Here is a 109,248-nt window from a genome sequence, read left to right as displayed (position 1 = left end):
CTCTGCCTGTGGCATTGCTCAGGACAAGGCAGCATGCTGTAATCACACCTCATTCCTTTCTAAAGGTCCTAAAAAAATATAGAGATATATGTGTATATGACAGAGTTGGTGATGTAAGTTACAGGGGCTGGTCAGATGTGATGACATCACTCAGGGGCCCTGAGTGATGTCATCACATCTGACCAGCCCCTGTAGCTTACATCACCAACTCTGTCATATACAAATATATATCTTTTTATAGGACCTTTTAGAAAGGAATGAGGTGTGATTACAGCATGCTGCCTTGTCCTGAGCAATGCCACAAGCAGAAAAGCAGACAGGGAATGAATACAGCTGGTGCTGTACCCTCACTGAAGTAATAGTCTGCTCTGCTATTGCCAGGTGTGTATAAATGTGTGTTTTTTTCTTTCATAGAAATCATTGAGTCACATGATACAACGCCCATGATAATACTTTTATTTTTTATAAAACGCCACAAAAGCTGCATCACAAATGGGTGGCCAAAAGGCAATAAATGCCATATAAAAGTTGTTTGTGTTTTTAGCCTTAGATGTGAATACACCAGCTGCTCCCCACCATGCTGGATGTAATGATTAGAGATGAGCGAACTTCCAGTAATTCAATTAGTCACAAACTTCTCGGCTCGGCAGTTGATGACTTATCCTGCATAAATAAGTTCAGCTTTCAGGTGCTCCGGTGGGCTGGAGACTCTTTCCTAGGATTGTATCCACCTTTTCCAGCCCACTGGAGCACCTGGAAGCTGAACTAATTTATGCAGGAAACGTCAACTGCCGAGCCGAGAAGTTCGTGACTAATTGAATTACTGGAAGTTCGCTCATCTCTAGTAGTGATCACTGACTACAGGCAGCAGCAGTGTTCCCAGATACATATAAAACCGCCCTATTATACTAGTTATATTTTTGTACATAGAGCAGTATTCTAGTTTATATAGGGGCAGTATTATAGTAGTTATATTCTTGTATATAGAAGCAGTATTATAGTAGTTATATTCTTGTATATAGGAGGTAGTATTATAGTAGTTATATTCTTGTATATAGGAGCAGTATTATAGTAGTTATATTCTTGTATATAGGAGGCGGTATTATAGTAGTTATATTCTTGTATATAGGAGGCAGTATTATAGTAGTTATATTCTTGTATATAGGAGCAGTATTATAGTAGTTATATTCTTGTATATAGGAGACAGTATTATAGTAGTTATATTCTTGTATATAGGAGACAGTATTATAGTAGTTGTATTCTTGTATATAGGAGACAGTATTATAGTAGTTATATTCTTGTATATAGAAGCAGTATATTATAGTAGTTATATTCTTGTATATAGGAGCAGTATTATAGTAGTTATATTCTTGTACATAGGAGGCAGTATTATAGTAGTTATATTCTTGTATATAGGAGCAGTATTATAGTAGTTATATTCTTGTATATAGGAGCAGTATTATAGTAGTTATATTCTTGTATATATAGGAGACAGTATTATAGTAGTTATATTCTTGTATATATAGGAGCAGTATTATAGTAGTTATATTCTTGTATATAGGAGCAGTATTATAGTAGTTATATTCTTGTAAATAGGAGGCAGTATTATAGTAGTTATATTCTTGTATATAGGAGCAGTATTATAGTAGTTATATTCTTGTATATAGGAGCAGTATTATAGTAGTTATATTCTTGTATATAGGAGCAGTATTATAGTAGTTATATTCTTGTATATAGGAGCAGTATTATAGTAGTTATATTCTTGTATATAGGAGGCAGTATTATAGTAGTTATATTCTTGTACATAGGAGACAGTATTATAGTAGTTATAGTCTTGTATATAGGAGGCAGTATTATAGTAGTTATATTCTTGTACATAGAGGGCAGTATTATAGTAGTTATATTCCTGTATATAGGAGCAGTATTATAGTAGTTATATTCTTGTATATAGGAAGCAGTATTATAGTAGTTATATTCTTGTATATAGGAGCAGTATTATAGTATTTATATTCTTGTATATAGGAGGCAGTATAATAGTAGTTATATTCTTGTATATAGGAGCAGTATTATAGTATTTATATTCTTGTCTATAGGAGTTAGTAGGCAGTATTGTAGTTATATGTATATAATTTCAATGTACAGTACCTTGTTACTAGAATTTTGCTGTATAGTTATTGAACCACACGTTAATAAGGATTACTATATACACTATAAGAACGCACACATTCTACATACAAGGATCGTACTAGAGAACGGTTACCTTTTCTTTTCACATTTATTTTCTCTGAGGTTGTATAGGGTACACAACCTAACCACCAGTTCTCGTCCGACCCTCTCCTCTTATTGTTGAGCTACTTTAAAGAGGTTCTCCACCATAAGGTGATTTTAGTACGTACCTGGCAGACAGTAATGGACATGCTTAGGAAGGATCTGGATAATACTGTGGCTAGCTTTTTGTCAACTGGTATTTCCTTTTTGAGTTTCCTTCTTTGCCTACAAATCCCACAATTCCATTCCCTCCCCCCCCCCCCCCCCCCCATTGAAACATAAATGAGCTGCATCTATTCAAAAGACCTGTGGTTTTCAATCAGGGTGCCTCCAGCTGTTGCATTACTTGCAGATTGCTCTCTCCACCCATTGAAGCAGACAGGCTCCCTGTCATCAGCTGATTAGTGAGTCAGGTCTCGGCCACATTGCAACCTGGGAAAAATCAGAGACAACAGTCATTTTGTATGCTGCTAAAAATAAATATTGGGGTGAAAAATCACAGAAGAATTGTGAGAAAACCGTCACACACAGGTACAGACACTATATTATGAACTACACTAACTTTACAGCCCCTGTAGCATAGTCAAATAAAAGAAAATTCCTGGAATACCCCTTTAATTCCTTCATCTAATGATTACCATCTAGTTTGCATTTCCTAGACATGTGTACGCACTGCAGGTGAATCACATTTGGGTGTAGTCCCTGTCGGACCGGCTTCTTTTTCCTGACAGCTCCTCTTGTTTGTGCATCTTCAATCTCCGGGATGATCTTTCCATTTGTCCTCACAACCTGTGTCCTCCTCTTGACACCGTAGGGTAATAGGTTGGACTTGATGGACCCTCTTTGTCCTCCCCCCCCAACCTTCTGAACTATACAACTGTGTGACCTCTTTGTCTCCTCTACCTTCGGATCGTATGGAGTTGCTGTCTTTGTCACGTTTCATTGTCCACTCTTTGGATTCTCGCGTACTCTCGTCTTATGAGTAGACATGTTTCCCCGTTTGTTCCCTACACAGCTGAGTTTAACCTTTGTCCTGGTGTGTAAATCCACCCTCCCCTCCGTTCAAAAACAAATAGTCACCTAAACGCTTTGTCCACACTGACTGCTCTTCTGAAGGGTTAATGTCTTTCCTTCTGGCCCGTCTTTCGGTGGCCTTCTCATGTCTTTCTGTCTTTGGGTGGTGCTTATAGTCATTAAAAACTAGCTAAGCAAGTTCTAGTTACCATCACACCCACTGATAACGCCCGAACTAGCACAGAGCATCAAGATCCTGATACTTTTCATACAAAGCCTTGGGAACCCTAGGACTACGATGGTCTAGAGCCAACCTGCTGGTGGCCAATCCAATCAGCTGGTGGGATCTTTACAGGAAGACCAAGAACCATCTTCAGGCTTGGACTTGGCCTTTCTGGACCTGGCCCAGGATAGTTCCTGACAGAAGCTTTTCTTAACCCTACGGTGGTGGATTGTCAGCACAATGGTTATTCATTTTCAAGACCAACATTATGACCAGCTCAAGAAACAGTGCCGTCAGCAAAGCCGTCTCTTTGAGGACCCCAAGTTCCCGGCAAATAACCAGTCCCTTTACTATAGTAGGAGTCCTCCCGGAAATGTAGAGTGGAAACGCCCCCAGGTAATTTATGGTACTGTTTTATGGACGCTACTAGAGATGAGCCAACTTACAGTGAATTCGATTCGTCACGAACTTCTCGGCTCGGCAGTTGATGACTTATCCTGCATAAATTAGTTCAGCTTTCCTGAGCTCCGGTGGGCTGGAAAAGGTGGATACAGTCCTAGGAAAGAGTCTCCCAGGACTGTATCCACCTTTTCCAGCCTACCGGAGCACCAGAAAGCTGAACTAATTTATGCAGGAAAAGTCATCAACTGCTGAGCCGAGAAGTTTGTGACGAATCGAATTTACTGTAAGTTCGCTCATCTCTAGACACTACTATATGGTGCTGCACTGAGGGCTCTGCTGTGTGGGTCTTATAATACTGTAATATGTGATTATGCCTCGATGGAAATTACAGTGGTCTCTCAAGTTACAATATTAATTGGTTCCAGGACGACCATTGTATGTTGAAACCATCGTATGTTGAGGCTATGGGGGAGATTTATCAAAACCTGTGCAAAGGAAATGTTGCCCAGTTGCCCATAGCAACCAATCAGATCGCTTCTTTCACTTTGCAGAGGCCTTGTGAAAAGTGAAAGAAGCGATCTGATTGGTTGCTATGGGCAACTGGGTAACTTTTTTCCCCCCCTCTGGACAGGTTTTGATAAATCTCCCCCTATAACTCTATGGAAACCTGGTAATTGGTTCTGAAGCTACCAAAATGTCATCCAAAAATAGGAAAAAGTGAGGATTAAAGAAAAATAAGTAGATAACTAATATAGATAAAGCAAATCCTTATATATAAAAGTAAGAAAGATCTGCTGGGAGCTGTAATCACTGTCTATTTCAGTGCTTCCCAAAGAGGGTGCCTCCAGCTGTTGCAAAACTACAACTCCCAGCATGTCCGGACAGCCTTCGGCTGTCCGGGCATGCTGGGAATTGTAGTTTTGCAACAGCGGGAGGCACCCTCTTTGGGAAACACTGGTCTATGTAGAGGACAGGAGCTTCTTTAGGGTCCTGTACAGAACACTTAGGATAATACAGGTGCACTACGATTGTTACACATCCACACCGTCTATATGGTGTAGGATGCCATTGTGGCACTTGTAGTCCGCTGCAGGCATCCTCCATTGTATGTATTTTTATGCTGGGGATCGCCCTTAGCAACAGACTACAAGGGCAGCATCTGCTCCCCCAGTATATATGCACAACCGCATTTGGGGTTGAGCACCTCCAGCCAATTGAGACCACGTCTTTGTTGTTGTTTAAATCCTGTACAGAAGGCGCAATGTCCTAAAAAAGTAACCTGGAGCCGCCCTAACCTGGTGTCCAAAGGAGCAGCTAACCCTGGTACAGGTAAAGAGTACAGAATATGTAATACCTCCCTGTACTGTAGGGGGCGCTACCAGACACCAGTCAGTGCATACACTTCAGTAATACAGGTAAAGAGTACAGAACATGTAATACCTCCCTGTACTGTAGGGGGCGCTACCAGACACCAGTCAGTGCATACACTTCAGTAATACAGGTAAAGAGTACAGAACATGTAATACCTCCCTGTACTGCAGGGGGCGCTACCAGACACCAGTCAGTGCATACACTTCAGTAATACAGGTAAAGAGTGGTACAGAACATGTAATACCTCCCTGTACTGTAGGGGGCGCTACCAGACACCAGTCAGTGCATACACTTCAGTAATACAGGTAAAGAGTACAGAACATGTAATACCTCCCTGTACTGTAGGGGGCGCTACCAGACACCAGTCAGTGCATACACTTCAGTAATACAGGTAAAGAGTACAGAACATGTAATACCTCTCTGTACTGTAGGGGGCGCTACCAGACACCAGTCAGTGCATACACTTCAGTAATACAGGTAAAGAGTGGTACAGAACATGTAATACCTCCCTGTACTGTAGGGGGCGCTACCAGACACCAGTCAGTGCATACACTTCAGTAATACAGGTAAAGAGTGGTACAGAACATGTAATACCTCCCTGTACTGTAGGGGGCGCTACCAGACACCAGTCAGTGCATACACTTCAGTAATACAGGTAAAGAGTACAGAACATGTAATACCTCCCTGTACTGTAGGGGGCGCTACCAGACACCAGTCAGTGCATACACTTCAGTAATACAGGTAAAGAGTACAGAACATGTAATACCTCCCTGTACTGTAGGGGGCGCTACCAGACACCAGTCAGTGCATACACTTCAGTAAAACAGGTAAAGAGTGGTACAGAACATGTAATACCTCCCTGTACTGTAGGGGGCGCTACCAGACACCAGTCAGTGCATACACTTCAGTAATACAGGTAAAGAGTGGTACAGAACATGTAATACCTCCCTGTACTGTAGGGGGCGCTACCAGACACCAGTCAGTGCATACACTTCAGTAATACAGGTAAAGAGTACAGAACATGTAATACCTCCCTGTACTGTAGGGGGCGCTACCAGACACCAGTCAGTGCATACACTTCAGTTCAGTAATACAGGTAAAGAGTACAGAACATGTAATACCTCCCTGTACTGTAGGGGGCGCTACCAGACACCAGTCAGTGCATGTACTTCAGTAATACAGGTAAAGAGTACAGAACATGTAATAACTCCCTGTACTGTAGGGGGCGCTACCAGACATCAGTCAGTGCATACACTTCAGTAATACAGGTAAAGAGCACAGAATATGTAATACCTCCCTGTACTGTAGGGGGCGCTACCAGACACCAGTCAGGGCATGCACTTCAGTAATACAGGTAAAGAGTACAGAACATGTAATACCTCCCTGTACTGTAGGGGGCGCTACCAGACACCAGTCAGTGCATGCACTTCAGTAATACAGGTAAAGAGTACAGAACATGTAATACCTTCCTGTACTGAAGGGGGCGCTACCAGACACCAGTCAGTGCATACACTTCAGTAATACAGGTAAATAGTAGTATAGAACATGTAATACCTCCCTGTAGTGTAGGGGGCGCTACCAGACACCAGTCAGTGCATGCACTTCAGTAATACAGGTAAAGAGTACAGAACATGTAATACCTCCCTGTACTGTAGGGAGCGCTACCAGACACCAGTCAGTGCATACACTTAAGTAATACAGGTAAAGAGTACAGAACATGTAATACCTCCCTGTACTGTAGGGGGTGCTACCAGACACCAGTCAGTGCATACACTTCAGTAATACAGGTAAAGAGTACAGAACATGTAATACCTCCCTGTACTGTAGGGGGTGCTACCAGACACCTGTCAGTGCATACGCTTCAGTAAAACAGGTAAAAAGTAGTACAGAACATGTAATATCTCACTGTACTGTAGGGGGCGCTACCAGACACCAGTCAGTGCATACACTTCAGTAATACAGGTAAATAGTAGTATAGAACATGTAATACCTCCCTGTAATGTAGGGGGCACTACCAGACACCAGTCAGTGCATACACTTCAGTAATACAGGTAAATAGTAGTATAGAACATGTAATACCTCCCTGTACTGTAGGGGGCGCCTCCAGACACCAGTCAGTGCATACACTTCAGTAATACAGGTAAAGCGTACAGAACATGTAATACCTCCCTGTACTGTAGGGGGCGCTACCAGACACCAGTCAGTGCATGTACTTCAGTAATACAGGTAGAGTACAGAACATGTAATACCTCCCTGTACTGTAGGGGGCGCTACCAGACACCAGTCAGTGCATACACTTCAGTAATACAGGTAAAGAGTACAGAACATGTAATACCTCCCTGTACTGCAGGGGGCGCTACCAGACAACAGTCAGTGCATACACTTCAGTAATACAGGTAAAGAGTGGTACAGAACATGTAATACCTCCCTGTACTGTAGGGGGCGCTACCAGACACCAGTCAGTGCATACACTTCAGTAATACAGGTAAAGAGTACAGAACATGTAATACCTCCCTGTACTGTAGGGGGCGCTACCAGACACCAGTCAGTGCATACACTTCAGTAATAAAGGTAAAGAGTACAGAACATGTAATACCTCTCTGTACTGTAGGGGGCGCTACCAGACACCAGTCAGTGCATACACTTCAGTAATACAGGTAAAGAGTGGTACAGAACATGTAATACCTCCCTGTACTGTAGGGGGCGCTACCAGACACCAGTCAGTGCATACACTTCAGTAATACAGGTAAAGAGTGGTACAGAACATGTAATACCTCCCTGTACTGTAGGGGGCGCTACCAGACACCAGTCAGTGCATACACTTCAGTAATACAGGTAAAGAGTACAGAACATGTAATACCTCCCTGTACTGTAGGGGGCGCTACCAGACACCAGTCAGTGCATACACTTCAGTAATACAGGTAAAGAGTACAGAACATGTAATACCTCCCTGTACTGTAGGGGGCGCTACCAGACACCAGTCAGTGCATACACTTCAGTAATGCAGGTAAAGAGTGGTACAGAACATGTAATACCTCCCTGTACTGTAGGGGGCGCTACCAGACACCAGTCAGTGCATACACTTCAGTAATACAGGTAAAGAGTACAGAACATGTAATACCTCTCTGTACTGTAGGGGGCGCTACCAGACACCAGTCAGTGCATACACTTCAGTAATACAGGTAAAGAGTGGTACAGAACATGTAATACCTCCCTGTACTGTAGGGGGCGCTACCAGACACCAGTCAGTGCATACACTTCAGTAATACAGGTAAAGAGTGGTACAGAACATGTAATACCTCCCTGTACTGTAGGGGGCGCTACCAGACACCAGTCAGTGCATACACTTCAGTAATACAGGTAAAAAGTACAGAACATGTAATACCTCCCTGTACTGTAGGGGGCGCTACCAGACACCAGTCAGTGCATACACTTCAGTTCAGTAATACAGGTAAAGAGTACAGAACATGTAATACCTCCCTGTACTGTAGGGGGCGCTACCAGACACCAGTCAGTGCATGTACTTCAGTAATACAGGTAAAGAGTGGTACAGAACATGTAATACCTCCCTGTACTGCAGGGGGCGCTACCAGACACCAGTCAGTGCATACACTTCAGTAATACAGGTAAAGAGTGGTACAGAACATGTAATACCTCCCTGTACTGTAGGGGGCGCTACCAGACACCAGTCAGTGCATACACTTCAGTAATACAGGTAAAGAGTACAGAACATGTAATACCTCCCTGTACTGTAGGGGGCGCTACCAGACACCAGTCAGTGCATACACTTCAGTAATAAAGGTAAAGAGTACAGAACATGTAATACCTCTCTGTACTGTAGGGGGCGCTACCAGACACCAGTCAGTGCATACACTTCAGTAATACAGGTAAAGAGTGGTACAGAACATGTAATACCTCCCTGTACTGTAGGGGGCGCTACCAGACACCAGTCAGTGCATACACTTCAGTAATACAGGTAAAGAGTGGTACAGAACATGTAATACCTCCCTGTACTGTAGGGGGCGCTACCAGACACCAGTCAGTGCATACACTTCAGTAATACAGGTAAAGAGTACAGAACATGTAATACCTCCCTGTACTGTAGGGGGCGCTACCAGACACCAGTCAGTGCATACACTTCAGTAATACAGGTAAAGAGTACAGAACATGTAATACCTCCCTGTACTGTAGGGGGCGCTACCAGACACCAGTCAGTGCATACACTTCAGTAATGCAGGTAAAGAGTGGTACAGAACATGTAATACCTCCCTGTACTGTAGGGGGCGCTACCAGACACCAGTCAGTGCATACACTTCAGTAATACAGGTAAAGAGTACAGAACATGTAATACCTCCCTGTACTGTAGGGGGCGCTACCAGACACCAGTCAGTGCATACACTTCAGTAATACAGGTAAAGAGTACAGAACATGTAATACCTCTCTGTACTGTAGGGGGCGCTACCAGACACCAGTCAGTGCATACACTTCAGTAATACAGGTAAAGAGTGGTACAGAACATGTAATACCTCCCTGTACTGTAGGGGGCGCTACCAGACACCAGTCAGTGCATACACTTCAGTAATACAGGTAAAGAGTGGTACAGAACATGTAATACCTCCCTGTACTGTAGGGGGCGCTACCAGACACCAGTCAGTGCATACACTTCAGTAATACAGGTAAAAAGTACAGAACATGTAATACCTCCCTGTACTGTAGGGGGCGCTACCAGACACCAGTCAGTGCATACACTTCAGTTCAGTAATACAGGTAAAGAGTACAGAACATGTAATACCTCCCTGTACTGTAGGGGGCGCTACCAGACACCAGTCAGTGCATGTACTTCAGTAATACAGGTAAAGAGTACAGAACATGTAATAACTCCCTGTACTGTAGGGGGCGCTACCAGACATCAGTCAGTGCATACACTTCAGTAATACAGGTAAAGAGCACAGAATATGTAATACCTCCCTGTACTGTAGGGGGCGCTACCAGACACCAGTCAGGGCATGCACTTCAGTAATACAGGTAAAGAGTACAGAACATGTAATACCTCCCTGTACTGTAGGGGGCGCTACCAGACACCAGTCAGTGCATGCACTTCAGTAATACAGGTAAAGAGTACAGAACATGTAATACCTTCCTGTACTGAAGGGGGCGCTACCAGACACCAGTCAGTGCATACATAGTTAGTTAGTTAGTACGGTCGAAAAAAGACATATGTCCATCAAGTTCAACCATGGAATTAAGGGGTAGGGGTGTGGCGCGATATTGGGGAAGGGATGGGATTTTATATTTCTTCATAAGCATTAATGTTATTTTGTTCCATAAATGTATCTAATCCTGTTTTAAAGCTGTTAATTGTTCCTGCTGTGACCAGTTCCTGAGGTAGACCGTTCCATAAATTCACAGTCCTCACGGTAAAGAAGGCGTGTCGCCCCTTGAGACTAAACTTTTTCTTCTCCAGACGGAGGGAGTGTCCCCTCGTCCTTTGGGGGGGTTTAACCTGGAACAGTTTTTCTCCATATTTTTTGTATGGGCCATTAATATACTTATATACGTTTATCATATCCCCCCTTAAACGTCTCTTCTCAAGACTAAACAATTGTAACTCCTTTAATCGCACCTCATAGCTAAGATGTTCCATGCCCCATATTAGTTTAGTCGCGCGTCTCTGCACCCTTTCCAACTCCGCAGTGTCCCTTTTATGGACAGGTGCCCAAAACTGAACAGCATATTGCAGGTGAGGCCGTACCAATGCTTTATAAAGGGGGAGTATTATGTCCCTGTCCCTTGAGTCCATGCCTCTTTTGATACATGACAATATCCTGCCGGCTTTGGAAGCAGCAGCCTGACATTGCATGCTATTCTGTAGTCTGTGATTTACAAGTCACCCAGATCCTTCTCTACCAGTGACTCTGCCAGTTTAATCCCCCCTAAGACATACGACGCATGCAGGTTATTAGTACCCAGATGCATAACTTTACATTTATCCACATTGAACCTCATTTGCCAAGTGGATGCCCAGACACTTAGTCTATCCAAGTCATCCTGTAACTTATGCACATCCTCTATATATACACAGCCCCCCCTCTATATACACAGCCCCCCTCTATATACACATCCTCTATAGACTGTACCGTGCTACAAAGCTTGGTGTCATCTGCAAAGATAGAAACAGAGCTGTTAATACCATCCTCTATATCATTGATAAATAAATTAAACAACAGCGGGCCCAGTACTGAACCTTGGGGTACACCACTAATTACCGGGGACCAATCAGAGTACGAATCATTGACCACCACTCTCTGGGTACGATCCATGAGCCAGTGTTCAATCCAGTTACAAACTAAAGTTTCCAAACCCAAAGACCTTAACTTACCTGTCAGACGTCTATGAGGGACAGTATCAAATGCTTTAGCAAAATCCAGAAACACTATATCCACAGCCATTCCTCTATATACACAGCCCCCCCTCTATATACACAGCCCCCCTCTATATACACAGCCCCCCCTCTATATACACAGCCATTCCTCTGTCAAGGCTTCTACTCACCTCTTCATAAAAGCAAATTAGATTGGTTTGACAACTTCTATCCTTAGTAAACCCATGCTGGCTATCACTTATAATACAATTATCCCCTATGTATTCCTGTATGTAATCCCTTATAAGTTCTTCAAACAATTTACCCACAATGCACGTTAAACTTACCGGTCTATAGTTTCCTGGGGAAGACCTAGAGCCCTTCTTGAAGATTGGCACCACATTCGCCTTGCGCCAGTCCCTTGGCACAATACCAGACACCATAGAATCTCTAAATATCATGAACAGGGGTACAGATATTACTGAACTTACCTCTCTAAGAACTCTTGGGTGTAGTCCATCCGGCCCTGGGGATTTGCTTACATTTATATCACTTAACTTACCTTGTACCATCTCTACATTAAGCCAGTTCAGTACATTACATGATGTGTTACCAGCACTGACCTGTACATGATGTGTTACCAGCACTGACCTGGCCAATGTCAGCTCCTTTTTCCCTAGTATATACAGAACTAAAGAACCCATTCAGTAGCTCCGCCTTCTCTTGATCGCCTGTGACAACCTCCCCATTATCATTATTAAGGGGTCCTACATGCTCTGTCCTTTTTTTTTTTGCATTTATATATCTAAAAAAATATTTAGGATTAGTTTTGCTTTCTTCGGCCACCTGTCTCTCATTTTGACTTTTTGCTGTTTTTATTACATTTTTACAGATTTTATTAAGCTCTTTGTACTGTTTAAATGTTATAGCTGACCCATCAGATTTGTATTTTTTTAAGGCAATTTTTTTGTTGTTTATTGCTCTTTTAACATCATTTGTCAGCCATGTAGGATTTAATTTTAATCGTTTATATTTGTTCCCCTTTGGTATATATTTAGCTGTATAGTTATTTAGAGTTGATTTAAAGATGTCCCATTTACCTTCTGTATCAGTATTTGAGAACACCTCCCCCCAGTCTATGTCCTGTAGTGCAGCCCTCAGCCCAGGGAAATTTGCCTTTTTAAAGTTATATGTTTTTGCCTTCCCCGCCTGTCTTTGTTTTCTACATTTTAAGTCAAAAGTAACTATATTGTGGTCGCTATTACCAATGTTTTCCCGCACAGTTACATTACCAATCAGCTCTGCGTTGTTGGAAATGATCAGATCCAACAAGGCATCACTTCTTGTTGGGTCCTCCACAAACTGGCCCATAAAATTATCCTGCAATAAATTTAGGAATTGTCGCCCCTTTGTAGTTTTAGCCAACCCCGGACCCCAATCTATATCTGGATAGTTAAAATCTCCCATTATTACCACTGTACCTGCCCGGGCGGCCCTCTCTATTTGTTTATGAAGCCGAACTTCTATCTCTTCAGTGATATTAGGGGGTCTGTAGATTATCCCAAATATTATTTTTTCAGTATTTCCCTCCTTTTGTAATTCTACCCACAGTGATTCCACCTCCTCAGAATCATCACACACTATGGCATCGTTCACACTGACTTTCATACCACTTCTTACATACAGACAGACTCCACCACCTTTTCTGTTCATTCTATCCTTGCGAAACAATGTAAACCCCTGCAGATTGACAGCCCAGTCATGCGAGGAGTCCAGCCATGTCTCAGTGACCCGAACTATATCACCAGCCATGTCTCAGTGACCCCAACTATATCAATATGTTCCTCCAGTATCAAGGCCTCAAGCTCCCCCATTTTATTTGCTAGGCTTCTGGCATTTGTGAACATACACTTTACATTTCCATCCTTTATGTTATTGGGGTTAATGGGATTCAAGAGTGTAAGTTTTATTTTCCTATGAAGCCTATTCCTATTAACTATTCTAACCCCTCCCTCCGCTCCACCCCCAGGTACATTTATAATTCCCACCTCTCTATCTACACTATCTTCCCCCTCTATGTTGTAGGTTCCCTCCCCCCAAGTCCCTAGTTTAAACACTCCTCCACCCTTCTAGCCATCTTCTCCCCAAGCAAAGCTGCACCCTCCCCATTGAGGTGCAGCCCGTCCCTACGGTAGAGCCGGTAACCGACAGCGAAGTCAGCCCAGTTCTCCATGAACCCAAACCCTTCCTTCCTACACCAGCTTCTGAGCCACTTGTTTACCTCCCTGATCTCCCGCTGCCTCTCTGGTGTGGCTCGTGGTACTGGTAGTATTTCAGAAAATACTACCTTGGAGGTCCTTGCCTTAAGCTTGCGGCCTAAGTCCCTGAAATCATTTTTAAGGACACTCCACCTACCTCTTACTTTGTCATTGGTGCCAATATGTACCATGACTGCTGGGTCCTCTCCAGCCCCGCCCAGCAACCTGTCAACCCGATCCGCGATGTGCCGAACTTGTGCGCCAGGCAGACAACACACTGTTCGGCGATCCCGGTCTTTGTGACAGATTGCCCTGTCTGTCCCCCTAATAATTGAGTCCCCCACCACTAGTACCTGTCTGGCCTGCCCTGTACTCCTCCCTCCCTCCTTACTGGAGCAGACACCCCCCTGGCGGTCAGAGGCGGTATCCTGCTGCAGTTCTGCTAGCTCTGTAATGGCATCCCCCTCATCTGCCAAGCGGGCAAACTTGTTGGGGTGTGCCAGTTCAGGACTAGCCTCCCTGACACTTTTTCCCCTATCCCTCTTTCTAACTGTAACCCAGCTAACTGCCTGACTGTCCTGCAACTCCGTCCCACTGTCCTCCCCCACCTCTATTCCCGAGAGTGCCTGCTCAGTGAGCAGGAGACTCCTCTCCATGTTGTTAATGCTTCTCATTGTTGCCAGTCGCCCCTCTAGATCCAGGATCTGGGCTTCCAAACGGACAACTAGCACACATCTCGCACAACAATATGCACCCTCAAACTGTTGTTCAAGGATTGCATACATTGAACAGGATGTACATTGGACTGCATTTTCCAACATGGAGGCCATCTAATTATGGGGATTTCACAAATGTATAGGAAAAAACAGACAGTCAAAATGACACTTAAAATTTTTTGTAGACCTTGTGGGTTCAGAAATTAACACTCACAGCGATCTCAACCTCCTGCTTTCAAACTCCTGTTTTTGTACACTTCAGTAATACAGGTAAATAGTAGCATAGAACATGTAATACCTCCCTGTAGTGTAGGGGGCGCTACCAGACACCAGTCAGTGCATGCACTTCAGTAATACAGGTAAAGAGTACAGAACATGTAATACCTCCCTGTACTGTAGGGAGCGCTACCAGACACCAGTCAGTGCATACACTTAAGTAATACAGGTAAAGAGTACAGAACATGTAATACCTCCCTGTACTGTAGGGGGCGCTACCAGACATCAGTCAGTGCATACACTTCAGTAATACAGGTAAAGAGTACAGAACATGTAATACCTCCCTGTACTGTAGGGGGTGCTACCAGACACCTGTCAGTGCATACACTTCAGTAATACAGGTAAATAGTAGTATAGAACATGTAATACCTCCCTGTAATGTAGGGGGCACTACCAGACACCAGTCAGTGCACACACTTCAGTAATACAGGTAAATAGTAGTATAGAACATGTAATACCTCCCTGTACTGTAGGGGGCGCCTCCAGACACCAGTCAGTGCATACACTTCAGTAATACAGGTAAAGCGTACAGAACATGTAATACCTCCCTGTACTGTAGGGGGCGCTACCAGACACCAGTCAGTGCATGTACTTCAGTAATACAGGTAGAGTACAGAACATGTAATACCTCCCTGTACTGTAGGGGGCGCTACCAGACACCAGTCAGTGCATGTACCTCAGTAATACAGGTGTCTTACCAGTGAATGCCCATTCTGATTGGTCGGTTCTTCCGGCCATTGACACATGTCACAGATCTGGACTGTCTGTACATTGTATGTTGAGTCTGGTGTCAAGTTACACTGGTCCAGAAAAGACCATTGTATGGTGAAACTATTGTAAGTTGAGGGATCACTGTATATGGCACTATCGTGCATGGAGTGTGGGTCTTATAATACTGTAGTATGGGGAAATTATTATAGGGAAATCCTTTTTAGTTGGTCACTTTTCACCGTGTGATACTTCACAGTATCTTTCTGGCTGTTCTGAAAAGGTTTTAGTCCGACAAATGATTTTCCAAAATTTCAGTAAAGATTACACTTTATTTTTATTGTGGTAAAATAGCACAAATAGCACAATTTTGCATGGATTTTGGAAAAATTATGGTAAAAACAGAAGGAAAAACAAAACAGCAAAACACGTGTGAAGAGGTGTAATTACTATATATCCTGATCCCATAGAGATAGCAGCAGTATACAGATAGAGCTGGAGGGGTATAACTACTATATATCCTGATCCCATAGAGATAGCAGCAGTATACAGATAAATCTAGAAGGGGAAGGGTAACGAAGTCAGGTGACCCAACCACTTCCTCTGACACAGTAATCACCATGGATTTCTGTGAGTCAGACTGATGATCACATGACTTAGTTACAGTACGGAAAGCATGGATACAGCTGTGCTGGAATACAACATATTGCGTTGTAGGGCTTGTGGTGAGTGTGCATCATATAGGCGAGAAACATAACCTGAGGTGCTTTTTTAACTCTACATAATGCAGGAGACCTTCCCTCTATGAAGTTCATGGGCTCTAAGTAGATATATAGATTAGGTATATCCACGTGGGACACCTTTGTCCAGTTATGGGGTCACCTTTAAAGGGGTACTCCGCTGCTAAGTGTTTGGAACAAACTGGTCCGAACGCTTGAGCCATAGCCCCGCCACCTCATGACATCACGCCCCCTCAATGCAAGTCTATGGGAGGGGGCGTGACAGCCGTCACGCCCCCTCCCATAGACTTGCATTGAGGGGACGGGGCTATGGCGTCACGAGCTCCCGTCACCAGCTCCATCGTTTGGAACAGTTTGTTCGTTTTGGCTCCAGAAAGTTAAACAGTTTTGTAAATTACTTCTATTAAAAAAAAATCTTAATCCTTCCAGTACTTATCAGCTGCTGAAGTTGAATTGTTCTTTTCTGTCTGACAACAGTGCTCTCTGCTGACACCTCTGTCTGTCTCAGGAACTGTCCGGAGCAGGAGAGGCTTGCTATGGGGATTTGCTCCTGCTCTGGACAGTACCTGACATGGACAGAGGTGTCAGCAGAGAGCACTGTTGTCAGACAGAAAAAAAAAAAAGTACTGGCAGGATTAAGATTTTTTAATAGAAGTAATTTACAAATCTGTTTAACTTTCTGCAGCCAGTTCATGTGTAAACAATTTTTTACATCTTTAAAGGGGTACTCCGGTGGAAAACTTTTTTTTTTTCTTTACATCAACTGGTGCCAGAAAGTTAAACAGATTTGTAAATTCCTTCTATAAAAAAATCTTACTCCTTCCACTAATTATTGGCTGCTGAATACTACAGAGGAAATTATTTTCTTTTTTTTGAACACAGAGCTCATTGCTGACATCACTATCCATATTAAAGGGGTACTCCGGTGGAAAACTTTTTTTTTCAAATCAACTGGTGCCAGAAAGTTAAACTCAACTTCAGCAGCTGATAAGTACTGGCAGGATTAAGATTTTTTAATAGAAGTAATTTACAAATCTGTTTAACTTTCTGGAACCAGTTGATGTGTAAAAAAAATGTTTTACATCTTTAAAGGGATACTCCGGTGGAAAACTTTTTTTTATTTTATTTTTATTTTTTTTATCAAATGGTGCCAGAAAGTTAAACAGATTTCTATATTACTTCTATTTAAAAAAAAATCTTAATCCTTCCAGTACTTATAAGCTTCTGAATACTACAGAGGAAATTATTTTCTTTTTGGAAAACAGTGCTCTCTGCTGACATCATGAGCACAGTGCTCTCTGCTGACATCTCTGTCCATTTTAACAACTGTCCAGAGTAGGAGAAAATCCCCATAGAAAACTATATACTGCTCTGGACAGTTCCTAAAATGGGCAGAGATGTCAGCAGAGAGCACTGTGCTCGTGATGTCAACAGAGAGCTCTGTGTTCCAAAAAAGAAAGTAATTTCCTCTGTAGTATTCAGCAGCTAATAAGTACTGGAAGGATTAAGATTTTTTTTAATAGAAGTAATATAGAAATCATTTTAACTTCCTGGCACCAGTTGATTTAAAAAAAAAAAAAAAAAAAATTTTCCTCCGGAGTACCCCTTTAAGTCTATCTGGGATTAGTTCACCCAACAGAGGCATAAAATGTACCTTGTAGATACATTGGGGGAGATTTATCATAACCTGTGCAAAGGGAAAGTTGTTCAGTTGCCCATAGCAACCAATCAGATCGCTACTTTCATTTTGCAGAGGCCTATTTAAAAATGAAAGAAGCGATCTGATTGGTTGCTATGGGCAACTAGGCAACTTTTCCTCTGGACAGGTTTTGATAAATCTCCCCCATTTACATTAATGTTGTCTTATCTCCCCCCACAGGAGCTTGTTCAGTCACCTCGTCTGTTTTCTGAAGGGGGCATCAGTCCGCGGGACTTGCAGCAGGGCAGTCTGGGTAACTGCTGGTTCGTAGCGGCCGTATCTTGTCTGGCTGGAGATCCTTCAATATGGAAGAAGGTAGGTGGCCTCCATTTCTGATGTAGCCCCTCCGGGACCCTATGAAACCTCCACAAGAGTCACGTGCATCCCACCATTTCTGGGGTCCCCGATGATCCCTGATTTGAACCATCGTTCTTCATACAGCAGTGGTCACCACCACGCTGCCCGGTGCACCACAACAATATGGAGAACACAATGCCTCCTCCTCCTCACCAGTGGTTAGAGGCAAAAATAGTCATATGGGACCATTCCAGTAACATGGTGCTTGGGGGTCTAAAACCAGAAACCAAGAGCTCTCTAGGTCTCAGACCAATGGGCGCCCTGACACTCCAGTTTCTAGAAGGGGGACACATTGGGGCTGTTTACCTCAAAAAGTTTTTACCACTTAAAGGGGTACCCGGCCCCTAGACATCCTAGTCCCTATCCAAAGGATAGGGGATAAGATGTCTGATCTCCGGGGTCCCGCCGATTGGGAACCCCCGCGATCTCCCTGCTGCACCCAGAGTTCGGCTGCATTGCCGGAGGCTCGTGACGCCGCGGCCACGTCCCCTCAATGCAAGTCTATGGGAGGGGGCGTGACGGCCGTCACGCCCCCTCCCATAGACTTGCATTGAGGGGGCGTGGCCGCGACGTCACGAGCCTCCGAAGTTCACTCCATGCACCGGATGTCTGGGGTGCCGCAGCCGAGATCACAAGGGGTTCCCAGTGTCGGGACCCCCACGATCAGACATCTTATTCCCTATCCTTTGGATAGGGGATAAGATGTCTATAGGCGGAGTACCCCTTTAAGGGATTGGTAGACTGGCACACGATTGTCTTGGGCTTGATCTTTACAGCAAGAACCTAATGAAACTTTGGCTTTTAGAAGTATAAAATGCTTGGTGTCAAATACCAGGGGCTTTGGGGGTCCCATCCGGTTTAAGGGCCTGAAAGGGTGAGATTGTTTTCCCTGCACCCCCATCGGTTAAATGCCTATTCAAGACCAATGGTACGTTGACTCTTTGTATTTCTTTTAGCCCAAAGCTCTATTAATCCATGGATTGGCCTTGTCCATAAGTCGTGATTTTGTAGGTACCTTATTTTGGAAACTATTCATACCCTGGACGAGTGGGAATTTTTTTTGATCCCGTTCAATCCCCTACTTATCTATTTCCTTCAGAAGTTCACTTCATGTTGGAAATGCTTAATATGTCAGCGACAAACATCTGGACAATCTGGTTTCCCTGGTTCCTTTGCTTATAGTGAGTCAGTTCTGCACCCGCTGGGGGAGACTCCTCCATAGAGACTCTACACCCCGCCTGTGTTCCTGGAATACTGTAATTATTGTTATAAGTTACTAAATATAATACAGGAAACTCTTATATATAGTGATATGGATAGTGCTGGTATAACCTGGGTATATACTGTATATAATTATATATGTACAGCTGGTATAAGTTATATATCTCCTGTATATAGTGATATGGACCATGCTGGTATAACCTGGGTATATACTGTATATAATTATATATGTACAGCTGGTATAAGTTATATATCTCCTGTATATAGTGATATGGACCGTGCTGGTATAACCTGGGTATATACTGTATATAATTATATATGTACAGCTGGTATAGGTTATATATCTCCTGTATATAGTGATATGGACCATGCTAGTATAACCTGGTATATACTGTATATAATATATATATGTACAGCTGGTATAAGTTATATATCTCCTGTATATAGTGATATGGACCATGCTGGTATAACCTGGGTATATACTGTATATAATTATATATGTACAGCTGGTATAAGTTATATATCTCCTGTATATAGTGATATGGACCATGCTGGTATAACCTGGGTATATACTGTATATAATTATATATGTACAGCTGGTATAAGTTATATATCTCATGTATATAGTGATATGGACCATGCTGGTATAACCTGGGTATCTACTGTATATAATATATATATGTACAGCTGGTATAAGTTATATATCTCCTGTATACAGTGATATGGACCATGCTGGTATAACCTGGGTATATACTGTATATAATTATATATGTACAGCTGGTATAAGTTATATATCTCCTGTATATAGTGATATGGACCATGCTGGTATAACCTGGGTATATACTGTATATAATATATATGTACAGCTGGTATAAGTTATATATCTCCTGTATATAGTGATATGGACCATGCTGGTATAACCTGGGTATATACTGTATATAATATATATGTACAGCTGGTATAAGTTATATATCTCCTGTATACAGTGATATGGACCATGCTGGTATAACCTGGGTATATACTGTATATAATATATATGTACAGCTGGTATAAGTTATATATCTCCTGTATATAGTGATATGGACCATGCTGGTATAACCTGGTATATACTGTATATAATTATATATGTACAGCTGGTATAAGTTATATATCTCCCGTATATAGGGATATGGACCATGCTGGTATAACCTGGTATATACTGTATATAATATATATGTACAGCTGGTATAAGTTATATATCTCCTGTATATAGTGATATGGACCATGCTGGTATAACCTGGTATATACTGTATATAATTATATATGTACAGCTGGTATAAGTTATATATCTCCTGTATATAGTGATATGGACCATGCTGGTATAACCTGGTATATACTGTATATAATATATATGTACAGCTGGTATAAGTTATATATCTCATGTATATAGTGATATGGACCATGCTGGTATAACCTGGTATATACTGTATATAATTATATACGTACAGCTGGTATAAGTTATATATCTCCTGTATATAGTGATATGGACCATGCTGGTATAACCTGGTATATACTGTATATAATTATATATGTACAGCTGGTATAAGTTATATATCTCCTGTATAAAGTGATATGGACCATGCTGGTATAACCTGGGTATATACTGTATATAATTATATATGTACAGCTGGTATAAGTTATATATCTCCTGTATATAGTGATATGGACCATGCTGGTATAACCTGGTATATACTGTATATAATATATATGTACAGCTGGTATAAGTTATATATCTCCCGTATATAGGGATATGGACCATGCTGGTATAACCTGGTATATACTGTATATAATTATATATGTACAGCTGGTATAAGTTATATATCTCCTGTATATAGGGATATGGACCATGCTGGTATAACCTGGTATATACTGTATGTAATATATATGTACAGCTGGTATAAGTTATATATCTCCTGTATATAGTGATATGGACCATGCTGGTATAACCTGGGTATATACTGTATATAATATATATGTACAGCTGGTATAAGTTATATATCTCCCGTATACAGTGATATGGACCATACTGGTATAACCTGGTATATATTGTATATAAATATATATGTACAGCTGGTATAAGTTATATATCTCCTGTATATAGTGATATGGACCATGCTGGTATAACCTGGGTATATACTGTATATAATATATATGTACAGCTGGTATAAGTTATATATCTCCTGTATATAGTGATATGGACCATGCTGGTATAACCTGGTATATATACTGTATATAATTATATATATACAGCTGGTATAAGTTATATATCTCCTGTATATAGTGATATGGATCGTGCTGGTATAACCTGGGTATATACTGTATATAATTATATATGTACAGCTGGTATAAGTTATATATCTCCTGTATATAGTGATATGGACCGTGCTGGTATAACCTGGTATATACTGTATATAATTATATATGTACAGCTGGTATAAGTTATATATCTCCTGTATATAGTGATATGGACCATGCTGGTATAACCTGGTATATACTGTATATAATATATATGTACAGCTGGTATAAGTTATATATCTCCTGTATATAGTGATATGGACCATGCTGGTATAACCTGGGTATACTGTATATAATATATATGTACAGCTGGTATAAGTTATATATCTCCTGTATATAGTGATATGGACCATGCTGGTATAACCTGGGTATATACTGTATATAATATATATTTACAGCTGGTATAAGTTATATATCTCCTGTATATAGTGATATGGGCCATGCTGGTATAACCTGGGTATATACTGTATATAATATATATATGTACAGCTGGTATAAGTTATATATCTCCTGTATATAGTGATATGGACCGTGCTGGTATAACCTGGGTATATACTGTATATAATTATATATGTACAGCTGGTATAAGTTATATATCTCCTGTATATAGTGATATGGACCATGCTTGTATAACCTGGGTATATACTGTATATAATATATATGTACAGCTGGTATAAGTTATATATCTCCTGTATATAGTGATATGGACCATGCTGGTATAACCTGGGTATATACTGTATATAATATATATGTACAGCTGGTATAAGTTATATATCTCCTGTATATAGTGATATGGACCATGCTGGTATAACCTGGGTATATACTGTATATAATTATATATGTACAGCTGGTATAAGTTATATTTGTGTCTCGTACTGCAGGTTATACCTTCTCCTGAAGAACAGGACTGGCCTCGCTCCGGAGGAGGTTCCCCACATTCCGGCATCTTCAGGTTCCGATTCTGGCGTTTTGGTCGCTGGGTAGAGGTTGTTATAGACGACCGTCTGCCGACATCTGGAGGGGAGTTGATTTTCTGCCGGCCTGGTCAGAAGGGAAACGTCTTCTGGTGTTCCCTACTTGAGAAGGCCTATGCCAAGTAAGGTTCTCTGGGGGAGAATGATCAAAACCTTTCCAGAGGAAAAGTTGCTGAGTTGCCCATAGCAACCAATCAGATCACTTCTTTCACTTTTGGAAAAAAAAAGGCCTGTGAAAAATGAAAGCAGCGATCTGATTGGTTGCTATGGGCAACTCAGCAACTTTTCCTCTGGACAGGTTTTGATAAATCCCCTCCTCTGTTTCGGCCTCTGATCCATATACTTGTTTCTATTCTTCCATGTTGTCTTCTCCCATAGACTCATTGGGAATTATGAGGCCTTGGATGGAGGCAGCACTGCTGAAGCTCTCATTGACTTTACCGGTGGGGTCTCCGAGGCCATCAGCCTAAATGAAGGGAATTATGGGTCGGATGCGGAAAAGAAGAAGCTGTTCAAGTCATTGATGAAAGCGCACGCTCGGGCATCTCTTATTTCTGCCTCCATCAGGGTAAAGAGTTCAGAAATATTTTTGCACGTTGTCTATTCCTTCTTACCATTTTTTAGGTAAAATTGGGTGCTACCTACAGGGACGTGCTCAGACATTTTGGGGGGCAGGGGCTGAACTAAAAAAAAGGGCACTTCTTATAATTATTTAGATAAATGCCCACATAATGATGCCAGACTGCCCAGGGCACTTAAAGGAGGAACATGGAAAGGGCAGGGGCTCAAGCCCATTTTCTAGTCAACCTGTGCACATCCCTGGCTACCTATGATTTGGGTCATGTATGTAGATCTAGATCATGGATGGAGTAGAACAGTGCTTTAAGTGGGCCAAAAGAGGTGCCAGTACTCTATTAGGTGCCGGTACTCCCCCCCCCCCGCGTTCCGGTACAGTAAAACCACGTTCTGGGCACACGGAGAGGTGCTGGTACTGTCAAGAGCCATTTTTGGAAGTGGCAGTACTGAGTACCGCTGAGTACCAGCTCACTTAAAGCACTGGAGTAGAAGGTGGATCATTGGGCTATGCAAAAGGCACGTTCCCTCTAAGTCAGTAGTTTCCAAACTGTGGGCCTCAAGATGTTGCAAAACTTCAACTCCCAGCATGCCCGGACAGCCAACGGCTGTCCGGGCATGCTGGGAGTTGAAGTTTTGCAGCAACTTGAGGGCCACAGTTGTAGACCACTGCTCTAAGTCTTTGTTACCAGTAATCAGGACAGTTTAGGACCTGGGAACTGATCCCACTACAGGACCCTCTATGGTCATCTGTAATTCATCCAGATATACAGGTAGAGTCCAAGCAAATACTATTGAACAGTATCCAGGTCAAGTGCCGTGAAGGTTATGGTCTGCAACCTTTGTGGTCTAGGACAGTCAAGTACCCTTGATAGTCAAGGGACAGAGAATGAGTTAAAGGGTACCTTTCATAAAAATAAATATAAACTTTTCATATATTATAGATTAATTTATGCAGAATAACTTTCCGATTGCATGTTATTAAAAATATGCTTCTTTCGATTTAATTTTCCACTTTGAAAAAATGACCACTAGGGGTCTCCCTACCAGTCCTGGCCGCAAGCCCTTTTTATAGATTTCAGACTCATGCTGGAGTCCTAAATCTCAGACTGCAGCCAGGACACAGACAAGCTCAGCTGGCAGCTCTGAATCTTCTCCTCTCTGTTTACAACTGCATGTGCACAGAGAAGAAAGATGGGAGCTCAGATTGTAAAATGAATGAGGCCATGCAGTAAGGCAAAGTCAGGAGTATGTCCTGCTGTGCTATGAGCACAGTGCTGGCTCCTGCCTGTCTAATTGACAGGCAGGGAGTAGTGCTGAGCTTGTCTGTGTCCTAGCTGCAGTCTGAGATTTAGAACTCCAGCATGAGTCTGAAATTTACAAAAAGGGCTTGCGGCCAGGACTGGTAGGGAGACCCCTAGTGGTCATTTTTTCAAAGTGGAAAATTAAATAGAAAGAAGCATATTTTTTAATAAAATGCAATTGGAAAGTTATTCTGCATATATTAATCTATGATATATCAAATGTTTTTTGATTGGATGTACCCTTTAAAGGAGTTATCCAGGAATAGAAAAACAGAGATCATTTCTTTCAAAGACTGCACCCTGTCTGTTTCCAGGTTGGATGTGGGTCTGCAGCTCAGTTTCATTGAAGTGAATGGAGCCAAGTTGTAATACCACACCCAACCTGGAGACAGACAAGGAGCGGTATTTTAAACAAATTAGGTTTGTTTTTTGATTCCTGGATGACCCCTTTCATGTCGATATACCAATATGAGAAAAGAAAGGAGGAGGAGAAAGCGCTCTCATGTGCAGGAATCCAAGCAATACCACAGGGAGGGGGGAGGAGGAAGATAGCCTCTTACCCGAGTTGGTTGTGTAACATACACAACAATGGGAGGCACATATCAAACATGTTCCATCTGCAGCCGTCCTGTCGAAAGGTAGGTCTAGCAAAGAAGAATGCAAGAAGAAACCAGAATGCAACGCATTTCGATGCGCATGCGCAGCTTCATCAGGCATCATGAAGCTGCGCATGCGCAGCAAAACGCATTGCATTCTGGATCATTAAAGCTATTCACCTGAATGATTGTTGTCCTGATCCTCTTGTTCCGAACAGCGCCGAGAGTTCTTGTCACACATTGAAGTCTTCTTTGCTATAATATGCCAATGTAGATTTCTAGGGCAGTGGGGTGATTTTTTCCAATACTCATTGTTGTCTAGAGCAGTGAAGTGGTTAAAAGGGTATTCAGGTACCTGCATGGAAAATAATTTGTTGTTGGGACCCAGAAAAAAATTGAAAAGAAAAAAATTTGATTCTTACCTAGCCCTGGTTCCCTGCAGCTCTCGTTTGGCTCTGTCTGGTCCCACTATGCTTCCGGGCAGAGCCAAACGGGAGGTGTGAGGGACCAGGGCTAGGTAAGTATGGCTTATTTTTATTTATTTTTTTCTGTGACCCAGGGCCATGTTTATTATACTAGCACCAAAATGTAAGGATCCCTGATAGTCTAAGGCAAGTCAATTGGTAAATTTTAAGATTTCTGGCTGTAGCTCTGTTTCTTTAAACAGGTTCAGGTTCAGTACAGTGAAGGCTATTGTTTACATCCCTGGTGGTCTAGGGCAGTGAAGAGGTTTATTTCTGTATCCCTGGTGGTCTAGGGCAGAAAGCTTTAATGCCAGTATACCTCTTCATTTTGGACAGTAGAAATCTAAAGCAGCGAAGGGGTTGATGTCAGAATCCCTGGTTGTATGGGACAATGAAGGAGTTAATGTAAGGATCCCAGGTGGTCTAGGGGAATGACAGGGTTAATGTAAGGATCTCTGGGGGTCTAGGGCGGGGAAATAGTTAAAGGGGTACTTCGGGGAACTTAACCCATAGCTCATCCTTTCCCTCTCACCAACCTATGTATTTGTCTAAATAACACTCATTAGCTATATAAAACTGTTTCCCTCTTTCAGCTGTCACTTACATGCAGGGAGTGAGAGAAAATTGACATTCTCTGATCAACTTTGTCTTGGTGTAAACCCCTCACGGAGAATAGCCCCCACCCTTCAAGACAACACCATGTGATTTCTGTCTGTCTAGGGCTCTGTCTTCATAGCCACACCTCACCTCCCCCTCCTCTCCCTGTGTGAGAAGCTTGCCGTGAGAGAAAAGCTCAGTGAAGATTCTAAGTCTCCTCAGCACTAATGCTCTTTTCCTGTGTAGATTTAATATATCAACGAGAAAAAACTACAAGAGGTGCGCCCCTAGTGAGGACCGTTTATATAAAATAAAGGAGATAACGCAAAGATGGGTTCTTACCCCTAGGTGTTGCGCTCAGAGCACAACACCTACAGTAGCGTCTATCTGCAGGAAATCGAATGGAACCGCTGCCACGAGGAACTTCCCCGTGTGAGTCCGGTGGATAACAATGGAAAGAGATATGTAAAAAAGTTCCGCTAAAGAAGGCGCTGGTACCCGGAGATGAAATTAAACTTATTTATTGGCAACGCGTTTCGATCCCGAACCGGGATCTTCGTCAGGCATCACGAAGTGCCTGACGAAGATCCCGGTTCGGGATCGAAACGCATTGCCAATAAAGAAGTTTACTTTCATCTCCGGATACCAGTGCCTTCTTTAGAGGAACTTGTTCACATATCTCTTTCCTGTGTAGATCTAGTCACTGACTGCTGCCATTCAGAGCACAGTATGATTTATTACTGGGAATAGTCTGAAAGAAAAGACCTGTACAGTGTGTTTACAACATTCACACAGATAATGAAAGTAATTGGCTGGCAGACATTACACAGAGCTGCACTGACTTCTGGGAGATGTAGTCTGTGCTGCAAACAAGGAAATAGAATATCTAGGAGACATCAGGGGCCAAAGGAGCTGCCAAAACCACATGGATAACTACAGGGGACACAGAACAGGTATTGTGGTGGCTTTGGGGCATTTTTATTTTTCTTAACTCCCCCGGAGCACTCCTTTAATTTTAAGATGCCAGGTGGGAGGGGCTGTTGACCAGAGGTTCAATGGTTCGTCGCAAATCCAAGCTTTAACTTGAGTCTGTAACAAAGATGCTGAACAGTGATAGTTCAGCTTCCTCTTCCCCAGAGGTGCCTAATGGTAGGAGATAAAGAAAACTGTGCAGCTGTAATTGTACAGCTGCACAGGTCTCTCTATTGACCAGAATAGCTATTAAGATAATGAAATAAAGGGGGTATAGCACTTCTGATGATCAGGCTAGATTTAGGAGTGTATATTCAAATACTAGGCACTTCTGACCACCAAGCAATAGTGGTCAGAAGATGATGGGGGGTATAGATGAATGGGGTTTAGAAAATGATTCCAGTGGGCACGGTTTTGGGCCATAATCAAGTCATAGAGGTCAAGGTAGATCCTACAGATCAAACTAAATGAAATAAAGAAACATACAATAATAAGGGCTGCCAAACATGGGGTAAGTGTTATGCCATGTTTGGGAAATATTGAGTATTTTCGAGACAGAGTAAAGCTTGGTCGCAAAAGATAAGTTCCAAGACTGGGTGAGAATCTGGTAAGGGACTTTTTAGAGTTCCTCGAACAAAAGAAGAGCTCACATGATTGTTTCCATGATCTTTCCATTCAGCCAAGCCCCAGTCAAGGTATTGAAGAAGTCCTCTCCAGCGGCCTCGTAACCGGTCACGCCTACAGCGTTACCGCCATTAGGAATATCGCCCTACACTCCGGACTGTTCTCCCTTTTTCGGACGCATAAATTACGACTCATTCGTCTGCGAAATCCCTGGGGGAGCGGAGAATGGAAGGGAGCCTGGAGTGATAAGTAAGGGTTAACCACAAAGAACACCTATGGGCTGTGAGCGTAAGACACTTGATGTGGACACAGGGTTTCTGTTTTTGTAGGTCGGAAGAATGGAAGAAAGTGAGTCGAAGACAGAGAGAAAAGCTGGGGGTCACTGTGGATGATGATGGAGAATTTTGGTAAATGTTGACTAAGAACAACACTTATCTACAGTGTATTAAAGGGCCGGGACATCCCTTCATTCATTCACATTACATAAGGTATTTGGGCAGGGCTGAATAATAGGGATGACACATCCCCACTGCCTTGGAGACCTAGGGGCTCTCCACCATTCATCCTACATGTCCAACTGGTTGTCCTAAAGGCTCCATTCAACTACCTACCCTGCCATCTCAGACGTGACAGTCACGATTGTGTAGCTAGGAAGGGGCAACCAGGGCAAGTGCCTGAGGTGCTTAGTGTTGGGAATGAGAGCAACAACAAGCCTATTTGCCTTGGCAAGGGTATATGGATACAGGGCTAGGGTAGCAAAATGAACATTTTTTCCCAGGTTAAAAGAAAGCCTAGCTTGGGCTTGTTGTAGTGTATACACTGCTCAGTTCATGGACCACCTTCTTAGGAGAACATAATCAAATGGTCCTTTAGTGATCCTATTCAGCAGCGACGAGGTGGCCATTCATTCATGTGACTATCTCCATTGAAGTCTTAAGTCATTGTCTTGACTGTCCCTATAACCCCCAAAAAACCAGTGGAGAGGGTCCCGTGTATGCAGGACCACCCCTTCGTTGCTGCAATAGATCAACCAAGGTCTAAGCTAATCCTCTCTAAAAGATATAGTGGCACTATTGCTATACAGCAGATCAAAGTACCGTTGCTCAGTTACCTTATCACTGCGGGAGACCGAAGTCCTACGTCTGCTAGTCCAGAGGTGCTGAGGACCTGAAAAATCCAAGTCACTAATATCATCTAGTATAGAAAAGACACGGTAACCCGCACTCACCACTAGGCTTCAGTCACCCAACTCCGCTTCAACTGCTTCTATGGACCCGGTTCCAGACTTGCTGCAGGGAGCTCAGGGGCGATTGCCGGCAGTTTCACGCTGTGTGCGCTTCTTCTGGCCTGGAAGGCCAGAAGACGCGCACACAGCGCGAAACTGCCAGCCAGTAGAAGCAGTTGAAGCGGAGTCGGGTGGCTGAAGCCTAGTGGTGAGTGTGGGTTACTGGTAGGCCGGAAGAAGCGCACACAGCGCGAAACCGCCGGAAGTCGCCTCTGAGCACCCTGCAGCAAGTCTGAAACCAGGTCCGTAAAAGCAGTTGAAACAGAGTCGGGTGGCTGAAGCCTAGCGGTGAGTGCGGGTTACCGTATCTTTTCTATACTAGATGATATTAAGGTCTGAGTTAAATTGGATAGAGGTTCCCACTAAATTTCTTGCACCGAAGCCTCCACAGATGTTAATCTGGTCCTAGTTATAGGCACGTAATGAATGCAACTACACAATAGAAAGCAAAGGCAACACCTGTCGATACTTAGGTCTGTCTTACTCTTTACTAGGATGAGTTGGGATGACTTCTGCTTACACTTCACCGATATCACTCTCTGCCGACGAGTCAACACTCACCTTCTGAGCACTCAAAAGACGTGGAAAGAAGAATCAGTTTTCTCCTCTTGGAAGCAGCATTCGGATCCCCTGAAAGACAGGAGTGGTGGATGTCCAAATAACAAGGCCACTTACCTACACAACCCACAGGTATTGGAGAGAAAGCTAGTCTTTACCTATCAGTGATAATCATATCATGACCCCAGAAGCTCAGTGCCAGGCTGAGGAAAATATTCACATCCTAACATAATGTACAGATATGAATACCTTGACTTATATCTTGTCTTGCAGTTCTGCTTTGATGTCACGTTAGACCAGGACAATGTTCTCATCTCTCTGGAGCAGGAGGACCGAAGAACCCAACGTACCGCAGGAGGAGGCGAAAACCTACCCATTGGATTCTTTGTCTTTAAGGTACCGAATAGTACGATTGGTGATTATTCTTGGACTACATCTTAAAGGGGTACTCCGCCCCTAGACATCTTATCCATTATCCAAAGGTTGCAGTGCTGGAGACTTGTGACATCATGGCCACACCCCCTCAATGCAAGACTATGGGTGGGGGCATGAGGGGGCAGCCGTCATGCCCCCTCACATAGACTTGTATTGAGGGGGCGTGGCCATGAGATCACGATCGGGGCGTGGCCGTGACATCACAAGCTTCCTACCCGCATCGCCAGTCATCCGGCACGGAGCAAAGTTTGCTCTGTGCGCCGGATGTCTTGGGTGCCGTAGCCGAGATCGCTTGGGTTCCCTAGCGGAGGGACCCATGTGATCAGACATTTTATTCCCTATCCTTTGGAGTACCCCTTTAATCTGCTGACCTCTATGATTCACGGTTCTTTCTTCTGTCAGGTAGAGATGAATCGCAAATACCGTCTACATTGCACGCCCGCTAAAGCTACATCTTCAACTTATATAAACTCCCGTAGCGTCATGGTTCATACTGAGCTGCTGAAGGGGCGCTATGTCATCTTGCCGACCACTTTCCAACCAGGGCTAACTGGAGCCTTCTTCCTGCGGGTGTATACAGACCATGCAAGCCACCTAAGGTATAGAATTCTGCACCAAGTACTTCAGACTCTTTTCTGTGACACTTGAAATTTAGCTCTGGGGGCCTCCTATTTCTCTGATCATCTTTGAAATGTTTCTGCAACTTGAGTGAAGTCACCTGTGGTAATGGACCCGCTCTGCCAGTTACTGGTTTGGCGTTGGGCCAAACTTGGGAGTGGAGTATTCTGCTAGTTTTCATCCTTTATCCCGCTTCATGATGCAGAAGCTTGACTTGAGTTGCAGAGGAGATACCAGGTCCATACACAGGAGGGCATCGAAGTACAGGAGTTAGTCTGGAAAACAGAAACAAAGCAGACACGAACCTTTGCGATAGAAAACTACAATGTTGCTCAAGCACCAGGGAACAGTGGAGCAGGTGGGGGCAGCATCATGTCTGGGGGAAACCAGGCACTGCCCATCACCTGCCCAATACCATCCCTACAGTGATCATGGTGGGGGCAGCATCATGTCTGGAGGAAACCAGGCACTGCCATCACCTGCCCAATACCATCCCTACAGTGATCATGGTGGGGGCAGCATCATGTTTGGAGGAAACCAGGTACTGCCCATCACCTGCCCAATACCATCCTTACAGTGATCATGGTGGGGGCAGCATCATGTCTGGAGGAAACCAGGCACTGCCATCACCTGCCCAATACCATCCCTACAGTGTAGTATGGTGGGGACAGCATCATGTCTGGGGGAAACCAGGCACTGCCCATCACCTGCCCAATACCATCCTTACAATGATCATGGTGGGGGCAACATCATGTCTGGAGGAAACCAGGCACTGCCCATCACCTGCCCAATACCATCCCTACAGTGATCATGGTGGGGGCAGCATCATGTCTGGGGGAAACCAGGCACTGCCCATCACCTGCCCAATACCATCCCTACAGTGATCATCGTGGGAGCAGTATCATGTCTGGAGGAAACCAGGCACTGCCCATCACCTGCCCAATACCATCCCTACAGTGAAGCATGGTGGGGGCAGTATCATGTCTATAGGAAACCAGGCACAGCCCATCACCTGCCCAATACCATCCCTACAATGATCATGGTGGACACAGCATCATGTCTGGAGGAAACCAGGCATTGCCCATCACCTGCCCAATACCATCCCTACAATGATCATGGTGTGGGCAGCATCATGTCTGGAGGAAACCAGGAATTGCCCATCACCTGCCCAATACCATCCCTACAGTGAAGCATGGTGGGGGCAGTATCATGTCTATAGGAAACCAGGCACTGCCCATCACCTGCCCAATACCATCCCTACAGTGATCATGGTGAGTGATCATGGTGGGGGCAGCATCATGTCTGGAGGAAACCAGGCACTGCCCATCACCTGCCCTATACCATCTCTACATTGATCATGGTGGGGGCAGCATCATGTCTGGAGGAAACCAGGCACTGCCCATCACCTGCCCAATACCATACCTACAGTGATCATGGTGGGGGCGCCATCATGTCTGGAGGAAACCAGGCACTGCCAATCACTGCCCAATACCATCTCTACAGTGATCATGGTGAGGGCGGCATCATGTCTGGAGGAAACCAGGCACTGCCCAATACCATCCCTACAGTGATCATGGTGGGGGCAGCATTATGTCTGGAGGAAACCAGGCACTGCCCATCACCTGCCCAATACCATCCCTACAGTGAATTATGGTGTGGGCAGCATCATGTCTGGAGGAAACCAGGCACTGCCCATCACCTGCCCAATACCATCCCTACAGTGATCATGGTGGAGGCAGCATCATGTCTGGAGGAAACCAGGTACTGCCCATCACCTGCCTAATACCATCCCTACAGTGATCATGGTGGGGGGCAGCATCATGTCTGGAGGGAACCAGGCACTGCCCATCACCTGCCTAATACCATCCCTACAGTGATCATGGTGGGGGCAGAATCATGTCTGGGGGAAACCAGGCACTGCCCATCACCTGCCCAATACCATCCCTACAGTGATCATGGTGGGGGCAGCATCATGTCTGGAGGAAACCAGGCACTGCCCATCACCTGCCCAATACCATCCCTACAGTGATCATGGTGGGGCAGCATCATGTCTGGAGGAAACCAGGTACTGCCCATCACCTGCCCAATACCATCCCTACAGTGATCATGGTGGGGGCAACATCATGTCTGGAGGAAACCAGGCACTGCCCATCACCTGCCCAATACCATCCCTACAGTGATCATGGTGGGGCAACATCATGTCTGGAGGAAACCAGGCACTGCCCATCACCTGCCCAATACCATCCCTACAGTGATCATGGTGGGGCAGCATCATATCTGGAGGAAACCAGGCACTGCCCATCACCTGCCCAATACCATCTCTACAGTGATCATGGTGGGGGCAGACTAGATGGGCCAAATGGTTCTTATCTGCCAACACATTCTATGTTTCTATGTTTCAATTCCATGAAACAGCAGATGTAATGTTTCGGGTTGTTTGGATGTCCGTAGACTTTACCCAGAGCGGCCTCATTACTATAGGATCGTAAAAAGTAGATCTATGTTACCCCAAATTTAATGCAAGCCAAGCCGTGGGCAAAAGCTAGTGTAAAGATACTTATACTGTATGTACTCGGAGATATATATGTAACTAAGTGAAAACTAGTGATGCATTTCTGATCCTAGGGAACTGACACAAGATGCTCCTCGGCCATCCTGTATGTCCTTCTTGGTGGGCACTCTGCGATTGGTCACCTCTATTACAGTGCATGCAGCATCGGGACTGTCAGTGCCAGGGGGGAGCAGAGGTACAGGAATATTTCTCTGGTAAAATTTTGGACTTGTTGAATAGGTTCTGATCAATGTTGTTCCTTGTAGACCCCGCAGTTTATGCTACAGTTCACTGTGAGGGCAAAAAAGTGACCTCAAGGAGTGTCAAGGGCCAGAACCCAGAGTTTGACCTGAAGGCAGTATTCTACCGTAAGCATGAGAAGCGACCGGTTATTGTGCAGGTTGGTATAAGATTTTTTTATATAGATTTTTTTGCTTATTTCCTATGAACATTTAACCCCTGACATAAGCAAGACAGGTAACCTTGATTCTTCAAGGGGGGGGGGGGTTCATAGTATATAAATGTCATATCAATCTTCTGGACCTCAGGTGGGGCAATTTAAAAGAGATGGTCGATGGGGGGTGGGGGTGGTGAAATATTTCTGAAGTACACTACAGTGGTCCTAAGACTAAAGCTTTTTCCTAACCTGAAATCCATCATTTCCTCTCGACAGCAAGAGGAGGAGATAAAATAAATTACATTTTTTAGGCCCTATACAGATAAGGGAACCTGCTGGCCATTCAAGACCTGAATCAGTACATTGGGCTTTGCACCCCCTATGTATAATTCCAGTTTGGTTCTATGACTTGGCTCTGGATTGCATGTTGTAGATTCACAAGTGGATGGTTGCAAATGGGCCAATATTGGGAGACCAGTTTACATTTGTCTACGGTAGAGTAGAAGGGACCTCCATGACATCATCCAGGATGGTCCTGACTAGAGTTGAGCGAATGTACAGTAAATTGGTTCGTAACGAACCTTGCGGCTCGGCGAGCCGCAAGGTTCGTTACGAACCAATTTACTGTAAGTTCACTTAACTCTGGTCCTGACTTTGCCCTTCACTTTCTATCCATTATGGTAGAGAAACAAAGAAGGAAAGGATCCAGCTCAGGATGAAGTCAAACAGGAACTTTATTGAAGATCACATGGATGGCACATTAAAAACCAACGCGTTTCGGGTCAAGCTGGACCCTTAGTCATGGCTGGACCCTTAGTCATGGTGATGCCATGACTAAGTGTCCAGCTTGACCCGAAACGCGTTGGTTTTTAATGTGCCATCCATATGATCTTCAATAAAGTTCCTATTTGACCTCATCCTGCGCTGGATCCTTTCCTTCTTTGTGATACTGTTTGGTCCGGAAGCACTACCGGTTAATCCGAGCGCAGGTGTGGGTGTCCGGCAGAGGTGAGCCACCAGTTTTGCATTATGGTAGAGAAAGGACCTGAACAGGGGCCTTTTCTCTTTTATCTCTATGGTACAAATGCTCATGAAGGTTTTTAGGCCTTATATTTTACTACTAAACTTCACCTTGATGTAATATATTTCAGGTTTGGCTGTCTCGCTGGACCAGGGACTCTCTCGTGGGTACTGTGTCCATTCCATGTGCCGTCGGAGAATCCAACCAAACCTCAGTCCTGAGACTTCAGAGGAAGGACTTGACATCTGCTGGATTCATCATGGTGGAGACATCGAGCAGCTCAGACCTGACTGCACTCTGACTCTTTCCACTCTTTCATGTCGTCCTCTCATTTCCCGATCTAACCACCTACTTTCTTGCTATATTTTTGTCTTCCTCTCCCCCTCTTTCCTGTTCTACAGTACTGTCAGTCAGCACTTCCTCTCCAGTTCTTAATACCTTTCGAATACCCTGCTTGAAGATGAGGAGACTGGTCCTTATAGTCCTCTACATTCTAGGAGGAGCAGGTTCAGGTAGGAGATTGACCGATTTGTTCTTATGTGACATTCTTCATTATTTTATTGCTTGGTCAGTTTTATAGTGGAAAATCATATAACATACCTAGAGATGTCACATGCGTAAAGGCGCCCATACCTTGGGACGCGTCAACCATTCTCTAGTTCCCGAACCCCCGTAGTCAACTCATTTTGCAGTAGGGGGGTCAGAACTGTGTATTCCGATTGTACCACCTCTAGTCTTCTATACTCTGACTCCATTACCCTGGTAGGGGTACACATCTTGAGACATTTTACTGGACTTCATAGTTCTGAATTTCTAACATATTTTTCCAAAACAAAGGAGGAAATGTGTATTTATGTGTAGACCTGGTACATTATAAGCTGAGAGTATAAGCTACAGCCTCCATATCCCGTGGTACATCCCCTATTGCCAGCAAGAATAAGCCATTCGTGTAAGACGTTAGACACAGTCTCATTACGCATACATGGTATTATGTTGGACTCTATGTCATACAAGGTATTAGGGTGGATTTAATGTCATCAATGGTATTATGGTGGACTCAATGTCATCAATGGTATTATGGTGGACTCAATGTCATACATGGTATTATGGTGGACTAAATGTCATACATGGTATTATAGTGGACTCAATGTCATACATGGTATGATGGTGGATTCAATATCATACATGGTATTATGGTGGACTCAATGTCATACATGGTATTATGGTGGACTCAATGTCATACATGGTATTATGGTGGATTAAATTTCATACATGGTATTATGGTGAACTCAATGTCATACATGGTATTATGGTGGACTCAATGTCCTACATGGTATTATGGTGGACTCAATGTCGTACATGGTTTTATGGTGGACTCAATGTCATACATGGTATTATGGTGGATTTAATGTCATACATGGTATTATGGTGGACTAAATGTCATACATGGTATTATGGTGGACTCAATGTCATACATGGTATTATGGTGGACTCAATGTCGTACATGGTATTATGGTGGACTCAATGTTGTACATGGTATTATGGTGGACTCTATATCATACTTGATAATATGGTGGACTGAATGTCATACATGGTATTATGGTGGTATAAATGTTATCGTCCTCTTTATGTCGTTACCAGTACAACAATCCTCATCGCTTATGGAGCTAAACTTCACACAGCTAAGATCTCCTGACCTCTACCTGGTCTCCTGCACCCCTCAGATCCCGGAGGAACAGGTATTCCAGGTGCACTGGAAGGAGGAGCACACCAATGGCTCATACAGCATGATTGCGGTGCTAAGTCCTCACTGGGGAAATTACACAAAATTTTATTATCAGGAAAGGGTAAAGCTACATAAAAAGTATGGCCAAACCTACACGATGGAGCTAATGGCCCTGAAGATGAGCGTCTGCTGTGAAGCTATCACCTTCCCATCTGGGACTATTTATGAGAACTGCATTACCATCGAGGAAGACTCAGGTAAGATGGTCAATAATTTCTAATCTCTACAAGAATATAATTTACTATATTGCATGAGTACAAGGATAAAACCACTATAATACTGCCCCCTATGTACAAGAATATAACTTCTATAATACTGCTCCTATATACAAGAATATAACTACTATAATACTGCTCCTATATACAAGAATATAACTACTATAATACTACTCCTATATACAAGAATATACTCCTATATACAAGAATATATCTACTATAATACTGCTCCTATGTACAAGAATATAACTACTATAATACTGCTCCTATATACAAGAATATAACAACTATAATACTGTTCCTATATACAAGAATATAACTACTATAATACTGCTCCTATGTACAAGAATATAATTACTATAATACTGCTCCTATATACTAGAATATAACTACTATAATACTGCTCATATATACAAGAATATAACTACTATAATACTGCTCCTATATACAAGAATATAATTACTATAATACTGCTCCTATATACTAGAATATAACTACTATAATACTGCCTCCTATATACAAGAATATAACTACTATAATACTGCTCCTATACAAGAATATAACTACTATAATACTGCCTCCTATATATAAGAATATAACTACTATAATACTGCCCCCTATATACAAGAATATAACTACTATAATACTGCCTCCTATATACAAGAATATAACTACTATAATACTGCTCCTATACAAGAATATAACTACTATAATACTGCCTCCTATATACAAGAATATAACTACTATAATACTGCCCCAATATACAAGAATATAACTACTATAATACTGTCTCCTATATACAAGAATATACCTACTATAATACTGTCTCCTATATACAAGAATATAACTACTATAATACTGCCTCCTATATACAAGAATATAACTACTATAATACTGCTCCTATATACAAGAATATAACTACTATAATACTGCTCCTATATACAAGAATATATCTACTATAATACTGCTCCTATGTACAAGAATATAACTGCTATAATACTGCCTCCTATATACAAGAATATAACTACTATAATAATGCTCCTATATACAAGAATATAACTACTATGATACTGCCTCCTATATACAAGAATATAACTACAATAATACTGCTCCTATATACAAGAATATAACTACAATAATACTGCTCCTATATACAAGAATATAACTACTATAATACTGCTCCTATATACAAGAATATAACTACTATAATACTGCCTCCTATATACAAAAATATAACTACTATAATACTGCTCCTATATAGAAGAATATAACTACTATAACACTGCCTGTTATGTACAACAATATAACTACTAGACCCTCATACACTTATGTTTTCCCAGATGCCATTACCTATAACTTCCAATATGCACTTTTGGGGACATTACTGGTGGGTGGATTCTTCTTCCTTGCCTCCGTAGTCCTCATATGTCACATCTGCTGGATGAGGAAGACTTCACGGTAAGATCCTACAAAAAAAGAAAACTTGTAGTTTGTTCTCAGGTGTGCATAGCGGAAATTTAAAGGAGTAGGCCAGTTTATGAAAACCTATCCCCTACCTGCAGGTTAGGGGATAAGTGTCAGTTCCTGTGGAGTCCCAGTGGTCAGACGCCCTGCGATAAGACACTTATTCCCTATCCTGTGGACAGCGCTCGTGTATCTCTGGCTCTCCCATAAAGTGCATATATAAAGGGGCCATACTGGCCACCGCTTCATTCATGGGGAGAGCCGGGCGCCTCGCAGGAGATTAGGGATAAGTGTCTGATCATGGAGTAGTCTAGTTAATAAAAACGTATCCCCTATCCTGCGGATAGGGGATACGTTTTTATTAACTAGACTACTCCTTTAAATATGGAAAATAGATACGGACATCATCTGACCAATCGTACGACAATAGAAACCTACACAGCGTTTCAAAAGATTTTGTTAAGTTGACTGAGAGAGACTCCATATTGATGATTTTTGGCTTCTTGTTAATGTTTTTGAACGCCTGGGAGTCTCCTCCATGGGGCACAGCTATTTCTTATTATTTCAGGGGGTGGAACTAGAGCTGGTCTGTTTGCCAGTAGTGCACACACAGGCACTTCCTTTACCTTACATCTCTGCCCAATTGCCATACAGCACCTACTTCTTCCTGCTTTACCATGACATACTGTTGGTGAAAGTGCTCTGAACAGGCTGGAAATTTGCTGGGGAGTTGGCTGAAATGTCAGGGACTATTTATGGTCCCGTGTGGCCTGCTACTAAAGGGCTGGTGTCCTCTTGTACAGGAAGGTCTTTTATGAGGGATTGGCCAATACAGCGAGCCCTTTCTGGCCATTTCAGAGCAGTCGAAGATGACCCCAAACCTACAGAATGAAATAGAGTGTAAATCTTCTGTTTCCTGAAACATTTGTTTAGCGGTACATGGAGCACTGTTTGGGTCATCGTGTGGTTCACCACATATTTCCTCTATAACTGGAGTTGGCGATAGCGCCCAGGTTTCTCTCTGCCGTCATTTATAAGTGAAAGTACCATGGGCATCACAGAAATAACAATGCTAACAATAAAAAATCACCACATCTCCTATTTACACCACTGCTTGTGAGTTTCAATAAACAAAACAAAATAGCCACTTGTAGGACATGAACAATAGACGCCGGATCGTGATGAATATACACTGTTCACGAGTCTGGATTTTTTTAAAGGAGAACTCCAGCCAAAATTAACTTATCCACCATCTACAGGATAGGGGATAAATAGCTGATCGTGGGTGGCGACCACAAGGACTCCCCCGCGATCTTCATAACTGGACCCTGACTCTCCCAGTGAGGAGCGTGTGTCACCTACCGGTAGACCGCACATGATAATTTTGCCATACCGTTAAATTGTGCACACTGCATTTAACCTCTGTTATATTTCCATAGTAGGTCCCTCAATTTAAGAGGTGCAAGGCAGCAATTGTTGACCAGAAGCCGGAGATCCGAAATACCCTACAGAAGAACTTCACCCTCCGTGAACCTTGCCTATGAGGCTCCTCATAATACTGATCTACACCGTAACGACCCACTGCCCAGACGTGCGCATCTCCAGAATACTCCTCCAATAATCCAGCTAGATGCTTCTGAGGATCTATCACCACGAAACCCAACCATGAACAGTCACTGGTCTTCTGAGGAGCCTTGCCCTACACCTTCTAATGTCATACCGGCACCGCACCATATCTATACCAACGTTCTCCATCGCAACAATCAATACCCAAAGGCCCGGAACGTAAGAAGTTTGCAGATAGAACCAACCATAAACCAACATCAACGTGAGATGTTTTCATATGAAGATACCGATCCTTCATCTTCTGCACCACATGTAAACTCGCACCCTTGGTTATTCGAGGGTACATCCTATTCCTCTGAAGACATCACATCTCCACATTCTTTTAGACTCAATCCTCCGAGGACACCAGAATCTCCCTTTATGACCATCAATCCCATGTATCATACTGGTTCAGGCTGGGCTGCCCATCCCAAAATTTCTCATCTGAACTATGAACATTCTATGATCTCATAAACACTTTTATATCACTTTTTATAGTTTTTTTGTACATATCTATAATATTAGCTTCAAAGGACCATCTGGTACCCAAAGGTCTGAACCTATAGGGGACCACAAGGGGGACAGTTTTGTCTTTATAGACCCAAGTGTCCCATGTAAATAAGGACTTTCTGGATCTAATTACCAACTTTGTCCAAGAAGGGGGATTCGGATCTGCAGATCAAGTACTGATAAGATTTCCCACCTCCTGCAAAGACTGTTGTGTTGGTCCTGACCAGACTGGGACCACCAATGGTAATGTAGATCCAGTAGAGTAGTATTAATGCACACAGCGTTAGCATTTCTGGCTTTATTCCCAGGAAGATTGCTATTCACCCTAGTGATGGACCATTAATAATAGGGACCATTTGGTACTAAAGGTCTGAACATATATGGGACCTAAAGGGGGGCCAAGATGGACCATAAATTGCTTATCAAGGGACCTTTTTTCTTCTTTAAGGTACAAACACCATGTACTGCACTTATGAAGGTGCGTTTTATAAAGCTACTAGACCCTGGTATTCTCATTATATAAATAAAATATTAGACCTTTTTTTAACAGAGTCTGAATTTTTTGTCTTCTTGTCTATCAACAAAACCACCATACAGTGACCACCTGATAGTACCAACATACCACCATACAGTGCCCACCTGATAATACCAACATACCACTATACAGTGACCACCTGATAGTATTACCATACAGTGCCCACCTGATAGTACCAACATACCACCATACAGTGCCCACCTGATAATACCAACATACCACCATACAGTGCCCACCTGATAATACCAACATACCACCATACAGTGCCCACCTGATAATACCAACATACCACCATACAGTGCCCACCTGATAATACCAACATACCACCATACAGTGCCCACCTGATAATACCAACATACCACTATACAGTGACCACCTGATAGTACCAACATACCACCATACAGTGACCATGTGATAGTATAAACATACAGTGACCACCTGATAGTACCAACATACCACCATACAGTGACCACCTGATATTACCAACATACCACTATACAGTGACCACCTGATAGTACCAACATACCACCATACCGTGACCACCTGATAGTACCAACATACCACCATACAGTGACCACGTGATAGTATAAACATACAGTGACCACCTGATAGTACCAACATACCACCATACAGTGACCACCTGATATTACCAACATACCACTATACAGTGACCACCTGATAATACCAACATACCACCATACAGTGACCACCTGATAGTATTACCATACAGTGACCACCTGATATTACCAACATACCACTTTACAGTGACCACCTGATATTACCAACATACCACTATACAGTGACCACCTGATAATACCAACATACCACCATACAGTGACCACCTGATAGTATTACCATGCAGTGACCACCTGATATTACCAACATACCACCATACAGTAACCACCTGATAGTACCAACATACCACCATACAGTGACCACCTGATAGTACCAACATACCACTATACAGTGACCACCTGATAGTATTACCATACAGTGACCACCTGATAGTATTACCATACAGTGACCACCTGATAGTACCAACATACCACCATACAGTGACCACCTGATATTACCAACATACCACTATACAGTGACCACCTGATAGTACCAACATACCACCATACCGTGACCACCTGATAGTACCAACATACCACCATACAGTGACCACGTGATAGTATAAACATACAGTGACCACCTGATAGTACCAACATACCACCATACAGTGACCACCTGATAGTACCAACATACCACCATACAGTGACCACCTGATAGTACCAACATACCACTATACAGTGACCACCTGATAGTATTACCATACAGTGAACATCTGATATTGCCAACATACCACTATACAGTGACCACCTGATAATACCAACATACCACCATACAGTGACCACCTGATAGTATTACCATACAGTGACCACCTGATATTACCAACATACCACTATACAGTGACCACCTGATATTACCAACATACCACTATACAGTGACCACCTGATAATACCAACATACCACCATACAGTGACCACCTGATAGTATTACCATGCAGTGACCACCTGATATTACCAACATACCACCATACAGTAACCACCTGATAGTACCAACATACCACCATACAGTGACCACCTGATAGTACCAACATACCACTATACAGTGACCACCTGATAGTATTACCATACAGTGACCACCTGATAGTATTACCATACAGTGACCACCTGATATTACCAACATACCACTATACAGTGACCACCTGATAGTACCAACATACCACCATACAGTGACCACCTGATAGTACCAACATACCACCATACAGTGACAACCTGATAGTACCAACATACCACTATACAGCGACCACCTGATACTATTACCATACAGTGACCATCTGATAATACCAACATACCACTATACAATGACCACCTGATAATACCAACATGCCACCATACAGTGACCACCTGATAGTATTACCATGCAGTGACCACCTGATATTACCAACATACCACCATACAGTGACCACCTGATAATACCAACATATCACTATACAGTGACCACCTGATATTACCAACATACCACTATACAGTGACCACCTGAGAGTACCAACATACCACCATACAGTGACCACGTGATAGTACCAACATACCACTATACAGTGACCACCTGATAGTATTACCATACAGTGACCACCTGATATTACCAACATACCACCATACAGTGACCACCTAATAGTACCAACATACCACTATACAGTGACCACCTGATAGTATTACCATACAGTGAACATCTGATATTACCAACATACCACTATACAGTGACCACCTGATAATACCAACATACCACCATACAGTGACCACCTGATAGTATTACCATACAGTGACAACCTGATAGTATTACCATACAGTGACCACCTGATAGTATTACCATACAGTGACCACCTGATATTACCAACATACCACTATACAGTGACCACCTGATATTACCAACATACCACTATACAGTGACCACCTGAGAGTACCAACATACCACCATACAGTGACCACGTGATAGTATAACCATACAGTGACCACCTGATATTACCAACATACCACCATACAGTGACCACCTGATAGTACCAACATACCACTATACAGTGACCACCTGATAGTATTACCATACAGTGAACATCTGATATTACCAACATACCACTATACAGTGACCACCTGATAATACCAACATACCACCATACAGTGACCACCTGATAGTATTACCATACAGTGACCACCTGATATTACCAACATACCACTATACAGTGACCACCTGATATTACCAACATATCACTATACAGTGACCACCTGATAGTACCAACATACCACCACACAGTGACCACCTGAGAGTACCAACATACCACCATACAGTGACCACGTGATAGTATAACCATACAGTGACCACCTGATAGTACCAACATACCACCATACAGGGACCACCTGATAGTACCAACATACCACCATACAGTGACTACCTGATAGTATTAAAATACAGTGACCACCTGATAGTACCAACATACCACCATACAATGACCACGTGATAGTATAAACATACAGTGACCACCTGATAGTACCAACATACCACCATACAGTGACCACCTGATAGTACCAACATACCACTATACAGTGACCACCTGATAGTATTACCATACAGTGAACATCTGATATTACCAACATACCACTATACAGTGACCACCTGATAATACCAACATACCACCATACAGTGACCACCTGATAGTATTACCATACAGTGACCACCTGATATTACCAACATACCACTATACAGTGACCATCTGATATTACCAACATACCACTATACAGTGACCACCTGATAGTACCAACATACCACCACACAGTGACCACCTGAGAGTACCAACATACCACCATACAGTGACCACGTGATAGTTTAACCATACAGTGACCACCTGATAGTACCAACATACCACCATACAGTGACCACCTGATAGTGTTACCATACAGTGACCACCTGATAGTACCAACATACCACCATACAGTGACTACCTGATAGTATTATCATACAGTGACCACCTGATAGTACCAACATACCACCATACAATGACCACGTGATAGTATAAACATACAGTGACCACCTGATAGTACCAACATACCACCATACAATGACCACCTGATATTACCAACATACCACCATACAGTGCCCACCTGATAGTACCAACATACCACCACACAGTGACCACCTGAGAGTACCAACATACCACCATACAGTGACCACCTGATAGTATTACCATACAGTGACCACCTGATATTACCAACATACCACCACACAGTGACCACCTGAGAGTACCAACATACCACCATACAGTGACCACCTGATAGTACCAACATACCACCATACAGTGACCATCTGATAGTATTACCATACAGTGACCACCTGATATTACCAACATACCACCATACAGTGACCACCTGAGAGTACCAACATACCACCATACAGTGCCCACCTGATAATACCAACATACCACCATACAGTGACCACCTGATAGTATTACCATACAGTGACCACCTGATATTACCAACATACCACCATACAGTGCCCACCTGAAAGTACCAACATACCACCATACAGTGACCACCTGATAGTATTACCATACAGTGACCACCTGATATTACCAACATACCACCACACAGTGACCACCTGAGAGTACCAACATACCACCATACAGTGACCACCTGATAGTACCAACATACCACTATACAGTGACCATCTGATAGTATTACCATACAGTGACCACCTGATATTACCAACATACCACCATACAGTGACCACCTGATATTACCAACATACCACCATACAGTGACCACCTGATATTACCAACATACCACCATACAGTGACCACCTGATAGTACCAACATACCACCATACAGTGACCACCTGAGAGTACCAATATACCACCATACAGTTACCACTTCATAGTACAATTTTCCTCCAAATTTCCACCTTTCTATATTTTCCTCTTGACTAGAGCCCAAAACACTTCACCTTTTAAGGAAAAAAAGGCACATAAACATTCATGCGCGGCCCCATCTACTGTTACATACAGTCATGGCTGTAAATGTTGGGACCCCTGATGTTTTTCAAGAAGATTAAATATTTTCTTGAAACTAAACCAAAAAAATTAGGAAAAAAAGCAAATTGGACATAATGTCACAGCAAACTCCAAAAATGGGCTGAAGAAAATTATTGGCACCGTTAACTTAATATTTGGTTGCACATCCTTTGGAAAAATAACTGAAATCAGTGTCTTCCTATAACCATCAATAAGCTTCTTACACCTCTCAGCCGGAATGTTGGACTCTTCCTTTACAAACTGCTCCAGGTCTCTTATTGGACGGCGCCTTTTCCCAACAGTAATTTTAAGATCTCTCCACAGGTGATCAATGGGATTTAGATCTGGACTCATTCCTGGCCACTTCAGAACTCTCCAGCACTTTGTTGCCATCCATTTCTGGGGGCTTTTTGATGTATGTTTGGGGTCATTGTCCTGCTGGAAGACCCAAGATCTCAGACACAAACCCATCTTTCTGACACTGGGCTGTACAGTGCGACCCAAAATCCGTTGGTAATCCTCAGATTTCATGATGCCTTGTACACATTCAAGGCCCCCAGTGCCAAAGGCAGCAAAACAACCCAAAACATCATTGACCTCCACCATATATCACTGTAGGTACTGTGTTCTTTTCTTTGTAGGCCTCATTCCGTTTTCGGTAAACAGTAGAGTGATGTGCTTTACCAAAAAGCTCTATCTTGGTCTCATCTTTCCAGAAGACATTTTCCCAGAAGAATTTGATGGAGATGGACTTGTAACCTTGAGATTTTGATATTTTTCCACAATTTTGGTTCTCAAGTCCTCAGACAGTTCTCCTCTCCTCTTTCTGTTGTCCATGCTTAGTGTAGCACACAGACACACAATGCAAAGACTAAGTGAACTTCTCTCCTTTTTATCTGCTTTCATATCTGTTTTTATATTGCCCGCACCTGTTACTTGCCCCAGGTGAGTTTAAAGGACCATCACATGCTTCAAACAATCTTATTAATCCACAATTTTGAAAGGGTGCCAATAATTTTGTCCAGCCCATTTTTGGAGTTTGGTGACATTATGTCCAATTTGCTTTTTTTTCCTCCCTTTTTTGGTTTAGTTCCAATACACACAAAGGGAATAAACATGTGTAGAGCAAAACATGTGTCACTGCAATCCTTTCCTGTGAGGAATACTTCATTTTCTTGAAAAATTTCAGGGGTGCCAACATTTACGCCCATGACTGTGTGTCTGTGGCCACCCCTCTTTTATATCTGTACCCCGATATCCCCCACTAGGTAACATTTGCGCACACAGTCCGGGGTCACAGTATTCTGATAAGAGATTTTAGCTACAACTGGGAGTAGAACCGATACAGAGAAAACTGTAAGGAGAAGATTTGCAGCTTTTTCTGTGTTTTGAAACTTATTCTGGATTAGTCTAAAATACTGATCAGGATCCAATGTGAGAGCCCAGCCTGGATGTATAACAGAGAGGCCTGCTGCCACCTAGTGGTGTATGTGTGAGCAGCAGGAGCAGCAGCCGATTTGTACCGCCACCTCTACACATCCTGTCTCTGCAGACCCTAAATATATCTCTCTGATTGTGATCTATGCTCGAGCTGCGGTGACCACAAACCTTGCTTCTTATTAAGCTCCCCCCCCCCCATAACTTCCTCCCAGTGACCCAGAAAGCACAGTACCAATAATAGTGACATCCACAGTGCCCCCATAACAGTGACATCCACAGTGTCCCCATAACAGTGACATCTACAGTGCCACATAAAAGTGACATCCACAGTGCCACATAAAAGTGACATCCACAGTGCTCCCATAATAGTGACATCCACAGTGCCCTCATAACAGTGACATCCACAGTGCCCCCATAACAATGATATCCACAGTGCCCCCATAACAGTGACATCCACAGTGCCCCCATAACAGTGACATCCACAGTGTCCCCATAACAATGACATCCACAGTGCCCCCATAACAATTACATCCACAGTGCCCCCCATAACAGTGACATCCACAGTGCCCCCATAACAGTGACATCCACAGTGCTCCAATAACAGTGACATCCACAGTGCCCCCATAACAGTGACATCCACAGTACCCCATTACAATGACATCCACAGTGCCCCCATAACAATTACATCCACAGTGCCCCCATAACAGTGACATCCACAGTGCCCCCATAACAGTGACATCCACAGTGCTCCAATAACAGTGACATCCACAGTGCCCCCATAACAGTCACATCCACAGTGCCCCCCATAACAGTGACATCCACAGTGCCCCCATAACAGTGACATCCACAGTGCCCCCATAACAGTGACATCCACAGTGCCCTCATAACAGTGACATCCACAGTGCCCCCATAACAGTGACATCCACAGTGCCCCCATGACAGTGACATCCACAGTGCCCCCATAACAGTGACATCCACAGTGCCCCCATGACAGTGACATCCACAGTGCCCCCATAACAGTGACATCCACAGTGCCCCCATAACAGTGACATCCACAGTGCCCCCATAACAGTGACATCCACAGTGCCCCCATGACAGTGACATCCACAGTGCCCCCATGACAGTGACATCCACAGTGCCCCCATGACAGTGACATCCACAGTGCCCCCATAACAGTGACATCGACAGTGCCCCCATAACAGTGACATCCACAGTGACCCCATAACAGTGACATCCACAGTGACCCCATAACAGTGACATCCACAGTGCCTCCATAACAGTGACCTCCACAGTGCCCCATATCAGTGACATCCACAGTACCCCCATAACAATGACATCCACAGTGCCCCCATAACAATGACATCCACAGAGCCCCCATAACAGTGACAACCACAGTGCCCCCATAACAGTGACATCCACAGTGCCCCCATAACAATGACATCCACAGAGCCCCCATAACAGTGACATCGACAGTGCCCCCATATCAGTGACATCCACAGTGCCCCCATAACAGTGACATCCACAGTGACCCCATAACAGTGACATCCACAGTGACCCCATAACAGTGACATCCACAGTGCCTCCATAACAGTGACCTCCACAGTGCCCCATATCAGTTACATCCACAGTGCCCCCATAGCAGTGACATCCACAGTGCCCCCATAACAGTGACATCCACAGTGCCCCCATAACAGTGACATCCACAGAGCCCCCATAACAGTGACAACCACAGTGCCCCCATAACAGTGACATCCACAGTGCCCCCATAACAATGACATCCACAGTGCTCCCATAACAGTGACATCCACAGTGCCCCCATAACAGTGACATCCACAGTGCCCCCATAACAGTGACATCCACAGTGCCCCCATGACAGTGACATCCACAGTGCTCCCATAACAGTGACATCCACAGTGCCCCCATAACAGTGACATCCACAGTGCCCCCATAACAGTGACATCCACAGTGCCCCATATCAGTGACATCCACAGTGCCCCATAACAGTGACATCCACAGTGCCCCATAACAATGACATCCACAGTGCCCCCATAACAGTGACATCCACAGTGCCCCATATCAGTGACATCCACAGTGCCCCCATAACAGTGACATCCACAGTGCCCCATAACAATGACATCCACAGTGCCCCCATAACAATGACATCCACAGTGCCCCCATAACAGTGACATCCACAGTGCCCCATATCAGTGACATCCACAGTGCTCCCATAACAGTGACATCCACAGTGCCCCCATAAGAATGACATCTATGGTGCATCACCTGACTGTGACATACATTGTGCTGCACCTGTAGATCAGAGCTGGACTCAGTCCAGTGTATACATAGATGATGGAGTCCCTCTCAGTGTATATATAGATGGAGTCCCTCTCAGTGTACACATAGATGACGGCGTCCCTCTCAGTGTACACATAGATGACAGAGTCCCTGTCAGTGTATACATAGATGACGGCGTCCCTCTCAGTGTACACATAGATGATGGAGTCCCTCTCAGTGTATACATAGATGATGGAGTCCCTCTCAGTGTATACATAGATAAGGGAGTCCCTCTCAGTGTACACATAGATGACGGAGTCCCTCTCAGTGTACACATAGATGACGGAGTCCCTCTCAGTGTACACATAGATGACGGAGTCCCTCTCAGTGTACACATAGATGACGGAGTCCCTCTCAGTGTACACATAGATGATGGAGTCCCTCTCAGTGTACACATAGATGATGGAGTCCCTCTCAGTGTACACATAGATGACGGAGTCCCTCTCAGTGTATACATAGATGATGGAGTCCCTCTCAGTGTATACATAGATAACGGAGTCCCTCTCAGTGTACACATAGATGACGGAGTCCCTCTCAGTGTACACATAGATGACGGAGTCCCTCTCAGTGTACACATAGATGATGGAGTCCCTCTCAGTGTACACATAGATGATGGAGTCCCTCTCAGTGTACACATAGATGATGGAGTCCCTCTCAGTGTACACATAGATGATGGAGTCCCTCTCAGTGTACACATAGATGATGGAGTCCCTCTCAGTGTACACATAGATGACGGAGTCCCTCTCAGTGTATACATAGATGGAGTCCCTCTCAGTGTACACATAGATGACGGCGTCCCTCTCAGTGTACACATAGATGACGGAGTCCCTCTCAGTGTACACATAGATGACGGAGTCCCTCTCTGTGTACACATAGATGACGGAGTCCCTCTCAGTGTACACATAGATGATGGAGTCCCTCTCTGTGTACACATAGATGACGGAGTCCCTCTCAGTGTACACATAGATGACGGAGTCCCTCTCAGTGTATATATATAGATGGAGTCCCTCTCAGTGTACACATAGATGACGGAGTCCCTCTCAGTGTACACATAGATGAAGGAGTCCCTCTCAGTGTATACATAGATGACGGAGTCCCTCTTAGTGTACACATAGATGACGGAGTCCCTCTCAGTGTACACATAGATGATGGAGTCCCTCTCAGTGTACACATAGATGATGGAGTCCCTCTCAGTGTACACATAGATGATGGAGTCCCTCTCAGTGTACACATAGATGACGGAGTCCCTCTCAGTGTACACATAGATGATGGAGTCCCTCTCAGTGTACACATAGATGACGGAGTCCCTCTCAGTGTACACATAGATGATGGAGTCCCTCTCAGTGTACACATAGATGACGGAGTCCCTCTCAGTGTACACATAGATGATGGAGTCCCTCTCAGTGTACACATAGATGATGGAGTCCCTCTCAGTGTACACATAGATGACGGAGTCCCTCTCAGTGTATACATAGATGATGGAGTCCCTCTCAGTGTATATATATAGATGGAGTCCCTCTCAGTGTACACATAGATGATGGAGTCCCTCTCAGTGTACACATAGATGACGGAGTCCCTCTCAGTGTACACATAGATGACGGAGTCCCTCTCAGTGTATACATAGATGGAGTCCCTCTCAGTGTACACATAGATGACGGCGTCCCTCTCAGTGTACACATAGATGACGGAGTCCCTCTCAGTGTACACATAGATGACGGCTCCCTCTCAGTGTACACATAGATGATGGAGTCCCTCTCAGTGTACACATAAATGACGGAGTCCCTCTCAGTGTACACATAGATGATGGAGTCCCTCTCAGTGTACACATAGAGGATGAAGTCCCTCTCAGTGTACACATAGATGACGGAGTCCCTCTCAGTGTACACATAGATGATGGAGTCCCTCTCAGTGTACACATAGATGATGGAGTCCCTCTCAGTGTACACATAAATGACGGAGTCCCTCTCAGTGTACACATAAATGACAGAGTCCCTCTCAGTGTACACATAGATGACGGAGTCCCTCTCAGTGTATACATAAATGACGGAGTCCCACTCAGTGTACACATAGATGACGGAGTCCCTCTCAGTGTATACATAGAGGATGGAGTCCCTCTCAGTGTACACATAAATGACGGAGTCCCACTCAGTGTTCACATAGATGACGGAGTCCCTCTCAGTGTATACATAGATGACGGAGTCCCTCTCAGTGTATACATAGATGACGGAGTCCCTCTCAGTGTTCACATAGATGACGGAGTCCCTCTCAGTGTACACATAGATGACGGAGTCCCTCTCAGTGTATACATAGATGATGGAGTCCCTCTCAGTGTATACATAGAGGATGGAGTCCCTCTCAGTGTACACATAGATGACGGAGTCCCTCTCAGTGCTCCATTTTTGCTTCTATACTCAATCACTTCCTTCCTATTCACCTTTACCCCCCTCCTCCCTCTTATTAGGGTCTTTATTTCACCATCAAATGGTCTCTAAGACTCTGTGTAATAACATGTCAGTCCCCGACCCAAGACAAGGCGGGAAGGGAGGGAGGTGGTGCAGAGGAGAAAGGGGTGAATGGGAGAGAGGTGCAAAGAAGGGGGGGTGCAGTATTATATTCAGGGGCACTGTGTGTGGCAGTATTATATTCAGGGAGGACAGTGTGTGGCAGTATTATATTCAGGTGTACAGTTTGTGACCGATTTATATTCAGAGGTACAGTTTATAGCAGTATTATATTCAGGAGCACACTGTGTGGCAGTATTATATTCAGGGCGGACAGTGTGTGGCAGGGTTATATTCAGGGGCACCGTATCTGGTAGTATTATATTAAGGGGGGACAGTGTGTGGCAGGGTTATATTCAGGGGCACCGTGTTTGGTAGTATTATATTAAGGGGGGACAGTGTGTGGCAGGGTTATATTCAGGGGCACAGTATGTGGCTATATTATATTCTGGGGCACGGTGTGTGGCAGTATTATATTAAGGGGGGACAGTGTGTGGCAGGGCTATATTCAGGGGCACTGTATCTGGTAGTATTATATTAAGGGGGGACAGTGTGTGACAGGGTTATGTTCAGGGGCATTGTGTCTGGTAGTATTATATTCAGGGGTGGCAGTGTGTGGCAGGGTTATATTCGGGGCACAGTATGTGGCTGTGTTATATGCTGGGGCACGGTGTGTGGCAGTGTTATATTCAGGAGGACAGTGTGTTGCAGGGTTATATTCAGGGGGGACAGTGTGTGGCGGGGTTATATTCAGTAGGACAGTGTGGCAGGGTTATATTCAGGGGGGACAGTGTGTGGCAGGGTTATATTCAGGGGGGACAATGTGGGGCAAAGTTATATTCAGGGGGGACTGTGTGGCAAGGTTATATTCAGGGGCACGGTGTGTGGCAGTGTTCTATTCAGGGGGACAGTATGTGGCAGGGTTATATTCAGGGGGACAGTATGTGGCAGGGTTATATTCAGGGGCACGGTGTGTAGCAGGGTTATATTCAGGGGGAACAGTGTGTGGCATGGTTATATTCAGAGGGGAAAAGTGTGTGAGGAAGGGTTATATTCAGGGGGGGGGGCAGTGTGTGGCAGGGTTATATTCAAGGGGGGACAGTGTGTTGCAGGGTTATATTCAGAAGGGAAGGCAGTGTGTGACAGGGTTATATTCAGGGGGGGCAGTGTGTGACGGGGTTATATTCAGGGGGGACAGTGTGTGGCGGGGTTTTATTCAGGGGGGACAGTGTGTGGCGGGGTTGTATTCAGTGGGGACATTGTGTGTAAGGGTTATATTCAGGGGGGGCAGTGTGTGGCAGGGTCATATTCAGGGGGGACAGTGTGTGGCAGTGTTATATTCAGGGGGAACAGTGTGTGGCGGGGTTATATTCAGTGGGGACAGTGTGTGGCAGTGTTATATTCAGGGGGGACAGTGTGTGGCGGGTTATGTTCAGTGGGGACAGTGTGTGGCAGGGTTATATTCAGAGGGGGGGCAGTGTGTGGCAGGGTAATATTCAGGGACACAATATGTGGCAGTATTCAGGACATACAGGAAACAGTAGTTTTACATTCTCCACCCTTTACCCTCTGACTTATTAGAGTAATAATAATGTTCTACCACAGACTGCGTCTATTTCTTCCACGGCACTGTGGTCGCTAGGTGTGAACCAGGTCTAAGGATTCGTCCACTAGACAAGCATGCTGAAATATTGGATAGAACAGCAAGACATAAGTAGACCAGCTAACAAATATATAAATATAAAACAACAAAAAACACAACATGTTTCTCCCCAAAAATATTTAGGGTTAAGCAGGGGACATAACCATTTGATTCTTAGTTAAAAATGGACTGGTGTTAAACATATATGCCAGGATCAGTGTTTCCCAACCAATGTGCCTCCAGCTGTTGCAAAACTATAACTCCCAGCATACCCGCACAGCCGTTAGCTGTCCGGGCAGGCTAAGAGTTGTAGTTTTGCAACAGCTGGAGGCAAAATGGTTGGGAAACACTGCTCTAGACCCATAGAATCCTACAGCTTTACTACTGCTTTCATATAATGTTCCCATTATACTGTCCATATAGCAGAATTTAGCGGATGTGGCCCGGGTGTGCTGCCTGACATCGATCCTAAAGTATGCCTTTTGTCTGGTGATTATCCCAAGGGCAGGAGCGGTCGGATGGCGGTATCATATGAGGGATTACCACGGATTTGATTCATTATAATGTAGATGATCTTCCCCTGACAAAGCAGCAGCTAAAGTGTTATATTCTCTCAACTGGACAGGAGAAAAACAAAGGGACCCGGAAATACCGTCATCTACTGGTGGAAAGCGGCAAAGCCCCAGATATACAGCACAGATATAGTTATATTCTTGTATAGGAGCAGTATTATAGTAGTTATATTCCTGTATATAGGAGCAGTATCATAGTAGTTATATTCTTGTATATAGGAGCAGTATTATAGTAGTTATATTCTTGTATATAGGGAGCAGTATTATAGTAGTTATATTCTTGTCTATAGGAGGCAGTATTATAGTAGTTATATTCTTGTATATAGGAGCAGTATTATAGTAGTTATATTCTTGTATATAGGAGACAGTATTATAGTAGTTATATTCTTGTACATAGGAGCAGTATTATAGTAGTTATTTTCTTGTATATAGGAGGCAGCATTATAGTAGTTATATTCTTGTATATAGGAGCAGTATTATAGTAGTTATATCCTTGTATATAGGAGCAGTATTATAGTAGTGATATTCTTGTATATAGGAGCAGTATTATAGTAGTTATATTCTTGTACATAGGAGCAGTATTATAGTAGTTATATTCTTGTATATAGGAGCAGTATTATAGTAGTTATATTCTTGTATATAGGAGCAGTATTATAGTAGTTATATTCCTGTATATAGGAGCAGTATTATAGTAGACATATTCTTGTATATAGGAACAGTATTATAGTAGTTATATTCTTGTATATAGGAGGCAGTATTATAGTAGTTATAGTCTTGTATATAGGAGCAGTATTATAGTAGTTATATTCTTGTATATAGGAGCAGTATTATAGTAGTTATATTCTTGTATATAGGAGCAGTATTATAGTAGTTATATTCTTGTATATAGGAGCAGTATTATAGTAGTTATATTCTTGTATATAGGAGACAGTATTATAGTAGTTATATTCTTGTATATAGGAGACAGTATTATAGTAGTTATATTCTTGTATATAGGAGCAGTATTATAGTAGTTATATTCTTGTACATAGGAGGCAGTATTATAGTAGTTATATTCTTGTATATAGGAGCATTATTATAGTAGTTATATTCTTGTATATAGGAGCAGTAATATAGTAGTTATATTCTTGTATATAGGAGCAGTATTATAGTAGTTATATTTTTGTATATAGGAGCAGTATTATAGTAGTTATATTCTTGTATATAGGAGCATTATTATAGTAGTTATATTCTTGTATATAGGAGCAGTATTATAGTAGTTATATTCTTGTATATAGGAGCAGTATTATAGTAGTTATATTCTTGTATATAGGAGCAGTATTATAGTAGTTATTGTCTTGTACATGGCCAGGAAATACACACTTTGTTCTTTTTTCTAAGGAAATAGATTCTCACGATCTTTGGTGGGCACTCCATGTTTTTGGTCTCCATAGTTTCTATAACAAGTCTTTTGGCATTTTCTTCTTTATACAGATGGTTATCTTTGGAAATTAAACCATCCGGATCCCAGTCAGATTAATTAGATGCTTTTTGGAAACAGAGAACAGGCCATTTGGGATTTTAAATCCATGTGATTTTATGTTCCCATAAAGATAAATGGTCCAAGCTAATGCATTATGTAAAATCAACCTAATTTCAAATAAACAAATATTTCTGAAAATGTCCTGTTTGAAGATCACTATACTTACTAATCCCTGTTATTTTGCTGTGTTGCCTTTGTTAGGTAACATAATGTGTTATGGCTGCTTAACTACCTAGCTAGCCCCCTACCTACCTACATATCTGGCTTCCTGATCTACCTACCTAGTTATCTATTTACATGGCTACCTACCTACCTGCCGTTTACTGTGCAGGACACCAAGGAGGGCATTATTACAGTTTGTGGGCCTAGAGATGGAAAGATTGTAGATGGAAAGATGCAGTCTGACATGTTTGTCCTGCAGAAAGTAGGGGATCCACATGGCGGTCTTATCCGGACGGAGAAGAAAAGGAAAGAGGACGCCGCTGATCAGAAAATACGTAATTGTGAGTCCCAAAATGTAACTGTAATCACTTATATGGTGTACAGATCCTGTGTACAGCTGATATCTACCGCCATATGGTCCTGTATATAATCACTTATACTGATCCTTTATAGTGTACTGGTCTGTTTATAGTGATTTTATTCAGTACAGTATGGCGGTATTATCCAGTTATTGTGTGGTGGTATATATTTACTCCTTGTATACCAGTATTATTGGTCATGGAAATTTACCTACGTTAAAGTGTTTCTTATATATATAAATTTTAGTTTATTGTGTGTGGGATTTGGGTGGAATTGGGGCGTGGCAGAAGATTGACGAGCTGCAGAGCCTAGCAGGGGCCCTTGCCTTTTTTTGGTCCGGGGGCCCCGAGTGTTGTCAGTCCGCCCCTGGACATGTGAAACCCTTTTCATGAATATGAAAATTAAATAAAATGAAAATTTACTATGAAAAAAATAAATAAATAAAAGACATAGTACATCAGACCCCTTTAAAGGGGTACTCCACTGCTCAGCGTTTGAAACCAACTTATCTGAACGCTGGAGCCAGCACCAGGAGCTCGTGACATCATAGCCCCGCCCCCTCATGACATCATGACCCCTCAATGCAAGTCTATGGGAGGGGGCATGACAGCCGTCACGCCCCCTCCCATAGACTTGCATTGAGGGGGTGGGGCGAGACATCATGAGGGGCGGGGCTATGGCGTTATGATTTCCTGGCGCTTGCCTGAGCGTTCGGAACAGTTTGTTCCATGTAAGGTGATTAGTCAGCCTTGTGCCACCTCACGATCGCAGTAATTGGTCGTCGAGGACCGGCCGACCAATCACGGCTCCTGCTGGAAGGTGCATGTAAGACTCACTGGCGGCAGGAGGATGAGACCAGCGGCGGTGGCAGGAGGTGAAAGCTGTGTGCCTCCTGCTGTTGCATAACTACAACTCCCAGCATGCCCTTCGGCTGTTCGTGCATGATGGGAGTTGTAGTTATGCAACAGCTGGAGGCACACTTTTTTTCTACAAAAAGGTGGCTCCAGCTGTTGCATAACTACAATTCCCAGCATGCCCTTTGGCTGTCTTGGAGTCATAGTTATGCAACAGCTAGTGGCACCTTTTCCCCTCTAGGTGTTGCATAACTACAACTCCAAGTATGCACCGACAGCCAAAGGGCATGCTGGGAGTTACAGTTGTGTGCCTCCTGCTGTTGCATAACTACAACTCCCAGCCTGCCCTTTGGCTGTCAGGGCATACTGGGAGTTGTAGTTATGCAACAGCTAGAGCACATGGGTGGCTTTACAGTAAGTTTCCCGCCCCGAGTTTGAGTTGCGGAATAACCTCCATGACTCAAACTTGTAGCGGGAAACTTGTAAACCGTATGTATAACTAAAGAGTATCCACACAAAATAAAAACAGTAAAACACTATAAACTACAACTTTCAGCATGCTCTGACTGTCTAGACATGCTGGGAGTTGTAGTTTTGCAAAATCTGAAGTGGCACAGTTTGGGGACCACTATATGGTGGTCTCCAAACGGTAGCCCTCCAGATGTTGCAAAACAACCATTCCCAGCATGTCTAGACAGTCAGTGAATGCTGAAAGTTGTAGTTTTGCAACATCTGGAGGACCACAGTTTGGAGGTCAGATGTGCAAAAAATTCTCCCGTCCTTAAGGTTATAATGGGCTCCATCCCCAAGGGGTTAATTTTCACTAGAGGTAAAAGGAGAAAAAGCCCCCCCCCCCCCCCCCCAAAAAAAAAAAAAATTGCCACGCAATTTATACCGAGTACTGAAATATACCATATGGTTATGTGGACACAAAAAACACCCACATGTGACCCCATTTTGGAAACTACCCCCCTCAAGGAATGTAACAAGGGGTGCAGTGAGCATTTACACCCCACAGGTGTCTGTTCCAAAGGTCTGTCAAACGCCAGTGGGGTGTAAATGCTCACTGCACCCCTTGTTACATTACTTAAGGGGTGTAGTTTTCCAAATGGGATTCCCGCTGTTTTGGCACCATGGGGGCTGTCTAAAGGTGACATGGCCCCCAAATCCTCTCTCCAAAATCCCAATGTTGCTCCCTCCCTCCTAAGCCGTATTTTTGCACCCGCACAACACTATATGTCCACATATGAGGTATTTCCAGAATAGGAAGAAATTGAGTCACAAATTTTGTGGTGGTTTTTCTCAGTTAACCCCTTGTAAAAATGAAACAAATTGGGGTAAAGACGACACGCTAGTGTACAAAATGGAGGTTTTATTTTTCCTCTATGCTATAAGGGCTTTCCTTTTTGCTGTCACGTCTTCATTTGCTTCGATTAGATACCAATTTCTGCGAATGGCTTGTTCTATTTTTTAACTCATAGTATTATTCTCAAAAGTGAAAGCGAATCTTCTCTCTCCTTCTTTCTTTCAGTTTTTTGGTGTTAATAACTTTGTTCTGTCTCGATTCTCTGCTTTTTTTTCTTCCTTCCTGTATTAATGTTATAGGGTATTGTCGCTCTCTTAATCCGACCTCTAGTTCATTATCTTGCTGTTGGTAAGTTTCTTCACACATATTGTTGTGTTTTAATCTGATAAACTGCCCATAAGGAATTCCTTCTTTCACCGAAAAAGGGTGGGAACAGTTATAATGCAACAATGTATTTTTAGCTACTGTTTTCCTATATCCCTCACTGATTAGTATATTATTCTGTATTTTTAGTTTCGTATCGAGAAATTCTAGTGTATCTCCTCCATATTGGTGTGTAGAAGCCATATTCACTGTGTTACATTCGTTCAGATAATTCACAAATTCTGTGAAAAGTTGTTCTGTACCGGACCATACCAACAGTATATCGTCCACGAATCTCACGTAGGTTTTGATATACTGCAGGTATGGATTAGTGGTGGAATAGACATGGCAATGCTCAAACATAGCCAGGAACAGATTAGCAAATGCACAGGACACTGGGGTCCCATAGGCAATGCTGAAACATAGCCAGGAAAAGATTAGCATACGTACAGGACAACAGGGTCCTGGTCCTGTCCTGGTATGTGAAGGTACTGTTGGTCAGAATGAAACATAATGCTTCACAAACTAAGTCAGTAAAATTAGCAGTTTTATCAGTAATCTGCAAAAAATCCCTAACTGCCTGTACACTCGCATCGTGAGGGATGCAGGTGTACAGGCTGACGACATCAACTGAACACAATTTCCCCACTCGCTCTGCCAATGCATCTCGCTGACTATATGAGTAAATGTTGAGTGTCTTTGATGTATGACGGGATCCCTGGTAGCAATGGACGAAGCAACCAATCTACATAGTCAAATAAGTGCTCAGTCACTGAGTCAACCCCCACGACTATGGGTCTGCCCAGGGTGTGGCTTAATGACTTGTGCACTTTTTGGATGGTGATACCATTTGGCTGGTTTCGGCATTTCTGGGATTAATTTTTCGGCATTTTTACTTGATAATATTCCCTTGGACACATACCTTTTTTTTTTTTATTGCTCCATTTCAATAACAATCATTATACATTCTCCTTAAGATTACACTTCCGTTTTCTTCCCATATCATCAATATTACAAAAATATATGTATTTTTTTTAAACCCTCCCCCCTATACACTTCTCAAATCTGGTTCCAGTGCCCTGACCAATTTCATTAGTCTCTCCCCCCCACCCATCCCTCTGTTCCAACTTACAGTCTGGACCCTACCACATCTCTCCCTCTCATTTATTCAACCATTCTCTACCTCCCATTGCTGCTACCTGTTTTTCCCCCCCTTTTTTCCTCCTTTTTCGTATATTTTAGCTTACTCCCCTTGCCAGCATGGGATACTGCACTTCCGGGCCCCATTCCTCCCGGACTAACCTTGGATACATAGCTTCTAAATAATTATCTTAAATTCGAAAGAATTTTAAATGTAGGGTCGGCAGTGAGTGGGGTGTAAGTGGCTCTATCAGATAATTGCCTCTCGGCTTCTTCACCATAATATGTCTTAGACAGTACCACTACACTCCCTCCCTTGTCGGACCTAGTAACTACTATGTCGCTATGTTTTTTAAAAAGATTCAACACGGCAATTTCTTGTGTAGGTAAATTTGAAATAGCTTCTGGATACAATATAGATTTAACATATCTTAATATTGCTTTTGAAAAAAGATCCGGTGGAGAGAAAACGGATTTATTACCCTTTTTAAATCTCTCACTTTTATGTACAGTATATACTCGAGTATAAGCCGACCCGAATATAAGCCGAGGCCCCTAATTTCACCCCAAAATCCCAGGAAAAGTTATTGACTCGAGTATAAGCCTAGGGTGGGAAATACATCATCCCCCCCTGTCATCATCCAGACCCCCGTCATTAACATCCTCATCACCCTGTCATCATCACCCTGTCATCATCCTGTCATCATCCCCCCTTCATCATCACCGCCTGTCATCATCCCCTTGTCATCATCCCCTTGTCATCATCCCACACCCCCCCTTCATCATCCCCTTGTCATCATCCCACACCCCCCCTTCATCATCCCCTTGTCATCATCCCCTTGTCATCATCCCCTTGTCATCATCCCCTTGTCATCATCCCACACCCCCCCTTCATCATCCCCTTGTCATCATCCCCACCCCCCTTCATCATCCCCTTGTCATCATCCCACACCCCCCTTCATCATCCCCCTGTCATCATCCCACACCCCCCCTTCATCATCCCCATGTAATAACCCCCCCCCCCTTCATCATCCCCTTGTCATCTTCACCACATGTCATCATCATCACCGCTTGTCAATGTCTGATACAGTGGTCTTCAACCACAGCCATCGGCTGTCCGGGCTTGCTGGGAGTTGTAGTTTTGAAACCTCTGGAGGTCCGCAGGTTGAAGACCACTGCGGCCTTCGACATAATCCAGCCCCCTCTCACCCCCTTTAGTTCTGTATTCACCTCCGCTCGGCGCTGGTCCGGTGCTGCAGGACTGTCTGGTGGGGAGGTTGTCCGGTGGGATAGTGGTTCCGGGCTGCCATCTTCACTGGGGGGGCCTCTTCTCCGCCCTTCGGGCCCGGAATAGAGGCGTTGTCTTGACGATGACGCAGAGGGACGATGGCAATGAACGTACCTCTGCGTCGTCAAGGCAACGTGACTATTCCGGGGTCGGGCCCGAAGTGCGGAGAAGAGGCCCCCCAGGGAAGATGGCAGCCCGGAACCACTGTCCCACCGGACGACCTCCCCACCGGACAGTCCTGCAGCACCGGACCAGCGCCGAGCGGAGGTAAGTACAGAACTAAAGGGGGTGAGAGGGGGCTGGATGATGTCGAAGGCCGCAGTGGTCTTCAACCTGCGGACCTCCAGAGGTTTCAAAACTACAACTCCCAGCAAGCCCAGACAGCTGATGGCTGCCCGGGCTTGCTGGGAGTTGTAGTTTTGAAACCTCTGGAGGTCCGCAGGTTGAAGACCACTGAGGGCGGAGAGTTCACTCGAGTATAAGCAGAGGGGGGTGTTTTCAGCACGAAAAATCGTGCTGAAAAACTCGGCTTATACTCGAGTATATACGGTATACCAATTTTTTCTGGTTCTACTCCTGGATCTTCAAAATCAGAAGCTAGTATTTTGACACATTTCAAATCTCTCTGTAAATTCAGATGGAGCCAAAAAGCCCAAAGGACCTATAGTAGTCGGTATATCGCCTTCCATCAACTGATGCTCTCTAAGGGGTTTATTAGCAAAAAATGTACACAAACTGATATCTCTTACTGCACGGGCTAAATCTAATTCAAACTGAACTTCATCAAAATTCTCTGCCTGTCCATAGTTAAGTCCTTTTGACAATAAAGAAACAGTGGCTTCGTCCAATGGAGGATCAGTGAGGTTGATCACATTAGAGGGTTCGTTTAGGATCTCCATGTTACTGACTTCCTTTTCTTCATTTCTTCCCTCGGCCCCGTCTCGTCTAAAGGGGGTATGGAATATGTAGTTTGTTGCGCAGCTCGAGATTCTACTGTGTTCTGCATAATCACATTGTGCGGTATTTTGGTTTGCACATTCTTTTTCTCTTTAGAATAACATTTATTCTTCTTAGTTTGAAGAACAGATTAGCATACGTACAGGTATGAGGTGTCCTGTGCGTATGCTAATCTGTTCCTGGCCATGTTTGAGCATTGCCATGTCTATTCCACCACTGCATATGTGTACCTGCAATTCAGAAGAGCGTTGAGGCCAGATGAATCACTAGTCTGTGAGAAACTGCTACCGTTGCCTGCTGTACCCCCCCCCCCTACCGTCCCTCTCCTTTAACCATTTATGTGAGTATGTTTCAATAAAGTCAAGATGTGAAGATGTAGACTGGTGAGTCGCCGACTATCTTCCTCCTTGTTATTGCATACTGGACCCTGGCTCTGAGACGTCTGGTCTTTACTGTGCCTCAGCAGGAGCGTGGTGGAAGAAAGAGATTGTAATGGCTGCCCCTCTTATAAAGGGGGGCTGAGCCAGAAGCCAATAGGTCAAGCTGCAGGTCACCTGGTTAGCTAGTGCTCTCTGGGTAACAAACACATCAGGTGAACACATTATCATGTGACTAACTCAAAGGTCCTTAAAGGTCCTTAATACATAACACACATAACACTATACATAATATATATTAGTATGGGGGAGACACTGCAGGAGAGCCCCTAGGACACAGAGGGACTCAACCTGACAGGACCTAAGTACTGTACAAGACTATATCCCATACTGGGACATCACACTGTCACCAAAGTAAACTTTTAAAATATTGTTCCTTATGTAATTATTAGACACTTTGCTATTTATATGCTGTAAAAATTCTCATCCTTTAAATGTTTTTAATGTGATTGAAAAACGGCCACTAGGTGGCTCTGTTCTGTTCCCTGCCACAAGTCAAACAGTTAGTTTGGTCTCCACCTGGACTTGCAGAAGTCCAAATTCAGGAAATGTGTGCAGGGCATGGCGAGGCACAGCCTGTGACGTTGTGCCTGCTGGGGAACACCCACTTTCTCCTGCCGGGAGCTCATACAATGTGAGCAAGGGGAAAGGTATGATACACAGCTTTTTAAAGCTCAGAATGTTTTTCTATGGGCAGGAGGGGTGTTAGGAGTAGTTAAGGAATATAATCTGAGTTAGTTTAGAAAATATGGTTTGATGACAGGTGCTCGTTAAGGCAGTGTCTCCCAACCAAGGTGCCTCCAGCCATTGCAAAACTACAACTCCCAGCATGCTCGGACAGTCGAAGGCTGTCCAGGCCTCCTTGTAGTTGCAGTTTTGCAACAGTGCCCATTAAGTGCCCCAACACAGTAGTGAAGCCTCCTTAGTGCCCCACTAATGTCTCATTAGTTCCCCCACACAGTAGTGATGCCCCTTTAATGTCTCCTTAGTGCCTCCACACAGTAGTGATGCCATTTTTAAGGTCTCCTTAATGCCCTCTTTAGTGCCCCCTCACAGTAGTGATGCTCCTTTGATGTCTCCTTAGTGCCCCCTCACAGTAGTGATGCTCCTTTGATGTCTCCTTAGTGCCCCCTCACAGTAGTGATGCTCCTTTAATGTCTCCTTAGTGCCTCCACACAGTAGTGATGCCTTTTTTAAGGTCTCCTTAATGCCCTCTTTAGTGCCCCCACACAGTAGTGATGCCCCTTTAATGTCCTCTTAGTGCCTCCACACAGTAGTGATGCCCTTTTAAGGTCTTCTTAATGCCCTCTTTAGTGCCCCCTCACAGTAGTGATGCCCCTTTGATGTCTCCTACACAGTAGGGTCTCCCCCTTAGTGCCTTCCCGCACACAAATAGCACATATGAATACAATAAAATAACTACTCACCTTCCCTATTCCACCCAAGCACGCAGTACAGATCATTCTGTAGACCTGTTGGCAGATATACAATATTACATTATGCCAGCCTGTAATGTTGTCCGGCCTGGTCATCTTATTGGCTACAGGCCATTTTTTTCCTACAGCTTACAAGACTCCTGAAGTGGGCCCTATGTGTAGGCTGACAAGATCCAGTGATATCAATGTTCCAGGCCGCTAAAACAGGGTCACAGAGCGAATGGTGGAACATGGAGTCAGCATCCCTCTGTTCGACCATTGTATTCAACAAGGATGCAGATATAGTTAAAATTGGGACGTGGGGCAAGCTTCATGGGAAATCTGAAACTGTGCCTCTTGATCTAGGAATGTGTATAAGTATTATGAAGAATCTCTGATCAGTCCTCTGTAATTATGTCTCTGGTGGACCATGGTTTTTCCTATTAAATGTGGATCCAAGTAGTGGGATTCCCATCTATCGGACATGAATGTCACATACATTTATGGATGAACCATAAAGATATCTACTTTAAGGGAAGTTGTCACCATAAAAATGCTATCCAATCTATCAGCATCCTGTTATGGAGCAGGAAGAGCTGAGCCGATTGATATAATATTGTAGGAAAACATTCAGTATAACTTGTCAATTATTGATTGAAATCTCTGATCTTTCAACACTTAGAAGTCCAGTGGGCGGTCCTATCATTGAGGTATACTTAGCAGGGAATTCAGTCAATAAGTTATACTAAATCATTCCCCACTAAGTTATATATCTATCTGCTCAGCTCTTCCTGCCCTATAGCATGATGCCGATAGATTAGATAGCATTTTAATGGTGACAAGTTCCCTTTAAGTATCAGTGGGCCATGTGGATTGTCGTGTGGCAGAATCTACTTGAGTATTGGGGGGCCACCGGGTCTGTCGTGTTGAAGTATCTACTCAGAAGAAATGTTATGGTACTGATTCAACTGTCTGGCAGGCAGGTACTTGTGGGGGGCAGAAAGAAGATGGTGGGGGGGGGGGGGGAGAAGATTTATTGTGGGGTGAGAGAAAAGTGAGAGGGGAGTGAAGACTTCAATGCTGGGGGCAAGCGGAAGGAAGACCGGGGCCACATCTGGAATTATTGTTGTGCATTACCCTGCAATACGTGAAGTTACCAGTAGATGGCGGATAGCACATGCAAATGAACTGAGCACTGACTAAAGCTGCAAAAGAGGAGACTGGACATGTGCTTGTGTCCATCTTGAAGAGGAATCTGCTAACAAGTTGAGCAAGATCCAGAGGTAATTGCAGAAAAGCTCTCTGTGAGCAGTGAAGAGATACTTAAAGCTGGACTGATCTGATTTACAGCCTGTGTTGGTGTAAGTCTGAAACCCTTCTCCCCTGTCTCACAACATAGCACCCTGAACTCACATACTGATAAAGGCCCATTATATCCGTTTGTTAACATTTTGAGAGTTTCAACCTACTCCATGTAACACTGTGGAGCAGGACTTTGTATGGGCCCCGTCTATTCAATGTGCACCAACTGAAGGTACCCAACGGCCGCTAAGGTGAAGATGGGTGAGCTGTAGGGGTGATTGTGGGCGGGTAAGACCTATATACACATTTCATTTGTCTGATTTTTGTGCTATACCGTACCTTACTGTTTTGTTAAGTATAGTTTTTTTTTCTTTATAATACAAAGTTGTTTTCAAGTTGTGTGTCAGTTTTATTATTCCCAACGGGAATCTATACTTTAGATGCTGTGTGGGGTGGAGATATGTACCCCAGCTCCCAGGTAGTGGAGGCTTAGGGACCACATGGATATAGGTGGACACCCCCAAAGGATAGGGAATAAGATGTCTGATTACGGGGGTCCCGCCGCTTGGGACCCCCGCGATCTTGGTCGCAGCACCCCAGACATCCGGTGCACGGAGCAAACTTCGCTTCGTGCTGGATGACTGGCGATGCGGGGTAGGGGCTTGTGACGTCACGGCCATGCCGCCTCAATGCAAGTCTATGGGAGGGGGCGTGATGGCCCCCTCCCATAGACTTGCATTGAGGGGGTGTGGCTGTGGCATCACGAGCGGGCGCGATGGTAAAGTCACAAGTCTCCGGTGCTGAACCCGGCGCTCTAAATGAACGCAGTAACGCAGTTGATTGCAGCAGGGAGATCATGGGGGTCCCCAGCGGAGGGACCCCTGTGATCAGACATCTTATCCGCTATCCTTTGGACAAAGGATAAGATGTCTAGGGGCGGGGTACCCCTTTAAGGGGGCACTAACGCTCCTTCCCACCTAATAACACACCTAAAATGGTAGGTAGTGTGGTGAGGGTGTGATGAGGGCAGATGGAATTACTCTAGGGGCAAATGGCATTAACCCCTTGTGTTCATGATGCCAGGGCATAGTTTAACCTCTTCACCACCCGAAGGTAGGCCGCTGGATCCTGGGCTAGGCACGGGGGCAAATAATGACTCAGACAACCAAGTTAGGGTGCATGCACACTACGTTTCTTAAGATACAGAACCGTATACGGCTGGGGAGAGGGGGGCGGAGAGTCGGGGGCGGGGCAACCGCACGCTGCCGTATGCGGTCCCGTATCTAATGTATTTCAATGAGCGACCGGAGTGAAACGCTGCCTCCGGTCGGCTCCGTTTTGGCCCGTATACGGTTTCCTGACCTGACCTACAAACATAGTCAACAGCGTTTTTAGGTCCGGTCGGGAAACCGTATACGGGGCAAAACGGAGCCGACCGGAGGCAGCGTTTCACTCCGGTCGCTCATTGAAATACATTAGATACGGGGCCGCATACGGCAGCATGCGGTTGCCCCGCCCCCGACTCTCCGCCCCCCTCTCCCCAGCCGTATACGGTCCCGTATCTTAAGAAACGTAGTGTGCATGCACCCTTACGGAACAACGGCAGCTTTACTGAGTCACAGAGGTGTAACAGTCTATACAGCTTGGCTAGGCCCACGGAGGTGACCAGTGACTTCAGAGACCACAGGGCTTGCTGGGACTTATAGTGGACTGGGACAATTTGATGCAGGACCACGCTGACTTGAGACAGATTGACTTGGACTGACTTGACTGAGACTGACTATACCCCCGTTTGTAGCTTACCAGGTTTTGGCTTGGACCTGAGGGTTAGTGGACTTGTGGATCCGTGGCTGCGTGGTAGACTTTAGGCCTCCTCTGGACTCCAGACACCCACCTAGGACTTGACCTCACTGCAATTCAGCTAAGCAGGAAGAGCAGAGCTCCAAGAGAGCGAACTAGTCCCTCCTAGCACTTACAGTGATCCCTCAACTTACAATGGCCTCAACATACAATAGTTTCAACATACAATGGTCTTTTCTGGACCATCGCAAGTTGAAACCAGACTCAACATACAATGTACAGACAGTCCAGATCTGTGAAATGTGTCAATGGCCGGAAGATGTGACCAATCAGAATGGGCAATTTACTGGAAAACACCGGAAGCGTATGCACTGACTGATGTCTGGTAGCGCCCCCAACAGTACAGAGAGGTATTACATGTTCTGTACACTTTACCTGTATTACTGAAGTGTATGCACTGACTGATGTCTGGTAGCGCCCCCTACAGTACAGAGAGGTATTACATGTTCTGTACACTTTACCTGTATTACTGAAGTGTATGCACTGACTGATGTCTGGTAGCGCCCCCTACAGTACAGAGAGGTATTACATGTTCTGTACACTTTACCTGTATTACTGAAGTGTATGCACTGACTGATGTCTGGTAGCGCCCCCTACAGTACAGAGAGGTATTACATGTTCTGTACACTTTACCTGTATTACTGAAGTGTATGCACTGACTGGTGTCTGGTAGCGCCCCCTACAGTACAGGGAGGTATTACATGTTCTGTACTTTACCTGTGCCAGGGTTAGCTGCTCCTCTGGACACCAGGTGAGGGCGACTCCATGTTACTTTTTTAGGACATTGTACAGGACCCTGAAGAAGCTCCTGTCCTCTACATAGACCAGTGTTTCCCAAGCAGAGTGCCCCCAGCTGTTGCAAAACTACAACTCCCAGCATGCCCGGACGGCCTTCGGCTGTCCGGGCATGCTGAGAGTTGTAGTTTTGCAACAGCTGGAGGCGCCCTGGTTGGGAAACACTGAAATAGACAGTGATTTACAGCTCCCAGCAGATCTTTCTTACTTTTATATGTAAGGATTTGCTTTATCTCTATTAGTTATCTACTTATTTTTCTTTAATCCTCACTTTTTCCTATTTTTGGATGACATTTTGGATCTTTAGAACCAATTACCAGGTTTCCATAGAGTTCTGGTCTCAACATACAATGGATTCAACATACAATGGTCGTCCCAGAACCAATTAATATTGTAACTTGATGGACCACTGTATATGGGGGGAGCCTAAGAGGGGTCCCATAGGTCACCCTGTAGATCACATGGTCACTGGTACCTTCCCTGGTGACAATCACATGACAACATCTCTTATAGGTTTAACACATTATATGTACCACTGGCGGTGATATATATATATACAAGACATAGGTGAGTGAGGGCCCAGGGGTCACAGGATGGAGTCTGCCGGACAGGGCAGCTGGGGGTACAGGGGTGCAACTCCTGTACTGGGTCACCACAGTTGGATGTCCGATGAACCTCAAGGCCACTTAGATTGGCCAAGTATGGCCGACTGTGGCTTCATAGTTGGCCATCTTTAGGGTGACAAATTTGGGCCGAAAGGCAGACGAGAAATATAGACTGAAAACTCAAAGGAGGTGATGAAATTTAGGTTGACACCAGCAGAGAGTTGTGAGGAAACGAGACACGAAGCGCCAATATTAGGAATAATGTCCCAATACGGAACCGCACAGAGATATTTCATCACATATTGTTACCACACGATGAGAAGCGAGCGGCCATATACTGTAACATAAGCTCTATATAACCTCCGGCGTTCTGCAGACAAGAACCAGTTGACCTAGAATCACCAAGTTGTGATCGGAGATGTGGGCGGCCGGGGGGGCGGGGGCGAGATTTCTGGGCTACAGATATTGTTCGGGAGGAAGTGGCCGCCTGACCTCTATATAATGTGACTAGAGATAGACTGAGATTCTATAATACCAGAGGGGTCATGTGGATTATATGGGCTATATCCTTTCTTCTCTCAGGTGAACAAATATATTCAGGTTATTGACATAAACGGGGAGATTAATCAAAACCTGTCCAGAGGAAAAGTTGCTGAGTTGCCCATAGCAACCAATCAGATCGCTACTTTCACTCTTGGAAAGGCCTCTGCAAAATGAAAGAAGCGATTTGATTGGTTGCTATGGGCACCTTAGCAACTTTTCCTCTGGACAGGTTTTGATTAATCTCCTCCATAATTTATATCTCCTGTATATAGTGAAATGGACCGTGCTGGTATAACCTGGGTATATACTGTATATAATATATATGTACAGCTGGTATAAGTTATATATCTCCTGTATATAGTGATATGGACCATGCTGGTATAACCTGGGTATATACTGTATATAATTATATATGTACAGCTGGTATAAGTTATATATCTCCTGTATATAGTGATATGGACCATGCTGGTATAACCTGGGTATATACTGTATATAATATATATGTACAGCTGGTATAAGTTATATATCTCCTGTATATAGTGGTATGGACCATGCTGGTATAACCTGGTATATACTGTATATAATATATATGTACAGCTGGTATAAGTTATATATCTCCTGTATATAGTGATATGGACCATGCTGGTATAACCTGGGTATATACTGTATATAATATATATGTACAGCTGGTATAAGTTATATATCTCCTGTATATAGTGATATGATCCATGCTGGTATAACCTGGGTATATACTGTATATAATATATATACGTACAGCTGGTATAAGTTATATATCTCCTGTATATAGTGATATGGACCATGCTGGTATAACCTGGGTATATACTGTATATAATATATATGTACAGCTGGTATAAGTTATATATCTCCTGTATATAGTGATATGGACCAGGCTGGTATAACCTGGTATATACTGTATATAATATATATGTACAGCTGGTATAAGTTATATATCTCCTGTATATAGTGATATGGACCATGCTGGTATAACCTGGGTATATACTGTATATAATATATATGTACAGCTGGTATAAGTTATATATCTCCTGTATATAGGGATATGGACCATGCTGGTATAACCTGGGTATATACTGTATATAATATATATGTACAGCTGGTATAAGTTATATATCTCCTGTATATAGTGATATGGACCATGCTGGTATAACCTGGGTATATACTGTATATAATTATATATGTACAGCTGGTATAAGTTATATATCTCCTGTATATAGTGATATGGACCAGGCTGGTATAACCTGGGTATATACTGTATATAATTATATATGTACAGCTGGTATAAGTTATATATCTCCTGTATATAGTGATATGGACCATGCTGGTATAACCTGGGTATATACTGTATATAATATATATGTACAGCTGGTATAAGTTATATATCTCCTGTATATAGTGATATGGACCATGCTGGTATAACCTGGGTATATACTGTATATAATATATATGTACAGCTGGTATAAGTTATATATCTCCTGTATATAGTGATATGGAGCATGCTGGTATAACCTGGTATATACTGTATATAATATATATATATATATATATATATATATATATATATATATGTACAGCTGGTATAAGTTATATATCTCCTGTATATAGTGATATGGACCATGCTGGTATAACCTGGGTATATACTGTATATAATATATATGTACAGCTGGTATAAGTTATATATCTCCTGTATATAGTGATATGGACCATGCTGGTATAACCTGGTATATACTATATATAATATATATGTACAGCTGGTATAAGTTATATATCTCCTGTATATAGTGAAATGGACCGTGCTGGTATAACCTGGGTATATACTGTATATGATTATATATGTACAGCTGGTATAAGTTATATATCTCCTGTATACAGTGATATGGACCATGCTGGTATAACCTGGGTATATACTGTATATAATATATATGTACAGCTGGTATAAGTTATATATCTCCTGTATACAGTGATATGATCCATGCTGGTATAACCTGGTATATACTGTATATAATATATATGTACAGCTGGTATAAGTTATATATCTCCTGTATATAGTGATCTGGACCATGCTAGTATAACCTGGTATATACTGTATATAATTATATATGTACAGCTGGTATAAGTTATATATCTCCTGTATATAGTGATCTGGACCATGCTGGTATAACCTGGGTATATACTGTATATAATTATATATGTACAGCTGGTATAAGTTATATATCTCCTGTATATAGTGATATGGACCATGCTAGTATAACCTGGTATATACTGTATATAATTATATATGTACAGCTGGTATCAGTTATATATCTCCTGTATATAGTGATATGGACCATGCTGGTATAACCTGGGTATATACTGTATGTAATTATATATGTACAGCTGGTATAAGTTATATATCTCCTGTGTATAGTGATATGGACCATGCTGGTATAACCTGGGTATATACTGTATATAATATATATGTACAGCTGGTATAAGTTATATATCTCCTGTATATAGTAATATGGACCGTGCTGGTATAACCTGGGTATATACTGTATATAATTATATATGTACAGCTGGCATAAGTTATATATCTCCTGTGTATAGTGATATGGACCATGCTGGTATAACCTGGGTATATACTGTATATCATATATATGTACAGCTGGTATAAGTTATATATCTCCTGTATATAGTGATATGGACCATGCTGGTATAACCTGGGTATATACTGTATATAATTATATATGTACAGCTAGTATAAGTTATATATCTCCTGTATATAGTGATATGGATCATGCTGGTATAACCTGGGTATATACTGTATATAATATATATGTACAGCTGGTATAAGTTATGTAGCTCCTGTATATAGTGAAATGGACCATGCTGGTATAACCTGGTATATACTGTATATAATATACATGTACAGCTGGTATAAGTTATATATCTCCTGTATATAGTGATATGGACCATGCTGGTATAACCTGGGTATATACTGTATATCATATATATGTACAGCTGGTATAAGTTATATATCTCCTGTATATAGTGATATGGACCATGCTGGTATAACCTGGGTATATACTGTATATAATATATATGTACAGCTGGTATAAGTTATATATCTCCTGTACATAGTGATATGGACCATGCTGGTATAACCTGGGTATATACTGTATATAATTATATATGTACAGCTAGTATAAGTTATATATCTCCTGTATATAGTGATATGGACCATGCTGGTATAACCTGGGTATATACTGTATATAATATATATGTACAGCTGGTATAAGTTATATATCTCCTGTATATAGTGATATGAACCATGCTGGTAAAACCTGGGTATATACTGTATATAATTATATATGTACAGCTGGTATAAGTTATATATCTCCTGTATATAGTGAAATGGACCGTGCTGGTATAACCTGGGTATATACTATATATAATATGTACAGCTGGTATAAGTTATATATCTCCTGTATATAGTGATATGGACCATGCTGGTATAACCTGGGTATATACTGTATATAATTATATATGTACAGCTGGTATAAGTTATATATCTCCTGTATATAGTGATATGGACCATGCTGGTATAACCTGGGTATATACTGTATATAATTATGTACAGCTGGTATAAGTTATATATCTCCTGTATATAGTGATATGGACCATGCTGGTATAACCTGGGTATATACTGTATATAATATATATGTACAGCTGATATAAGTTATATATCTCCTGTATATAGTGAAATGGACCGTGCTGGTATAACCTGGGTATATACTGTATATAATATATATGTACAGCTGGTATAAGTTATATATCTCCTGTATATAGTGATATGGACCATGCTGATATAACCTGGGTATATACTGTATATAATTATATATGTACAGCTGGTATAAGTTATATATCTCCTGTATATAGTGATATGGACCATGCTGGTATACCCAGGTTACACCAGCATGGTCCATATCACTATATACAGGAGATATATAACTTGTACAGCTGGTATAAGTTATATATCTCCTGTATATAGTGATATGGACCATGCTGATATAACCTGGGTATATACTGTATATAATTATATATGTACAGCTGGTATAAGTTATATATCTCCTGTATATAGTGATATGGACCATGCTGGTGTAACCTGGGTATATACTGTATATAATTATATATGTACAGCTGGTATAAGTTATATATCTCCTGTATATAGTGATATGGACCATGCTGGTATAACCTGGGTATATACTGTATATAATATATATGTACACTCTCTATATATATGTATATTCTCTCAGGTTCAGTGTTGCCTTGGGATGTCTCCCAGTGGCCAGAATCCATTCATGTCTATGAAGGAGATCCTGTTGTCCTCCGCTGCTCTTTTAACCACGTAACATCGGCTGCCACCTTCTCATGGTCTTGGAAGAATGTCGTCATCTATGAGTTTATGACCATAGATGGGACCAAGGAGAACAATATCACAAAGCTGGGTGACCCTCGTGTGTCCCTCAACACTGATTTGTCAGGCAGAAGCCAACTAACTATTAGTAATGTGACTTTTGAGGACAGCGCCCTTTATATCTGTGCAGTCACAATCCACAGTCCTCTTCCTATAACCAACAGGAACGGTAATGGGACCCTGGTCATGGTCAATGTTGCAGAAGCGGCCATTACAGGTTGGTGCCATTCTAATTTCCGATAAGGTCAAGATGTACATTTTAGGGGAAGGATTCCCAGGAGAAATTAGTATCTTATGATTTTCCGATTTATCCTCTTAATACCACCTTCAACCAAAACCGATACCTCTATGGCCCCATCTTCCGGGAACTCATATAAAATCAATTCCAGGACTAATAATATAATAGTGTTCTCTTATGTGGTGGACCGGCTACCTGAAACCAGTGCCGGGGTGTGACTGTATCCTTGGCACCTCCTTTAGCTATACCCCCGTTTGCAGTACTTCTGATGGATAGTAGGGGGCAGCACTGGCAATACCTTCCCACAATCATTTATGATTGGGTTGTGTTTTGTAGAAGGTCTACTGGTCCTCCAATGGCTGCCTCCGTCTCATGGGTCATTGATCCTCACAACGACAGGGAGATCTAGACAAGTCACCTACTGACAGCCAAAATAGTTGTAAAAACGTGCATGGCCCCTCTTAGCAACCCTCCTTTCTCAAAATGATGACTTTAACTGGTTAAAAAATATTCACATCCTGGTTGTTTTTTTTTGGCAACATCCTTCCCAAATCCAGAGGGGCTTGGGTTTATCCAGGTATGTGTTTGTGTATGCCTATATGCCATCCTCTTCTCACTTGCACCCATCACACACAATCACACAATGCTGTGTACTGGGCTACGTGCCAGTCACGGCTGATTGAATGCATTAGGCTGGCACAAGCCTCCCCTGTTGATCTGACCCTGGGTGGCATGATGAGAGGTGCTTCGCTGATGACTTGTTGATCCGGCCGAATTACACAAATAAAACCTTCAAAAATATGCAGTGTAGAACACGAAGGACCGAATGAAAAAAAAAAATATATATATATATATATATATGTATAAAAAATGTATAAATAAAATGAAAAAATAATAAAAATATATATATATATATATAAAAAAAAAAAAAAATATATATATATATATATATATATATATATACCGTACATATATATATATATAAAAATTTTAAATAGAGAAACAGCAATGCTTCAGCTCACCCCAGGTGCGCACGGACAGAGCGCGGACCTCGCCCAATTGAACAGCAGAAGAAAGAGGAGTCCAGCGTCCAGAAACTCGGAGGATAATATTATATTATCCTCCGAGTTTCTGGACGCTGGACTCCTCTTTCTTCTGCAAAAATTTTAAATATAACAAAATTATAAATATATATATATATATATATATATATATATATATATAAAATAAAAAAATAAAAAAAAAAAAAATTTATACATCAGGTTCTTGTGTTGTTAAAGAATGAGACAAAGATAGATCAGCAAAACAAACTAAAATTGTTGAGGGGGAACAAAACTAATTGTAGAGAAGAAAGATATTCTGGATCCGGCAATTCTGTAAAACATAAAAATGTATTCGTAATCCAAAACATTAAAATCTTGCATACAAGCTTTTTGTGCATCTTATAAGGCAAATACACATTAAAACCCTGTCCTATCGCGGCGGTCCCTGCAGCCATCAACGGCCGGGACCCGCGGCTAATACCCGCGGCTAATCAAAGCTGACCGCCACGTCTGAAGCGAAAGTGACACTAACCCGGCTGCTCAGTTGGGCTGTTCGGGACCGTCACGGTGAAATCGCGGCGTCCCGAACAGCTTACAGGACACCGGGAGGGACCTTACCTTCCTCCTCAGTGTCTGCTCTGTGCCGGGATCCCCTGCATGGCCGGCGCTCTCCTTCGTCGTCATCACGTCGTCGCACACACCGTCTCGTCATCCAATAGGAGTGGCGTGCGTAGCAACGCGATGACGGCGACGGAGAGAGAGGATACCCAGCAGCAGAGACGTTGCCCGGACAGCCGTGTGCAGTGTTATAGGTCCTTATGGGATAACAATGATCAGTATAAAAGATCAGTGTGTGCAGTGTTATAGGTCCCTATGGGATAACAATGATCAGTGTGTGCAGTGTTATAGGTCCCTATGGGATAACAATGATCAGTGTGTGCAGTGTTATAGGTCCCTATGGGATAACAATGATCAGTGTGTGCAGTGTTATAGGTCCCTATGGGACCTATAACACTGCAAAAAAAAAAGTGAAAAAAAAAAAAGTTAATAAAGATCATTTAACCTCTTCCCTATTAAAAGTTTGAATCACCCCCCTTTTCCCATAAAAAACAAACAAACAGTGTAAATAAAAACAAACATATATGGTATCGCTGCGTGCATAAATGTCCGAATTATAAAAATATATCGTTAATTAAACCGCACGGTCAATGGCGTGCGCGCAAAAAAATTCCAAACTCCAAAATAGTGCATTTTTTGTCACTTTTTATATCATGAAAAAATGATTAAAAAGTCATGAATCAATAAGTCCGATCAATGCAAAAATTGTACCACTAAATGTATGTATGCCCCATAGACGAAAAAATAAATAAGTTACAGGGGTCAGAAGATGAGAATTTTAAACGTATACCGTATATACTCGAGTATAAGCCGACCCGAGTATAAGCCGAGACCCCTAATTTCAACCCAAAATCCCAGGAAAAGTTATTGACTCGAGTATAAGCCTAGGGTGGGAAATACCTCATCCCCCCCTGTCATCATCCAGACCCGTCATTAACATCCTCATCATCCCCTTGTCATCATCCCACACATCCCCCCTTCATCATCCCCTTATCTTCCCACACATCCCCCCTTCATCATCCCCTTGTCATCATCCCGCACATCCCCCCTTCATCATCCCCTTATCATCCCGCACATCCCCCCTTCATCATCCCCTTATCATCCCACACATCCCCCCTTCATCATCCCCTTGTAATCATCCCACACCCCCCCCCTTCATCATCCCCACCCCCCTTCATCATCCCCACACCCCCCCCCCTTCATCATCCTCTTCTCATCATTCGCCCTCAGTGGTCTTCAACCTGCGGACCTCCAGAGGTTTCAAAACTACAACTCCCAGCAAGCCCGGGCAGCCATCGGCTGTCCGGGCTTGCTGGGAGTTGTAGTTTTGAAACCTCCGGAGGTCCGCAGGTTGAAGACCACTGCGGCCTTCAACATCATCCAGCCCCCTCTCACCCCCTTTAGTTCTGAGTACTCACCTCCGCTCGGCGCTGGTCCGGTCCTGCAGGGCTGTCCGGTGAGGAGGTGGTTCGGTGAGGAGGTGGTCCGGGCTGCTATCTTCACTGGGGGCGCCTCTTCTCCGCGCTTCCGGCCCGGAATAGAGGCGTTGCCTTGACAATGACGCAGAAGTACGTTGGCAATGAACGCACCTCTGCGTCGTTGTCACGGCAACGTGACTATTCTGAGGCCAGGCCCGAAGCGCTTAGAAGAGGCGCCCCCGGTGAAGATAGCAGCCCGGAACCACTATCCCACCGGACCACCTCCTCTCCGGACAGTCCTGCAGGACCGGACCAGCGCCGAGCGGAGGTGAGTACTCAGAACTAAAGGGGGTGAGAGGGGGCTGGATGATGTTGAAGGCCGCAGTGGTCTTCAACCTGCGGACCTCCGGAGGTTTCAAAACTACAACTCCCAGCAAGCCTTGCTGGGAGTTGTAGTTTTGAAACCTCTGGAGGTCCGCAGGTTGAAGACCACTGCGGGTGGGGGAGTTCACTCGAGTATAAGCCGAGGGGGGTGTTTTCAGCACGAAAAATCGTGCTGAAAAACTCGGCTTATACTCGAGTATATACGGTACATTTTCCTGCATGTAGTTATGATTTTTCCAGAAGTCCGACAAAATCAAACCTATATAAGTAGGGGATCATTTTAATCGTATGGACCTACAGAATAAAGAGAAGGTGTCATTTTTACAGAAAAATGTACTACGTAGAAACGGAAGCCCCCAAAAGTTACAAAACTGCGTTTTTTTTTCCAATTTTGTCTCACAATGATTTTTTTTTTCCGTTCCGCCGTAGATTTTTGGGCAAAATGACTGATGTCATTACAAAGTAGAATTGGTGGCGCAAAAAATAAGCCATCATATGGATTTTTGGGTGCAAAATTGAAAGAGTTATGATTTTTTAAAGGCAAGGAGCAAAAAACGAAAATGCAAAAACGGAACCTCCCCCCCCCCCCGGTCCTTAAGGGGTTAAGGAAGTACTCTGCCGCTAAACATGTTCTCCCCTATCCAAAGGATAAGGGATAACATGTCTGATTGCGGGGTCCGCCCACTGGGGACTCCTGGGCACCCCAGTCATCCAATGCACAGAGAGAACTCTGCTCCGTGCCGATTGACTGGCAATCATAGCCGCCACGCCCCCTCCATTCATGTCTATGGGAGGAGGTGCGACGGCTGTGTACTAGTCATGAATGGACGGGGGGGGGGGGGCATGGTGTGAAGCACCAGGCTTCCATGACTGTAATGTCACGGCGCCGGTCCGGAGATCGTGGTGGGGGGGGTCCCAGGGGCCTGACCCCCCCCCCCCCCCCCGCGATCAGACATTTTATCCCCTATAACATGTCTAGCTGCGGAGTACCCCTTTAAGGACTGGTTTGGGGACCACTGCTGGTGAGGTCATTGCAAAGCTCATCATCCATCTTGAGCGCCCCGTTGGCTTGGGAATGGAATATACTGGTGATCCAGATATTGGCACCGGTCATGGCAACGGGCATGAATAGTCGTAGCCTTGTTGTATAAAATATAAGGCAATGAGGTACAAACTTGTGACCACTGGTGGAGCGTCCAGGAAAGTTACCCCACACATGGGGCTCACCCTACAGAACACAGCCCCCCCTCCGCTATATGCCCTAACTATATACTGTATACGTAATACACTGCGTATAGTTTAGTCATTTATCTTTTTTTATTTTTATTTAGGAGCCTCATCAACTCATCCGGAAATGTTGACTTTCCCGTCATCCCACCGCAGTGTAAAGTCTCTCCCTGCACCCGTCTGCCTCATCCTCTTCCCTGCCTTCGTGTGTATTGTCTTGTGTATTTATATAGGAACCTGGATCCATGTGAAATGAGGGGTTAGAATGAAGAAATATGGGTCTTTGCCGCCATTACATTTTGCATCAGAAGTTTAAAAAAAAATCAATTTTTCATTTAATAGTTTTTTATTCTCTGTTGTTATATATATATATATATATATATATATATATATATATATATATATATAAAACAATTTAAAAAAAATTTACGAAATTTTAATTTTTTAAAACATCTGATAATTTTTTTTTATATAATATACACAATAGATACAATTGTATTTTCTTTTCTGACATGTACAGTGTATATATATATTTACAACTTGTGATATCTCAGAACCGTTTAGACCAAGCTGTGGACCTCCAGATGTTGCCGTTGGCTGTCCGGGCATTCTGGGACTTGTAGTTATGTAACATCTGGAGGTCCGCGGTATGGAGACCATTGGTTTAGACCATACACCCCTAATGATGACAACACTCCTTGGTGATTTTTTGTTGCCCCATGAGTTGGCGGTCATTTTGGAATTTTTGTCGTTGTAGGAACCTATTGAAATTTACCACAGTTTGTGGGGTACCAAATATCACCATGGCCCCCGAGCCTAACCCTATAGACCAAATTAGGTATAAAGGAGCCTGATTCATAACCGATCTGTACACTAAAAAAATCCTAATAATAATAGGAAACACACAGATCAGTCAGTAGATGTCCTGCTTTCTGATGATTTCCAGGTAGAAAAGCTTGGAAGTAAATGAACAGCCACCTATATCTATACCACCTATACCACCTATACTACCTATACCACCTATACTACCTATACCACCTATACCGCCTATACTACCTGTATCTATACCACCTATACCGCCTATACTACCTATACCACCTATACCGCCTATACTACCTATACCACCTATACCTCCTATACTACCTATACCACCTATACCGCCTATACTACCTATACCGCCTATACTACCTATACCACCTATACCGCCTATACTACCTATACCACCTATACCGCCTATACTACCTATACCACCTATACTACCTATACCACCTATACCGCCTATACTACCTGTATCTATACCACCTATACCTATACCGCCTATACTACCTATACCACCTATACCGCCTATACTACCTATACCACCTATACCACCTATACTACCTATACCACCTATACCGCCTATACTACCTATACCGCCTATACTACCTATACCACCTATACCGCCTATACTACCTATACCACCTATACCGCCTATACTACCTATACCACCTATACTACCTATACCACCTATACCGCCTATACCTATACCACCTATACTACCTATACCACCTATACTACCTATACTACCTATATCTATACCACCTATACCTATACCGCCTATACTACCTATACCACCTATATCTATACCACCTATACTACTTATATCACCTATACCGCCTATACCTATACCACCTATACTACCTATACCGCCTATACTACCTATACCACCTATATCTATACCACCTATACTACTTATATCACCTATACCGCCTATACTACCTATACCACCTATATCTATACCACCTATACTACTTATATCACCTATACCGCCTATACTACCTATACCACCTATATCTATACCACCTATACTACTTATATCACCTATACCGCCTATACTACCTATACCACCTATATCTATACCACCTATACTACTTATATCACCTATAACGCCTATACTACCTATACCACCTATATCTATACCACCTATACTACTTATATCACCTATACCGCCTATACTACCTATACCACCTATATCTATACCACCTATACTACTTATATCACCTATACCACCTATACTACCTATACCACCTATATCTATACCACCTATACTACTTATATCACCTATACCACCTATACTACCTATACCACCTATACTACCTTTATCACCTATACTACTTATACCACCTATATCTATAACACCTATTTTACCTATACCACCTATACTACCTATACCAATACCACGTATACTACCTATACCACCTATATCTATAACACCTATACTACCTATACCACGTATACTACCTATATCTATATTACCTACACTATACCTATACCACCTATACAACCTATACCTATACCCTGTATACTACCTATACCTATATTACCTACACTATACCTATACCACCTATACATATATCATCTATACTATCTATACCTATACCACATATACTACCTATACCTAAACTACATATACCACCTATACATATATCATCTATGCTACCTATACTACCTATACCACCTATACTACCTACACTATACCTATACCTATACCACATATACTACCTATACCTAAACTACATATACCACCTATACATATATCATCTATGCTACCTATACTACCTATACCACCTATACTACCTACACTATACCTATACCACCTATACTACCTACACTATACCTATACCACCTATACTACCTATACATATATCATCTATGCTACCTATACTACCTTCACTATACCTATACCACCTATACATATATCATCTATACTACCTACACCTATACCACCTATACCTATACCACCTAAGCTACCTATACCGCCTATACTACCTATATCTATACCACCTATACCTATACCCCCTATACTACCTATACCACCTATATCTATAACACCTATACTACTTATATCACTTATACCTATACCACCTATGCTACCTATACTGCCTATACTACCTATATCTATACCACCTATACCTATACCCCCTATACTACCTATACCACCTATATCTATAACACCTATACTACTTATATCACTTATACCTATACCACCTATGCTACCTATACCGCCTATACTACCTATATCTATACCACCTATATCTATAACACCTATACTACCATACCACCTATATCTATAACACCTATACTACCTATATCTATACCACATATACTACCTATACCTATATTACCTACACTATACCTATACCACCTATACTACCTATACCACCTATACATATATCATCTATACTATCTATACCTATACCACATATACTACCTATACCTAAACTACATATACCTATACCACCTATACTGTCTATACACCTATACCACCTATAACAATACCACTACCACCTATAATACCTATACCACCTATACCTATACCACCTATACTGCCTATACACCTATACTACCTATACCACCTATACCAATACCATCTATACTACCTATACCACCTATACTACCTATACTACCTATACCAATACCACCTATACCTTTACCACCTATACTACCTATATCACCTAAACCTATACTACCTATACCACCTATACCTATACTACCTATACCACCTATACCTATACCACCTATACCTATACTACCTATACTACCTATACCACCTATACCAGCCACCTATATGTCAAAGATGGAGTGATCATTCCAATGTTTTCCTGTGACTCTATGCCTATGTCGGGAATGTTAGTGCCATCACTTAGGCACCAACACATGCTGGTGCCAGTCCATACATGTAGATTGACATGTCCATGGCCTATTGGATAATGATTATATTGAGATACTTGCTGCCTCAGTCCAGAAGGCTTGTTTTGAGGCTATACTGTGTAGTACCCATGCTGTATTCAGAGCTGCCATCAGGGCAATACTGATAGTACAACCTTCAGGGGCCTGGGCCAAAGGGAACCCATGTTGCTGACTCTGCCCCCTTCCCCTACCTTACCTGGAGGCCCAGAAGGTTTAACAGTATGGGGCCCCTCTGTTGGCAGTCCTGAGTTGTAGTGTCTAGATGACCAGGTGCTGGATTGGTGACATTTCTCTGTATATGTTCATATTTCTCCACTTTTTTATGATTTGATGACTTTTATGTTGCTTCTTCTCCCCCCTCACACACATACTCGTAATACTGTGAAATCTCTTGCAGACGTTGCGTCTGTCCCTATCCCCCTGTTGGCTCTGCTTCGTATCTTTCTCCACTCTGCTACATCTTGTGCCAATCATTTCCCAAGCCCTCAGCGGTGGCACCAGCCAATGACTGGGTGATCTCAGGAGGAGGTGACCTTGGGCTGGGCCCCTGGGGAGAGTTGAGGCCCAGTTATATATTGCAGGGATGAGACTCCTCGTCCTCTCTGGTCCCCTCCTTGGTCATCTCCTGTATCTCCTCCATCTTCCCCTATAAGAACCATGTGGATCCAGTTTGCCCCATTGAACGTTCCCCTGGACAGGAGGCTGCAGACGGCGGCGGTGCTCCAGTGGACCTTCTCCTTCCTGGCTATGGGTGAGTTCCGCACGACATGTCTTCTCCTGGTATTTGGTCATTGTGCTATGGACATTTTATTCAGGAGGAGGAGAACATCCCATCCAGGGTTATACACTTATCTTATACTGATCTGGAGTTATATCCAGAGCTGCATTCAGAATTCTCCATTTGAGTCTGTATGGAGCGTGCTCTGCTGTGGTGCATTATGGGACAAGTAGTTCTCAGTTATAATCTGTTCACACACACGTCATGGAGAGAAATGATAGACATTTACTGGCTTTTAACTCTCTAACCGCTGATCATTCACATCAGATCTAGTGTTACTTGCAGTACCTTGTGTGACCACATGGAGTGCAGACATGTAGTGTACAGTGTAGTAAACTATTTCGGAGACGTGGTGGACGTGATATCACTGGTTCTACCCCAAATATCCCCAGGATGTCTGGAATACATAGAATGTATATCAAATGAAGGGTTACTCTTATTTTGTCTCTCTTATTCTCTTTCTATCTCTTTTTCTTTTTTTTTTTCTCCCTTCCTTCCTTCTCTTTATTTTTCTTTCTCTACGTCGCTCTCTTTTCTCTTTTTCTCCTCTTTCTCTCCTTCTCTCTCCTCCTCTCTCTCTTTTTCTCTCTTTTCTCTCTCTCTTCTCTCTCTCTCTTTTCCCTTTCTCTTTTCCCCCTCTCTTTTCTCTTTTTCTCCTTCTCTATTTCTTTCTCTCTCCCTCAATTATTTTTTCTTTCATTGTGTTTCTTTCTTTCTTTCTTTTCTTCTTTCTCTCTCTTTTTTCTTTCTCTCCTTCTCTCCCTGTTTCTCTCCTCATTCTCTCTCTCTCTATTCCTCTCTCTTCTCTCTCTCCTATCTCTCTCTCTCGCCTTCTCATTCCCCTTCTTGCTCTTTATCTTCTTCTGTTTCTATCTCCCTTTTTCTCTGTCTCTCTCTTTCATTCTATCTTTCTTTTTTGTTCTGTGTCTCTTTTATTCTCCCTCTTTCTTTCTTTCGTTCTTTCTCTTTCTTTTTTTCTATATTTGCCCTTTCTCTCTCCTTCTTTCTCTCTATCTATTCTGCTCTTTCTCTCTCGCTTCTTTCTCTCTCTCTCTCTCTCTCTCTCTCTGTATCTATTCTTCTCTCTCTCTCTCTCTCTCTCTCTCTCTCTCTCTCTCTCTCTCTGTATCTATTCTTCTCTCTCTCTCTCTCTCTCTCTCTCTCTCTCTCTCACTCTCTCTCATTTTATCTTTCTATAATGTGGGGTTCCCTTTACCCTGTAGTAGGTCTATTGGATGCAGTAACGTGCACTTCATATCCTATCTCCTGTTTTTCAGCACATATCTGTCTCGTTCTCTACATCCTCCTGTTCTGCTCCCAGTACTGGGCCCTGGCTCTCCTCTACTCTGTATGGCTCTATATAGACTGGGACACCCCATCCAAGGGAGGCCGCAGGTCGGAGTGGGTGAGGAGATGGACTGTGTGGAGATATTTTGCCAACTACTTCCCTATCAATGTGAGTAGAACAGGCACCAATACAAGATCTGCTGATATTTACAATGTTCATCCCTTGACCAACCTAACATGATCCCATGGCGCCTGTATTCTGAGGTTTCTCGGTCTTTGTGTGTCATTCAGTGACAGCCATAGACCCTACAGAGCTGTCGGGCCACGCTACATAGCAGTTTAAGAGCTGACTTAGATGGTCCCTATATTTAAAGGAACATTTTGTATGTTGGCTGCCATGTGGATGTACCTACACAAGAGCTGGAGGGTCTAACCAAATAGGCCACATGGCCAATCTAGGTCCTACCTTATATAGGACAAAGCAGGAAAGAGACTGTATTAACTCATACGTAGGTCAGGTGACCAATGACCAGACAAAATTTTCCATAGCTGTACGATTACAACTTCTGGCAATGTAGGAAGAGCAGCTCTGGAGTACAAACTGCTGTTCTGATTCTTATAAAAAGAAAGATGACATTTTAAGTAATATGTATTTTCTAAATTCTCATAACCAATCCCTGTCTTACAGCTGGTCCGGACAACCCCTCTTGACCCTCGCCACAACTATATTTTTGGCTTTCATCCTCATGGGGTTCTTGTGGTTGGAGCATTTGGAAATTTTTGCACAGAAGGAACAGGATTTTCAAGTCTTTTCCCAGGTCTCACACCACATCTTTTAATGCTGCCTGTCTGGTTCCGGGTGCCATTCTTTCGGGAATATATCATGAGTGGGTGTAAGTAGACTATCAAACCCCTCCCCATTGATTTGGGGACTCCTTTCGTTCCTGTCTATGGTTCAGGGTGGGATTTTACATATCTCTCCTCTCATGGTTGATATCCTCAATTTCAGGTCTTGTATCCTCCGACAGAACGAGTGCATGTCACCTCCTGTCTCAGAAGACCTCAGGGCAAGCTCTGGTCATAGCAGTTGGGGGTCCTCCTGAAGCTTTAGATGCAAAACCTGGAGAACTTAAACTTCAAATCCTGAAGAGAACCGGGTTTATTAAACTGGCCTTGACCCATGGGTAAGAAAATGGAAAATGAACATGAGAAATATGATCTAGGGGACTCCTTTACTTCTTGTTTTTAGTGTACTCATGTTCCCAATTCTACACAGGGCTCATTTGGTCCCGGTTTTATCATTCGGAGAGAACAACCTCTACTATCAGGTCAACAATCCACCTGGATCTCTGCTTCGCACCACCCAAGAGAAAATGCAAAAGATTTTAGGACTAGCAATACCTTTGTTCCATGGCCGAGGAGTGTTCCAGTATAGCTTGGGCCTACTTCCCCATAGAAGACCAGTTTATACAGTGGGTAAGTCGAATACTTATCTCACATAACAGTGGATACTGCCATCAACATTAACCCATTTATTACCAGCCATGTTGACATTTCATGTGTGTTTTTTCCTGAAAACAAAGTTATTAATGTGATCTTGTCCTCTGACCTAGATAACATTGTTCTAGAAGTGTTCTGTAACCACATGTGTAAATTTTATGCTGTTCTAGAACCCCAAACAGGCAAATGTCACTGTTCTACACCTACATATGTCATTAGTATGTTATTCTGGAACCCCCGAGCATGCAGATCTATGAGGTCCTCTAAGTGGCTCTTTTCTCTGGAATCCCACTGATCAATATCATATTGTTTATGCGACCTCATTTGTCAGTGAGGCACCAGACCTAAAAAAAATAGTGTCCTAATCCAAACCCGAAAAGCGAGAACCCAGACTAGAACCATGCTGTAATTTTGATTCCAGATTAGACCCCAAAATTGACTCACATTTTAGAGCCTTAAAATAACATAGACCAATAAGTACATTAAAATCCCAGACCAGACTCCTGAATGCATTTAGACCCCAGACGGTATCGAGTCAAAGAACATGTTCCGGTCTCATCAAAACCAGGACAACAGCAACAGATGGGCACAATCTTCCTGTTCTGTACAGATCACTTCCAAGCAGTTTCCTCACTTTTATCATCGGCAGGATTATAGTTATAGATGACACCGGTATATAGATAAGAAGGGTCCACACACTAGCTGATGCTTACAGATAAGCCTCCCCTTCCCTGTATAATGAGCTCTGAAAAGGTCACAAAGCATGCCCAGTAACCTTTCACATTCCAGTGAATGGGACAGCTATTGCCTATTATTGCCTATGTCCGTGGGGTCTGCTGTAAAGAATATCTCCAAATGCTGTTAAAAACAGCTGAGGCAAGGTGGCAAAAATGTACAGAAAGTGAAATATAACAAAATTACAATTATAAAATAGGAACAGATAATAAGAAAAGAATATGTTTCAGTATCTCGGTCTAATCAGTAGGACATCAAATCTAGGTGAGACATTCCCTTAAGGCTGGCCATAGACTTTCAATAATACTCTGCTGAATCAACAGTTATCCCTCCCGACCTTCCCATACATGTGGATGTTTAGTATGGCCGAATGTTTATGTGTTCTCTATAGAAAGAGTAGGGGTAAGCTGCAGCCAGATATCTCTGATGTCAGCTTATTCCTCGCATAATACAAGGTTTGGGTGGCAAAAATCCAACAAGCCAAACCCTTCTTACTGTCGGGAGTCAGGAGGTTGCCATATGCCTTAGAAAATCAGACAAATCTACTGAATTTGTTGAGTTCGGCTGACATTTGTCTAACGTGTATGGGCACCTTTAGACCGTAAAGTAAATTCAGACCCCAGACCAGACCTCATATTGCCATTCCTTATTCCTGGTTTCTCTCCACTTCTGGATACCACTACATACAACATCATGAAGCCAGCTGGCATCAGGACCTTAGAGGTGAGGTGACGAGAGGTGATGAGGACCTGGGGGCAAGGAGCGGTAGGTGATACCGGCTGGTTATCTATTCGATATACTCCAGACGATAACAGCCACCTGGTACATTTTACAACTCTGTTCAAGAGTTCTTCTAAAAACTTGCACTTATCTATCCCTTGTGTTGTCAGTGTGCCATTGATAAGGAGGCCTACCCATTGGGGCCGCTGCTTTTCATGTGGATGTGGCTCATAGAGTTGGAGTTGCCAACTGGGACCCAAAGCCTATGAGGCCTGACATCATCAGTATGTAGCTATATTTCCATGTACTAGTATTTGTAGGTTCCATATCTCCTCATCTCTATTGTCTCTTTCAGTGGGGTCTCCTATCCCAGTGGTAAAGAATCCTTCTCCTTCCCCTGAAGATATTGCGTCCCTCCACGCTCTCTATGTAGAGAAGCTAAAGGATCTATTTGAGACCCACAAGACGAAATATGGCATTGAAAAAGACCGTCAACTCGTGCTCTGCTGAGGTGGCTATAAAGTTTAAGATGTGATATATATATATATGTGACTGAGTCTACCGAGGGGGGAGGACCTCTTGAAGGATCCACGTTCTTGCCTGCTACTGTAGAAGAAGACCTTTGGAAAGTACAACATGGACCATCTCTAGCAAAATTGTTAACTATGTTTCATGTCTTAGTTCCCGCAAATGTTAGTACCTTTCTGTGGATGGTAGACGAGGAACTCATAGATCAATAATCCTATTATTATGGACTCTCAAAGGCATGCAAGAATTCTCATCTTGGCCAATCTCATACATTCAACACTCTAGGGGTGGTAAGGCTAAGTGGTTGCCAGATATCTCTGGTATCATGGGAGACTATATGTGATTTGGTAGTCTAGGCTATCGCCCCCTTACCCTGAGCTCATTTCCTGAAGAAGAACGCGCCCTAAAAGTGCCAACTACTGTATATGCTTAGGAGAAGGGATGAAAAACACAGGGGGCGCTCCCTGGTGAGGTGTATCCACTGGTGGGTACCCTACACCACACCCAAGTGATATACCAACCTTAGAGGTCACTGTTCTGGACTGTGCCGTGCTTGAGAGGGTGGAGATACTTGAAGTTGCTGGCTGCTGCACTCTTAGGCTGGGTTCACATGACGTTTTTCCCCATACGGGAGCGCATAAGGCAGGGGAGAGTTAAAAACTTGCGCTCCCGTATCCCTGCGAATGCGGCCCCGTATGTAATTAATTTCAATGAGCCGACTGGAGTGAACCGGTCGGCTAATTTTTCTCCATATTCGGTTTTCTACCGGACCTAAAACCGTGGTTGACTACGGTTTTAGGTATGGTAGAAAGCCGCTTACGGGAAAAAAGGAGCCGACCAGTTCACTCCAGTCTGCTCATTGAAATGAATTATATACGGGACCGCATATGGGAGCACAAGGTTTTAGCTCTCCCCTGCCGTATGCGCTCCCGTATGGGGAAAAACGTGATGTGAACCCAGCCTTACCGGTATCGGGTCACCGAGGGTGGTGCCCGATAGAGGACAAAGGGAATTTAGATAAGAAAAAGCTGGTTCGGCAAGGTGCTGCTCAGTGTTCGGTCGATAAAGAAGGCCTCGAGTAGCACAGGACAATAAAAACTTTGTTGATGTAGCAGGGACAACGCGTTTCGGCATCCACTGATACCTTCCTCAGGTCCACTTACAGTTCCCAGTTGTAGTATTTGCTTTGCGCTGGGTTTCTGGAAAGGAGTCCTGTTGTGTTTCTGTGCCGTCTCGATTTCTTTAACGGTGGGTATTTTACCTGTTAGAGCTTCCCCCCATAGAATCGACCTAGATGATGGTGCCTTACTCGCTTGTGATTCTAACATTACCCAAGATACAGTGAGATCATTATGCCATCATTTTTGTCCCGGGGTGAGCAGTGCTGCTCGGTAGTAGATTAGCAGGTCGGGGCAACACAGTCCTCCTTCTTATTCTGGCAAATATAGGATCCCAGATGATGTTCTAGGTTTCCTATTTTGGCAAATATATCTCATAAGAATTGATTGTAGATCTCTAATAGTTGCTCTTGAGATTTTAATAGGGAGGTTGCTAAAGATTTTAACCACCGCCATGCGGCCTATCCATGAAATTGGGATCCTAGAAGAATTTACTATATCTGTTTTTAACTGTATTTTTAAAGGGGTACTCCGCTGGAAAACTTTTTTTTTTTTTTTTTTTTTTTTTAATCAACTGGTGCCAGAAGGTTAAACAGATTTGAAAATTACCTCTATTAAAAAAAATCTTAATCCTTCCAGTACTTATTAGCTGCTGAATACTACAGAGGAAATTCTTTTCTTTTTGGAACACAGAGCTCTCTGCTGACATTTATGGACCGGGCATTTTTCGGTTTTTGCTCTTTCTTTTTTTCCTCTTTACCTTTAAAAAATCATAACTCTTTAAATTTTGCACCCAAAAATCTGTATTATGGCTTATTTTTTGCGCTACCAATTCTACTATGTAATAATATCAGTCATTTTACCCAAAAATCAACGGCAAAACCGGAAAAGAAATTATTGTGTGACAAAATTGAAAAAATACAGCCATTTTGTAAATTTTGGGGGCTTCCGTTTCTACGTAGTACATTTTTCGGTAAAAATGACACCTTATCTTTATTCTCTAGGTCCATACGGTTAAAATGATCCCCTACTTATATAGGTTTGATTTTGTCGTACTTCAGAAAAAAATCATAACTACATGCAGGAAAATTTATACGTTTAAAAATGTCATCTTCTGACCCCTATAACTTTTTTATTTTTCCGTGTTCAGGGCGCTATTTTTGCATTGATCTGACTTTTTGATCGCTTTTTATTCATCTTTTCATGATATAAAAAGTGACCAAAAATACGCTATTTTGGACTTTGGAATTTTTTGGCGCGTACGCCATTTACCGTGCGGTTTAATTAGCGGTATATTTTTTAAATTCAGACATTTCTGCACGCGGCGATACCACATATGTTTATTTTTGTTTTTATTTACACAGTTTTTTATTATTATTATTATTATTTTTTATTAGGGGAAGGGATAATTCAAAGGGTTAATGATTTTTTTTACACTTTTCTTTTGCAATATTATAGCCCCCATAGGGGGCTATAACATGGCATTTACTGATCTTTAACTGTGTTCAATGCATCTCCATAGGGATGCAATGATCAGTGTTTTCGGCGATTGATTGCTCAAGCCTGGATCTCAGGGTTGAAGCATTCAATCGGCGATCGGACTGCAGGAAGGAAGGTAAGAGACCTTCCTCCTGTAGTACAGCTGTTCAAGATGCTGCGATTATACCGCGACGATCCCGAACAGCTCCCTGAGCTAGCCGGCACTTTTTAGTGGCGGGTCCCGGCTTCACTATGACGCCGGGCCCGCCGCGATATGATGCGGGGTCACCGTGGGACCCTGCGTTATATCACGGGAGCGGGACCAAGGACGTACTCATACGTCCTTGGTCCTTAAGGAGTTAAGAACTGTCCAGAGTAGGAGAAAATCCCCAAAGTAAACCTATACTTCTCTGGACACAGTTCCTAAAATGGACAAAGATGTCGGTAGAGAGCACTGTGCTCAGCAGAGAGCTCTGTGTTCCAAAAAGAAAAGAATTTCCTCTGTAGTATTGAGTAACTAATAAGTACTGGAAGGATTAAGATTTTTTTTTTATAGAAGTCATTTACAAATCTGTTTAACTTTCTGGCACCAGTTGATTAAAAAAAAAAAAGTAAATAAATAAATAAAAAGTTTTCCATCGGAGTACCCCTTTAACTTTCTGGAACCAGTTTTTTTTATTTATTTTTTTGTTTTCCACCGGAGTTCCCTTTGATAAATAAGGCTAGAGATTTGCCCATGGGTCCGAGGCATTCTTATTTGCGGATAGGCCTATTCAATTTCTTTTCCCTTTTTTTTTTTTTATAAAAAAATCGTAAAAATATGTAAATACAAAAAAAATTGTAATATTTTTATGGAAATAAAGTGTGTGGCAGAGGCTATATTCGCTGTGTATTTGTTCTTCTTCTTTCCTGCTGAACGTTTTTTGTTTTTTCCCCCCCAGTTTTCTACCTTTTACATCTGCCATAAGATTATGTGAGGGCAGGGAAGGGGTTAAATGATCTTTATTCACTTTTTTTTCCCACTTTTTTTTGCAGTGTTATAGCTCCCTTAGGGACCTATAACACTGCACACACTGATCTCTTACATTGATCAATGGTTTTGCATAGGAAACCAGTGATCGATGTTTCTGCTGTTTGACTGCTCATGTCTGGATCTCAGGCACTGAGCAGTCATTCGGCGATCGGACAGCATGGAGGCAGGCAGGCTGTCCGGCTGTCTTGTAAGCTGTTCGGGATGCGGCGATTTCGCAGCGGCTATCCCGAACAGCTCCCTGAGCTAACCGGCATGCTTTCACTTTCACTTTAGACGCAGCGTTCAACTTTGAATGCCGCGTCTAAAGGGTTAATAGCACGCGGCACCGCGATCAATGCTGCGCGCGATCAATGGCCCCGCGTTGTAGATCGGGAGCGGACTCATGACGTAACGTTACGTCATGGGTCCTTAACAGGTTAAAGGGGTACTACCGTGGAAAACTTTTTTTTTTTTTTAAATCAACTGGTGCCAGAAAGTTAAACAGATTTGTAAATAAATTCTATTAAAAAATCTTAATCCTTCCAGTACTTTTTAGGGGCTGTATACTAAAGAGAAATCCAAAAAGAAATGCATTTCCTGTGATGTCCTGACCACAGTGCTCTCTGCTGACCTCTGCTGTCCATTTTAGGAACCGTCCAGAGAAGCATATGTTTGCTATGGGGATTTTCTCCAGTTCCTAAAATGGACAGCAGAGGTCAGCAGAGAGCACTGTGGTCCGGACATCACAGGAAATGCATTTCTTTTTGGATTTCTCTTTAGTATACAGCTCCTAAAAAGTACTGGAAGGATTAAGATTTTTTTTTTTATATAGAAGTGATTTACAAATCTGTTTAACCTTCTGGCACCAGTTGATAAAAAAAAAAAAAAAAAAAAAAGTAAATAAATAAATAAAAAGTTTTCCATCGGAGTACCCCTTTAACTTTCTGGAACCAGTTTATTTTTTTAAATTTTTTTTTTTTATGTTTTCCACCAGAGTTCCCTTAAGTAAGTAAGGCTAAAGATTCGCCCATGGGTCCGAGGCATTCTTATTTGCGGATAGGCCTATTCAATTTTTTTTTTTTTTATAAAAAAATCTTAAAAATATTCTGTAAATACAAAAAAAATTGTAATATTTTTATGGAAATAAAGTGTGTGGCAGAGGCTATATTCGCTGTGTATTTTTTCTTCATATTTCCTGCTGTACGTTTTTTTTTTTTCCAGTTTTCTACCTTTTACATCTGCCATAAGATTATGTGAGGGCATTCAGGCAGCGTGCGCTCGCTGTGTATAATCTGCTTTGTGTCCTATAATCTGGTGCCAGAGGTAGGGATCGATCGATAACAAGGACACTGAAGGAGGACAGGGAAAAATACAAAGTACACCAGGCAAGATAGGACTGGATCGGCAAAAATTCGGCGGGGGCGGGGGCTGAATAGAAGTCTTTTCAGCCAAACAAAGTGTCTCCGGCTATTGCAAAACTACAACTCCCAGCATGCCCGGACAGCCAACGCAACAGTAACTCAAATAATCACTGTTTACTTACAACCAAGTTCTGCAGTATTCCTTCTCTGAACACACAACAGGGCGAACCTTGAAGCAGATGGGCTACGGCAGCAGAAGACCACATCGGGGCTGCTCCTGACAGCTAAGAACAGGAAACAGGCGACAATTCACACAGCGGTTCAGGCTGGTGGTGGTGTAATGGTGTGGGGGACATTTTATTGGTTACTTTGGGCCCCTTAGTATCAATAGTATAAACACCACAGCCTACCTGAGTATTCAAAAAAGAAGGTTGCAGCAGCACTCTTTGTAAAAAAAAATGCTGGATCCACTATCAATTTAAAAAACCTCCTGTGAAACAGGGAGGGGTGCACGGCTACAGAGGGTGCCACATGGATCCATTATCAATTTAAGGGTACGTTCCCACCTGGCGTATTTGCTGCGTATTTGCTGCTGTGTATTTTATTTTCCCATTGAAGTCAAGGGGTAGGAAAATATGCAGCAGCAAATACGCAGCAAATACGCAGCAAAATACGCCAGGCGGGAATGCACCCTAAAAAAAAAACTCCTGTGATACAGGGAGGGGTGCACGGCTACAGAGGGTGCCACATGGATCCACTATCAATTAAAAAAAAACTCCTGTGAAACAGGGAGGGGTGTACGGCTACAGAGGGTGCCACATGGATCCATTATCAATTTAAGGGTACGTTCCCACCTGGCGTATTTGCTGCTGTGTATTCTATTTTCCCATTGAAGTCAAGGGGTAGGAAAATACGCAGCAGCAAATACGCAGCAAAATACGCCAGGTGGGAATGCACCCTAAAAAAAACTCCTGTGAAACAGGGAGGGGTGCACGGCTACAGAGGGTGCCACATGGATCCACTATCAATTTAATTTATCTGTAGCCGTGCACCCTTCCCTGTTTCACAGGAGGTTTTTTTTTAATTGATAGTGGATCCAGCATGTCACCCAGTCAGAGGCCATATGCCCAGCAGAGGTGAGTGGAATGAGTGTTAGGGTCCCATCCGAAATGAGGCCACCACGGCGTGGTAGATGGGGGACACGTGTTGATCAAAAAGTGCGCTAAAAGCCTCAATTTTTTGACCAAGAGTGCTGCTGCAACCTTCTTTTTTGTATACGCTGTATTTACTACAGCAGCGTGCACCCGTGTATTAGGTAGTTGTGCCGGCTATTTCTCTTTTTGTTTTTGCTGCCTCCCTGAATATTGTTACTCACCATGTCCATCCCTTCATGACCACAAGGGGAGCTTTATCAAAATTTGTGTAGAAGAAGAGCAGTGCTGTTGCCCATGGCAACCAATCAGATCTTACTTTCATTGTTTACAGGCCTCTTTAAAAATGAAAGCAGCAATCTGATTGGTTGCTACGGGCAACTGCACCGCACTTCCTCTGCACAGGATAAATCTCCCCCCACGGTCCCTGAGAAAAAGAATAACTCCTAAAATGACCCTGTCTACATGACAATACCAGACTGGGCCAAAATAACATTATCTAGCAATAAGACCGCCATTGTGCCCACATAAGCTTAGGCAGCTTTCACACTATGAGCATTCATCCGGCTGTATAAATATTCATCCGTTAAGACCCATTATCCCTCATGTATGGCCAAACACCTCTGCCTACAGACTCCCACAGCCGGGACTACTACTGCTCCCATCATGGAACAGACTTGTTTCCATGATGGGAGTAGTAATTCCCCGGCTGCAGGAGTCTCTAGACAGCTGGGGAGGCTACATTAGTGCTTGTACTACTACCCCCATCATGGAACAGAGTCTGTTCCATGATGGGGGTTGTAGTACAGGGGCTGAGGGATTGATCACACCGGGTTTCACTTCTGAGACCCTGATTCGATCAGAAATTATTAAGCAGGGGAGCGGGCGGCATGCTCCGCAACCCTGCGATGTATGGTGTGTTTTAACTCTCATTTTGGAATCCCCGCTGGGAGCCCTGAATGGCCGGTACTGAGGAGCCAATCAGGGCTCTCAGCAAGAGATTGAAAAATGAACTTTGGGATTAGCAGGGGCCATATCTAAATTAAAAGCTCTGTGGGGGGCAAGATATATAGCGCTGCAGAGGGGGCAGATATATAGCCTATATATCTAGCCCCCCAGCAGCGCATTAGATAGGACCCCCGCCGGTGCATAAAATATATACCCCCGCAGCGCATGTGTATGCTTCTATATACCTATGCCACTGCAACGCTATATGTGAAAAGCATTCTAGCAGCAGCATCGGCCGCCCGACGCTGCTGATCGAAATACTTTTCATACATAGTGCTGTAGTGGTATATGTATATAGAAGCGCTGTGGGGGGCAGATAACGCTATTTGTCTGCCCCCCCCCCAGCTCTTCTATATACACATGCCCCTGCCGCCGTATGAATGAAAAGTATTTCTGTTAGCAGCGCATAGAGCCGTCTCCCAGCACTATGTGCTGCTAATAGAAATACCTTTCATTCATATGGCAGCAGGTGTATATGTATATAGAAGCACTGGGGGGGGGCAGACATATAGCGTTATCTGCCCCCCCAGTGTTTCTATATACATATACACCTGCTGCCATATGAATGAAAGGTATTTCTATTAGCAGTGGATAGTGCTGGGAGCCGGCTCTATGCGCTGCTAATAGAAATACCTTTCATTCATATGGCAGCAGGGGTATATGTATATAGAAACACTGGGGGGGGGGGGGGGGGGGGGGCAGACATATAGCGTTATCTGCCCCCCCAGTGTTTCTATATACATATACCCCTGCTGCCATATGAATGAAAGGTATTTCTATTAGCAGTGGATAGTGCTGGGAGCCGGCTCTATGCGCTGCTAATAGAAATACCTATCATTCATATGGCAGCAGGGGTATATGTATATTGAAGCACTGGGGGGGGGGGGGGCAGACATATAGCGTTATCTGCCCCCCCAGTGTTTCTATATACATATACCCCTGCTGCCATATGAATGAAAGGTATTTCTATTAGCAGTGGATAGTGCTGGGAGCAGACTCTATGCGCTGCTAATAGAAATACCTTTCATTCATATGGCAGCAGGTGTATATGTATATAGAAGAGCATGTGAGGGCACATATACATGTGCTGCGGGGGTATATATTTAATGCGCCGGCGGGGGGTATATATTTAATGCACCAGCGGGTATATATTAAATGTGCAGGCGGGGGTCATATCTAATGCGCTGCTGGGGGGCTAGATATATAGGCTATATGTCTGCCCCCCCCTCCTCTACAGCGCTATATATCTTACCCCCCCACAGTGCTCTTTGGCCCCTGCTCCTCTCAAAGTTCATTTTTCAATCTCTCGCTGAGAGCCCTTACCGGCCATTCAGGGCTCCCTGCGGGGGATTCAAAAATGGAAGTTAAAACACACTGATACATCGCAGGGTTGCGGAGCATGCCGCCCGCACCCCTGCTTAATAACTTTTGATCGCATCGGGTCTCAGAAGTGAAACCCGCTGCGATCAATCCCTCAGCCCCTGTACTACAACCCCCATCATGGAACAGACTCTGTTCCATGATGGGGGTTGTAGTACAAACACTAATCTAGTGTGCAGACTCCCGCAGCCCCCGGGGAATTACTACTCCCATCATGGAAACAAGTCTGTTCCATGATGGGAGTAGTAGTAGTCCTCCCTCAGCACTGCAGGAGTCTGCTGATGTCACCTCTTCTGAGCATGCTCAGAAGTAATAACGGATACAATAAACTGTGTGCAAACGGATGACACAAAGGCTCATCCGTCGGCCATAGACTTCAATGTTAAAAATAACGGCCGTTAATTTACCCGTTTCTTGCGACGGAAGAAAAATGAGTGCATGTGCCGCTATTTCTTCCGTCACAACTAACGGCGGTTATTCATGACGGACTATAACGGGTCATAAGGGGTAATCAAAAAATCACATAGGGGGAGATTTATCAAAACCCGTCCAGAGGAAAAGTTGCCGAGTTGCCCATAGCAACCAATCAGATCGCTGCTTTCATTTTTCGCAGGCCTCTTATAAAATGAAAGGAGCGATCTGATTGGTTGCTATGGGCAACTGCACCACTCTTCCTCCACACAGGGTTAGTAACTGGACCTTTTACTTTTCAAATAATACAGTGTAAAAGTAATATTACCGCCTAGTGCGGAGATGACAATACAATTAAAGCGTTACTGTCATTTACCAAAACTTTTGACAGGTCACAGAGACATGTAAAAGATATGTCACCTCAACATACCACAACACATCACATATGTCCCATAAATCCCCAAATTTAGGAGACATACTGTATGTGGTATATTAGGCTTCATAGTATTTGCGCGTGTACTTGGACGTATTTCGGGTGGGGCGGATACTTTTGACCATATTTGCTCGGTCTGTACCCCACATAGCACCATACACTATTTAAGTGGTCTTCAACCTGCAGACCTCCAGATGTTGCAAAACTACAACTCCCAGCATGCCCGGACAGCCGTTGGCTGTCCGGGCATGCTGGGAGTTGTAGTTTTGCAACATCTGGAGGTCCGCAGGTTGAAGACCACTGCTTTACAGGCTAAAGGCTGTGTCGGGGCATGCTGGGAGTTGTAGTTTTGCAACATCTGGAGGTCCGCCGGTTGGAGACCACTGCACTATATAATCCAGGTGTCCTTGTTGTATTGGAATCACTGGTTCTCCACACCTCCTGGTGCTGAAGGGCAATTTATTTTATCTAGTAATAATAAAAGTTACTCTTTAATAAGAGCCACACTACATTCTGTGAAAGCTCACACTACTTCCCCAACTTTCCCAGTCTCCTGAATGATTAAGCAACTGCGGTGTCCCGGTACCGTATGGTATACCGTACCTTGTATGGTGGTCCCCAAAGCCAGAGTTACTCTGTTCCGGTTGGGTCCTCCTGGTGGGATAGCCCCTAGTCACCTCTTTCTTCTTTAATTTTGTGATGTTTGTGTGTGTATATTTAATTGTGTATATAGTGTCGCAGGACCTTCGGTCATGTGACTAATGTTAATTTCCTTAGGGTATACTAAAGGACCTTCCTAGGTCACGTGTGTGGTCACATGGTTAGACCATAATCCCTTGTGTAAAGTGACTGACAGATGGTATGGACCAATGAGCTCAAGGCCAGCCCCTGCCCATATAAGGGAGCTGCCAGCCAATCCTCGCTCTCTTGGGTTCCGGACTAGCAGAGAGGAGAGATCCGTGCAACTTACAAAGACAAGACCAGGCCGAAGCCTGATAATACCGCAACTTACCAAACCGTGAGTTACAATACAACTCCCCGCTAAAGTCTGCATGACTGCTGGTCCTAAACTCAATCCCCTAAATCCAGCAAAACAGCGCATATAATTCTCCTGAGCTTAAAACTCACAAGGTCCCAACCAACTGTCAGGATCCTAATAGACTCTTATTATACAAAGACTGTTCCTATTTAACTCTGCATAAAACCTGCAGTAAAAGTTCCGACAGTTTTCTGAAACCTCCGGTTGTGGACAATCATTTATTATACCTCCCTATCGCTTTTGGGACGGGTGGCGATAGGACAAGCATATACAGAGGAGCCCTCACCCTGGCATCACAAGTGATAAGGGTTAAACAAGCACCCTTTAGTTGTCGCACTGGAGGGTATTGTGTAACACTGCTATCCTGGCACTGGATCGTATTGTCACTTTATACACACAATATCTGCCACACAGATTTCCCAGTCTCCTAATGAGCTCCAATATGGCTATGTGATAAGCTTGTGGGGGTGTAGGGTATATGGGGTGTAGCTGTGCAGTGACTAAAGTGTGTTTGGTTAACCCTTAACACTCGTGATGCCAGGGTGAGGGCTCCTCTTTATATATTTGTCCTATCGCCACCTGTCCCAAGAGCGATAGGGAGGGATAATAAATGATTGTCCACAACTGGAGGTTTTCAGAAAACTGTCAGAACTTTTGCTGCAGCTTTTATGCAACATTAATCAGGAACAGTCTTTGTACAAGAGTATATTAAGATCCTGACAGTTGGTTGGGACCGTGAGTTCTGAGCTTAGAAAAGGAATAAGTGCTGTTCCACTGGATTTAGGGGATTTGAGTTTAGGTCCAGCGCTCACACTAGCTTTAGCGGGGATTGATATCGTGACTCACGATTAGATTCAGGCTGAGGCTGGCAGGCTTCAGGCCTAAGCTTGTCTTTGTAAGTTGCACGGATCACTTCTCTCTCTCTCCACTAGTCCGGAACCCAAGAGATAACGCTGCTGGCTTTGCAGCTCAGGAGCAAGAGAGCAAGAGGACAAGAGAGCGAGGATTGGCTGGCAGCTCCCTTATATGGGCAAGGGCTGGCCTTGAGCCCATTGGTCCATACCATCTGTCATTCACTTTACAAGGAATTATGGTCTAACCATATGACCACACACGTGACCTAGGAAGGTCCTTCAACATACCTTACTAGAATTAACATTAGTCATGTGACCTAAGGTCCTGTGACACTATATAGACAATTAAATATACAATTATTTATACATGCAAACATCATAGAATTGAAGAAGGTAGAGACGACTAGGGGCTATCCCACCAGGGGGACCCCACTGGAATGTAGTAACTCTTACTTTGGGGACCACCATACAAGGTACGGTATACTATATGGTACCGGGATACCACAAACCCCCTTACTGAAAATAACTCAGCCTCGATGTCCATCCCCTAAGGCAGAGGGACGAAGTGCAACAATTGTGTTTTTTTCTACAGTCCTGGGCATAGTCTTTCAATTGTCCATTATTCAGGCTGTATGAACGCAATAAAATAGTCTTTGCATATGATGTTCTTGCAAGCGCTGAATAATTTTTATTTACTATATATTAGTGTTTTTTTTTTCAAACTTTATATACACTTTGATGTACATACATGAGTACTGATAAACTCACGAACAGGATTGCATTGTTCATGAATTTAGTAACAGGATGACATTATAAGACATTAGATACATCCTAACACTTTTACTTACTTTATTTCCTATTAACTGACTAGAAATATTATACCAGCTATCATAAATATCACTTGATATTTTTATTTACCACATTTGTTACCTGTCTAGTACACTGAAGTTATATTGGCTTGCCTGTGGCTATCTACCAATAACTAGCTACTAGGGTCCATTGGCTACATGCTCCTATCCCCAGAACTCAACAGATAAACCTTACCTAGGTTACCTTTTGAATACGTGTATACACTTAGGCTTACAGGAGCGCCTTCTGGCCAGGAAGAGCATCCTGAACACGTAAAGAGAACAAAGTTAGTGTACACAACAGTGGCAGGAATTGAATAATGACATAAGCTACAATCCCTTAAAGTTTTGTTTCTTTGTTTACTTAGAATGTGAGATATATTTTTGTTTTGTTTAGCGTATTAAGTTATAGTGAGGTAGTTACACTAAAGTGATTATTTGATGTACTATGTGTACATGAATTATGTGAAGAGTCAGTCTTGGTATCTTAAGGGTAGGTTACCCTGAGTAGACCTTTGAGGACGTGTTAGTGATGGGTGACAGGAATGTTACTCCCAGAGGAGCTGAGAGAGCCACCTACTTACAACTACTACAACACCTGATATTTTGTGTACACGTGTACAGAGTGAAATTTTCCGTGTATAAGAACCATTTAAATTTAGTTCGACCTGAAAACAACATTTATTAGAAGTAGGGTTCAGGTGCATTCACCTGATAAGTGCAATTAGGCAAGGAAATAATATATTACTCTTGGATTATGTACAGTTAAATAGACGCGCAAGGATCCTCAGTCCAGCTGCACTAGGAGTCCATACAACATGCTTGGTGGGTGCAGAAATAACTTGAACTGTCTTAGCAAAGTTCTTCTAGGTACTTTCTTAAACAATTCCAACAGTCTGTGCAGACGAAATTAAGACAAAATAAAAATCAAACAAAATAAAAATCAAATTAGGATCAAGCATGAAGGTTAACCCTTTAAAAGAAGCTCTTTCATCGTCCAGCTCCTCTTGCAGAGCCCCTGCCCCTCTTGACTTCAGAATTGGGCAAGGGATTGACGTTGGTGTCCCACACCACATTTGAAAAGGTAGAGTGGGTCACTGTAGTTAATGGCCACTGCTGAAGATGCCAGTGGTAGAATGGTTGGTGCCGGGTGGTGTGGCCAAACCTCCTCAGTAGGAATAGGCCGCGACACTGTTTGTGCCCGCAGTTTCGGCCAAACCTCCTCAGTAGGAGTAGGCCTGGGTACATCACTGAAGATGGAGGTATCCGGCTGCTGCTGTAGAGTCTCCTTTTCTGTAGGAGCAGGCCATTTTGAACTTAGCTTAAAGGGGTTCTCCTCCCAATCATCTGAAGGGAAATACTGGAATGGAAGCTGGGTTGGAGCTGCCCAATCTCCTCGCAGGCCCCGGACAGGTGTATATTTTACTATCTCTCCCACCTCCAGAGAATGGAACTTCTTGTCAAGGTAAGGCCTCTGTACAGCTCGCCAGTTTACGAGGATGGTATAGCCGGTGTGGCAATCAGTGAGGGTACCATAACCTCTGACCTTGTCGAACTTGGCCACCGTGGCAAGGCGGTGCTCTAAAGGCTTCTCCCCTTCTCGGGAATAGTCCCACATACGGATAAAGAGTGCTTCAAATTCTTTGGTGTTTCGCTCGTAGCGAATCCTCTCTTCATAAGGCAAATGAACATGCTTGGGGGAATAAAGGTCTCTGTGTTGGGCCTTTCGTTTCTCTATCAATTCGGTCATTTCGGCCTCCTGACGGGCCCTTTCCCTCTGCACTGTGGGAACCGGTGGGAGTGGATTCCCAGGAAGGGGTTCAAGAACATCATGCATATGTTGAATCAATTCTGGTTCATCCCCGAATGTCCATTTAGGCAAACGTGGCGAGCGCGGTCGTGCACTCGGCAAACTTAAACCAGACAGAGGTACTTCTGGTTCTGGGCTGGAGGAGGAAGAGAAGGCAGCTTCTGGTGGGGTACTTACAGAAGATTCCTCTGTCGGAATCTCAGCCCATGAACCCCATGTCCGGTGGTGAGGGGACAATCTCACCGGTGAAGAGGCTCCAGGTGTCCCAGCAAATTCTCCCGGAGCAGTGTCCGGCCGGTCGTTGTCATCTTCGGGCAGCGGGGAAAGATTGCAGGCCCCCTCCGCATCCAACGATAACTGCTGCAGACGGTCAGCAAGGTCTTGGAATAGTTGGGCTGTGACCGCCACAACTTTCCTCTGCTCCGGTGCCATCTTGGAACTCTCACCGCGTGGAACGCTGCTCTCCACCATGTCTGTACACTCCATCTCTTCCTCGTGCAGACTGAAGAGGTCGCTGTGTATGGCTCCTTTTATAGTGGGCTTCTCCAAAATGGCTGCCGGCCGGAAGGACATCATCGGTTCAGCCCCGACTTCCGGTCCCCCGGCAAACAACAGCAGTGAATCTAAGTTCCCCTTTGGCTGTGAAACATTAACCGACACATTAACTTGGTAGCCACGCCCAGGGGCGGGTCGCCGGCACAGCGCAGGCTTTTTTCGCGCGCTTCTCCGGCAGCAAATTAACTCTTGCAGCGCTGACCGGACCAGAGGATCGCAGCATGTATTCATTTCGTACTTTACACATCCTTGAAGCCAATAAATATTCGCCTCCCGCCTTACTTTTCGCATGCCCTCCTTGCACGCAACACAACACACACAGTCCTGTACACTTAAATAGTGGTTTACAGCACATACAAGGTACGGTATACTATACGGTACCGGGACATCACACAATTCCATCCAGTGCCAGGATAGCAGTGTTATACAATACCATCCAGTGCCAGGATAGTGTAATGTCCAGTACAGGATATACACCTGTACAGTACTTAGGCCCTATCAGGTTGAGTCCCTCATTGTCCTAGGGGCTCTCCTGCAGCATCTCCCCCATAGTATTAAAGGAGATATCTAGTGCTGAAAAACGTATCCCCTATCCTAAGGATAGGGGATGAGTTTCAGATCGCGGGGGGTCAAACTGCTGGGGCTCCCGCGATCCCCTGTATGGGGCCCTGGCTTGCTGGCCAGATAGCGGCTGTCCACCATCGCAAGTAGCAGCGGCCATAGCGTTGTATTGAGGGGGCATGTCAGCCTCCGCTTTGTAAGGTGTCAACACGCCCCCTTCCCGTGGGCTGCCGAGGCCCCTTACAGGAGCTCACGCGGGGCCCTAGCGGTCGGCCCCTCGCGATCTGAAACCTGTTATGTATAGTGTTGTAAATTTAGCGCATAATGTTATGTATAGGTATATAAACTATAAAAGGACCTTTAAGGACCTCTGGAGGTATCACCTGTTATGTTCACGAGGTGTTATGTTATGTTACCCAGAGAGCACCAATTGACCACCTGACCTGCAGCTTGACCTATGGGCTTCTTGCTCAGCCCTCCTTTATAAGAGGGGGGGGGGTGCATTACAATCTCTCTCTTACACCATCACTCCTGCTGAGGAACAGCAAAGCACAGACTTCACAGATCCTGTGTCCAGTCCACCTGGAGGCCATAAAGCCTGCACACCAGTCACATTGTCGGTAAGTCAACTCAACTATGTCTGCTGTCTCTACCAAAGTCAAGTCACTAGTCAAGTCAATTATAGTCAGTGTGGCTGTATTGAAGTCTGACCCAAAAGTACTGCAAGTCCCATCAAGCTGCAAGGCCCTTTCTGTGTTACTGGTCGAATTTCTGGGATTCTGGCCTAGCTGTAAAGACTTTAACAACTGTCTAACCTCAGTAAAGCGACCTTTAGCCCTTACCTGATCTTGGACTATTATTGCCCTGCCTAACCTTAGTATAGCGGTGCTACCGTTCGGGTGGTTACCAGAAAAAACACTCTGGCGTCACGAACATTAGGGGTTAATCACACCTTGCCCCTGGGCTTTACCATCTGCCCCATCCACCTACACCCTTCACACCCCGTGATCACACCACAACTTTGGCATCACCACAACTTTGGCATCACCACAACTTCGGCATCACGAACAGGATATGGGTGTGTGCCTCAATCATAAAGCCGCAAGTCCACCCCCCTAGTCTGAACTGTGTCCAAAGTAAATTGCATGCAGTTGCGAAAAAGTTTGTGCCAGAAGATTGTACGGGACTTTGTCATTGTAATGTGTTATTGCCGTGGCGCTGTTAAAGTAGAGGAGGAGGTGAAGAAAACTGTGTTGTTTATTGTTGAAAAGTAGGTGAAAGTTAAATTGACAAGATCAAAACAAGATGTGCAAGATCAGAACGGAGGCCATGTTGTGCGCCAAAATGTCTGCTGTACCTGCAAGTGTTAACCCGATGGTCGAGAAGCACTCAATAGGTTCCCACCAGAGCCAGCACCTGGGCATGGAGATCATGTTGCTGTGGCCAGTCCCAAGTGGAACTTGAAAGGTCCACCCCTTGTTGCCAGGGGGGCCAAAGAAGAGGATGCACCGCTGAGTTGCTTCCGGTCCCAGGCCCTGCTGACGACGTCCTTCTGGCTGGCGGCCATCTTGTCGGAGACCAATATAAGAAGCAACGCGGAACCTGACCTCTTCAGTTTTCCTGAAGAGCTGGCGAGGAGCGAGAATATGGCAGAGTCGCAGAAATCCACGTGTGCCGAGAGTCCCAGGATGGAACCAGAGCCTGTTGCCGAGGGGACCAAAGCAGGAAGATCCCTGGACACAGCCATGCAACGAATCCCGGTAGCTGGTCCCGGCTCCGGAGATCCCGGTCAAGTACCCGCTACAGCACAGGCTCTGCAGACAACAACGAGCGCAAGTCAGTCGCTGATGCCAACGCTCGCAAGTCAGTCTCCAGTACCGGTGGTGAGTTGCAGTAACCCCTTAGTCCCCAACAGTGTTCCCGGGTACTTGTCATCATGTGGGGTAGTGCCATTCCGGGCAGCCCAGTCAGACTAGGCCGCTGCAGCATAGTGCCAAGCATCTTAAAGGGCCAAGTCTACACCCTTTAGTGTCCAGTAGAGCTCTTGGAGAGACACCACCTGGAGGTCCCAGCCAGCCCTGACCAAGCCCTTGCAGGAACCCCCTAAGCCTCTTAATGGACCAGCACACCCAAATCCTCTTAAAGAGACAGCACACTCAATTCCTCTTAAAGAGACAGCGCACTCAATTCCTCTTAAAGAGACAGCGCACTCAATTCCTCTTAAATAGACAGCACACTCAAATCATCTTAATGCTCAGTCTCGCAACCCTAGATTCATATCCCAACCTAGAGCCCAGTCCGACAGGCGAGGCTGGGAAAGAAAGTTGTCAAAGTAACTTGTGTACAGTAAAATTCACCAGACTTGATCGTATTGATCTTGTGTGTGCAAGCACAAACGTTTGTTGTTTCAGGTTCTACAGTAACGTTCAAGCACAGTACTTGATGGACTTGTCAAGAAAAGTTTTTGCAGTAACCAAGCTGGTAAGTGTTGTGTCCAGCTTTGGCCGAGAGACTCCTTAGGCACAGGAGATTTGACCTGAACTCTATAATGCATGTGGACTACTGAGAAATACACGGATAGTCGTGTAAATATTCCAAAGTAATATATTTTTGTTGTTACTGTGTAACAAAGGGTTATGGTCTTGTACTAAAATGTTTATGTTCCTACATTATAACTGCTATGATCTAATAAAATGTATATAAGTTGTTGTACACCAAAAGTCATAGTGTACAGTATTTTCTTTGATGTCTGGTTACTTTCTTATAGGGGTTGTCCTGAACCAATCAAGAGAAGCAACATTTCACCCCATCGCCAGCTTTGAGTACAGTAAACAGAAAAGTCATGTACTAAACATAGTCACCGGTATACATAAAGTACACATAAAAGTCAAGTACACATAAAGTACACCTGTTTCATGTACAGTAGGACTGTAACACTCACAACCACACAGTCCACAGAAATGCCATATGTCACTAATGTCAAATGTGATACTTCTTGAGTCCTCGTGCTCAGGATGCTTTCCTGGCCAGAAGGTATTACTGATACTTACAGAGGCACGTAATAAAAGTCAAAGGTAATAGAATGTCAAATGTTATCTACAAAAATTTCTAGCATAAGAAAAATGTCTAGCATTAAATATAACTTGTGTTCTGGGGAGAAGTGTGTAATGCCAAGGGACCCCAGTAGCCAAGGCATTGGGCAGAGAGCCTCCGACAACCCAATCCGCCAAATGTCTAGTAATGTATAAAGTATTGTCATGCATAGTCAACTGTCAGTAATAGTCATAGTCCTTATTCTCCAGTAATCTCTGTTCTCCGTTGAGCAAAATTCATCAGAGCATGTATAGACATTTATGAACAATTATGCAAAGATTCTATTGTGTTGTCAGATTCTTAAACCAAACCACAACCTGGAAATGGACGTTAATTGCAATTCCCCAGGACTGCATTTGGCCCCAATGCTGCTTCGACCCTCAATCCTGACAGGACCCTTCGTCAGGGGTGACTTCTGTTAAGTAGGGGGGTTTGTAATGTCCCAGTACAGGATATACTCCTGTACAGTACTTAGGCCCTGTCAGGTTGAGTACTCATTGTCCTCATCTAGTGCCAGGATAGCAGTGCTATACAATACCATCCAGTGCCAGGATAGCAGTGCTATAAAATACCATCCAGTGCCAGGATAGCAGTGCTATAAAATACCATCCAGTGCCAGGATAGCAGTGTTATACAATACCATCCAGTGCCTGGATAGCAGTGTTATACAAAACCATCCAGTGCCAGGATAGCAGTGTTATACAATACCATCCAGTGCCTGGATAGCAGTGTTATACAAAACCATCCAGTGCCAGGATAGCAGTGTTATACAATACCATCCAGTGCCAGGATAGCAGTGTTATACAATACCATCCAGTGCCAGGATAGCAGTGCTATACAATACCATCCAGTGCCAGGATAGCAGTGTTATACAAGAGGCATGCCACTACACAGGGAGCCCAGTCAGGACACCATAAATCAATTATTGTGGACATGAGTAAGGCCCGAGCGTGCACTGAAACGCGTTGACCTGTTGTAGACACCCTTGAATAAAAGTCCTGTGTATCTGTTGGCGGACCTGAAGTCTTTCTGCAATCTTCGATACAGTAGTGCTCGATCTAGACCCCTTGTTTGCCATTTCCCCCTATTATATACAGTATAACCTCACAGATAACAGCGTTATAAAGATCTTAAATAATACCACCACACAGTGCCCCAAAGAGAAGTGTTAAACAGTGTATAAATAATGCTACTATACAGTGCCCGAATACTATCGCCACAAAATTTCATCAGGGATGTCTAGTAAGGTCCTACTATTCTGCAGAGTTCTCAGTAATCCATAGTACTCCCCCATATATATATATATATATATATATATATATATATACAGTATATCGTTATCATATAGCCCTACAGTTAACCACATTATGAATTGTACGGAATGACGCACTCATCTCTGCTACATCTAGTAAAGTGAAATGTTCTGGCAGCGTTTATGGCTTTATAGTAATGGTGTATAGTTATAGGAAGTCGTCTGCCTAATGTGCAGGTACATTACACCGACGATCACTGGCAGCAGACGTCCAAGGGTTACATGTGTGTAAAGGACGTATGAGGGCAGAGTGCAAAAGTGCAGCCTTATAGCCATAGGAGACATGGGCAGAGAAGGGAAGCGGAGGAACAAAAATTCCAAATTGTGGAGGAAATTGGAGCCACAGCGATTTAAGGTATTATAGTGTGGTGGTCCAGTACGGGAAGTGTTACCCCGTACTCTTGCTGCCCTGTCCGGCAGCCTCCCTTCAGTGTCCCCTGGGCGATCTGCTGTGAAACCACAACTCCCAGCATGTCCTGACAGAATACTATCTGCTGTGAAACCACAACTCCCAGCATGTCCTGACAGGTGACTATCTGCTGTAAAACCACAACTCCCAGCATGTCCTGACAGGTGACTATCTGCTGTGAAACCACAACTCCCAGCATGTCCTGACAGAATACTATCTGCTGTGAAACCACAACTCCCAGCATGTCCTGACAGGTGACTATCTGCTGTAAAACCACAACTCCCAGCATGTCCTGACAGGTGACTTTATGCTGTAAAACCACAACTCCCAGCATGTCCTGACAGGTGACTATCTGCTGTAAAACCACAACTCCCAGCATGTCCTGACAGGTGACTATCTGATGTAAAACCACAACTCCCCGCATGTCCTGACAGGTGACTATCTGCTGTAAAACCACAACTCCCGGCATGTCCTGATAGGTGACTATCTGCTGTAAAACCACAACTCCCAGCATGTCCTGACAGGTGACTATCTGCTGTAAAACCACAACTCCCAGCATGTCCTGACAGGTGACTATCTGCTGTAAAACCACAACTCCCAGCATGTCCGGACAGGTGACCATCTGCTGTAAAAACACAACACCCAGCATGCCCTGACAGGTGACTATCTCCTGTAAAACCACAACTCCCAGCATGTCCAGACAGGTGACCATCTCCTGTAAAACCACAACTCCCCGCATGTCCTGACAGGTGACTATCTGCTGTAAAACCACAACTCCCGGCATGTCCTGATAGGTGACTATCTGCTGTAAAACCACAACTCCCAGCATGTCCTGACAGGTGACTATCTGCTGTAAAACCACAACTCCCAGCATGTCCTGACAGGTGACTATCTGCTGTAAAACCACAACTCCCAGCATGTCCGGACAGGTGACCATCTGCTGTAAAAACACAACACCCAGCATGCCCTGACAGGTGACTATCTCCTGTAAAACCACAACTCCCAGCATGTCCAGACAGGTGACCATCTCCTGTAAAACCACAACTCCCAGCATGTCCGGACAGGTGACCATCTGCTGTAAAACCACAACACCCAGCATGTCCAGACAGGTGACTATCTCCTGTAAAACCACAACTCCCAGCATGTCCTGACAGGTGACTATCTGCTGTGAAACCACAACTCCCAGCATGTCCTGACAGGTGATTATCTGCTGTAAAACCACAACTACCAGCATGTCCTGACAGGTGACTATCTTCTGTGAAACCACAACTCCCAGCATGTTCTGACATGTGACTATCTGCTGTGAAACCACAACTCCCAGCATGTCCTGACAGGTGACTATCTGCTGTAAAACCACAACTCCCAGCATGTCCTGACAGGTTACTATCTGCTGTTAAACCACAACTCCCAGCATGTCCTGACAGGTTACTATCTGCTGTAAAACCACAACTCCCAGCATGTCCTGACAGGTTACTATCTGCTGTTAAACCACAACTCCCAGCATGTCCTGACAGGTGACTATCTGCTGTAAAACCACAACTCCCAGCATGTCCTGACAGGTGACCATCTGCTGTAAAACCACAACTCCCAGCATGTCCAGACAGGTGACTATCTGCTGTAAAACCACAACTCCCAGCATGTCCTGACAGGTGACTTTATGCTGTAAAACCACAAATCCCAGCAT

The 109,248-nt window shown here is 43.6% G+C and overlaps 3 protein-coding genes and 1 long non-coding RNA gene across 8 annotated transcripts; 3 read left to right on the top strand and 1 right to left on the bottom strand.

Annotated features, from left to right (window-relative positions):
- Positions 1–2,754: 2,754 nt before the first annotated feature.
- LOC130367622 (calpain-5-like) lies at positions 2,755–35,365 on the top strand. Its single transcript, XM_056570182.1, has 12 exons — positions 2,755–3,901; positions 18,217–18,351; positions 22,830–23,044; positions 23,301–23,490; positions 28,108–28,301; positions 28,382–28,459; positions 29,832–30,027; positions 30,169–30,291; positions 30,733–30,929; positions 33,574–33,695; positions 33,766–33,899; positions 35,048–35,365. The coding sequence occupies exons 1-12, from the start codon at positions 3,746–3,748 to the stop codon at positions 35,216–35,218; spliced, it is 1,911 nt and encodes a 636-aa protein (XP_056426157.1). The 5' UTR covers positions 2,755–3,745; the 3' UTR covers positions 35,219–35,365.
- On the bottom strand, positions 23,260–64,091 carry LOC130367625 (uncharacterized). Of its 2 annotated transcripts, none has more exons than XR_008892112.1 (5): positions 63,941–64,091; positions 38,269–38,384; positions 25,576–25,750; positions 25,360–25,443; positions 23,260–23,388 (listed from the first exon to the last, which is right to left on the bottom strand). It is a non-coding gene; the product is annotated as an uncharacterized LOC130367625 (long non-coding RNA). The 2 variants fall into 2 exon arrangements; XR_008892113.1 differs by lacking the exon at positions 63,941–64,091 and adding an exon at positions 53,511–53,595.
- Positions 35,231–41,026, top strand: LOC130367623 (uncharacterized). 2 transcript variants are annotated; one of them, XM_056570184.1, is made up of 4 exons: positions 35,231–35,429; positions 36,559–36,900; positions 38,259–38,376; positions 39,825–41,026. In XM_056570184.1, the coding sequence occupies exons 1-4, from the start codon at positions 35,378–35,380 to the stop codon at positions 40,459–40,461; spliced, it is 1,149 nt and encodes a 382-aa protein (XP_056426159.1). In that variant the 5' UTR covers positions 35,231–35,377; the 3' UTR covers positions 40,462–41,026. The 2 variants fall into 2 exon arrangements, with proteins under 2 accessions (XP_056426159.1, XP_056426158.1); XM_056570183.1 differs by having other exon boundaries at positions 39,822–41,026.
- Positions 64,092–78,557: 14,466 nt separating the features above from the next.
- On the top strand, positions 78,558–88,418 carry LOC130367624 (2-acylglycerol O-acyltransferase 2-like). 3 transcript variants are annotated; one of them, XM_056570187.1, is made up of 7 exons: positions 78,558–78,658; positions 82,580–82,933; positions 84,238–84,416; positions 84,936–85,140; positions 85,257–85,431; positions 85,524–85,723; positions 87,558–88,418. In XM_056570187.1, the coding sequence occupies exons 2-7, from the start codon at positions 82,840–82,842 to the stop codon at positions 87,710–87,712; spliced, it is 1,008 nt and encodes a 335-aa protein (XP_056426162.1). In that variant the 5' UTR covers positions 78,558–78,658; positions 82,580–82,839; the 3' UTR covers positions 87,713–88,418. The 3 variants fall into 3 exon arrangements, with proteins under 3 accessions (XP_056426162.1, XP_056426163.1, XP_056426160.1); XM_056570188.1 differs by having other exon boundaries at positions 78,569–78,658; positions 82,836–82,933; XM_056570185.1 differs by lacking the exon at positions 78,558–78,658 and having other exon boundaries at positions 80,817–82,933.
- Positions 88,419–109,248: the final 20,830 nt, after the last annotated feature.

This window comes from Hyla sarda, chromosome 4 (genome assembly GCF_029499605.1).
Source record: "Hyla sarda isolate aHylSar1 chromosome 4, aHylSar1.hap1, whole genome shotgun sequence".
NCBI classification, from domain to species: domain Eukaryota; kingdom Metazoa; phylum Chordata; class Amphibia; order Anura; family Hylidae; genus Hyla; species Hyla sarda.
The sequence above is the reverse complement of the archived record's forward strand: the minus strand, read 5'-3'. Positions and strand labels throughout refer to the sequence as shown.

Bases quoted from the DNA above. Each gene is read 5' to 3' on its own strand.
- LOC130367622 (XM_056570182.1), top strand. From the start codon at position 3,746: ATGGTTATTCATTTTCAAGACCAACATTATGACCAGCTCAAGAAACAG. The intron at 30,292-30,732 runs GTACCGAATAGT...TTCTTCTGTCAG, and splicing joins TTGGATTCTTTGTCTTTAAG to GTAGAGATGAATCGCAAATA. The intron at 33,900-35,047 runs GTTGGTATAAGA...AATATATTTCAG, and splicing joins AGCGACCGGTTATTGTGCAG to GTTTGGCTGTCTCGCTGGAC.
- LOC130367624 (XM_056570187.1), top strand. From the start codon at position 82,840: ATGTGGATCCAGTTTGCCCCATTGAACGTTCCCCTGGACAGGAGGCTG. The intron at 85,141-85,256 runs GTAAGTAGACTA...CCTCAATTTCAG, and splicing joins GGAATATATCATGAGTGGGT to GTCTTGTATCCTCCGACAGA. The intron at 85,432-85,523 runs GTAAGAAAATGG...AATTCTACACAG, and splicing joins AAACTGGCCTTGACCCATGG to GGCTCATTTGGTCCCGGTTT.
- LOC130367623 (XM_056570183.1), top strand. From the start codon at position 35,378: ATGAGGAGACTGGTCCTTATAGTCCTCTACATTCTAGGAGGAGCAGGT. The intron at 35,430-36,558 runs GTAGGAGATTGA...TGTCGTTACCAG, and splicing joins TCTAGGAGGAGCAGGTTCAG to TACAACAATCCTCATCGCTT. The intron at 38,377-39,821 runs GTAAGATCCTAC...ATATTTCCATAG, and splicing joins TGGATGAGGAAGACTTCACG to TAGGTCCCTCAATTTAAGAG.